Raw genomic sequence first — 126,365 nt, 5'->3', positions numbered from 1 at the left:
AAAAAAACAAAAAAAAAAAAACCAAACAAAAAACCCCCACCAAGATTCAGTATTAGTATGCAGGCTCCTTTTTCCCCTTGCTTGAAAATCTGCATTTTGGTACAATTTTTATTTACAAAAGAACTGCTCTGTGGTTTTATATTTTCTCCCTTTTTTTTTTTTTTTTTTTTTTAAATAAGAGTCCTGCCTCCTTCTGTGGAATAAACAGATTCACTCTTCACTGATTATGCAGTGAAGGGAAAAGTACTGTGTGTGTTGAATGAATATTTTCCCAGTTTGCATGTTTTGAAATGAAATATATCTGCTGCTGCTCCAAACCAGCAGAGGGAGTTTGCTCATCCATGTAATTTTTAAACTTCCCAACACAATCCTATTTTTCAGTATTGTTGTTACCTGGCAGCAACTGCTGCTGAAAAGGTGAAATTTTACCATCCAGACTGTTTAACTCCTTAGTGCTAGAAGCTGCTTGCTTCCGGTCAATTTTTACAGATACCATTGTGCAAGAAGTTGCTGCAATTAAAAATGCAGTAGAGAATTAAAAGTGTGAAGAATCGATGTAGCTGGAATGTTTGGGAGCAAACTATTAAAGGTTAAAGGGGAATGTACAATTATTGCAGTGCATGTGCCACACAAATGTGCATGAAACCACTGTGTGGTAACAGCTGACGCACCTTTTTTTTTTTTTTTTTTTTTTTTTAAAGTCAGTTCCTTTATTTTTTGCATTTTGGAGAGAAACTTTGAAAGTTCCTGGTTTAGGTTTCTTTATTTGGAAATACTGGAGTAATTTTAAGATGACCACAGTGGCAAAAAAGGTCAAGTGAAATGCTCACTGTCGCAGTACTAGGGAAAGAGTTTCATTACTACTAGTTTTTTTGTGAGAGAAAAGAAATCAGCTCCAGTGGTGACGAATTGTATCATTCTTATTGTGTGTTATAAACCTGCACAGCAGGAACTAAACAACGATCTCTCTTGTAAAATAAAATCATAGCAGTTACTGATGTTGACAGCGGATACTATCTTGATCTGCAAGTATGTCACAACTCTTCCTCTTTCAAAAGGAAGGTAGAAGTTCAGATATTCCATTAAGCTCAATCATAAAACATTTAAAATGCCAATCTTTCATTTTAAAAGGTTTTGTTGAACAAATTAGTGAGACAATTGTGTTATTTTTGGGAACCTAATTGGATTTAAAAGTGCTCTGAAACAAACACGCACTTTTATAATTCCACAGAGTCAGACTATCAATTCTCTATACCTTGAACTGAAAGAAAGGTGTGAATAAAAAGTAAGAGCCAGTTCTCCCTGTATATCTGTCCGAATATGAGCAAAACTGTTTTCAAAGGACTACATAAATACCAATTATTGACTAATATCCAAGGGAAAATGATTCATTAAATTTTTCAGCTCTTACTGAAGTGGAAAATGAGGAAGGAACTCATTGTAGGTAATTTAGAAGGCAATTTTTGGTGAATAAGCATTTAGCACATGCCACCAGACACAGAGCATAGAGAAAAGAAATGAAGTAGTCCCGTGATTTAACAGTTGAGTGAAAATAGTCAATAGCCTGGCACAGATGTATTTTCTTTACATGTATTACAATTGCCAGCTTATAATATGTGAATGCTAAATATGGGTCTCCACGCTGCTGTGAGTCACACATGAGCAGACTCGCACTTTTGAAAACCTCAGTGCCATGAAGTCTTGTCAAATGCAACAAAGCGTGGGGCAGACACAACTGCCAGTGACACACACCTCCCGGCCACAGCCCAGCTTTAGACAGAAAACTGCTCAGGCTGCAGGGGATGGATTCAGCACCATCGCAGGCAGTCACTCACAGAGAAAGACCTGGGCTCAGCAGACACAAGGGCTCCCTCAGGAGCCATCCCATTTCTGCCTCACTGGTACTGCAAAGAGGATGGACGCTGAGGCACGGGACCAGCAGATGCTGGTGCATTATCATCAGAGCAGATGGGCTTGGAATAAAACTCAGGTTTTGTACTCAGGCTGCAAAGAAACTTTGAGCCAGCCCTGGCCAGAGTTATCAAGGCATGTAATAAAACAGCGTTTCACAAAGCCAGCATCTTACCTGTCCACAGCGTATGAACCAAGAACCAGGACTTTGCTCTTCAGCCTGCTCTAGGCTGAAGGGAGGGGCAAAGGCAGCTTTTTGTCAGGATGACATACAGTGAATGAACTGCATGAATATGACAAGAATGAATATGAATTGGAATGAGATCTGGCCAGCTTCCAGAAAGAAGCTTCGAGAAATAAGGTGACATGAAGCTCCTTCAATGCTCTGAAAACAAGTACACTGTGGACATTTTATTTCTCACCTCTTGTTCATGCACGTTTAGCTTTGTGGCAGAGTTTAAAAAAGTAAAAACTGCTACATCAGATAAAATTTATAATTCCTCTTATCCTTTATTGTTCTTTTTTTTAGCATGTAGCTCTACAAAGGAAGTGGAAGAAAGCAATACATTAGACAGATGAGGATAATTCATTTTCATGGAAGTTGTTTTCTGAATTTTTATTGGGAGTGAGTTCAAACTTTAAGGCTGATGTTTCCTTTCTGTCCCGAACCTCCTCTTCTTGTTAAATACTTTAAACCTGGGGGTGCAGAAGAGTTGTAGTTTTATAAAAAAAAAATTCACTTTTTAAGGGTAGCATCATGGGGCCATTTATCAGCAAAACACTGCACCTGCTTCAAGGAAATTCTGACTATGACTTGTACATTCCCAGTTCTGCAGCTGAAAAAAATGGAAACACCTGCCTCAAAGTATGGTGAAGCTGACAAAATAATAAAATGTGATGCATACTTGTTTATACACTTAGACTTCGTGTTTTGTCTTTAGTGCTCATGATCTGACTCATTTTCCTTTTCTGTGCCATGAGAAAGATGCTAAGCAAAAGCTGACTCCTGGAAATACTTGACATTCTTTTCAGGCTAATTTTGTCCTGAGCTTGGCTGAAACAGCTCATTTGGAACCACTCATAAAAGGATGTCTGCAACAAGGAAGAGGGAATATTTTCATTTCAGAGAGCCCTGCTGTGTTATATTCCCTGATTTTCATCAAAACCAGACCATGTTTACTTGTCCTTTTGGCCTCAGGGTCAGAGTTTTTCTTTAAATTGCTTCAATTCTAAGTAGCTGTTTCACTCATTCCTGAGTTTCCCACAAAAACCTAAACAGTGGCAGCCTGATATAGCTTGGAGCACTTTCCTAGATGCATCTGAAGTGAAAAAAGACCTCACCCAACAAAAAAGACCCCTACCCTATTAACTCTTCAAAAGCAGTGCACGAGCCCACAAACATGTGTATGATGTTATTGACATTGGCCAAGGGGATGGTTAGGTTGGAAAAGACCTCTCAGTCATCCAGTCCAACCTGTGACCAGACAGCACCATGTCAGCTGGACCCTGGCACTAAGTGCCATGTCCAGTCTTTGTGGAACATTCCTCCAGGGATGGTGACTCCACTCCCTCTGAGCTACCCATTCCAGTGTGTAATCACGCTTTTTGTGAAAGGCTCCAACCTGAGCCCCCTCAGCTCCCTCAGCCTTTCCTCATAAGATTTGTGCTCCAGACCCAGAGGAAGAAGAGGATTTTGTGCCTTGAAGCAGGGCAGGGATGTGGGGTGGCCCCAGCAGTGAAGGGAGTGGTGTGGGGGATGGTGCTGTTTAGGAGTCCTTGAGGCCAAAAAAGGCAAAAGAAATCCTGTGTGCATTAGGAAGAGCATTGCCAGCACATCAAAGAGGTGATCCTGCACCTCTGCTCAGCCTGCTGAGGCATATCTGGAGTGCTGTGTCCTGTTCTGGCTCTGTGAGAGACATAGAGCTCCTGAAGTGAGTCCAGTGGAGACTATGGAGATGGAACATCTTTCTTACAAGGAAAGGCTGAGGGGGCTGGGGCTATTCATCGTCGAGAAGAGAAAAATGAGAGGGGTCCTCATCCCAGTCTGTCCCTGTGTGCAGAGAGGGCTCAGAGCAGGGCCCAGGCTCTGCTCCATGGAGCTCAGCAATGGCACCAGAGGAACAGGCAGGAACTGATGCCCAGCAAGTTCCACCAGAACATGAGGAAGAACTTCTTTACTGTTCAGTGACCAAGCACTGAACAGAATGCCCAGAGAGAGTGTGGAGTCTCCCTCAGTGGAGATACTCCAGAACTGTCTGGACACAATCCCATGCCATGTGCTCTGGGTAATTCTGCTTGAGCAGGGAGGTGGAACCACTGTGGTCCGTCTTAACCTGACCTATGCTGTGATTGCGTGAAGGGGGCTGTGAAGGATGTGAAGGGGGCTGTGAGGAGGCTGATGAAGGCGCTGTGCGTGGGTTATGAGAGGGCTGTGAGGAGGTTATGAGAGAGCTGTGAGGAGGCTGATTGGGGAGTGATGAGGGACCTGTAAGGAGGTTATGGGGAGGGGGTTTGATGAGGACGGTGATGACAGGAGTGCTGAAGGGCTGAAGAACCGCCTAACGCGGGGTCTAACGAGGGGCACGATGAGGGTGTGACGAGAAGGGCGGTGCCGGGGGTGGGTCCCAGCGCGGAGGGGCGGTCCCGGGGGCGGGGCGAATTTCCCTCGCGGGGCGGGGCCGAAGCGGTGACGTCACCCCCGCCTGGCAACGGCGTGGGGGCGGTGGCGGCGCGCGGCTCTCGCGGGACTTGGCGCCCCCCGCCGTGGGCGGGGCGGAGCCGCCGGTGCCCGAGCTCGGCTGGGGCGGCAGCGGGAGCGGTGGGACGGGACGGGCGAGCGGTCCCTGTGCCCCGGGCCGCCTGCGGCTCGGAGCCGCCCCTTCCACGCCCGTAGCGCCACGGATGGAGCCGCAGTGCCCGGCTTGAGCGCGTCGGCGGGACCCGGAGCCGCTCCGCCGAGCCTGGGCGGGCGGACGCAGCATGGGTGAGCTCGGCGGGGAGGGCGGCGGGACCGGCCCCTTTTCCCGCTTCTTCGGCGACGCCTTCGCCGCTCTTTGTTCGAGGAGAGGGCGCGGACCCGCGGGGCCCGGGGCAGCCCCCGAGGTGCCCGGGGCGGGAGCGGTGCCGGTCCCCGGGGGCCGGTGTAGGAGCTGCCGGGCCGGCGAGTGCGGCAGGTGCTCGGTGAGCGCTCCCTCCCGGGAGAGGCCGGGGCCGCTCCGTCCCGCCCGGCCGGTCCCAGGGGCTGCGGAGGGGCCCCGGCTGGAAAGAGGCGCGGGAGGTTCCGTGGGTTTCTGTGGGGAGAGCGAGGTGTACAGCAATGCCTGGTGCTGCTTGGAGGGAGTGGCTTGGTGAAGCATAAAAGTTTTTATGCTTAAATCAAGCCCTTTCGCCTTTTTTTTTTTTTTTTTTTTCCACTCAGCGTCAATTTGCGCTGCGCCTTCGCCCATTTCCCCACCAAGCACTCACTTTATTTTTAAAGAGAGAAGCGCTCACTGTATTTTTAAAGAGAGCGAATGTAGAACCACTGGGAGTGTTCCTGTGTCCAGGATGTGCCAGTTCAGGTTCACACTGGAAACAGTCTGTTGTGATGGGTCTGGTTTTTATTGTAAGCGTCGGCATAGGGAAGTATGAACGAGCGACTTAGACACCACTCTTGAGAGCCCTCTTTGCATATAGCAGCTTCCCCTTTATAGAGACTTTGGACTACCCTGGAGTCCGAAGCGGGTCGTTTTGTCTGTCTCTGATACCTCCGCCCTGCTCTGCTGTGCTGTGTGACACCGCTGTGCTCGGGGGGGGGTGTGTGTGCAGTGGCTCCAGTGCCCTGTGTGCTTATGCTGCTGTGTGCAAACATGCTCCGCCAGAACGGGACTAAAGCTTTTGAAGTGAAGGGATACCTGGCTTTTGGATCGCTTTTCTGCCTCCCCGTTGTGCATAAAAAATGAAGGAATGCACGGTGTGCGGATCAAACGTTCAGTCAGTGAGGCGAGCCGTGCTCCTCCTGGCTGGTGTTCTGCTGATTATCAAGATCTGCTTTCGGTGTGTTCGTCTCAGTGAAAGTTGTCTTTTTGGGGTCAAAGCACAGTCAAAATGAAATCTGAAAATGTAAAATGAAATTAGTGTTTTAACTTCCGTTAGAAACCAAACATCTTGCTTTTCGATGATTTTTGTGATTATTCAGAATAGGCGAGACTTGCTCTTCATTTCTTTCCGGGCTGCATTGTTTTATTTGCAAGTGAGAAATGTCTGCCCAGATGATTGTAGGGGCCTGTGGTGGTGGTTCCTGAAGTATAAAGGCTTAGTGTGCTAATTAAACATATTGAACTCAGGCTGTAATGCTGAAATGGGAAATACCTCAGGACTGACATATGGTAGGTTTGGGTTACTGAAATCCTTAGTATACTCAATGAGTATAGCTAGGAATACTGTATAAGGGCTGAGTACAGTTCATTACTGTGTATGATTATTCTGTGACATGGTTTTATGTATTTTTGTCCTTAAGTTTCCTTTCCTAAGGGAAATCCTCTTCCAATGACCATAATGAGCGTGTTATTACTGTTCTAGATGGGACTGAGCTGAGTAGGTGCACACACTGTGTTGACTCTTGCTGTTGTGTGGATTATTTATTACCATAACAATTGGTGTGTATGTGCAGTTACAGAGCAGCTCCTGCCAGGCTGGTGGCCAAGCTCTAGAAAGGATTGTATAATAATCTCAGAGCCTTTTAAACAGATTTTCTTTGAAGGTGTTGTCCTTCATTCAGATTTCCAGGGATTTCTTTCTTGTGGTCAAAAGGGGTGAGGAATGTACAACAAAGCATCACTAAAACTAAAGGTGGAAAAAGGAGTAGCTGTAGCTTACTCTGCACTCACTGTAATTAGTAGTTGCCTCACAGTTTACCTTGAGAAATCATTAGTTGATTATTTTATTTCTGGTATCATGGTAGAGCTGGCTCTTGATAAGAGATTATCTTTTATGTCAACTTGTGGTAGGGATTTTACATGGAAGAAGTGGCTTACAGGGGAGTGTTGAGGTATCTCTGACAAACTCAAGGATTTTTGAGATTTATGGAGAAGTAAGAACAGCCAGTATGACTCTGGAGGAACCAAAAGGAGAAGGGCAGAAGTACAGAATGCCTTGGAAACAAGTTCTCTCGTGTTCTTCTGGTAGCTGGAAATTCATGTTTTAGGAGCACATGTCATTCAGGGGTCTGAAGGATGGGGAGGGGAATTGATCACAGATGACACAATTCCATCTAAAGTCATTGGCAGTGTCCAGTGACACCCTGGAGTCCTGTCATTGTCATTCTCTGCCTTCTGCACTACATTAATCCTGCGTGTATGACTTTAGAAACAGCTTGATAAGCAGATTAAAGCAAAAAAATATATTCAGGTGTTCTAGGTGGAAAAGATTTTGTTTGATTGAATTGTCTTCTGCTGTCTTGGGTTGATTAGCTCCCAGCTAATTGTTATATGGCTTTATAACTAAGAAGGAAATATATCAGCAGCAGCTGATAAATTGCCTCAGTGGAATCCTGAAATCTAATGAAGGTCTGTCAGTATCTTAGCTACATGCACTTTCCCCATCTTTTTTATTTCCAAAAATTTGTGCAAAAATTTTGATCTGTGGTTTCCATGGTTAGTATGTTTGAATTTGCTACATGTGATCTTCAGAAAAATTTGTAATTTTGGAATACTTTGGGAAGCCAGATCCGCTTCTTTATTGCCGGCAGAATAAGTATAAATATATTTGGTCTACAGAGTAAGTTCATTGAACTTTAAACTTGCGGGAAGCCTTTAGCTAACTTCATGTTGGCAACAAAAAACAATCTGGAAGGTTTTTGTAAGCAGACTGTGGAGACTGGTAGGGAGGAAAAGGATATGGAAAGCAGATTTGTAGTGGAAAGTTTTTTTCCTTTTTTTTTTTTTTAATAATAAAAACCCCTAGTCTGGCAGTTAGTGATTTATGAACTTTCTCAGAGGTGTTTGTGGTTTCACCAGATAATTTTTTAGAGATAGTTCAAGTCTGTGGTTGTCCATCCCTAAGGGGCTCTAAAACACCCTGTGGTTTTTGCCAACCACTACTGGCTGTGACAGTGGGAGTCCCTGTTTAACTTCTATGGGAATGCCTGGGGGAAATACATCCTTTCAGTGGGAGGTTTTTTGCCCTAAAACTTCTCCTTGTTCTGCCAGACTCCTTTTGGATTTTTGAGAAATGGTGGGTGATTGGTTGGTGGCTTCATCCTAAGAAGTCTCTCTACATCTACTTTTGTTGTGTGCCAGTCATTCCACGTGCTGGTCACCTTTACTGGAGAGTTACTTTAGTATCTTGTTGAAAAGAGTTTTTCATGTTATTTAAGAGTTAACTTCGTGTAGGGGTACAGTTATATTTGTTGTCTTGATTTCTTTTTGAAGTTTCTTTTTTTCTAACAGTTCTGAAGAGCTTTAGTTTCAGCTAGGTAGGACCTTGCCCTTGAATTATCCTCACCTTCACTGGCTTTCTCCATTGTCTGCCTGTGCTTGTTTGTGTTTGTTTTTTTTTTTTTTTTTTCCCCTCAGTGGGCTTTTGTTGCATAAACACAGGAAATGTGTGGTTGGGCACGCTGGGCTGTGTGGGTGAGGTGGCTGCCTGCTCTGTCACAGCTCCGCTCTTCCCATTCATTGCACTTCCCTGGAGATGCTGTCACATATGACTGCTGGCCTGGTGGCTCCTTAACCTGGCTTGAGAAAAATGATTTGTCAGGAAAGAGCAGCAATGAAAATGCTTAAAGTGACTGAAAAAACCTTGACACAAGTGGTGAGTCAGTCAGGTGAGATTTGTTGCTAGTGGGTCTGGGGTTTCTATATGCTCTGATTTCTCCCTGGGCACTTAAAATGTGTCTCTGCTCCTTGGCAGGGGTTTAACCTTTTTCTTCTGCTCCTTTTAAAGTGTTTTTTTTAAAGTGGCATCCTGTATCTTGTAAGGTAGCTCAATTGCATTCAGCTTTTTCTTTCCTGATGCTTTTCCATAATGTTGCTTTTGGTGTCTGCTCTGAATTGTGAGTGCGCGAATGATCTACAATGTGCCCAGTGTTCAGTGGAGGTGATGCCTGAGCCTTTGCTGTCCCTTGCTTTGGGTATGGGGTGGTGACAAACAGATTTCCCAGTGCTGTGGTGGTGGGAGCATCACCTATGGCTGTCCTGGTGCACTGGTGACAGCAGGACTGAAGTACTAAAACTGCCTTTCCAGTTGCCTCTTTCCTGGTGTGAACTCCTGCTATATAATATTAATAAGTGTTCTTTTACAATAAATTATTCCGTTTCCCAGCATAAACTCCATGTCACCAGCACTGCTATTTACTTTCTCTGACCAATGCCAACGAGAGTTTTTGGGTGGGATTGTGTTTTACTTCACTACTTCTATGCAGAATTGACTTTCTTCATATACAATCTGTATGAAATACCTTTTCAGAAATCTTGAACAAAGAAAACGATGCATTGTAGATATTTTTGAAGAAAAAAAAATTATATCTTGCCACTGCTGGATATAAATCAGATTGAAGGAAAAATCACTCTGTGTCTGTCAGCCAAATGAGTTGAAGCTTTCCACTTTCAGGGTGATATACACTGTAGAGAGTATAATATGAGGTAATTTAGAATATTAAGTTCACTTTTCTTTAAGGAATGTTTATTGCCTGTAATATGCTCGTGACCCTGAGATTGGCTCAGCTCATCAGAGCCTGGTGCTGAAAACACCAAGGGTGTGAGTTTGGTCCCTGTATGGGCCATTTATTTAAGAGTTGGACTCCGTGATCCTTGTGGGTCCCTTCCAACTCAGAACATTCTGTGAAATCTGTTTTAGGCCGGGATTGCTTTCAGCAGAATAAATTAGAATATTAAATTTTGAATAATTTAAAAAATGAAGCATTTTCCTTTAATTTCAGCAGCTTATGCAGTGCTGACCTGTGATGTTACAGGTGAGGGCTGCAGTTGCTCTCCACTTAGTGCTGAAGAGCTTTGTGATTGCAAATTGAGTTGAAATTGACATTGTTGTTATAGAAACTTTAGTTATTGTGTTCATTGTTTTAACTAGATAAAGTGTTGCTTTAAATTATTTAAATGGCTTAAGTTGACACTGTTTCTTAACAGTAAGTAAATCACTGTAAACATACTTTTTGTCCTTAGAGGCAAATAGTTTTGGAATTAAGCAGTGCTAGGCAATCTCATTATTTTTGCCTCTGCAGCAGCTGTGAATAGATATTTGTGGATGGGAGCTATTAATGTTTTTACTTTAATTTTAAATAAGGCAGTTTTGCTAGAGTTTCTGGAAACTTGCCTGACTTTCTATTTGAAGAAGATTTGAGTCATCAGTTTCTGCCTCTTTGATAAAATTACTAAGTGGTCATCCTTTGTCAAATGTTTCTGACTGTGGATATAGTTTGACTGAAGTTAAGCCTGAGCCTTTGCTTACCTCTGGCTAATAAGCCTTGTCCTCTTGCCTTGCTTGTATGAACCAATCAATCTGAAATTTCCCTGTCTTCCTGAGCCAGCTTTGAGCCAGGCTGGCTGCTCAAAGCCTGAGACTGAGCTCATGGCTGCAGGAGGAGGAGGAGGATGCTTCTGACACTGACATCAGCTGCAGAACACTTTCACCAGTTGTCAACTTGGCCCTGATAGAAATTTTTTGTCTTCCAGTTTTCAGTTCAATTGTTGCTTTGTTGGTAACATACCAGTTATACCTTCATTCCTCTTAGTGTGTTTTTATTTCCCCAAGTTGCACTGTTTCTTCATTTTTCAGGAAAAATACAAAAGCGAACTTGTCAGAATGTTTCGAGTTGTTTCTTTTCAGCGCATCTTCGGCACTCAGGGAGAAGAAGAATCGTCTCCATCTTTGCTGCTTGAGTAGATAATACCACTTGTTTCATGGAGTGCAGGAGAATCTCATCACTTAACTCTGAACTTGAGCTCTGAAGAGATTTGTTTTAAGGCTGCTTTGCATGTAATCTCCCTTGTCCCGAAGTCAGGCTGTGGGTGCAGCTCCAGGCTGTGCCTCCCAGATAACTGCTGGAGGGACCTGGGCTGTGCTGTGCCCTGGCTCCAGTGCCTGTGGGCCCTGCTGGGAGCTGACCAGCTGCCTGTGCCAGCTTTGCCATCCCATCAACAGCTGGATGGCCTCACTGTGGCTGCAGTCCTTACCTCCTGGGCAACAGAGTGGATGGGACTGAATTTTAGGAGTCAGGGAATGTAGAGTGTTTCTCCTTTTCCATTTTAACCTGCAGTTACTTTGCACTAGGTCCACGCTAAAATTTCATAAATTTCTTCTGAGTGTCTATATTAATTGCTCTCCCTGAGTGTTCACTGTCCACCAAACTGGTTGTTTCACAGCGTTCTTATTCTGTATCTTTAAAGGGGTTTTTTAATCCCTCCCAATCCATTTTAAGCCAGCCAAATGTTCCTTTTAAACTGTACCTCTAATTTGTATTTTTTATTGGTTTAATAATACCTTTAAAGAGAAAATAATTTCTAAATAGCCAGAACCTGTTACTGAGATGCCTTTTGTGTTTCTGTAGGTGTTGGTTTTGGTTGTTCTCAATAATGTGTATGTCTTGTGAAGAGGACTGAGCACAATATGTAAAAATATGCATCTGTTCTTCTGTATCCTGATTTTCTGCAGTTGGGCTGGACTTTCAGTGTTCCCATCACTTAAATGCTTTTATGGAGTTTGGCTTATTTAGCATTATCATAAACCAGTAAATACAAGATTTAATAGAAAAAGTCTGCCTAAAACTTGAGGTAAATCACATTGCTGTTTGCACTTATTTTAACATCTAAATGTTTCTGTCAGGGAAGTTATTAATTGTTAGAACAAACTGCCAGGAGAATGCTAGATCCATCATTTCTTGGTATGGTCAATCTCTGGATAATGCAGATATCAGTGTGTTCTTTAATGTCTCCTTTTGGCAGCTTTAGTGATCATGTGTCCACACAATGATCTAGTTAAAGACACTGGCCAGGGCTGAATCCAGCTGGAAGAGAACCAGCTGGCTGATTTGGCAGCACACTGGACAGACACACCCTGGAGCAGCACAACTGTGAGACCAGCACAGGGGAAGAGGTGGTGGAATGAGAATGAGTAGGGAGAGACCATGCAGGGTCACTCCTTCAGCCTCAGGTTGTTGGAGTCTCTGTAAAACTCTGCTCTCTGTAAGTGACTAAAGCAGTTGTTCCTGAAAAGCGGAGCCCATGATCTGTTTCCCTTTCCAAAGAGGTTAAGTGAAGAATATTCTTTTGTTAAGAGATTTTGGTACAAGGCTTGACAAAACGAGCAGGATTTACAAGCTGCTGTTACAAGAGTGTCTGCAGGGTGGGCCGAGGGATGTTTGTGTGAAACCTCAGGGTCCCAAACAACACTTCTTGGTGTTCAGCTGAGCTGGTGCTGTTCTGAAGCCAGGTGGGATGAGATGCTGTGCTGCAAGTGAGGCAGAGGAAGTGCTGAGGTGAGCAAGGCTTTTGAAGCTATGAGGATGAAAGCAAATGTGTTAATCCCATGCTCTTGTGGGTATGGTAGATAAGGAGGCAGCAGATTTTCTTGAAAAGTGCAAACAGCAGAATGTAGCCTTTAAATGAAGGATAAATTAATATGAACCGTGCTGTTTTGCTCTTGAAAACCAAATACAGGGCTTCCTTTGCCTGACCCACAGGTCACTGAAAATACATCTCATCCTTCAGCACAGGGAAGGAGAGTGTCTGTGAAGTGGAAGATTATACTAAAAACCATTACAGTGTCACATTATAGGAAGCCTATGTATAGCAGGGTTTGCTTTTACAGCCTAGCAGTATGTGAATAAGGATGTGGTGCAGGGAAGTTGGGGAATTGGAAACCATCTCAGTTGACACCTTTTGCAGCTTGAGGAGAGCTTGAAGGCATTTCTTAAATCGTTGTGTGCTATAGGGCTGGATATGTAAATTAACAGTGTGGGGTTGTCAAGTAAAAGAACAATTGAGAGTGTATAAAATTGCTTCCTCATGTGCTCATCTCCTTACTAGATGCTTATTTTGTGGGAGGAGTTTGCTCTTTCAGTCTTAGTGCTTCATCCTTACTGAGAGAACTGTAAGGCACATGTATGTATGGATTGTAATGTAAATAGCTTCTAATGTGTAAGTTGTAGGAGAAAACCTGCCCTGGTAGATAACCAGTAACAGAAAGCCTCAGGCTGCATGAACAACAGATGAAATAAAGCTGTTTATGAAATCAGAGGTGTACTGTCAGTAGAATGAGACACAGCCTGCCATCTCCATGCAGCAGGAGACTGTTCTGATTTTCCATCAACAGAGAGTTGCTGGATCCTGCTCTTCACTGCTGTATCCTGGTTTTTCAGTTCTGAGCAGTGACTGAAGTGGTAAATCCTAACCTTGGTGTGTGAAAAAGCCAAGGTTGTATTGCTGACTCTCCTCTCTTCGTTTCACTTTGTTAATGTGTACGCAGTTGAGTCCCCAGGGTTATGCTTGTAGTTGTGAATATATGTGAACCATCGAGAATATTTCCTTTGTTTTTCTGAAATCCAAACTACTCCTTCAAGTGGCTGTTGAGAGCAGCAGAGGTGAGGGTTGGCTTTCTATGAACTCGCCTCGGGTGCTTTGTCTCCTGGTGGCAGCAACTGCTGTCCCTTGCCCCAGACTGCTTTTCATAAACTCCTGTAAGGCCTCTGATCCCTTCTCAAATTCTTCAAATACCAATGGTGTTACCAATGGTGTTACTATCAATTAGCGCTGCAAGACACCGCACATGCTGTAGCTGCTTCCAGGCTGCATATTTGGTGATCAGGCAATCATCAGGTTAGAAGGGCAAGTGTTGGGGCAGTCCTGAAGTCTTTTCCTCGGGAAGGACTGAGATTTGAGTGCTTCAGTGCTGACTCAGAAAAAAAAAAAAAAACAAACCTAAAAATAAAAAATGTACAGTTCTTATATTAGAGATGCTGCTCTTCTGGCATGTTCAGCCAAATGGGTGTACAGGGGAAGAATTATTGGGAGTGAAGCAGGAGGAAGGCAGGTAGGGATGCTCACATAATGCTGATTTCTTCAAATGCTGAAGATTATGACCAGATACCTAAAAAAACTCCCCAGTGAATGGTGTGGGGGGTGTTTGATGTGTTGCAGTAGTAATGAATTACCTCGCTGTCCGCCGGGGGCAGGAGCAGGACAGCAGCCAGCAGGTCATGGGAGGTGGTTGTTCCCCACTCCCTGGCACTCACAGGATTGGCTCCAAAATCCTGTGCCCAGTTTTGCTCCTCCCTCCCCTCAAATGCAGTGGGAATGGCACTGACCTGGAGAGCTGAGGGTGGCTGGGAGGCTGCTGGATGTGGTGTGCAAGAAGTAGGTGTAGCCTGGAGAAGAGAACAACCTGCTGTCCTTGGGGGCACAGTGAAAAATTGTGATTCATTGCCTGCCAGTTAGAAAAGTGGTAATTCCTACTGAATAGCATGTGGGAAAATTATGATGAGATTTCAATATCAGCAAAGATGCTTGGAGTGGCTGTTTTATCTCCATCCTTTCAAGACTTGTGAGACAAAGCCTTGAGCAACCTCATTTGACTCTGAGATTAACCTTGCTCTGACCAGTTTGGAATAAGTGACTTCCAGAGGTTCTTTCAAACCGTTTTCCTATGATGGGAAGGTTGCAAACCATGCAGGTTGAAATCGTGATCTTAATAAGAATTACTTTAATCCTTCTAAATACATGTGGAAATAGATATTTGAAGGACTTAGTCTCTGAACTTTTGGAACATAATTGACCTGATGAAACAATTCTACCTCCTTTAAAACTGTCTGATTGAGATTGTAGGGTGCCCTTGAGCATTTGCTGTTTTGACTGGCTTTTAGAAAAATCCATTTCATAAGGATTTTTTCCTGTGCCATTCCACCAGAAATTTAGTTTATTGTCTAAAATGCCTACACTAAAAAGTAAATGAACTTTGTCACAATTAGTATGCCCTGACAGCATGGAGTCAGATTCAAACACTTGTTCCTGTTGTAATGCTAAGCAAATTTTGTGGTTTTTGCAAGATTCCAATCTGGGACCATTCAGACTCTTGCATCATGTCTGTTTTTACAGATGAAGGGAACACTTTGTGCAGGCTCTGAATAATGCTTTTAAGTTCCTGTAAATTTATTTCAAAGGCAGATTCTTGCCATGTTTGCTCAAGTACTAATTGTCATTCAGAATTAGAGATGTGCCAAATTGTAGGCTGCCTATCAAAGCATTTCTGCGTTTCTTTGGAGCGTAAAAGGAGTTTTCATTTAAACCCAAAAGGCTTTCAGAGATTTTCTTGTTTTCATAACTCTTGAATTCGTAACCTGGGGCTATGATCATGATGTCTTTTTTGGCTGGGAGAATCCTGGAAAAAAATCTGCAGGAGGAGCTGAAGTTTTTGTAGTAGTTTGGAGTCCTGATAGAGGAAAGGAAACTTGAAATAGAATTTTTTTATTTTTCAGGGGAATGAATTTGTAAAAAGTTCTCAGATAAGCAACAGAGTCTTCAGCTTCAAACTTATTTTTGTGAGCTAATTATCTGGTGATGGCTTTAAGGGAGCACCTATAAATGCAGTGTTGACCTCAAGGTACTTTCACTGCTTATTTGGTTCTTTGGATCTGAACAAAATATACCTGAGGCATGATTCTTTTGTTCTTCAGTGCTTTTTGGCATGCCTTTGTTGTAGCAGAATTTGTAATTCAGTGTTTTGTGACTCACCTTGAATGTTTTGCCAAATAGATGTTATAAAATTAACTGAAGGGAAGGAACAGAGGAAGAGGCATAAATCTATATATGGCACAATGACTGAGTCATGGCTCCAGAAAATGTGGTGTGTGTGGTTTTTTTAAATACGTTCCCCTGTGCCCTCAAAGATCCCTGGTTTTCTCTGCAGTGTGGATTAGTGACCTTTTTTCATTCTGTTCCTGGACATATTTGCTGCCTTTCCTGCGGGTGTCACCTCTCATTTCCAGGCTGGTTTCTTGCTCTGAGCTCTGCTCAGACTGAGGGAAATAGCAAGTAGCACAAACCATCACTTTCTGCTCCATGTCACTTCCCAGGTGAAACATTTTGTCCTCTATCCTTATAAGGTATTTAATACCTGGAGGTGGTTGTGGTTTTATTCTGATACTTCCATTTCCTGTCTTGTGCTCTAAATGGAAGAGCCCAACAATTCCACTCTTAGAAGTGAGGGTGTAAATTAAATCCACAATTGTAATGTTTATTAAATTGATGACTGAGTTTAAGACAAGCATTTCTGATAATGTTGTAGGAAACATGACAGGGTACTTCTAGAGTTAATAAATCTGCAGTGAGGTATCCCTGAAACATTTTTCTTCCCATCTGGTTGGCCATGGTGACTTGTCATCTGCAGCATACAGTTGTAAAATTACAAGAGTGTGTGTGAAGACAATTTGCTTTAGGTAAGTGAGAATTGACAAACATTCCATTTTCAGTTGTGTTTTATCTCATACAGTGTTAAGAACTATAATGCACCCCAGAAAATTATAGGAGCCTGGAGCAGGGAAATGAGGCATATGTGGTTTGTGTCTTTCGGGGCAGGGTTTCTTCTATACTGTTTATTTCCTTCTCAAAGTCTTGCTAATTGCACCTCAACCATCATAAGAAACTGATGTTTGAGGTGGTTGCTGTTAGAATGCAACGAGTTTCTCATTAGTTGAAATAATTTGGGAGGAGAAGCCTACATTTTAAACTGTTTTCAACTGTTCATTTTCCTAATTATTTCAGGCATTCTTCCTGGGCTGTGAAATTCAACACAAACTTTTTATTAAAAATGCTTGGTGAGTCATGTCTTGGAGAATGCACCATTGCTTTACCCAATCTAAAAATGCCAGGCAGATCCAGGGCAGCTTCCAGATGGACGAGTTCTGTGCTGACAGAACCAAGTCTCCTGGCTTTAGACTGTCTCAAGCCTGCTATTTTTGTTTCTATTTTCCTTTTTTTTTTAGGCAAGCTATGGATGTAGAGGAATTGTTGCTTTAAGCAGAAAATATTTGTGCTAGAACTGGGTGATGTAGCACAAAGCAAGTTACAAAAGAAGTAAGGAAAAACAGCAGATACTGCAGGGTGGACGGAAAAAAAAGGAAAAAGAAACTTTGTTCAAGTTGCCTTGAGACACTGGCACAGGCTGCTCAGAAAGGCTGCAGATGTTTCATCCCTGGAAGTGCCCAAGGCCAGGCTGGATGGGGCTTGGAGGAACCAGGTCTGCTGGAAGGTGTCCCTGTCCATGGATGGTCTTTACAGACCCTTCCAACCCAAGCTGTCCTATGCTTCAGGCACAGATATCTGTTATGGTATTTTTGATTATAGACCATACAAATAAATGAACAAATCCCTGTCATCAGCATGTTCTTTTTCAGAAACATCCTGTAACTTTCACAGATTTCTTATAATCTGCCAGATCTCTCATATCCCTCACCGAAGTTTCCTACTTACACTTTTGATTTTACCTTTACAGCTGACAGGAAATTCTGCAGAAGTTGGCCAAACCTGAAATTAGCTTTAGCCACTAAACACTTCTCCTGAAAATACCTTCTCACTGCCGTGCCACTGACTCAGACTGTACAGTCCCCAGCCAGCTCCTGGTGCTGTCTAACCACTCCCAGCAGCAGGAATTCATTCCTTCCTGAGGTCTAATCTGAATTTCCCCTCTGTCAGTTTAAAACCAGTGCCCTATGTCCTGTCACTACAGACCTTGGGAAAAAGTATTTACTGAAAGAATGCAAGGAGGTACCTGTTAGCATTAGAAAGTAGAAAATGTGGGGAGACCCCATAGTTGAGGAAAATACCAGAACTGCCTTTGTGCTAGCTTGTTCCTTCCTCTCCTGCCATGGTAGTGTTTTTCCCTTTAAGTTCACGGTACTTAATCAGCCTGGGAAGGTGGAGTAGCTGGGCTGGTGGTGCTCAGGTGTGGGGAAGCAAAGGCTTACATGAGATACTGGATACTCTGAGAGTTTCAGAGTTCCTTTGTTGCCATTTTTTTATTTGCTTGGTGTTGCGGGTTTTCTCCGTGGTGTGTGTTTATTCTGACTTCATTCTTTTTTTCCTGAAAGCTGTCTTTATTGCAATTTAAAGTACCCCCAGTGTAAGCACTGGGGAGTACTTACTGAGGTTTTAACAGATCTTCTAAGCCATCACATATCCAGCAGCTTTTTGGATAGTTAAGAGAAATTATTTCAGAAGAATGATATATTTTCTTGGTAACAGTGCAATGATTTTTGATTGAGAAGACTCTGGTGTGTAAATTCCTGAGTTTTTAAAACATTTGATAGAGGAGTGGGAGCTGCAGCTGAAAGACTGAGTTGCCTGGGCACAGCACTCTGTCCTGGGCTGCATCAGGCACAGCATCACCAGCCAGACAAGGGAGGGGATTGTCCTGCTCTGCTCTGTGCAGGGGTGGCCTCACCTTGAATATTGTGCAGTTGTGGACACCAGAGTGTAAAAAACATCCTAAACTATTGGAGACTGTCCAAAGAAGGGCAACCAAGGTGGTGAAGGCTCTGGAGAGGAAATCCATATGAGGTCATCTGGCCTGTTCAGCCTGGAGAAAGAGGAGGGGAGACCTCATTGTGGTCTGCAGCTTCCTCATGAGGTGAAGAGGGAGGGCAGACATGGGTCTCTGCTCTGTGGTGACCAGGATGGCCTGAAGTAGTGTCAGAGGAGGTTAAGGTTGCATATTAGAACAAGTTTCTTCACCCAGAGGGTGGCTGGGCACTGAACAGGCTCCCTAGGGCAGTGCTCACAGCACCAGCCTGACAGAGCTCAAGAAGGGTTTGGACATGGCTCTGGGGCACAGGGTAGGACTCTGGGGGCTGGTCCTGTGCAGGGCCAGGAGTTGGACTCAATGATCCTTGTGGGTCCCTTCCAACTCAGCATCTTCTGTGGTTAATTTGATTCTGGCTCAGATGGCAGATGGTGCTGTGGCTGGTCAGCCCCTGTGCTGAGAAAGTGGGAAGGGGCTTGTTGGGAATTTAGCCTGACTGCAGCGGTGTCTGATTGCCCTTACTCATCTAATGCTGCTTTTAACCCGCTGAGCCTTCTGAGATGGGGTGTGTTGGAGAGACAGTGAAGGCTCATACTCACTTCAACATGAAATTGCTTTAAACAGAGCAAATCCTGTTGGCATTCAAACTGAGTCCCCACTGGGTGACAGCGGGGTGTTTGTGGTGCTTCCTGGGACTGGGTGGACAGAGCTGAGCTGGCTTTATGTAGAATCAACACTGTGTTTGTATGTATTGGAGGCATGTTTAGTGCTTGAAAGGATTGTTTGTTTGCCCAGCAACCTGAACTAATAAATTGTATGATTTAGGTTCTCTGTCTTTGAAATAATCCATGACTGGAAAAAATCAGCTTACAGTAAATTTGAAATTAATTGTGTATGCTTAAAAGAAAACATACATAGAATGGCATGAAAATCTTTGTATTTCATTGGCATGATCTTGTATTGTTATAAACTAATGAAAGAATTCCCATGACTCTGGGCATTTTGCTTAAAATAAGACCATTATTCAATATTTGGATAAATGAGGTCGGCATTAAACTGCAGAGAACCTCCTCTGCCACATCCCTTCCTTGTGGGCAGCAGAGTTTGCTTGGCTGGCACATGGGATCAAAGCTTCAGGAGCAGGAGTAGGTGTGACTGCTTTGGTGCAGAGCTGTTGGGCTGGACTGGAGCTGGCACAACTGGTATGGCTCCCTTGGGAGGAGGCACAGGTAGAAATGGCTCTGCCATGTGTCACAGGGGCTGGCCAGGAGGCACCCGACCTCCTTCTGAGCTGCTGTGGAGGTCAGACATCTCATTGGTGATGTTTAATTGTAGCCCTTGTGATGCAACTGTTTGCAAGTCCTCCACGTGGAACCTGAATGGGATGGCTCTGATGGCTCAGCTCAGTGAAATGTCTGCTCTTCTGTGTGGTGTGGCTCAAAACTAGTGACTCCACTGTTAAACATGTGTGGACTGCATGGTCTCCATTAGCTAATGACACTTGTTCAGTTTCTTAATAGCATGGAACTGCATCCTTACCATCAGAGTTGACGGGAATCCAGTGGCCTTGTATCAGTAATGTGTTGTATTGGGATGTGGTTTTGTGGCACATGTTGGCTTTGAGCAAAGCAGCAAGTGGTGAGGGGCAAGATGGGTGGATCTGTAGGGGGAAATTGCTCATGTGAAGGGACCATATTCAGGTTTCAAGTTTTGGACGTTTTTATATTATTGTAGTTTGAATCTTGTCCCATGGACATAATGCCTGTTAAAGATTAATGTGCATTAAGTGCATTCCTGGGTTTAGTTTCAGTGAAAATTCCAGATTACTCTGTGAGACTGTTCCACACTGAACTGAACCACCACAAATGAGGGTGATTTGGAGCTTCATTGGGCAGTGTGTTCCTGAGCTGGGCTGTAACAGGGATGTAGAGGCTGATCCAAAGTAGGTTTGAAGCAGTCCTGTGTCTGACCCTGCAGTGACATCTCAAGGAGATAAACTTACAGAAAGTTGTCACTATCAGCTTCCTCTTCGGCTGTTTTCTTTATCTGATTCACCAGTATGATAAATAACTGCTAATTTAAGCAGAGAGCAGGGGGAAGGGAATGGTGAATGCATACAGAAGAAAGCATGGGACCACAACATCCCTGGGTTAAGATGTCTTGGAAATACAGCTTCTTGGCTTTCTCACTCTCTGGTGATACAGATTTGTGGGCACCATGAGAAGGAAGTAGGAAATACTGAATATTTCCATCTTTTCAGGGTTCAATCCCTCAGCTGCTTCTCAGCTGAATGGTTATTGGGGTGTGAAAGGAGGGGAAGGACTTTGGCACAAGACCGGTGCTCAGAGTGGTTTCCCTGATAGTGGGAAATTCCTCCCCTACTCAGATTGAGGAAGAGCAAACCTAAATCTGTACCCCAAAGGAGTACTTGGATCTTTGGGGAACTGGTTATTCTGATCATTTGTAAACAGGAGATTCAGAGCCTGGAAGAAGCCTCGCTGCAGAGCAGTGGGAGCTCTTGGCCAGGAGGGATTTTTGGTTCCCAAATCCTGGTGCTCACCTTGTGCATGTGTCTTTTTACAGGAGAGCTTTGTAGACAAAACTCATAGCTTTGGGAGCAGGAACTAGAATTTTAAGGGCAACTGGAAGTCTGTCAGGCCTTTCTGTTTAAGCATCTGGGTTGTCATCAGTGACTCAGGTCAGGGTGACAGGAAATTATATGGTATTGAAGTGGAAAGAAAACATTCTTATAACCACTACTTACGTTTAACACTTACAGAGGTGTTTTCATTGTTCAGCATTTAAACACCTGAGCTACTTTTTCAGTGTTAAAGTCTGTCTAAGTGGCTGTACATACACTATATATGTACTATCAGTATTAACCAGGTGGAATTCCTATAGGTGGTGAATGGTAGAAACATTTTTGTAGGAAAACAGTTGGAAGGATCAATCTCCTTCAGTTCAGCATCTGAGTTTGAAATAGTTGTGAAGAAAACTATGGTAGTTAAAAGGGTAAGATTGTGTCCTCTGTGGTCTTTTGTCTCTAGTGTAAACTTGGTCTGTTATAAAATGAAATACCTTTGTAACTATTCATACATAATAACAAAGTTGTTAGGCTTTGGTTTATCGGAGACTAAACTTTGGAGGTTTTATGTGATAAATGTACAAGTGGAAATAACAGAACTAATGAAGTTTGTTTCAGGCATCTAGCAACTGTCTGTTGTGATCAATTGGAAAAGCAAAACCTCAGTTTCTAATGTAACTGCAGTTCTACTGGCAAGGTACTTCTGGAGGTCACAGGACTTCCCAGTGTTGTTGTTCCAATAAATGACTTTAAACTGGCCTGAAGCCTGCCTGAAGAGACTTTTCTGGGGCCTGCAGTAATTCTTGCTGCTTCATGTTGGACTCTGTCCCTCCAGGCCTGCAGCAAGTTTCAGCAAGGCTTCCCAGTATGTGCAAGGATTTCAGTTATCTAATGAATCCCTCTCCCCTCTTTTAAAAACAAAAAGTAGAAGCTATTAAAGTGTGTTTTTCATGGGATTTATTTTAAATCTGGTATGTGTCTTTTTTTGGCTGCTGCAGAAAGGTCACTGGGTTCTGACAGTATTGTAATACCCTAAACAAAGCACCAAGAATGTGAAATTGTGCTCTTTGCTGGATGAGTGTCTGTTTCTACTGAAGACACAGGCATCCTAAATTTTGATATATTTTCTTCTCTTCCTTGATTTACGTTTTGATTTCTGTTTTAGGGCTACCAGAGGGCCTTAGTTACCTCTAATAGGCAACTTTGGGAAGAGTCTGAGTAGCTGATGGGAAGAGTCTGAGTAGCTGAAGGCATCCTTTTTTTACAGTCATAGAAGATGGGTGTAATGTGGCCATGCTTGTTGGGAGACTTGGCCTCTGCCTTGGCCCTGGGATGTGGTTGGCAGAAGAGCTGGTTGTGTGAAGTTTGGAGAAGTGGGGAGTCCAGCTGTCCCAGCAGTGGCTGAATGCCTGGTGGAAGCTGTTTTGTCAGAGGTATTGGGTAGGGCACTTTGTGCTTTGGGGAATAATGTAGTCTGTAGCTGCTGACTGGCTTTGAGTGCTTGGTCTGTTTTATCACAGAATCAGTCAGACTGGAAAAGACTTCTGAGGTCATCAAATCCAGCCTATGACCAAACATCATCATGTCAACCAGACTAAGTGCCACATCCAGTCTTCCCTTTAGCACGTTCCTGGCCTGTCCATTCCAATATCTGATCTCCCTTTTGTGAAGGGTTTCTTCCTAATGTCCAACCTAATTGTGTCATTCTTGTTTTTTTGGTGAAGTTGTCATCTCACTAAAAAGCAAGAGCTGAGCAGACCCCTCCCACAGAGCCAAAGATGTCCAGTCAATAGTGGTTTTTGTAGCTCTGTTGATTTTAATCAGTTAGAAGGTTACAAACTTTCAGAAAACACCATCTGGAAGGTTCCCTACGTGTGTTGGAAAGCTGTCATGGCTGTATGACAGTGTGTGTTTATATATGTTTAAGTGGCATTTGTTTGGTTTCCTTTTGTCCCGCTGCCTCTTGTGTTTTCACTGGGCACTGCTTGGTCATTTCCACACCCTGATTGATGAGATATCCCTGACCTTTCCCCAGCTCCTTCAGCCTTTCCTTGTGTGCAGATCTGTGAAAACTCAGGAGAAAGTTTTCTTCCCCTCTCAGGTGAACTTTGGTGTTTCTGTGCTAGAAAAGCTCAGTAAACCTCACAGTGTTCTGTTTAAGCCTAAGACTGTTTTTCATTTGAGACTTGATCGTGATGAACTTTAAGCTACAGAGAATTGATTTCAGTGGGGTTTGAAATGGAGAAAGCAGTGTAAAAAACAGAGGGGACATAAGATAGCTTGTGTGTGATAGCTTGTATTGCTGGAGAGTTCTGCTGTACCTTCTACCAGTTGAGAACTTTTTAAAAAAGTTTTGACCAGCTGTTATATTATTGGAGTCCACCTTACTGCTGGCTGATTGCAGTGTGTCTATTCTTTAAGTGAGAACCTGAAGCATTCAGAACTAGTCCAAGCATTAAGAAGTACAATCAGTAAACTAATGTAATTTCTAGTTAGTGTTATTATAAGGAGTTGTGATTCCTTAAAAACATTTTCTGTCATTGCTGGACTCTCTTTTTACTTGGGTAAATATACTTCAGGGTGTTTCAGAGATTTATTTCATCTGGACTGTTTTGGCAGTACAGAGGTTTCTTGCCTATCACCTGGATGATTCAACTGATGCTACTTGCTAATGTTGAAAAGCAAAACTTCTAAGTGTTCTTCTTGAGGACCGTGTAGTAGCAAGACATGGGATATGTAGCTCCTTGCTGTTCCTCTGCCATCATAGGAAAAAAATCTGTGGGATGAAACTCAACATTCCCCATGGTCCCTTCCACTTCACAGCCAAGGCAACAGAATTCACATCTGGTTTGTCTGTGTATCCATGAAAATGAGGATGGCTTTGGGTATCACTGACAAATATAAGAGGAAATTCAGCACTTAGATTTCAAGTGTAAGAAGCTGATGTCTGTTTACTGCCATTTGTTTTTAGAACATAAAGACGTGTGGATGATGACTGGGAAGTTCTTCAGGTTCTGTATTTGTTGTTGGCATGACAAAGTGGATGTTTTATAGTCTGGGAAGGTGAGCAGATGAATGTGCTGTGTATTTCAATCACAAATGCAGAAACGTTCTCCCAAGGGAATAAATAAGCTTTCACTAGAATTGGTTCATGTTGACACAGTGTGGGTGTGATTATCTGCTGCTGCTGTGGAAAAAGGACCAGGTGTTTGGCAGTTCAGGTCACTGCTGGGAGCCTTTGCCACAACTGACACTGTTGTGATCCATTTGCCATGTTTAGCTTTGTAAAGCTGTCCTATAGTGTGTATATTGAAATATGCTGCCTGCTGATGTGCTTCCAAGCAGTGTATCATGAGAGAAATATGGGACGTGGATATTTCTTACATTTTTGTACGTTTAGAGGTTTCCAGAATGGCTGGGTTGAGTTGGTTGGAAGGTGATGTTTTCATTTCCAGACTCTCAGGTGATGAATGGCTGTTGTCTTTATGATTTGTGCCTACCAGAATTTCCTATATGTTTGGCAATGTTTAATGTCAGCCTCTCTCAAGAGACAACTCTGTGCAGTAGCAAGACAGAACTACTCTGCTTGCTGCAGGCAGTATTGGGGGAATGTGATGCTTTGAAACAAGCTTAGAGAATACATGTGGCAAAAATAAATGTCTGCAGTACAAAAAGTGTGTGCTAGAAGTTTCAGTTGTGTATCATAGGCAGGTAACTCTGGTGATGACTTCTGTTTATAAGGAAGAAAATGATTTTTGTGTTAGAAGAAGAAAGCAAAATGAAGTCTTCACATTTATGTCTACTGGTCCCTTTGTTAGTGGGTGCATTCAGAAAATAGTTTGCCAGACATATCATTCCAGCATCTCTTGCATTCATGGCACCTTCATGTAGTTCTGTTTTTTTACTAAGGGTTTTCTAACTTCATCCATGGGCAGCAGAGGGATAAAAGCTTAATTGCAATCACTGCAGCTGCACTTGTCATTAAAACTGCCCACAGATCAGAATTACACATTGGTTTAATGCAGCTGTAAGTTCAATAAATAGGAAATAATGCTTCTTCCCATTTGAGTCCTTCACTTTTTTATTAATTATTGGTTATTATTGTTCACTGATAAAATAGATTAACCTGGGAAAAAATCTACAACCATTCAGGATTTCTGTCTTTTAACCTTGTTGTGCTCTTGTGCATTTGATCTTCAGAGGAGAGGGAGGTTTTAGTGAGAACAATGTTTTAACATTTGGCAGTGCCTGGATATTTGACTGAATTTGAGTGAGAGGGAAGATTATTTGATTGCTGCAGGTTTGTGGAAATTTCAGGCATGAATAGAATTTCTTGATGAACAAATGGGTCTTTATTGCCAAACAAATCTTAAGCTGTCAGTGAGTGACTCTCATGGATCTTTGTGCAACAGATGGACAAGTGTGTGAATGCACTGCTGTGCTCCTCTGAGTAAACTCAGTTGTATCAGAAGTAAAGCTCACTTGCTTATTCTACTTCATACAATTCAAATGACTCTGGAGGAAAGGTACATTTTACATATTTGCAATTTAAGTTGTATGTTACTGTCAATCACACTCCTTCTGGTTGTATTGCATTTCTTGGATCAAACCAGCAGAAATTCTGTGTTATGCAGCAGTTAGTTTTTTTGCTAACACAGTAGCAGGCTCAAGTATGAGAACCAGCAAAGCATTCCAAGTATGTGCCATACACAGTGTCTGATCCTTGGCCCCAAATGGGCACTGAGTAAGAAGCACTTGCCCTGTGGGCAGTGATTCATAATTGGTAAATCTTCAGCTGGAACCTGGTGGGGGAAAAAAAACATTGCCAGCAATTCCTTCCACCAGACATGAAAAAAACCTCCCCACCACCACCAAAACACGACCTGGTGTCATATTCCTAAATTTACTTTATTCTAATTGGTGACTATCCGATTGTTTTTCCCTCTCAAAAATGCATGGGAATGTCACAGTTCACAGGTGAGCATTGCTGTGAGGGATATGCCTGTTGTTATTCATTGTTGGGTTTGCGTTTTGAACATATATGGCTTTCAAGTTGCATTTCCCAGTCTGCTTTGTACTCACTGTGCATTTTTTTTTTCTTTGTAGTGGACTATATTGTGGAGTATGACTATGATGCAGTGCATGATGATGAGTTAACAATCCGAGTTGGGGAAATCATCAGGAATGTGAAAAAACTGGAAGAAGAAGGATGGTTGGAAGGGGAGTTAAATGGCAGAAGGGGCATGTTCCCTGACAATTTTGTGAAGGTGAGTTTTCTGCATTGGCTTGATTGTACTGTGATTTTACTATGGGTCATTGTTACTGAAATACTTGCAATACACAACAGTTCTATTTGTAACAGGATGATATTTATTTTAATGGGAACACATTCAAGGTGCTGACATTTTTTCATATGTTTTTGAAGATTTTTTAAATTTAAGTTCTGCTGTCTGTTCTTACATTAGCATTTCTTTTGGTCTGTACCCTTGCATTATGTGTTCTGTGCCACTCTGACTTCTGCAGTGCTTCAAGTTGTCTGTGGCCACAGTTACCTGCTTTGGTGGGATTAACTGATTAAAAAAACAAGAATATTAAAAAACCCCTAAACCTAACCCTACAGAAGACATCCAGTCATGAGAGAGTTGGGAAAGGGGGAGTCACAGCTCAGTCAGCTCATCTGTAATGAAAACCTGCATCCTCAGGTTGTGCTGCTGTGGCTTCTTCAGCCTGGATCAAGCTGCTTGATTTGAAGGGGCAATTCTGCTTTACCCTGGACTCTGCTCCTGGCATTGCCTTTTTTGTGACACTGCAAACTCCTTGGTGTAGCACTTCGATGTAGTCCAAATGAATGTAGGTATTCCTGCCCCTTTTGAAGTGAAATTAATTCTTTGCAAACCAGAACTATCCAGTGTACCTTACTGTGATACTTTCATGTTGTAAAACCTATGGGGTTATTGGTCCAGTGCTATAAACACTTCTTTACACTTGCTTATTTAAAATTTGACAATTCTTCTGAAAAATTGAAAATTATTCTTTTCTGATTCGCTGTGAGGGGTTTTGGGATTTTCCTTTTAAAACTGATAGGAACAATCCTGTTGTTCTCAGAGAGGGTCTCCTACCAAGTGAATGCTTTTAACTTGTCTAACATTTTCAAGTTGTTGGTAGTTTAGTTTGAAGTTTGGGTTTTGAGTCCTGTATAAATAGCAATTTGACCCCAAGTGGTGTTTTGCTGATTATTGTGCTGATGTTGTTAAGTAGCTCTCAGGTGCTGTGTAGGAAGGAAGCATCAGACTGGGCTCTTTGCTGGTTTGTGTGTCATCAGTTTGTCCTGCTGAAGAGCAAAGATGGGTTGGATGTGACAAGTTTCTGTATTAGTTACCATACCTGTTGGGTGGTTTCTTGCCCTTCTGCAGCTGTGACTTTTATAAACTTTGTTTAAAGTGTTTTCCATCCTGAGGCATTTCAGCTGCAGGTATTTTTAACTGTCCAGCTGTTCATATGTGCGTGGCATGGAGGAATGTCCTGAATTATGGGGGACAGTCAGTTTTCTAGAAAGCTTGGGGGTTTGGAGAAGTAGAAGGGAAGTTGTGTAGAAGAAAATGATCACTTTTGTTTCATGACAACAGGGTTAACTTGCCTTCTTGGTGCTGGAGCTGGGTGCAGTTACAAGGCTGCTCTTGGGAACTGTTCTTCAAGATGGTGTGTTTGGACTGGAAGGCTGCTGTGCAGTGGTGAGGTCATGGGAAAGCATTAATTGTTAGGGAGGTGAAAGCTGTGTGTTTTCTTCTTGGTCAGTTTGATTATAGTTTCTTTGTAAAAGTTAATTTATAGGTAGTGATAGTTTGAGAGACTATTTCTGGGAAAGCTGTTGCAGAAAAGTGGATTTTTTTTTTTTTTGTGCCTCCTCCCAAATTATTCTCATTTGCTGCTGTAGAAGGTTGTTGGATCATGCTGCAGGATCTATGGGATGCTGCTGTGACCAGACTGCTGCAAGTACCAAGCCTCAGCACCTAAACTGAAATTCCCTTCTTGGCCTGGTGTGCTGTTAACACCTGCAAGGTGTGGGTGACCTGCTGGAGGGAGGTGGAAATGAGCTCAAGCAGGGCTGGACTTTGGCCCTGTGAATGAGGAAAGTCCCTGGAGAAATGGATTTATTTGTTTGCCAAGAGCAGCCACCACCATTGGGAGTGGTAAGAGCAGTGAGGATGCTGACAAGAGATGAATATTGCTGGCTTTTCATGACCCACATGAAAAGGAAGGAGCACAAAAGTCTGCAAGAGGACAGAAATGTGACCGGAGAGCACAAATTGCTGTGTACAGTGCTAAGGGTTACATCAAGTTTCACATGTTTGATTGCAAACTTCTGGGGCTCTACTTAAATATTTATTACTTCCTGAAAGGATCATCTTACTGCCCTGAGTATAATTTCATGCATTAAATGAGCATCTGGCCTGAATGCATTATGTGGTTAAATTTGTGGTGGCTTTTTGGTGACACGTGTATACAGAGTAGTTTGTTAAGAATTGAGCTGAGGATGGGATAGAGCCTCTCCATGCAGACTGTGGATGGTAAATTATAATTTATGCTGATTGGAAAAGATTAAAATTTGCAGCTGAAAGTGCATGTGTTATCCACTAGATTTGCCTTCAAGTGTAAAATTTAAAAACATAATAAATGACAGATTAAACTGTGTGAAGATAAACATGTTTTCTTTTTCAAATGTTAGATGTTATTAGAGAAGACAAATTATTTTTAAAAAAAGAAATAAAAGGCTTTGATTTTCATCAACTGAAAGAGAATTAGGACGAAGGTTCTAATTCCAGCTAGTTTGTTTTTGCTAATTTTGTTAGTTTGTCTCTTCCTCATCCTATGTGAGGGCAGGAAAAGAGCTTTGTTGCCTTGGTGCCAGCTGCAAACTGTCCTTGGCTGTGGGGCAGCACAAGGCTACTTCTTGACTATTTGAAGGACAGGCAGAATTTGGACAGGAGGATTATTGCTGCTGGCTGCCTGAATATGTTGGATGCCCCAGATTCAAACTGCTCAAGCAGATCTGTCCCCTTCTGTTCCCTCCTTCTGGGCTCTGCCCATACATTGGATTTACTGACATTTTATGCCACTTCTCGTGCTTTGACGAATGCATCTTTTCTGTTTGAAGTATGACTAAGTGCTGTCAGCTTCATTTTGGGTTGTTAAAGCAGGAAAATGCTTTTTGATTATGTTTTCCTTTTATTTCTCAAATCTTCTAAACATGGTAAAATAATTTTAAATTGTGCTAGTAGGTTTGTTTCATGTAGTGGTAGCAGTTGGGTATTTGCTGTCTGAAGTGCAGCAGAGGAAGCTGAGACTTTGCTTTTAATTGGGTTAATTTGTTGTACGATGTGGGTGAGCTAGGCACTGTGATTTTGGAACACTCCTGTGGAGAAGGGAATTTATGGAAGCTTCCTGTGGATACTGATGTAATGCTGATGCTTGGTATGTTATCATCTGGTAATTTTTTGGTTGGGTTTTCTTGGCTTCTACCCAAGCCTTTTGCATATTAATGGGGAGATTCTGGAGAATGATCAGAGCTTGGTGATGTCTGGTTCCTGCTGCCAGCTGGGTCCGGGTTGTTTTCTGTGAGCCCATCACTGGATGGGTTAATGAGCCCTCTGAGGTGGTCTGTCCCAAAAGGTGCAGTTCTTGGTGCTGACTTCTACTTGCATCATTTTGCTTTAAAAGAAAGAGAATGGGGAGACTTAGCTGAGGGGAACCCCATAAAGCCACTGGAACATCCTCAGATAGTGCTGTGCAGTACCATTGCATGGGCTGGGGGGCGGGATGTCCAAAGCGGTCCTAAAACCAGAACACAGTGGTAAATGTACAGTTTTTTACAAGTAGGTTTAAAAAAAAAGTGCAGGCAATTACATTGCCTGCTTGTGAAGCTCATTTCCTTGAATTCACTTTTCAGTGCTGCAGCTTCTTAAAGATGTTCTGCCTGTATTGCAGAGCTGGATTTTGGAGTGCACACGTTTCCAGTGTTATTAACAAAACCTGGTGTGAAATTCCTGTTTGAACTGCATGCATATCCTCTTTGAGTGGGGGTGAATTAGAGTTCTTGTTTCTGACATTGTTACTGCCATTTTTCTGCTTCTTCCTGTATGGACAATTTAAAATAAACAACTTCATAAATTCCTGAAAGGAATTAGCAATGGAACCTAGCAGACTTCTATTGTTTTCTTTGAGAGCAGCTTTTCCTTTCTAAAAGTCCATCAGAGTGAAAAATGTGCAGACATTGGTTTATTTCCAGTGTGATTTAGAGAAGTGTAGTAATGCTGTTAGATGGAATGTGTGAGGTTTTTGGAGATATTAAGGTGTGTGGAATGTGGAAGACTTTTTGGTTTTGGACTGGGTTTTATTTCTGTTTGCTTTTAGACTTCACTTTCAGAGAACTGTTCCTGTATATTATATAAAGATTAGGAGTCCAGGCCTTCCCTCCTTCAGGAAATCCCCCAGACCTCCTTCTTCCTCTGGCCCAATGAATTTTAACTCCTTTTTTTGCATTTACTTTGACAAGATGGACTAAGATTCATTTTTGTGGATTTATTTGTTTTGAGTAATTCTATTCACTCTCCAGACACCTGTTGTGTTGATAACTGAAAGTGATGATTTGGTGTTCATCCTTTTGCTTATTTTCTTAAGGTCTTTGTCCCTACATAGCTGAGCAGTTTTTTTTAAGAACTGAAGTTCCTTGTTTTATTTCATTTATCGCTATCTTAGTTCTGTAAATAGCTGCATTGTGAGTAATAGGCTTTACATGGTAGTAAAACCAGTTTGATCATAAGCTCAAGGCAGTAACTCGGATGAGGGAGGAGCAGTGGATAGATTAATCAGTAGCTTTCATCAGTGAAGGCAGAGAAGTTTGCCAGCAGGCTCTGGGGACATTGTGGTGAGCGAGCTGGACACTTCTCCGGGCGAATTTGGGACATGCAGCCCCTCAGCCCCGGGGCTGGAGCGGGGGCAGCTCCTGCCTGCACAGGTGTGAGCAGCTGCTGTTGCTCTAGAGCCCAGCCTGGATCCTCTCCAGCTTAACACGTGAACTTTGCTCACTGGGACATTTTTCTTCCTCCCCCTAAATTAAAAAAAAAACCCCTGCAACACTGGGTGTGTTCGAGCAAATATGTCCTTGGAAGTGGTAAGCTTGTTTTATTTTCTGTATGTTCTTAACATCAAACGTTCTTAACAGAGTTTGTGTTTCGAGGTGGTGAATGGAAACAGCAGGAATTTAAAAGTTATGCTTGCAATATGATTTTGAGAATTTATTTAGTATATGGTGTAAAGTCTTGGTCCTAGAATTGTTTGTGTAATAACATTACTCTGGGTTGGTTTAGCTCATGTCCTCTTTACTATAGGGAGATGCTTAGAGATTGCAGACAACTACTGTGCTTGCAGAAAGAGTTCCTTTTTAAAAAGATGATTTATTTTTAGTTGATTCTTTCTGTTCAGACTTTTCCTGGTCTGTGTGTTTATGGAAACAAAACACAGCCCAAACCTCTTTTCTTCCCTTTTCATCACCCCTGGACGAACAGTTTAGATTATTAGCACAGCTGACCTACCTTCTTAAGCCTGTCTTTGCTGCCTCTGTCCTGTGTTCTCACTGGAGGGATGCTGTTAAACACAAGTGTGCTGTGAGCCAGTGAGGGAAGTTTTGGCTGCAAGTTCCTTCAAGCGTAGCATCTTCCTTTATTCCTTTTCAAAAACAGTAAATTGACCTCACCCAAAACTTTAAACAGGAATCTTGGAGTTGGGAGTGATCACAGACAAGACACACTCTTCTAGGTTAGTTCTAATCTGGACATGATTAAAAAGTCTAGTAACATTAGTTTAAAAAGCGGATTAATAAATAAACATTTTAGCCATGTGTATAGGTTAAGCCATATGCATTTAGTTTGAAATAAGTAGGATGTATTTAAGGAATAGATTAAAATGCCTATTTCCAAAATGTTGGCGTCCGCTTCTTAAAATGTTCTGTCCAAAATCTTTGCATCCAGTTAAGGCTTGGAGAAAACAAGATTACAGCAATTTATCAGTCCTGTTGGTCAAATTACATTTCAGTTTGTTCAGCCTTTTCCTTTGCTTTATTATTGTTTTGAAGGAGCCATCACCACTAGCAGTGGGTTGTGCAGGGAGGTGGCACTGAGTGCACAGGGCAGCACTGCTCCCCAGGCAGAGTAGGCAGCCCTGCTGGTAAGGAGGTGATGTTTGCTTCGAAGCTGGCAGTTCTTGTTTCTCAGAAACAAAGATTACATGCAAGATTGAAAGCCATATGAAGTAATTTCGGTTTCAGTGCTGAGTATATGAGAGAAGCTCTGGGCTCTTTATCTTCAGGCGAGGAGTGAAGCCAAGCGTTCAGGCTGGTGCTTTTAAGACCTGTTGCCAGTGCTGTGGTGCAACAGCATTGTTCCTGCCGATTTTAATTCATGCTTTTGGGGGAAACAGGGCCACTGGAGGCGAGTGTTGTATCGGGGGTACCTTGTGCAGCCTGAGCTGCACCTGCTAATCCCATCCATTGGCATATGTCTGGGATTTGTGAGAATGGTAATAATGATTTCTGTGCTTGTGGGTGAGTAACAAATCTCTGCTATCCAGCTGTTTTGGCTTGAATAAACAAGGAAACAGTTTTCTTCCAACTGGAATATTGGTAATTGGCTTGGGTGAGCCTTGCTTATGGTGTGGAAACTATTGCTTCTAAAAACAATAGTAAAGAAAATTAAATCAACTGTAAACATTGCCAGATATAACCAATGGCACTGATATGTAAGCATCTTCACTGTCTTTCAGTTCTCACTGTGATTTAATCTTATTCCTGTGACTTTTCCAGTTGAGTCCTGACCCTGTGAAGTCCTTCTGTGAGGTGACTGTATCTGTATCCCCATGAATAGGGGAACTCTGGAGGTGTATTTGCTTCAGCAGTGTAAAGCTGCAGTTGCTGACCCTGCTGTGCCCACACTGCCATTTGTGGGCACCTGTGTGTCAGGTTGTCTTTTCAGCTGTCACTGTGTCCACATGGGAATCTCCTTTGTCGGTGTTGGTTGGGGATGTGTGAATTATTTCATATTCTGAGGCAGTATAAGTGTCTTGTTTGGAAAGAAAGAGCTTGCAAGTGAAATACTTAAAATATTTATCTTGATGGACTGTTAGATTTGAAATGTCACAGATGCTTTCCTCAAAAGTGAACTATTTAATTGCTGGAAATTTGTTGAAATGATGTGGCCCTTTGCCTGTTCAAGGTGAGCACCTGTGGTTTAAGATGTTGAAAAAAATCACCTGAGAAGAATATTTCACTTTGCATTTGCACACTCTTGTTTCACTGTAAGAGTAAAAATCTGAGGCACTGTGAAATCTTCAGTGTCTGAGTGTGAACACAGAATGGGGAAAACGCTGGTAGTTCTTGTAATATTTAGTATCTTTTCAAAGATGGACTATATATATGTTGATTCTGTGTTGTCAGGTGCATGAGAGAAATGGAAAGAGCTTCTGCATTTTGACTCAGTGGCAGCACTGGTATGGAACTTCAGGGAACTTTTGATGCTGTACTGAAGGACAGCAGGATAAAGCATGATTGATGACCAGTGTGAATGCTGCTTAATATGCAAATTATTCCCTCTGATTTGAGTTATCCAAGTTTGTTGATCATACCTGTGCCTCTTGCTTTTCTAAATGCCATATCAGCTTGTGATGTTGCTCTGTGGTAACTGCACACTCCTGGATACTCCCAGAGCTGCTCTGATTGAGTGTAATGGTTTGTGTGGAAGAAGCAGCAGGTTTATACATGTCCTTATTCCTGTAATCACATGAAGCAGTCTGCTCCTTTGTCCATCCTTATTTAGTTGTTACACTTGATTCATGTGTAATTTTATAGCTTCCTCTCCAAGCACAGGAGCAAGGCAACCATTCCCTGCCTGGAGGCTTCAAACAGGGTGTGCTCCATCAGAAGGTGTTTGCAGCCATCACTGAGTAAATTGCACAAAGCATTGCTGGCATCTCAGGGAGCAGCAGGGACTGAGTGGGCTTGTGCAGGATAATGACTTTTAAGTTTAGACTTTCCCTGTGTACAGAAGTCTAAAATGCAGCTATAAATACGCGCTCTGGAATTAGCATATGTAATAAGACCAAAGAGGTCAGTTATCCAGGTGCTGTTTGCTGTGATGTTTGTTACATCCCAGGAGGCTCTGGCTGCACATTCCAGCCATGAAATTGTAGTCCTTTGCCATGTCTCCTAAATCAACGTTTGTGTACACTCAGCACAGTTAATGTTAAATCTGTTCTTTTGCTTTTCAGTGAGGTGGAATGAAGTAATCTAAACGTGAACTTGATGCTTAAATCTGCACAAGGGTAGCTCATCTCTGTCCTGTTGTCTCTTAACATTTGCACCAATTGTGAATTTTTTATTTGATGGCTCATCATTTTGGAGGGGGAAGTTAGCTCTTCTCTACTATAGTACTTTCAGCATTGAGTTTCAAATATATGTGTTCCTTGAACACGGCCTTTATTCAATATTATGAGCTGATCTGAAAGTTTACTGTGGTAAATATTTTCTTGGTTTAACAAGCTTTTTTGATGCTCTTCACTTTGTAAAAATGTATTTTGGTCTATGTATATGAATTCATTAGCTTTGGACTTGGTGTAATAAGCTTTTCAATTCTTAGAAACTGATGGTGATGTTACATAGATGCTTTCAAAACAGGCGCAGAAAACAAGACGCATTTTCAGTTAAAAATGTTAGTTAATATATGAATCTCTGGTAATGCTTAATCTTTAAACCTTTTCTAATCTCCACTGAGACTCCAGATTCGTATTTTTAGCCCTTACTTGACAATCTCTTAAGCATCTAATTTTGTGTCCTAGGCAAGACTTGTGAAGGGGTGTGGATGTGTCAGTGTTTTAACTTGTGGCCACCAGTGAAATGCTGGAGATTTTACAGGGAGTGCAATGAGATGGTGCCTTGGAAAAAAGATACAGGGATGAAGAAAGCTGAGTATGACAGAATGGATGCAGAAAGACAGGATGATGGTAAGAAGGAGCAAGGGAGTTAAACATCAAAGTGCACCTGTAGTGGTTACTGTATCCCACATTTCTCTGGACCAGCAGTCGAGGCAATTAACTGGGAGAAGGGAGAGAAATGTCTTCCTGCCTTCCCGTGTGGGGGAAGCTGATAAAACACACGTGCTGTGGGAGCTGGAGCTCTGTCTTGCCCTCTGCCACGTGTGGTTCTTGCTTTCATTGATCTGCAGCATTATTTTGTGGCTGGTGGTTGACAGGACATTAACTGTTATTCTATAAAACAATTACAAGAAATACAATTAAATTTTCATATATATGTATTAGCAAATACAATAGAGAAGAAATGCAATCAGCATTTTAGAATGGTTTTATCTGGCTATGAACATGGCAGCACCATAAAATATTCTTAGGGTATTATTTTCAGAAGTATTTTAAAATGAACTTTTTTCTTAATTAAATGGTTGGGAAACATTGATGTAAAGACCTGTGCTTCCTCTAGTTACTGCTGTTAATTTAGGATTCCTTGCTGCGCTGTTGGTAGACCTGGTGAGCTGACTGCTGAGCTTTCCTGCATCTGGGCTTTCATGTTTTGTTTGCGGTGTCTTGTATTTTGCCAGTATTAACAAGACTTCAGGTTCTGTTTTGACACTTGCTTGGTGCAAAGTTTATACATATCTAATTCTCCATGACAAAATTGAATTACTTGTATATATAAAAACTATATGCATGTATTTTTATAATCTATATCAAAATCTGAAACTAAAGCCTGCTTCTACATTACCTCTGTGGAGTGTTCCTTATGCAGGAAAGTTCTGCTCTTTGTTCTTGACCTTCAAGTATCACAATTATCCAGTGACTCAGGTTTCAGTCTGTAAATCTGCAGCAATTCAGTAATTTTTTATGCTTCTGGGAGATCCCACTTACTTCACAGATTGCATATTGTGAGAAAGAAGTGCTACCTTGCCTGATTGGTGATTGTTTTCCTCCCACATAAGGAGACAGTGTAATTAAAAGATCTCTATTTAGCACAGATTATAACACATGTAAAAATGTTGGTAACTTGTTAAACTGTGTTTTGTGATGTTGGTGTGATTTAATAGAAAACAACAAGTCAGACTCTGAAGAGGCAAAGGCAGGGAGTGATGCTGCCTGATCGTGGGCCAGCACTTAAACCCAGTGATTCACTGTTAAACATTCCCTACTTCAACTGTAAATCAAGCCCCCAAAAATCAACCCATGACACGTGTTACACTCTCCAGGAGGTAAGTTGTCTTGCAAAACAAAGGTTATCCATCTTGTCTGTTCTTCAGATGGTAGCTGATTTCATCTTTAAGTGATTTGTTTCTATTTTCAAGAATAATGTTTAATCCTCTGGAGAGTTAGGGGCGGCCTCTGACCTCTCCCAGCCAAGCTTTTCTCTTGGGAAGTGGAACCTGCTCTGATCTCCTGAATGTTCCAGGGAAGGAGCTCAGCAACTTCTCAGCCATTTTGGTCCATGGATTTTCTTGATGTTTCCCTTTAGTTCATGTAAAGTAATGAGACAGATAGGAACAGCTGCACATTACTTATCTTTCTTTCATTTCCTTTATTAAATATTTTGTCTTTGGGCACCTACATCAAGGATGCAAAATGAAAGGTTGTGAGATACCTAAGCTTTAAGTGACTGGATCTGTTAAGGCTGCCATGTGCCTGCCTGTGTTGCTGTTACTAAAACTGGAAATGTGGTTCCTAAATAATCAGTTATGTGAAGATTTTTGTGCTCCAGGAACTGAGGTTTCGTTGCTCTTGGAACAGGTTATGGATGACAATGTCTCCTCTGTAGGCAACTGTACAGATTGCTGTATGTATTTATATACAGTCACATTTTTATGTGTTTTTTTTTCAGGAATGGGATTTTGCAGGCTGTGAACTTGTATAAACAGAACTATTGCCTGCTTCCAGTTCCTCTCCCTCCCCTAAAATGACAGGTCGAATTCTGAGTTACTTATTTTCTACTCTGTAAAATATGAGTCATGGACTTCATTTGCCAGTCCATGGGTTCTTTACTGCTGTTCTGATGGGGAAGAAAAGAGACAAGGTAATTGTATGTGTAGGCTCAGACATTAATCTTTGTGTATTCTTTATCTCAGCCTCTTTAGAGATTGAGACCATTATCTGCTGCTTGAGATCTTGCTTTAAAATGTACTCAGCCACCAAGAGTAATGCACATCACTTTTGCACAAACTGATGTTACAGTGGAATTAATATAAGGAGTCTAAAGATGATTGTTCTTTGTATAATGGCATATATAGGAGGAGATGGCAGCTGAAGCTTTAATATTTATGCTTGAAGAATCTAGCTAAGGATTTAGATTTGCTGCATAATGAACTTCTCTGTGCCCTGTAATTCAGGAATAGACTCTGTATTTTTAACTGCTGGCCTTTCAGACTCTCTGACCTGCTTTCTGCATCTCCACTGCCTGGCTGATTGGAGTGCTCTTGGCTTGTGGGGAGGATCCAGCTGTCCCTGCTGGAGCCATTGGGAGGGTGATGGAGGGAGGGGAGGCTGCTCCTGCTCGCCTCAGAAGTAGGTCAGGAGCACCCGCTCACTTTACCAGCATCATGAGGCTCTGCATCATTTACATGTGTTGCATTTTTGTCTGCATATATGGAATAGGTCCTGCATCACACATTGCTGCACTTAAAAGATTTTGAGATTTTTATTTGTTAAGATACACGTTTCCTTGAGGGATTATTAAACTGTGACAGACGCAATTAAAGCAAAAAACAGCTTTTTTTTTTTTATTTTTGGCTAGTTAAATTTATATACCTGTTTTTTGCCTATCAGGCTGCAGTGAGTTTGTAAGTGTTGCAAAATACGCATTTAGTGGAGATTATGAAAACTTCAACCTTTATGACTGCTGCTGTAGTTCCCAACAGAACAAGTGGGTGCTTGCTTCCCAGTGGAGTGTGTTTTATGCCAAGAGACAGTCTGTATTGACCTTGTACTGCCAAGTCATAAATTCATAAAATCTGTGCTGCTCGTGGAAACACTGACAAGCCTTGAACTGCAGTGGACTGGCAGAATAAAAATATTAAAATTTCCAGCTGCAGTTAATGTTGGATTTTCATTTTGATTTTACTGTCTGACTGCTGGCAGTGGCCTCACCTCAGAACAAGATGAAGTGTCCTGGAGCTTTGTGTTGGTATTGTCACAACACCGATTCTCTCTGATCATTTGGGTAGACGAGGCTGACTTAAAACCCACCAAAAACAAAGAAAGAAAACTGCTAGTGAAACCCATGGACAGAATTCTTGGCCATGTTCAGGTTGGATAGGGTGGTACCTCAGAGGTGAGACCTGTGGGCAGTGTCGTTTTCCAGCCATTGAAGTGCAAGAGAGCTGTTTGGAAGAGATGTAAGAATTACAAACTCTTATTAATGTTATTAATGGGGCATGAAGTACTGTTTGAATCAATAACTGTCAGTTTTGAGATACCCAATCTGTCTGCATAGAAATCACTTCCTTTGTGAAAGGAGTCATAAGGATCATGCCCAAGATGAAGGTTCTGGCAGGGGTGATGGGTGTGTATGTCAGAGGATCCTGATGTGTGCTTTTCAAAATGAATCTTGGAACACTTCCCTGCTGTTAGAAGACTGATGTGAACTACAGGGTTGTGGTGTAGTGGGCCACATGCAGGTGTGGAGACCAGGGAATTCCTGAAACTGTTTCAGTTTGTTTTAATTTTATTATGGTTTATAATGTCCCAAGGAAGGATAATTAGTGTTGCAGTTCTTTAACAACGAGAACAAAAAAACAGTTCTTGCTTTACATGAATGTTTCAAAGGGTAGAGGGTTAAATATGAAAAAAGCAGTTGCAGGTCCATTTAGACACTGCTTACTGATGCCTTCTGTAGTTCTTTGTCAAAACCAGATTTATGCCTGGCTGCTGTGGCAGAACTCTCTCGTGTGGTTGTTTTTTCTGTCCTTGTTGCAAGGCAGCTCCATGTGATGCTCCAGTGCTGCTTTCTCTCACACCAAGTAAAACGTCACTGTCAGCTCTGATTCAGACCTGGCTGGTACCAGTCCCGTGCCCACGTCTGCTCGTTGTAAATCTGATGGATTTGCAGTCTCTCTGCTCCTGTTTTTATCACAGTCACCCTGAAGTTCTCCTTGCATCCTCTTTGCTTTTGTGTGTCTTGGATTAGGACGATTTCTCTTAACTGTGTATTGGAATGTTCACAGCCTTTCTATGCTGGCTGTGGTAGGAAAGTACAGGGAAAACCTTCCTGGTGCCACTGATCTCTGCCACTGTCTGATCTTTTTGATGTCTGCTGAGGAAATTCTTCATCAGTAAATCTTCAGCCTTGGAATCGGGCAGCAAAATTCCCTGCATGTAATGACTATACACAGAATTATTTTAGAGCCAGTTTTTTTTTTGCGATTCCACTGTACTTCCTGGTAAAATTTGCCATTGTCTTGTGTTAGACACACAGTATTTTCTCCCTGTCACTACTTCAAGCCTGGCAAGAAAGTCATTTAAACATTCCTCTTTTTGGTTTTGGCTCTTTGGTCTTTTGTAGTGGGCATTGCTTTTGTCTGAAGTAGTTTCCTATTATTTATAACCTATCCATTATTTTGCTGGATGCTGGACTTAAAAGCATATTAAATGCTGTTAAATTCAAGTTACTCATTAAGGCTGTGCTTATCTCACACCATTTTCTAGCATTTGGCAGTGGTGTCTGTGTTGGTTTTTGTTCTTTTTTCTTCCAATAAATATATAAAAAAAAAAAGTCATGTTTTTGACCAAACTGCTGTGTGGGGCTTCCCCACTTCCGTTTTGCATCTCTGTGCTTTTTACAAAGCAATTGAAGCAAGTGCTTCTGAAGTCTTGTGCAAAGTGCAGACCTCAGGAAGGAGCCTGGAACTGACTCCTCACTGGAAAGTGTTACAGTTGACAAACCTGGGGGAGTACTGGTTCCTGGAGCAGCTTGAAGATTTTAGGGCCTGTATAAATTGCATAGAAAAAAAAAAAATTAGAATTTTAAAAATCCAGGGGCAGGCAGAAGCACTCTAGGCAGATTTTCAAGTACCAGTATGTTTTTAAGAAGAGCAGAATGGCCTTGTTAGCAAGGCAGCTAGAAAGGTGTTTTGAAGGTGACAAACTTTTCAGCTGTAGCCAAATTTAATTGCTTAAGGTTTTATCAGACTTGTAAGTAACAGGCCAAAAAACAGCTGTAGGGCGGAGAATGACAAAACCTTGGAAATGTAAAATGTCTACTCAAATGGGGGGTAGATGCTGTGCTATTCGGGGGGGTTAGGTTTTTTGTTTATTTTGGGGTTTTTTGAACTTGTAAGATGGGATGGATCTCAGCAGAGCTAAGAAATCCAGGGCAGAAGTCACTCTGGAGGAAGGAGAATAACAGCAGGAACTAGTCCACTGTTTTCTAAAAATCCCTTTTATGTAATGTAGATGAGTGGGAGGAAAAATCTGTCTGTAGTCTGCTCTGTTTCTTTTGAGAAATAGGAAGATGCTTTGGTCTGTTTAACTTGGGGTTCATAGTACATTGGAAAGCATCAGTGGGTGTTCAGACCTGAGTTTTCCAGCTGAACAGCTGCAAGTAAGAAAGCTGGGCTTTAATGGTCCAAAAAGCACCAGACAGACAGGTCCTGGGGAATATGTTTCTCATATTTTTGGCATTTTATCAATGTATGGTCTTTGTTGTCTTGAAGCTGTTGTTCAAGAGTTCACATGACATGAGTAAGTGTCTATGTATGCCTTGCCAATTCTGTTTTCAAGTATTAAATATTTTATTGCAGCTACAGCTGCAGTAACTCATGGAGTTGTTAAACAGTGGCTACTGATGGTGGATACAAGAATTGTTATGAAGTGGATCACAAAAAGCTGCAACTACTTTTGGGTGTGTGCATCCCCAAGGATGCTGTGGAGGCAGACAGGACTGTGGGTGCAGAAGGGGGTTAGACAGCTCCAGCTGCAGGCACAGGAGGGAGAGGAGGTGATCCATCTCCCTGATGGAACCCCTATGGGAGTTATGGGAATGTGGGAGGATCTGAGCTGCAGGAGCTCTAAAGAGCATCTGGGATTTTGGCTTCTGGAAGCTGAGTTCTGCAGTAGATGGGCCATTGATCCGACTTAATGGGTTTGTTCTTGTGCAAAGTGATGATTTCCTTCTTTCAGAATATCTGTTCTCCAGTGGAATCCCATTTAATGAGCTGATACAGTTAGTGACTGTTACTGCTTGGCCTTTTTGTCAAGAATTGGTGATTTCTTGTTTATTAGATTCTCAGTCTTGTTTGGCACAATCAATTTCAATGCTAACATTCTAATTTTGAAAGATTAAGAGAGTGGGAGACATTAACCAGAAAAATGCTATCTCTGTTATTTTCCTCTTAGATCTTTTCCCTCACTTGCTCCCACCCTGTTTCTTGGAGCTCACTTTCTTTTCTACTCACATCTTTCAGCAGTGCAATTGCATCTCTTGTCTGTAAACACTTTAGAGCTTTATAGGGCAGAGATGATCACCTAGTACAGTTTTATATATGAAAATATTTTAGTACCCTACCCTATTGTCTGTCATTGAAGTAGTATTTATATTTTTAAAAATGTTTTCAAGTACGAGCTGTTACATGAAAGTTCTAATATGAGACTTCTGGGCTCAAAGCTCCTTTTCTGAGATTTAGAGTAGATGGTTAAAATGCTGCCCCCGTTTCTGATTTTTCTCAGCACATTGCCTGTTTACTAACACAATTGTATGGAAAGGTAAAGTTTATTACAACCTCGGGTATGTTTAGTTATAGAATGAAGGGAATGGTTTTTGAGTATAATATGTCATTGTACCCCAGATGGTAAGTACCTGAAATGTGTTAGTCTGTGCAGCACTTGTTTAAAAGCACTGACCTCTTGGGTGATTTAAATGGCCTCTGAGTCTCTTAAATCTCTCGTTTCAGGAAGTTAAGAAGGATGTAGAGCCCAAGTATGATGCTGTGCCACTCAGGAGGGAGAAATCTGGCAATGTAGCCAGCCTTGTGCAGCGCATGAGCAGCTATGGGCTTCCAGCAGGAGGATTTCAGCCTCATCCCCCATCCAAAGGCTTCAAGAAGAGTATGTGGTCTTTCCAATTCCTTCAATTACTCCTGCTGATGATGTGCAATTTTTTAAAATAAACACGAATTATTTAATGCGTGACTTTGTTTTAAGGTTGTGTGGAAAACCAGAAACATAGGAGGAAGAACTGTTTCAAAGACAAATTTTGCTCCTGTATGTATAGGTAGAAAGCTTAAATGTAGCTTTTAACACCAGTAATAGGGATGAATTTTCCTGTGAACAGGATTTAGACTCCTTCCAGATGTCAGAGAGCTCTGCAACTTCATGTGAACTCGGTTTATATTATCAGGTACCTGAATGGAGAGCTGCAGGCCTGTTCATTATAATGAAAAATTTTCCTGTGGTCATTTTAATAGGAAAGTTGAACCATGAAGGCCTCAAGTTTTGCTACAAATTGAAGGCTTTGACAAAGAAACATTGTGTAGTTCAGATTCCTTCTGATAAACTTGTTTCTGGTGTGAAGTAAGGGGCAGTTGGTGGTTAACAAAGAGTAGCAGTTTTCCTCTTGTAGTAACAGTAACCCTCAGGGTGGCCAGGAGTGTAGCACTGGTGCTGCTGTATCTGTGGTTTCTATGTTATAATGCCAGATTTTATATCAAGGTGACTAAAGCCTAGAGCAGAAAACTTGCCTTTCCCTGATCCAACAAATGGGCTTGTGATTTGTATTTGGACATACCAATTTCTTAAAAGATACTGCTTTAAATTACTGTGGCTTCTTCTGTCATACAAGGTTTTGAAAGCATTTATAATTTAAGCTGCTTTTTAAAAAAGAGTTCAGGACTTACTGGTTCTGACATGTTTATGCTTCGAGAAAAGCCTTTTGTCTTTTAAAACCCTGAAATGGGACCACCACCTTTGCAAATTTGTTGAGACTTTGTTCCAGGAAACTAAGGATTCAAAATCACTTTTTAGTGACTCTGATGTGTGTGTGCACGTTGAGAACAGCATGTGGGTGCCTGTCAGATGTTTACACAGCAGGCTTTGGAAAAATTCAACCTGAAAGACTAATGCTGTTCCTAAGTAAATACAGCCAGACTCTAAAAGGGAATCAGTGTGATCCTTATGGGTCTTCCCAGCTGGAGATACTGTAGGATTCTGTGAACATGATCTGATATCAGTTCAGCTGTTACCTGTGGCTCTGGTCACCCTAACCCTGGAATGTTCCCATATTTTCCGTTTCACGTTCTCATGCTGGTGGCTGTGGCCACAGCTTGGTCTCAAACTCTGCAGGGCTCTGGCTACTCTCATCCTTCTGGAGAAGTTCTCCTTCAAGCAGTTCCCTTTAGACACACAGCTGTTTACCTGCTGCAGTGACAGTCTGCATTTCCATTTCACTTGCTGTTCCCTTTTTCCTGGAAGACTGTTCAAACAGTTCCTGCAGATCCTGTTTGCTCTGTGCCTGGGCAGTCACTTGCTTTCCAGAGCTTAGTTGTCTTTGTGTTTCTGGTTTTTCACTTGCTGAAATGAGGTTTACAATGTCAAAAACAGAGTTAAGTTTCTTTCATGCAGCTCTCCCCAAATTCAGGTGTTTCTATGTCAGGTGGGTGGTAAGCCGCAGGCAGAACTGCTATCAGTTAAGATGTCTGCCTTTGTTCAGCAGAAGGAAAATACAGAAGGTGTGCTAAGCGACTGGCAACAAAGAGCTAAATTTGGTCTACCCTATACAAAACAAACAAAACCTGAAGCCAGACGAGTTGTTTTGGAAAGGGACAGAATTGCCTGCAGGCTGCCAGCCCAGCACATGAAGCTGGAGTGCTGTTCTCTGAGAGAATCAGTTCACTTCCTAGGTTATTCTAGGGATTTTCAAAAGTGGGAGGCAGTACTTCCTAAACTGTGTCACTGGAAACAGACCTCAGAGGAGAGGGAGGTTTCTGGATGTGAAATATATCCATGGATTTCACCCCCACTCCCATTTAGATATAATTACACTATGAAAAGGAACATTGAGATCAGATTTATACCAAACGGCAGTGAATTTTTAGTTTGCCTTTTTTTGGTATCAGTTAATCTCCTACAAAGCAGAAGCCTTGAAAGCACTGCAGGAGGCAGTAAAGGTCATTGAACCATTTATTACAATTACTCTTAACTGAACAATCCCTCTGGGCTCATGCATGAGTTCCAGTGGATGTAAAAGCAGGGTGTATTATATGGACAATTATGTGTTATTAGAAATAACCCATAAAGCTTCATATTTCTGGTTTGTTTGTTTCTTGTATAGATCATACACCAGCATGTAGAAAATTCTTGATTTGGTGAGCCCTCTCTCCAAAATTTTAGATGCTGGATATTACTCTGATGCCTGGCCTGTTTCATACTGAGGATGCTGGGCGTGGTTTTCTAATGGCCTTGCTTTGGACTTTGAACAATGCTATGAAAAGACAAGGATCAAACTTGGAGGCAGTATCTGTGTTTTGAAATGTTTTTACACAGCTAATCTTAATTGCTGAAGCTTGAGTGTGGAAGGAGTACAAAGTATAAGAGACCGCATGGAAATCACACAGCTTCTGTAAGCTTAGACTTTACCACTTCAAGCTTTTGATTTATATTTTCATTTAAACTGTGGCAGATTGTTTTTGAGGAGGATAGGGAGCACGCATGGGTCATAGCTCAAGATAATTGTCTTCAGAAGCATGCTGACTGCTCTGTTGTGGAAAAGGTCTGAAGGCATGCCCTTGTGTCTGAAGGAGAGGTGCATAAACTGTCTGGGTTGAGCAGCAGCACTCCAGGATATGTGCAGAGTAATTAGGCAGTGTGGGTTCACACCACTGTGGCTGCAGGGCTTGGGTTGTTAGAAGCCACTTCAATGCTCTCTCCTCCAAGGATGTCATTTTTGATGCCTGCAGAGCTTTAGTGATATGTGGCAAACAGCTAAAGACTGCACTTGATTTTAATCTTGCCTTTGTCAAAGGCTACTCATTGACAGTTTGAATTACTAGATGCCATACTGGCACTGAGAAAAGGGAGGGATTTTTTTTTTAATTCACAGAAAAAAAATAGTTCAGGTTTTGAAACATGAGCCCAGCAAATGTTGGCATTACCTCAGAGCTGTGGTTTGCAAGGTTCTTGTTAGAGGCCAGAAGGTCTGTGAGCTCTCTCATGTGGTGCATAAAAAAAGGTGTTCCTGCTTTCAGGATTACTTAAGGACTGGAGGGTCAAACTTGCACATTTTCTCCCAAGTAGGTGCTAACTGGCAGTGGTTGCCCTTCCAGCAGACTTTGGTTGGGAAATATCTTGAGATATCACTGCAGTGGGAATTTACCTGATTTGCTTGTGTCAACATGTTTTTTATGGCAGGTTGGTAATTAGTATAGTGTTCCTTTGTCAAAACTATGACTCCCTAGCCTAAGGTGACCCAAGCAAACCACAACATCAGGATCAAAAGCTACATAGCTTTTTGGGATGGTTTCTGGGTCTTCAGGAGCAGAGTGTAATAGGAAAGGTGAGTTCCCCTTTATGAGTGTCTCACTTTTGGTGTTTCCCTTGAATCAGGGTCCAAGAAGCGGCAGTGCAAGGTGCTCTTCGAGTACATCCCGCAGAACGAGGATGAGCTGGAGCTCAAGGTGGGGGATGTGATTGACATCATTGACGAGGTAAGCTGTTCTGCAGAGCTGGCCATTCATGTGCTGACAGTCAAACCACTTCTTTGGCTGATTACTTGTGTTACAAGCATGAGAGGAAAATAGCAGGGGAAGCAGTGTTCTTGCTGCTGAAGTTAATAGTTCAGGAGTTTTTTTCTCTCAGGATCTATTACTGAAACAATGAATGCTAGATCTTTAGAAGAAATATTTGATCATCACAGTAATAAATTGTGACCTGTTGCACAGACTCATTTTCTAAAAGGATTTTGCAGTTTTTGGCCATTTCTGTATGATCCTTAGCTTTAGGATGTGGCAAACCTGTTGGACCACTTTAGGCTGCTATACTCCAAACTGGTGTAGGTGAGAAACATTATTTGGCTTGATTTGCCAGTTTCAAGCTCTCTTGTAAACTCTTGGAGTTGGAGTGGTGGTTTCTTATCTTTTCTTTACCCAAGTGTTTCCTTGGTATCTGTTCCATTCAGTAGCAGTGGTGGGAAGCTTCTTTGTGTTGGAGGAGTGTCTCTTCCGAATGTGAAATCTGTCAGGGAAGCTGTGGGAAAGATCAGAGTGATTGTGTAAGGAAACTTTATAGAACTGGATGGAAAACTTCTGCACAGCAGCCTCTGACCTTCAGTGGTGCCTTCTCTTCCTCCCTGAGGCTATGAGGAAGGAGAGTGAAGCTTTCTTTCTAGCCATGTGTTATTGGTGGTGCTTTTTAAGTAGCTTTATGAGACTGTGTTTTTCATGTGCATGACCCTCTTTGGAAGAGAGTGCTAACCTGACAGTTACCAGGAGGGACTCTTCCGTTTTCCTGGCAAGGAAAAAACTATAAAACTATACCCTTAGATGCATTTGTACTAATACTTCCAAAATTTTATATCTGGGAGTATACAGAGCAAGTGACTTGCAAAACCTACTCACTATACTCAGTTTCATAAATACCTTTGTGTGTGGGTGCTTTTAGGGGAGTGTTCCTGGGTAACCTCAGCAGTTTAATTTGTGGATGGTGCCTGCACTGGCAGTTGTGACTGGATGGTCCAGTGTGAGCCTTCATGAGAGAGTACATGCAGTGAACTGTTGTGGAAACTGCTGTTTTGATTGCAAGTGTCAGCATCTGGAATTATTTTCAGAGGGGTGTGAGGTGTCATGTACCAGAGATGGCCAAGTAGCCAAAAAGAATAAAAAAATCAGAGCATTTCCTCATCTGGTTTCTTAAGGAAGTGTGGATTGTATTTTATTATTTAGATATTTTTTGTTAGCTGCCATGCTTATTCCTTTTTTAATGATTTGAAAATACGTTATTGTAGTACCCAGTCTTTGCTACTTCTTTGAAAAACTGTTAACAAATTTTTAGGGAAATGCTACCTGGTAGAAAGATATTGCAGCTTAGTATGATCAGAGAGCTGTTTGCACACCGTTTTCATGGTGATGTAGAAAAGACCTGACAGGTGTAGACTATGTCTGTCTGCTTCATGAAACTGTACTGATGGGGCCAGAAATGTAAAGAATGGCAGAAAATACTGTCCATTGCTTGTGCATTATGCTGGGATAACTTCTCTTAGGTAACTTATCCTTGGGTAACTATGAGATGGTTTGCTTCTGTTTATATATAAAAGATGCTGTTTCTGTACATGAAGATGACTTGTAAGTGTTACTTCAAGGAAAGATCATTTGATCACCTCTTTCTGTGGGGAAAATGAGGTAAAATCAGCTCTGTGAAGGGATCAGATCTATCAGTTGCTTGAGAATAATTCAGTATTTAGCCCCTGAGTGGTTTTTGTAAATGGATTATAAATGACACCACTGATCATGAAATTAAAGGTGGAGACAAATGGGTTCAGAAATTAAATGGTTGATATTGAAGAGAGCAGAAATAACTTTTTGGGAAGAAAATTGTGCTATGTGTTGGCTGAATCCACAGGGCTTTTTGTTTACGGAACATCACGTGGGTTTTGCACATGAAGAACATGCACAGAGTACACGTGATGACTGTGCACTGATGAAAACCTCTGTTTCTCCTTTTTATCCTCCCCTCTCTCCTGTCAGGAGGAGCACTAAATAGCAGATTTATTTTTTTGTGGTATTATATTTTTAATATTTGCATACTGTTCTTTCAAGCGAAATAAAATTTCATATAACATCATTAGGGAAGTTTTTAGTAAAAAACAAACAAACCAGACTGGTAAAGCTGCAAATTTCAGCCTTCTTCTCCATTTTTTCTTTAGAAGTCTGAGTTTTTCATAGAAATAAGTCAATGGGATTCACATTGAAAAAAAAGCTCTGATGCATGTACCAGAGCTGTACCTCCCTCTTGTGGAAATTGGACCATATGATAATATTTTGGCATGGAGGAGAAGGGTTATGAAATTGTTATCTGTGTTGCTGCTGCTAACAGATGTGCAGGCGTTCTCCACCAATGCATGGAGAACTTCTTTAACCTATGTCTTAATGTTGATGAAAGAAACCTTTTTTGGCAATGCAGTTTGTGTATAGTCAGGGGTTTATATAAAGGCAGGATGGTGAGGAGGCTGAAGTGAGTGTGCCCAGGACATTCTGGGTTTGTTCCTGAGCACCTCTGAGTTGGCATCACTTCGCTGCGAAGTGCTTTGCTGTCCACATCTCTTGTCAGCAGAACAAATGGATGCTCAAGTTGTTCTCTGTATCATAACCATTAAAAGTGCCTTTCTCGTGGCTCCTGAGTGAGTGCTGTGGGTGAGTCAAGGCATTTGTATTTTACTTTTCTGTGATGTGTTCCATAAAGCCTGAGGTGCCAGAGCCTGGGCAGCACTTGCCAGTGATCTGTGCTTAAAATTTGTTTCAGAGGGGCAGTCTCTGAGTTTGAACCATCCTCAACAAAGCAGTATTTTTGCACCAGGATGCCTTTAAAAACAGCAGTGCTCTTTTCATTGCCTGTGTCTGCAGCTGCCAGGTTCTGCTTGGGCTCTGCTTGCCTGGAGGTGGGCTGGCATTTAAAAACTGTGCCTGTGTGTCAGGCGTAGTGACCTACAAAGCCAGGCTAAAAAAAGATAATGCAAACAGCTGCTGCTTGGTTTGCTTCTGTCTTTTCCTCTTGCTTATTTTTCTTTAAAACAGCTTTCCATCCTCAAAACAGGGCAACCTAAATAAAAGATTCTGAAATTTTATCTTAATTGTAGTTTTTAACTAGTACTCATTAGTTAAATAGACTGAATTTATTTAAGACATTTTGAAAACTGTTCATAAATTCAAAGAGCACAGTTCTTAGTCCTTTGGCACCATTTTACCCCATCACCTCTTCCTGCCCAGCTTTTGCTTGTTCTGCTTTAGACCATACATGTGGGATATTCCTGATAAACTTTCCAGTATATTTCTTGCCTTTGGTCTTCTGTGTGCCACTACAAAATCCTTGTGGACTTGGCAATGTTGGTCAGCTCTGATGGGCAGGTCCCTGCCGCTGTGGCACACATAGGGCCAGGCTGTGCTGTTCAGCCTCTTGCTAGAAGGAGTGGACAGCTTGATTTTCCATTGCTCTGATGTCATTAAGGACTTTTCTCTGTTCTACCCAACATTATCTGTAGAAATTTTCTCTTGGAAGCTTGTCTTTTGGTCGAAATTGTGTGTAGCTGCCCTGTGGATATGAGGCCAGTGGGAGCAGGACTGATGGAAGCTGGACAAGATAGAGGAAAAGAGGGATTACGGCAAGAACACATAAAAATTTCCATGGACACACAGACTCAAAGTTTCATCTGTATTTCATGAACAGTTTAATACTTGTTGAGTTAAATGTTCAATGCCTCTTATTCTGTCTTAAAAAAGTTGATGAACATTTTGCTGCTTTTCAGGATTAACTGGTGTGAGGCTAATCTGTTCTAGGATCATTGCTGTAGTGATACAAGTAACATTAAATTGTTTTCTTGCTCTTTTTGGCTAATGCTTCTACATCTTTTATAGGTTTCTTTGTAAAGAAATCATGATAAGAACTTTCCCCAAAGTTGGTTGTAGAGTTTGTATGGAATTGATAGGACTTTCCTTTTACTCCATTGGTAATATGCAAAATATTTCTGTACAGGTAGAAGAAGGATGGTGGAGTGGAATACTGAATGGCAAGGCAGGGATGTTTCCTTCAAACTTTGTGAAAGAGTTGGAATCAACGGATGATGGAGAAGCACAGGATGCTCTGGATGACGCAGGTAATGTTCTGTTTGTTGCAAACTCTTAGCAAAATGATTTTTTATTTCTGGTATAATTTGGAGTATTATAGTTAAAGTACAACAAAGTTGTAAAGAATTCAATCTTCCTAATATGGTGTTTCAATTTCTTTCTAGAAAGTGTTGATGCTGAGTATGAAGATACCTGTCTGCTCCCACTTCACTCATAATAAAATTGCAGTCAAGGTCTTAATCTTGCAAATATGTGTTCTACACTTTATCACTAGAAATTTTATCATATTCAAAGTTGATATTTTTTAGAATTGGATATAAAATTGTTCTTTCATTTTGTAACTTTTTACGCCTTATTCTCACAGACATAAGCTCTCTGAACACTTAAATTTTCTGTTTTAACCTAGTCATTTGAGAATCAAAACAGTGTGGAGAGTCTCAACTTAAAATGAGTCCAGGGAAGGAGACCCTTGGTTCTTAGACCTTAGATAATGTTTTAATCTAACATTAGGATGTTTTTAAGGCAGAATTTACATTTAGCTGTCCTTTTCTGGTCATGACTGTATCGCTAGGGCAGAAGCTGATGCTCTGTGACTGAACAGTAGCTGAGGGGTGCCAGGCAGGTCTGTGCTCTACAGGCAATACTCTGTTCTGTCAAAAATGCACTTTAGAAGCATTTCAGTCTATGAAGATCAGTTTGAAGGGGACTTGTGGTATGGTATTGCTGGAACAGGAATGTTTTTTTGGAACATCATAGCGGGAGTTAATTGATTTTTAAAAGACAGTGGTGTGAAGTTCAAGGAAAACTTTTTTTTTTTTTTTTTTTTAACCTTGTGGTAATGTGCATCCTCATTTACATGATGTCCAGTACTGATTGCTTCAAACAAAGGCTTGCTCAGACATAGGGAAAAGCTTGACTTGGAATATTTTTTGGAAATCATGTAAATCGCAGTAGCATAAAACGAGAGTTTGACTTAGGCAGTCTCAAATAGCTCAGTGGCTTTTCCTTGGAGGTCAAGTTCCCTGACTTTAGTGGGGTCTGATGCAGTGAATTTACAAATGGGTATGTGTGGGTCTTAAATCCTGAATACTGAGATCAGTGACACTCCATAGTAATTTGAAGTAATTGTATTTTCTGCCAGTACCTAACAAGCTGGCGTGTTCAGCCCCCCATCCCCCAGGGGTTGTATTTAACGCTCAGTATTTTCACAGGCAGGGTCTGAAGTAACTTTTGGTTCCCTCCTGGCTCTTGGGAAACAGTAACTTCCTCTTTCACTACCTGTGGTCATTCAAAGGACTTTGCCCACCAGTGGGATGTTTATCTGTCCTATGAGATATCTGAGGGGGATATAACTAAATTAAGAGCATCTGGGTAGACAAAAGGTGAGCAGCTGAAGTCAAGAGCAACTTAGCTTCACTGTACCATCAAAATATCTTAAATTTATGATAGAGGGAAGATGCTTTAATCCTTATTGCAGTTCACAGGCCTACATGGGCCAAAAAGAACTTGACCCAAAGGCTAAAAGATATGGAGACCATTTTGACTTTGGTTTATAAAAGCTGTCTGTTTTCACATGACTGTTTCTTGGAATTCTGTGTGCAAAAATTACTTGCCTATGTGTACTAATTCGTGGGCTTTAACAGATCTGACCATAATTTAAAAACTTAAAAAAAAAAAAGGTTGCAAAGCTGTTAGCAATAAAATTAAGTTATTCTCTGAAACACATTTCTGGGGGGGTAGATAAATGCTGTCCCTTAAAGCTGAAAGATTACAAGAATTGTAAATAGTTGAACTATCCAGCAGTGATTAATTTCCAGCAACTATATCTGGTTTGAATGCTTGGAGCATTTTGAGCAATAGGAAAATGTCACTTTGGTTCCTTGAGAGGCATCACTCTGCCACTGAAACACACTGTGTTTTCCTGTGGCAGTTGAAACATGTTTGCATTCATTATAGACCTTTATTGATTATCACTTTCTGTGGCTGTAGCTGGTCTAATGAGAAGCTTTTAAATGTTGGACTAAAATGCCATTTTCAGTGTGTGTAAGCAGCATTCCATAAAACTAATGGAAAACACTGACATTAACAGGCTGCGGAGCCTGAGTACTAATTGAAATAGCAAGAATATTAGTGAGCTATTGACTGTTGCCAGAGTAATCAGGTCAAAACTGGTTTGATTTAAGTTGGTCTTATATTAAATATAAAATGAGAACAAATGTGAGCTGTTATAGCTACAGTGGTGTTCCTAGAAGAGCTCTTTATCAGGAGCAGTGCACGAAGCTGTGGCGATTCCAGTTTTTTCCCAGAAGAGCAAATAAGTAATTTCAGCTTTTAAAATAGTTTTTCCTTTTTTATTTTATCTTCAGAGCCTGTTTTCAATAGTCCTACCTCACCTGTGACCTCTCCAGGAAATGGGGGTGAACCTGCATTGGGACCAGCACAGCCAAAGAAAATCCGAGGTGTTGGATTTGGAGATATCTTTAAGGAAGGCTCAGTGAAACTTAAAACAAGATTATCCAGTAATGAATCAGAAGATAAAAAACAAGATAAGGTTTGTAGTGGTACATATTGTTCTTTTGGGATTTCCTTTAAAAATAATTTAGGAGATGTGGAGTCTGACCATTATCCTCTTGTAGATCTCTTGCCTGTAAAACAAAACAAATCCCCTCAAATTTGTTTCATAGTAAGTTGTATTTAACATTGATTCCAAACGGTCTATTCAAATTAGAGACTGAGAACCAAGCTGATAGATAAATTTTCATTTCAGAGCCATGTGGTGAAAGACACAATGACATCTCAAATACCTCTGCAGTATGAGGTCTCTCATAATTCACCTTGTAACAGACTTTATATATAGTCTGGGAGAAAATTAGGTCTTCCTGTGCAAGTTAAACTTGTGTTTTAAAGCAGGGAATATTTTGGTATTCCTTTGTGTTTTGGGTTATTTGGGTTTTTTTCCTTAAGTTTTGGCAGATGTTGAGATTGCTATTCTAAATGTCAACTGCCATTACCTTCAGTGAGTGCTGCCAAGCTTCTGGCTTCATAAATTACTGGCTGTGTAAGACTGAAAAATGCAGCTCTAGGATTTGGCATTTTCTTTCCCCCATTTTTTATGAGTGAGTGGGAGAAGGAGCACTTTCATTCTTTGTTGTCTGAATTTTATTTTGATCTAAACTCCAGATTGCTACCCCTTGGAAGCAACAATGCTCAGTCCTTCAACTTGAACTTATTATTTCAAGAACTTATATATGGATTTTCAGTTTTTGATAAATTAAAGGCAGCTGAGATAGTCCAGAGTTTCAGTTTTGACTCAGGTGATCAAGAAAGCTTTCAAAGCCTTGGTCCATTTTGATTTTTGTTTGGGAGTTATGGTTATTAATGTTGTTTTGGTGAGTGATTTGTTTTCCTCTGCCATGGTAATAATTGTAATGGTGTAGGGCAAAAAGCGAGGTGAGTCCCTGGTAGGAGGGAGGGTCAGAGGCTTCCTTGAATGTGTTTTCCCTCAATAGCAATGCTCAGAGCAATGGATGATGTGCCTAGTGCTTGTTTCTGGTCTGGTCTGAGCATCAGATGATTTGGAAAAGTTGCAAGTATGTTGCCTTCTGTTTAAAGCTCAGGGAATGTTGCCTTCTATTAAAGGTGTTGTTTAGGAAAGAAGGTCCTTGCAGACTCTACTGCAACCTTTCAGTATGTAGACAGATATATAGATGGAGAGAGACTTTTTACTGAAGTCTGTAATGACAGGACCAGGGTCAATGGCTTAAACTGAAGGAGGGGAGACTTAGGAAGAAAAGGGGAGATGAGGAAGATGTTCTTCATGGTGGGGGAAGTGGGTGCTGGAACAGGTTGCCCGCACAAGTTATGGTTACAGCATCTTTGGAATTGTTCAAGGCCAAACTGGGTGGGGCTTTGAGCAGCCTGGTTTTGTGGGAGGTGTCCTTGGTCATGGCAGAGAGCTGGGCTTGGATGGTCATTGAAGGTCCCTTCCAACTCAAACCTTTCTATGATTCTGTGAAGTCACATGGATTCTCCTCATTCCTCTCCTTTGTCCCTTGATGTGGCAGTCTGTGATCACTGTATCTTCATGTGAATGCTGGTAGAGTAAGTTTTCAGGACCTAGCTTGCAGTTTCCTTTCTTATCATGAGATTGTTCATTCAAAAGGGTGCTTTCCTCCTGTCTACCTTGTCACTTGGGAATATCAAGAGCCTATCCAAACTTGTGCAATTAGTATGAAGAGTCTGCTCAGACCTTTTGAATTTTTCTATTTCACGGTGTATAAGCAATAAAATATGCAGGTGCTGTGCAGTTTTGGTTGGTCTGTCTGGGAAGGTCTTATAGGGCATTTCTCATCAAGGGAGGAAATGAAATGAGAAAACAATTTTGTATGACTTAATGTCAGAGAAATAAACATTTTAGTTTAGCACTTGAATATTCCACTTACATTTGTTGCCAAAGTCATCCCAAAGGTGGACAGACCTACAGAACAGCATGGAGAGCCCAAGGCAGATAATTCTCATGAAGCCCTTGTGAAAATAGATGGCTTCCTTGGATTTGTGCTAAACTAGCTTTGGGGTTAGCTGATGAAATGCTGGGAGAGCACTGTCAGTCTTGTAAGACAGTAAGAAAAAAAAAAAAAGGCTGTGTAGAGGAGTGAGGGCTCTTTTCCCTTGGAAAATTCAGATTGTTCATCAGAGGAAGGCTGAGCACTGATGGATCCAAAGTGCCCAAGAGTGTGTATGCTGCTGCAGGAGATTGTTCCAGCATTCCGCCTGGGCTCAGGCTATTTATACCCTGTCTGCCTAAACTTCCTCTCTTACTCCTAATTGCATCTTATTTTGGAAGGGGGAAATGCAGAGAACTATTTCCATGCTGGAGGTGTTTAATCTCAGAGGAGGGTTATTTTAGTGTTTCCTTCATATACCATTCTGGAGAGAGTTAAATTGCATAGGTACCGCAGGAACATCCCAAGTGACCTCGGCTTCCTCTATGGCATGTCAGAGGCACCAAGCACCAGCCTACAGGCATTGTCTGGCTCTAAGGAGAGTAAATCCAGTTTCTCTAAGAGTAGAAGATCTGCAAAGTTGAACTGTAGATGAAAATGAGCAGAGTGACTAAACATGGTGGGATTTCTCACTTCCGTAATGCTGTTAGGGCTGCTCAGGTAATGTGACTGTAAGATCATATGCTGTGCTTGTAGCTCTTTGGGTGTGAAGAAGTGGATGCAGCTGAAGCTGTCAATCTGCCTGGCAGCTCAGTAAGTTTCTGAGGGGAAAAATGAAATATTTGGTTAGATGTTAACTCTGAAACTTGTGGCAATGCCTCTTTGTTTTTTCATTTAGAGACACTTAACCTGTTCTGTACAAATTGCTGAGAGTGAAGGGAAGCTGGGATGGGTTTTCATGTTCTTTCATTTGGCTGAGTAGTTAAAAACTGCTTGTCTGAGGTGGTGTATGGCTGCTGAATATCCCTGCCTTATTCCAGTGCAAAGTAAGCATGGCCAGCGAGTTACTCAGGGCAGGGCTGTTAAATAACTGCTTCTATTATGTGCTGGAGGAGGCAATATTCAGGCTAATGGGAGAGTAACACCTGGAACAGCTGAAATACAACTGCTAAAGTGTATTTAGCCATATCCTGAGATCAACTTCCAGTTTGAAAGCTGTGCTCTGTCTTCAGTCAGTAGACAAACTAATTGCAGTGTCTGTAATGAAGTAAATACCGTAAGCTAAGTGCTTAGTGGAAAAGCTCATTAAATCTCTCGAAGATGGTAATTTTCATCATCTCAGCTAATGAAAAATTCAGTGTGTTCTGTAGCCTAATCAAAAACAAAACTCTAAAGAATTTCTGTTCACAAAGTTCTTTTCCCTTCATACAGCCATTACCTAACCATCCCTCTGGAACAAAGTTAATTCATTTTCCCAGTATAACAAAAACTGAGAACACACCTGAAGTAATAAAACCAGAAGCTGAAAGTAAACCAAAAGGTAAGGCTGATGGCTATTTACATCTGTTGCATGGTAGTCCTTTCTCATGAGCTGTTTAGTTATCAATTTTTTTTGTGTGTTAAAATCTAAAACATCTGCATGTACTGGAATTTTGTGTAGTGTTCTGTACCTTTGAGGATTTATGCAAGTGCAAAAAATCTAAAGGAATTTTTGTTTACATTTCTGTAGAAAAAGAATCAAAAACATTTGTAGGGTTGTCTCTGAGAACAAAATAAGGCTGGAGTAGGAACTTTTATTGCAACAGTTCTTTTGCATTAATTTTCTGTTGACATGTTGAAAGGGATTTGCTTTCTGCCTCGTTTTATTCTGATGGGTTGGTGGACACCAGTTTCCATGGAACAGTCTCCCGGCACAATTTCTGTTCCCAAATTACACAAGTTCCTTTTTAGGCTCAGGATTTTCTGTGGAGGTGGCAGTGTGCATCAGAAAGTTGGTGTTCATGTTGTGTTGAGGTCTGTTCCCTTGATAATCTAGTTCCATTGTTGTTCTGTTTATACTGGTTTTCTCTTTTTCTTTTTCTTATTATCTCTTAAGAATTTTTGACTTCATTTAGCTGCCAAATTGCACAGTTTTTTCAAGAGGGATTTTTTTTATCCAACCCAAAACATCTTGTGGGAGTGCCAACCGTGTATGAAAAACTAACTTGGATTATGTGATGTGTAGACTGCTCATTTCCCCAGTTCCAGAGCAGAAAGTTTTGTCAACTTCTGTATTGTAATTTTAAGTATATTTTTGTTTTATGTGGAAATACCTTATTTTGGTGTGCTATTTTCTATGGAATGCATAATTCACAGAAATAAGAAAACTGTGACCTCTTGCTTTTAAACCATTCTAATGCAATTGCTCTAAGAACCAGCAAGGCAATGTGCAACCCTGAGCATTTTGAAATCTGACTTGTCTAAAACTTTGCATAAAAATTAACTTAACTCTGCCTTGAAAAAATCCCAACATTCAATGCTGGACACCCAAAACATTTAGTATTTAGCTCCTTTCATAGTTTCAGGTGCATCTCATGCTAAAAGCCTGGAAATTGAATTCATCCTGTAGCCAGGCTGAGTCTCTTTCCCAGAGAAACAAATATATCAGAGAAGAACTTAAATATGACAGTAATAGAAGCTGTAGGAGAACATCAGTAGGTAACACCTATAGACACCAGATAAGAACATCTTAAACCTTAGGAGGAAAGCTTGTTTTTTCTTCCTTGGTGTTTTATTTAAAAATAGACCCTAGTGTAGTTTGTGTCTCATCCTCAGTTTTGAGGATGTCATCCTCAGGTTTTCAAATAATCTGTGTTCCTCTATTAGCAGATAAACACAGATCTCTGAAATGTTTAGGCTAGGGTGGCTTATTCTTCAGTGAGGCTTTCCTGGTTTTAAAAGTTTCTTTTGGCCTCTGGTGCAAGTACATAAAAAGATTTTCTTTAAAAAGTAAAATAATCACAATTCGACCCCTCTTTCCCCCAGTCATGTTAGGATACAATATCAATGATTGCTGCTACTCTATTGCTAGTCTTGAGACTTTGGAAAAGACTTATTTTAAGTTCTTTTAAAAATATTTACTGAAACTTAAATGCTGTAAAGTTAAACTGGAGTCTTCCTTAAACTTAACTGCTGGCAGAATACCAGGCTCACAAAATAAGATGCTAAGGGGGAGTTGTACAAACTCATGTCTGGGTTACCTGGTGGTGCTGTTGCTGGGGCTCACCGCCTGGCACATGGAGACCTGGGCAGGGTGCACGGCTCCCTGTCTCCAGCCTTCCTGACAGCTGGCACAGAGTGAAGCATCCCCTTTCTGGCACTGCTTTTTGTCTGCTCTGGGACTTGGTCTGTGTGGAGAGGGGAGAATTGCTTGGAGGAGGAGAGGAGGTAAAGGGTTATACTGGCCAGCTCCCAAGGCAGTAAGGAAATGCATGTATTTTCACCAAATCAGGATGTAGTGGAATGTTTTACAGTTACTCACGACTGCTGATAAAATCCTCTTATTTGACAGGTATTTGTAGCATACCTGTGGAATTTTTTTTTAGAGCCAATATGAATTTTGGGCTTTGGACCTCAATTTAAACATTCATCTCTTTGATGTGGTTCTTAGTTTTCTGTAATTCTTCATGAACCACAATGTGTCAGGCTATGGCTGAACATTTTTGATTACTAGATAAGACATCAAAATAATACAAGTACCTAAGATTGCTCTTGTGGTTACATATCTATGTACATATATATCTGTGTATTATCTCTTTAAGCTTGGCATACTTTGGCATTTTAGCATAGTGGTTATCACTGGTTTTTATTTGTGAATATAATTGGAGCATTTTTAAACTAAAGATGTGTATCTTGGTTAAACAAAATACAACAGCAGCAAAAAGGTTTGACTGCAACTGATTTATTTTCTCACCACCCAGCAAAAGCTGTCATTAAAAATTGCAGATGATTCTGTGTCTTGAAGGTGTGCTGCTCTAACTGGAGGGTGAAGCAGCTGCTCATTGTGGTGTCAGTGCCAAACACCTGATAGGTTATGGCAGCGCCTAAAGAGTCCTTTTTGTTTGCTTCCTCTTTCTTCGTGTGTCAGACACAGAAATCCAACCTTTTTATCAGCTAAGTTATTTTAAATATCCTGGGGTTAAAAAGTCTATGTTTATGTATCTTGGCCTTTCTCATGGTTGTTTTTGTGCCAGTGTGGGAAAGGAAAACAAATCCTCTTGCTTTTTCAGTTGTTACTACAATTTTAAATGGATTAGTTTTGAACTCTACCAAATGGAAAGAAAAGAGTTATTCTTTCTGCTTTTGCAGAAGGGGCTGTGGCTGAGTTGATGGCTCAGATGAGCTCTGGTTTCAGGTGCTTAGCCAAGGAATGCCTTTGCTAAGGTTACTTGGTTTCACTGCACAATTACTGAAGTCTGCTGCTTGAAATTTCTGTAGTTGTACATGTTAATAAAGGATGTCACTTGAAAACAACTGCCTGTTTTTAATTAGGATTGCAAATTTGAAATTTAGATCAAAATTACATATGAACTCCAATAAGCTTGAAACCATTTTTATGTGAAGTAGCTCAAAATTGAATATATTAATGCTATGGGGAGGGTTAGGTGGGCTGTTACAATTTTAACTGTTACACTTTTAATGCCTCTTTTCTCCCTTTGAAATGAGAGGGCGTGAATTAAGTTGCTATTGTGAAAAAAAATGTTTTGGGGCTTATACTTCTCAAAGATTTATTTCCTTTGCTCAGTAAATATATAATCTTATTTTTCCTGTGATTTGCACATTCAGAAAGCAGTCTCAGGTGGTTGGTCAAGAAGGAAAGTGTGACTATAATGTGAATTTCTCAGCTCTCAGCATAAGTTAGCTGTTACAATGAATGTTACTACCCATGGTATCCAGATTAATTGTGCTCCTCTGTTCCAGCCAAGGAATATTGCAGGACAATATTTTCCTATGATGGCTCAAATGATGAACTCAGCTTTAAAGAAGGCGAGATCATTCAAATAATCAGTAAGGTAAGAAAGTTTGGTCTGCTCTGATCATGTGTATGGCTTTGGTGAATTTTATGCAGGGAAGTTGTGTATGAATTGAGAGCAAGGAGAGTGTGTTGGAGTGGATATTCCTGTTGACTGATTTCTCTCATGTGAGAGTCAACTCTTTGCTTCTGCACTTGATGGAGATACAGATGACTTCAAAGATGGTTCCAGTGCAGGAGGTTATCTTGAAGTCCTCAAAGGCCAGTGGAATCAGTGGACATTCAGCACCAAATGCCTTTTCAGTGAGGAAATGGGAAAAGCTTTGAAAACAGCCCCTTTTTCAGAAACCGTTCTTTTTCCCTGGTGATTCAGAATAACCAGACAAATTAGTGATGCTTTCTATCTGTAAGAGAAACATAATTTTTTAGTTGAATGTTCTCATTTGTGTTGAATTCTGAAAGCACCTTTTTGATAGATCATTTTGTTGCAGAAGGGGTTCTAAACAGGAAATAAACCTACCCATACCTAATTTCCCTGCACTGTTCTGCAGTCTTTTGTTAGTTTGTATGCTTGCTGTATGAAGGAATAATGACTTTCCTAAAAAGTGGAAAGTTTCGTCTTCAACTTCCACTCAGTTGCAGAAGAAAACACATTTTCCTTTATTAAAATTTTAATTTTATGGAATCAAATAATTTATATGATGAGCATCCTTGATCATAAGTACAGTGGAAAAGAGTAGTTATGGAAGGCCCTTTTGTAAACACAGCAACCCTTGCCCTCATCTCCTTCAGTCTCTTGCCTCTTTGTCTTTTTAAACCAATTTACCTCAAGCACACACTGGTCCAAAGTGGAGCTGAGAAGTTGTCCAGACTGAGTGGCATCCCTGCCCATGGCTGGAATTTTGAACTGGATGATCTTTCAGGTCTCTTCCAACCCAAATCATTGTGGGTTTCTGTGATTTTTTTTTTGGATCTGAGGCACAGAGGAAAGCTGTTATTTATGCTGGTAAAGTATAACATCATACTATCTGTTATGGACAAAGGCCTTGATCCACGAACATCACGTAATGTATTTCTCTGCCACTGAATTCATTATCCAATATTTTTTCTTTTGTCGTAGTGTGATTATTTTTTCTCTCAGTGGGGTATATTCTTTCCGTCTTCACCCTTTTCAGACCAGTGGAGCTGATCCATCACATCAGAATCACTTTTATTTAGTAGAATTGTGCGTCATGCCAATAACATTTGAAGTATTTACTGAATAACTTGCTTGTCAAGGAAGCTGAGAAGCTCAAATGTCGTGTGTTAGGTCTTAACTGGGTTTATGTACTTCCCTTCCCTTTGCAGATCTTATCCTTATACCCTTATCTTATATGATGTAATATAATTTAATCCTGCATTTTAGAAAACAAATAAAAACTGACCAAACCTGTTCTGATCTGTAGCTGTTTCCCCTTGTTAAGTTGGCCAGTTTCAGGCAAGCAATTACTTTATGTTGTGTGTGAAAGGGAAGAAGTTGTTGTGTAACTGTATCTGTTCTGGGGAAGAAGTAAATATTGGTTGAAGTGACCTGTTGTTTATTTTAGGACACTGGAGAGCCAGGCTGGTGGAGAGGAGAGCTCAACGGTAAAGAAGGAGTCTTCCCAGATAACTTTGCTGTTCAAATACAAGAGTCTGATAAAGACTTCCCTGTAAGTTCTTCCACCTGTTGTTTAGTATCACAAGAAGCTATTGATGAAAATGCAGAGAATACAAGAGGTCACAGCACATTATGCTGCTTAAAATATTACAATTGTGGCAGTTCTAACTTTATCTTGACATAGTTTTATGGAAGAAGAAAGATGAAAAGGTTAATCTTTTATAGATACTAATATGAGGCGTGTTTTTTGAGTCGAACTCTAATTAATGAGGATGATCAGGTCATTTAGAAAAGGGTATAGTTCTGATAGCATGGTGTTACATGTTACTGATTACTGAATTAAACCCTTACTATTTAGAAAGGAGATAAGCTGTTGGCTTTTTCCATCTCAAGTCCTTAAGTAACTGTAATTACAAAATGCTGAGTGACCCCTCCGGGTCTGACTGGGATTTTTCCGTGTCAGAACTTGCAGTAGGCTGCAGGATAAGGAGAATATTTTTGGGGTGGGAGTTAGAAATACTTTTTCACTTTCTTGTGTACTAACCTGTAGAAATTCATGTTTTCACGTGGTACTCAATGGTCTTAAAATTTTGGTTCCTGTTTTGCAGTTTTTTAAAATTGACATTAGTATGATGTTTTGGTTCTGTCACATTTGTGTAGCAAAGATGTTTGTGTTAATTCCCAAATTTATCAATGCATTGTAAGTAACAAGTACAAGTAACACAGTACATTGTTTTAATATCCCAAATGTAAATCAACACCAGGTGGAATGGATTCAGCTCTAGATCAGGAGTTACTGATTTATCATTTATCCTGAGTTGCCTCTCATACACAGAAACCTACCTACCCCCAATCAGAGTTTTCTTTTCATATGGATTCTCAGCTGTGCAAGGGCTGCATAAATGCCATAAAATACAAGAAGGGAGGGTAGGTAGGGTTGCTGTTTCACAATACAGAGTTGATTCCTACAGAGACAGGGGGAAAACCCATTCTTTTACCCTAAGCAGCATTTCCCTGCTTTGATCCTTTATTCTGCTTTGTGTGCAGTGTCTCAGCACAGGGATTCACCTTGCACTGTGCAGCTTTGAGGTTCAGGGCATTGGATGGCTGGTGATCATAATCAGCTATTTGATACTGACTTCATAAAAACACAGAGCAGAACTGTATAATGGCAAGTTGATGCTGAACTCTGTTTAATTGCTCTTGGTATAGGCAGCAATGCTGCTCAGCTGGATAATGTAATTACTTTTTTGGGGAAGAAAGAAAAAAAAATGGAATCTTGTTACTTAGATTCACTTGCTTTTGTGTCCTCTGAAACCAGAGAAAGAAATTGAATATGGGTTCTCCTGCTTGCTTAATTACATTTCACATGTTAGAATAAAATCTTGCTGCATTAAAAAGAGCTTATTCAATAGCTGTAGGGGCACAGAAGTGAAATCCATGCATGGCAACTGTTTTAAAAATACCCACTGCAAGGCGTTTTTGGAGGGGTTGTGTTAGACTGAGCCTGTATGGTTTCAGCAGTACTTGTGTGAAGAACAAGTGGTTTTGTAGGCTTTTGTATCATTTTATCGGGGAATCTTGTCCTTGGTACAACCAGAAAGGCGCTCTTCTAAAGCAATTTAGTGAATCACATTCTGAGGATGAGTGGTTGAGATCTCTCCTGAGAGGTGCCGCTCTCCTTTCAGGAGGAGAGAGATTCCACTTCAAGAGTATCAGAAAGTGATGAATGACTATTTCAATATACAGACTGTTGCATAGTGGTACGTTGTACGTTTTTAATGGCTGGTATAGTTTGTCCATCTTTCCCACTTAAATATAATGATAAGGGAGTTCAAATCAATGTTTTTCTTGTTACTGCAGTCTTTGAAACAAATGCTGCCAGCTTCTATTTGTTTATTCTTACACTTGTAATTTAAAAATCAATTAATTGAAGCCATTCCTCTGATGCTTAATTTAGAAATCTGTTTTTTGTGAAAGTGAGCATTTTTGGTTCAAAAAGTTACCTGTTTTACTCGTTTAAACCAGCATTGTACTGGCTGAGATTGAGGTTTACATATTGAAATTAAAATGAGTGTGATCAGAACAATTCTTTGGACTAAAAAAGATGAAATTATTGGGTTGTAGGTTTGGTGGGCTTTTTTTCCCCTCTGTTTATGCACATTGCTGAAGCACTGGTTTCATTTGAACAGACCTGAGTTGTTGTAACTGGTTGTCTGGGAGATATCAGAGGAATTGTTCCAGGTCTTTGTGTTTCCTGTCTGAATTGATTGCCTCCTTTGTGAAATACTTTGAAATCAGCTAGTAAACAAGCTCCACATTACAGTATGCAAAACAAAACACAAATGAGGCTGTCTTGGATACAGAGAATATCTGTTTGCTAGCTTGACTTTTGTTTTTTCTGCCTTCATTTGCAGAAGCCAAAGAAACCTCCACCTCCAGTTAAAAGTCCAGGTATGTAGTACATGTATCATGGTCTGAGAAAATATTAAATTTCAGAAGCAGTGCATAACATCAACAGAAAATTTAGAAGTTGCTTTTTATTTCCTAGTAATGCAGCCATAGTTACACTTTGAGGTTACTTTTTATACTTTATATATTTTGCTGCTGCTGTATATTTTTAAAATTATGATGGAGCCTCCTTTGGAAACATTTTCACAATGGCTCACCATTTTCTGGGCTCCAGTGTTTATAAATGGTATTACATTCCTTGCAAAAGGGAAGACACAACTTGGCATGAGTCTTATATTTAGTTAGTGACCAAGATAATTCAAGCTCTTTGAGAAATGTCTGTGGTTTCCTTTTGCATTCAGCTGCAAGACCTGAATTGCCAACTGGAGAGAAGAAATTCCTTTCTTTGAGGCCTGAAGAAAAAGGTAAGGACAGTTTTTTCTTCACGATGACTTGACTGCTCTGGCCATAGGCTCTCTGTTCAGGAGCCATCATACAGACACCCTTGATACCATCTACTGAGGTTGTCATGTCTGTGATGTTACAGAAGCATCTTTGGAGTGGTTAGAAGAACTGCTAAGCTCTATTTTAAGTTTATTTCTTGTTACTGCATTACATTCTGAAGATTGGTTATTGCACTGCACAGTAACATAGTTACTATTAAATTCCTGAAGGGGTAGTTCCATGACAGTGGCTGCAGTTTTGAGCGTCAGTAGTCAGTTATTGGAAAGGGAAAGGTTAACTGCTGCAGAAATCAGTCAGATCAAAAGTATCTTGAAAGCTACACAGAACAGGTTCGAGACTCCTTAGGTGGATGTTACAGTCACAATACTCAGAGATTTCTTGTCCTGGTAATTCTTGCTATATTCCATATTTTCAAGTTCCACTGAATTTGGAGATATTTACTGCTTTATTCTTAAAATTTAAAGGACACTTTTTTTTAGAGTCAAAGCTACTATTGTCACCCAAACAGATTCTAAAAGGCTTCTTTCCATGTTTGAAAAACTTGCCAAGTGAAAATGTTTGATTGTGTTTAAAAATGAGAAGCCTAAACAAGTGTGTTGGTTGGGGCTTGCGAAGGAATCCTTGTGTTCCTGCAGCTTAACCAGATTACAAAACCACTCCGTCCTGTGAGTGGTGAACTGTGGCTGACCAGCATTTCTACCAGTGAGGCTGCTGATGGGTTTCTTGGCTACCTTGGGCAGTTTTTATTACCCCCATTTTAACAAGGCACCTTCTCAGGTATTGAATATGAAAAACACTTGTTCAAGTCAGTTCTGTTTCTTCTGTATGTGAGCAGACAAGTAATTTTTTTCTGTTGGAGCAGTGTCTTCAGGTGTGAATTGAGATCAACTGTATGATTCCAGAAATGTTGATCACCTGTCTCCTTTTAAACTCTTCTAAACTGAAGCAAGTTTAATTTTAAACTGATTCTGTTTGGACTAAAGTGTTAATCCTTGCATAGTTGAACTCAACTGTTCATGGAGGAATAAAGGAAAAAGTGACACCATCCAAAAAACAGGAATGTGGAATCTTCTGCAAAATTGCATAAAGTAGAGAACTCTTCTTTACTGAGCTACAGAAAACGAAGGGGGAAAAATTTGTTATGTATTCAGTTGCAGATCAGGTAATAAAAATTACTTTTTAGATAGCACTAGTGTTTTACTGGAAGATATGCCCATTTATCAATGTACTTGTGGAAAAATAGCCTTGTTAATTCTAGTAATTAAACCCATTAAGTATGAAGTTGTTCTGTAACTAGTTCTCAGAAAAAATATTAATTGAGCAGCTCTAATCAGAAGCTATCAAACCATGTCATTTTTTTTGCCTACTGGGAGACTAATAAATCTGCCTTTAATTGCAATCAAAAATTAATCAAAAATTAAAAGCAGAGTTTCTGTGAGTGTTTCTGTATTTATAGTGAAAGACACTTAGTGGTGTCATGTAGGAATTTTTTTCCTGTGTAAATGTCTTCAGATCTGTATCTTTTATTTCCATTACTAAACTGTTCATTTTTAGCCAACACTCTTTTTCGTTGAGGAGCAAAATCCAAAAAAGACATGTCATTTTGTCCAGCAGAAATGCCCAGTTTCTGTGCTCATGGTGAACCTTGGCCTTTGGTATTAACTTACTCCACTTAGCTATAGACGTTTTTTATATTCAGATTTTGAGTGGGAGTATTAGAAGGGAGAACTGACAGATGAGGGTTCAGGAATAGGGTTTGATGAGAGCATTTTTTTTCTGCCCTGTTTATGAACTGACTTATTTTTAAAAGCATAAGGGGTAATTCTCAGCTTGTGCTCAGCATAGCTTCAATAAAGCCAATTGTTCTGCAGTTAGTCTTGGCTGGTTTAAAACTGGAAATGTTGGGTGCTGGGTGGGGGGGCAGGAGTGGCTGGGGCTGCTGAAGTGTTGCTTTACTCTGGGCAGGCAGCCCCACCGTGTGGCCAATCCTTCCACTGCTTCAGATCCTGCCTTTTCAGCTCCGTGCTGAGTGACACTGCAAGGAGATGCCAGCCAGTTTTTGTGCTCATAGCCCCTCCTGATGTTCAAGTGCCCCAGAGCTGGAAGACAATTCTGCCCCTGAGTAATGCTTTTGACAGAAGTGTCTCTAGGATCTGTTTGCTTCCCAGTATTCCTGTGAAAGAACATTGGCTTCTTCCCATGTTAGGGTTGGAGGGATGCTCAGTGACCACAGGACTTGTCCAAAGGAAATCAGTCCTGGCAGTTCAGGCACTTTGCTTACATGGAGCTGAAGCAAATACCCAGCCCTGCTCCCAGATCCATAGCATATGTAAACATTTTACACCACATCAATACTTGCTTAAAAGCAAATTGCAGGAAGGGAGCATGGGGAGAATCAAAGCTGAAGGTCACTCTCTCCATCCCAGTTTACTGATTTACTTCCCTAAGAGGGCAGTGACTGTAAAGAACTGTAAGCCCTTGCTGTAACCTAGCAATTATTTTTTAAATACTCAATAATTTGTGTATACTGGATTGTGGCATGGTTTTACAGGAAAAAATAGAAGGTTTGCTCTGGCTATCCAGCAGGGTAGAGTTGGGACACATGGGTTGAAACCTATTCAACTATTGCTTGTAAAGGCCTTTAATTTTTCAGTGTTCCATGTGTTGTATGTCAGCTCCTCTGGACAGGATTCAGTTAGGTTATGCAGTCATTGAACAAATAAATGCAACTTTTTATTATTATTATTATCGATACTTAATGTCTGTCTTTTTGTAGAAAGGTAGACTTTAGATAAAATAGCTTCAGCCATTCAGATAAAAAAATCATTTCTCTCCCCCCTTCTTCCATAGATAAATTATGCTGCTTGTGTGTAAGAAGTCTAGTTACAACAAAATAAAACCCCCAACTCTTTAAAAGGAAATCAAATGAAATTGTAGAAAAGACAAAGCAGTACAAAGATTTTTTGTTTCTTAGCTGTCATTTGGAGTGCCATAATGTGAATCCATAATTTATTCCTACTGTTTCATGCCAGTAGGAAGATTTATCTTACTCTGAGATAAATCTCTGAGCTCAGGTAAGTGTGTTTTGTTAAGGTGTCATTTAAAACACTTGCTTTTCTATTTTTCATTCTGATCTTCAAAGAAGGCATTTCTGACAGCAGGTGCTTTCTAATTCATTAGCAGTGTAAGAATTCTAGACAATGTGGGGTTTTTAAAATGTGACTTCCTTTTTCAGATGAAAAAGGAGCTTTGGATCAGAAGCCTTTGAAGCCCCAAGCTCCTCAGGTACCACCCAAGAAGCCAATTCCTCCAAGCAAGACCAACAGCTTACTGAGGGCAGGGCTCCTGCACCCAAAACGTCCAGAGAAACCTGGTTTGCCATCATCTGCATCCAAGTCAGTATGACTGAAACTGCAGTCACCAAGAATATTCAGTTTGATTTGTTGTTTCATCTTCCTCCATGGATGAGTTGGGAAGAAATCTGTGCTTTAAGGGTGAAAAGGATGCAAGGATAAGTTTTGCCTTCTGCCTACCATTGTCTTAGTTCTGGAAGTCTTGATCAATGTGAACTTCGGCTTTTCAAATCCTCTGAGACATTGAATCCATCTCAGAGTCAGTATTAGAGCACAACTGACTATGGGCAGATGAAATTGCTCATCTGGGGGCTGCTGTAGCTACAGTAACAGGGTGGAGTAAAAGAGTGTGGGCCTTGAGAATTATTGTGTAGAAGAAAACCCTGAAAATTTGAGCTGCCTCGGTGTTCAAGGCTTGAGCTCTTAGTATAGGTTAAGATAGATGGAGAGGGAGAACTGAGCACCTGTGCTAAAGTTACTTCACTGTGGCTCATGTCTGCTTCTGGGGAGGGACGCACTTACTACAGAACCAGATTCTCTACTTTTGAGCCTTCTCAATTGAGTTAATGGATAAATAGGAACAAATACTTCTAGATCCACTTCATTTTTTTTTCCTCGTGAGTTTGAAACTTTCACTAAAACTAATTTTGCATCCATGCAATCTCCTTCACATAGAATTTTCCTTTGTCTCCATCAAAGTAGTTTCTAGGCCCTTACCCAGAAGTGTAAACCAACAGCTGACTGGTAACTCCCTTTGGGATGTTCAGTTGGCTTGAAAAAACTGTGAGAAAGTGAAATTGTGATGCACTTGGCCTGGTGCAAATAAAGCAACAAGCTTGCACCTTAAATAACTTTTCAGTATAGAATTGTGTTATTCACTTGGTATTTTGGAGACTTTACCAAGTGACAATTATTTTTTAAAAACCACAAGTCATGTTCTTCTTCAGCTTAGAAAATAATTACTGCTCTAAAGGGTCACACATGTGTAGTTAAATAGAAGTCTGTAGTAAGCTGTGGGCCTTTAATAATTGAAACCTTTAAATGCTAGAGATAGTTAAATACCTGAAAGTTTTTAACATTGTTTTAGGAAGATCAGGCTACAGTCTCTTTTTCTACTGCAATAAAACCTAGAGGCTTTGGGATGTGGTTAAATGAAAGGGGCACAGTTTATATATAGCATGTACAGGCCAACCAGGTAATCAGGCCTGGTCAGCATGGGTTTGTGATGGCAAGAATTGTAAAGGAAAATGTTACCTATTCTTTTTTATTTATTTTGGTGGGGGTTTTACTACTTTGGATTTTTTCTTTGTTGTTATTCGGCTTTTTTTGTCTGTGAATGATGTGAGCAGATATGGTAGGAATGCATGGTAGGACAAAAGCTACAAGGTAGCTTTTTCCATTCCCAGCAAGAAATAACTTGTTCTTGTCAGCCTTTTTTCCTGTACTAGATGATTTCTTTAATGTCCAGGAGTCCGTTTCTGAATTATTTCAAGAGGTATTAGTGAAAATGTTATTCAGCTCACCTGTCATTTGAAGTGTAATATTTTGGACTGAAATGCCAAAGTGTGTCTTGTACTAAAAGTTCTGGGTTATTTTCACATGTATTTTGTGCACATCTGACAACACTGCAAGAGCTAGAACAAAAGAATTGTTTTTCATTGGAGTAGAATTGATGTCCAGAAGCCTTGATTTTAAAAATAAGGCTTTAGAAAGTGATGAAATCTACCATAATTTGTTCAGTTTGCTTCTAATTCTTGGTATGTTTCTCTGTTAAACTATTTCATCTCTTCACTAGGTATGGTTTTTTCTTTTTTTTTTCTTACCATAGAACTAATGGAGAAGTTGTTACTCTTCGACCTAAATCTGAAGTTGAGCCAGTAGCAAAACCAAAGTTAGACTCTGAACCATTGCCGCTCAGACCAAAATCCGTAGAGGTAGATTCACTTGTGGTAAAGAGCTCTAAAGAATCAGGTAAGAAAAAGAATGTTCTTTTGGTCCTTTCTGTTCGGATTGCTGTGTTTTACAGGGTTGGAATAAGCTTTTAGAGTGATTTACTCAAAATGCCACTGAGTGCATTTATGCCTGGGAATTCTTTTAGAAGTGTTGTAGGCAGCTGAAGGTAAGAGTCAGGAGGGGATGAGCAGATGTCAGCAGGATATTTGCAGGTAGCTGCTGAGCTCTGGGTTGTGACAGTGGGCAGGAATGGAGACAGAGATAATGGTTTTTTCTTCTAATTTGAAAGCTTATTTGTTGTTTTTTGTTTTGCTGCCACTTTCATCTTGAGTTTTTATGTAGTTGTTTTCTTAATGGTTGGTTTAGTTTGTTCTGCTCTTGCAGTTCAGATAACTTTGCTTTTCTAGCTAGCTTCAGAATTCTTAGCAATGCCATTATCTTTGGCCTCCTGTGATTTAGTTCAGAGCTGTTGTAGATTTTGAATTTATCATACTTTAAATTGAGGCCTTAAAAAAGCATGGAGCATTGTACGTTTGAATAGCATGCTTATGGCTTTGCTTAAAGCACTTTGAGCCAAACCTGGCATCTCCTGAATTCTAAATATATCCAGTAAAACCCTTGCTAGTGATTAAAGCACCCACATCTAATGATCAGAATCTCTGAACTACTGTATTGATACCATAAGCCCTTGGCTGACCTCATGTGTCACTTAGGCAGGGATCAACTGCTGTGGGCATTTTTTTTCTAAACTCTAAATTATTTATATTTTGTGATTAACCACTTCAGGAGAAGCTGTAGTGAATTATACTTGCAGTGCTCATCTTGCAAATATCAAATGCAACTTTTTGTCTTAGAAAAGATTTTAGTAATAATCAATTTAAAAAGACCATAAATATATTTATTTGTTAAGGCAAATTATGATATTCTAGTTGTAGAGTAGTTGGTCCAAAGTATAGTAAATTCATCTAGAAGATAAAAATAAAGCAGTAAAAGAACTGAAGCAGTTTAGGAATGGAGAAAAATACTCCAGACTTTTTTTTTCATCGAGCATGTTAAGATATGCTTTTTAAGTGTAAATGCTTTGTATGAGGAAAGATTAATTCATGTATGTCTTTAATACAGAAGTTATACTACTCAGATTAAATAGTAGAAAAAAATTCTTTAATATGAGGATGGTGAGGCCCTGGCACAGGTTACCCAGAGAAGCTGTGGCTGCCCCATCCCTGAAGTGTCCAAGGCCAGGTTGGACAGGGCTTGGAGCAACCTGGGATAGTGGAAGGTGAAGATCCCAAAGCTCCTGTCCACAACCCAAGCCATTCTATGATTGTCAGCTTTCTAGATAGTATAACAAATTCTATGATTATCTCTAGGGTTGTGCTAGATGTGTTACTTTATAAGCACAGTATCATTTAACCTTAGGAAAAACTCCCTATGAAAACAGCTGGAATATATATATATTTTTTTTTTCTTTACATTCAGTTACCTTGACATCTTTAATAACCAGGGTGGCAACACAGTACCTGTGCTGTAAGGTGTTCATGTTCATAGTACAACTCAGAATATTCTGTGATAGAAACAGAATAATTTTACACAGATTGAGGAAAAACAAATCTATGATTTTTTTTTGCTAACATAAGTTTTTACAGGCTGATGGAGAAATTAAAGATTTTAATACGTAGATGAGGCAGACCACAGGGATCACAGTGGGCTCATGGGTGATGTCTGTTCAGTTCTGTTTGGTGCACAGCAAACAAAGGGGGTTCAGGCAGTCCATATGGGGCTGCAGCACTGAGAAGGGTCAAGGAGCTGCAGTTGGAGGAAAGTTTCAGAAATCCTCTGTTTTTGTCAAACTGACATTCCCTAAAACAATCTGCAGAAGTCACTCCTACTGCTTTTGTGAAAAGGGACTGATCCAAACTCCTGCCAGTAGATGTAATTAATCTCATGTTCTAATTCTCTACATACTGTGCTGCTAAAGAAATAATACCCTGTGCAGCAAAGGCTATGCAAAACTAGAAAAATAAGATGTTGGGTCCTTATATAACATTTAAGGCTGTTTAACCTTACAATAACTAGAATGGGTATTAATAAAAGATGAGGAGAAACAGATGGCTGGGGCTGGCAACTGCTTTACCAGAGTCTTTATTTTTTATTTCTTCCTCCCTCTTCAGATTACGATCCTCAGGTACATTAATTTTTAGGATTTTTTTTTTTTTTTTAAATATAGGTCCTGGTTTTTTGCAACCTAGTTTGACCATGAAGTGAGGTTTAGATTGAGGCTCTTTCAGTTTAGCATAAGAAGCTGTAAATATCCTGTAATAAAAAAACCAAACCACCCATGCCAAAATTATGTCACCAGCCATCAGATAAGGACAAATAATCAGAACCATTTAGAAACATTGATCACATTGAAATAACTACTCTTGAAGTATTATTTGAAAAATTGCATAAATGTTTCTCTGTTTGATTAGGATCAAGTGCTGTAAAAGACTAAAGCTGTAATAGTGGCATGCTGAACATGTAAAGCAATTCTGTTTCTTCTACAAATGTTTCTTTTTCCTGCTTTGTAAAATAATTTTTTTGTTCAGAATCTTTTTCTAGACATTCCTCTCCTTGACTTTTCTTTCCAGATTTTGTTTCCTATCCTGTTTGCCATGTTTCCCTTCTTACGTGTCAGGAAATTACCCTACCCTTCTCCATTTTGGTAAGATAACAATCTCTAAGGAAATCCAAATGCTTTATTCCATACACATATCCTCTTCTTAACATCGTGAGCGTGGTTTTCAGTTGCAATTATTGGTACTAAAATTTTGGGGTTTCTATAAAAAATGCACTTTTTTTTTTGTTTGTTTGAATGCCTGTTTTCCTTAGCTGTTAAAGGAGTTACTTTAAGTAGGCTTTTCCATTAGGAGCTGGTGGGGACTAAAAGTAAGAGCAAATTTATAGTTGAGCTATTGATAAACCTAACTTAGTGTTTGTTTGTAGTGAAATGTGTTCAGTACCTTTAGCACTTCTGGTGTATGTAGGTTGAATGGCTTTATCATTCTGTACACACAAAGAACATAATCAAGAAGCTTTTGGACACTTAAATATTTTACAGCTTGCAGCTGTCCCCTGAATTTTTGGGGGAAAATCTCAGCAAGATGAGTAGTAGAAGAAAAGGTGCCATCTTTTTACTCCACAGATTATTGTGAGTTCTTATTCTAAAATACTGGATAAATTTCACTTGTATCATGGGTATTTAAACCCCAGCCAGATGAGATGGTGGAACCATAATTTCTTCAGCCACCCTTCAGCTTTGCTTCTTTTTGTGAAAGCTTTTAAAGACAAGCTACTATGAATACACTTCAAGCATTCACAAATCTTAACAAAGCCTCTCATTAATTGTACCTGTCAAAGCTCCTAACAGCTCTCTGGTGGATCCATGGTAAGCTTATAGAAGAGACATTTCTAATAGTCCATCATATGTAACTTTAGGCTTAGCTCATCTTCTTAGAAAGGTGCTCTTGCTCAGTCATAAAGTCCTTTTTTTGGCCCAGATTATCTCCAGATGTGTGGTATTGCTCTTTTGGCACTATGAAGGGATTTCCTTTAACAATTGCTCACAGGCTGTCTATAAGAATTGTATTTGATAAATCATTTTATTGATTGAAATGGGTGTAGACTGTGAACTTTCAATGGATTTCATCAATATCTCTATTAGTTTAATGGTTTATTGGTTAAATTTTCTCTAAAATAACTAAAAATGCTGTTTAAAAAGAACAGCAATCAAATAAACCCCCGAAGCCTGCAGTAAAACCAATCAACTTACCACCACCACCAAAAAACCCAACCCCCAATCTCCACCAACTTGTGTTTTAATTTCTTCCCTATATCAAAGCAATAAATTGGAAAAGTAAAAACAAAAATGCAAGTACAGTCAGAATTCCCTCTGACTGGAATCTGCTGGCAAAATCTTAATGTTGAGCAATTCTCTCATGTGTAACAAATCCCTTTAGAAAAAATCCTTGGCTTTTGTATCATCCCACCATCTATATTTAAATAGTACACAGTTCAGGGCTGTAGCAGTCTTCATATATTGCCAAATATTGTGATTTTTTTTTCAAACTTTACATTTTTCTCAATATTCTTAATATGCCTGATGTTTACTGTTCATGAAGAAAAGACTGGCATTACAGTCATAATAGCAACTAAATTTATAATTCTTACTTAAATTTCTTGCGAAATGGTTTGTCATTTCTGTGGAATGACAAAAGAAGGATCATTTAAAGTCAGAAATTAGTGAGATGAGGGAAAAAGGCACAAAAGTTTTTCTTGTTACTTTTTTAGTGATACCTAACTAACATAAATCCTAATTTGCCTTTTGGCAACATGGTCCCTAGAAGGTGTCCCTGCTCATGGCAGGGGCTTGAACAGGATAATCTTTAAAGTCCCTTCCAACCTGAACCACTCTGTGACTCTGACAGCTTCATACTCCAGGATTACTGATTATTGAGTGAAGACCATGAATATGCCCCTGTGGTCACTGCTGCTTGCAGTGTACTAAATGAAATATTTTATTGGCACAGACTAGAACAGAAATCCCTTCTCATTTAATTCTCCCTCATCCTCTTTTCCGTCAGCTGCTTGCCATTCATCACTCTTCTGTTTCTTCCTTCTTTTTTTTTTTCTCTCCCCCGCTTGTTTAATTGCAGGTGTGATTGCATGTTTGCAAAAGACTGTCTTGACATTCTCTTGAAAAGAAGTAAAAAGCAGCAAAACTGATTGGTGACAGTGCTATAAAGGAATGGGTGATGAAGTAGGTTTGTTCAGGGCTGTCCAAAGGAGCTGAATGTTCTAAGGCCTTCAAGGATATTAATGCAGAGGGCACATTAAAGTCAATTAAAACATTCAGTGGAAAACTTAGTACCTACAGGAATAAATTTGCTTTGACAAAGTGTGAGTTAAACTTGCATTAATCAGATATTTTAAGACATCCAGACAGTGGTGGGGTATGAATGGTCTGGCTCAGTGTACCCAAGGCTTTTTTTTTTTTAATCTGACCCTTAATGGGAACATAGGAAAAGAGATATTGTAGGTTCTATTTGCTGAATCTAGTGTGAAGTAAGAATCAGAGGCCATGAAAAAAAAAAATCAAAGAATCTTGAATGTTTTTTATGATGCCTGTAGTAAATACTTGTGTGGCATTTTAGTTACAGTCTATAGAATAAGTGATGAATTTGGGTTGTAATTTATATATAATAACTGTAATCTTATGTCAGTGCTTAAATAAAAAACACCACTCAGTCCCACTAAACATCTGTTGCCAGGTAAGTTTATTTATTTTTGTGGAGAAAAGGCTAAGTCCTGTTGTTACTTAGATGAAATACTTACGTTACTAAGATGAGTTGTGGTCAGTTCTTCCTATTATCAACTTCTTTCCTGAAGTTGCCTGTTCCCAGAGGTTGTAAAGCATTTCTGCTGGTCTGAGACAGTTTACCTAGCGGTGTGAGCATAAAGAGACTAATGAGCAAACAGATTTGCGTGATTGAGTAAAGTACGAGAGTGGAATTTTGAAGTGTTTTATTGGAGAATTTATGAAGTTGTGTATTATCTTTAGATACTGAACATGAAAAAACTACCCTTCACAGCCATAGGTGTAGTTAATGTCTTGTTAGCTTTCACCAACGTGTGGAGTACACCAATATGTACTTTACCATTTTGCTTTTATTTTTGCCTTGGTCACTAAATTTGCATTTTCATGCAAGTTTGATGACAAGAAAATACACTTTCAGGTAGTTGAATATGGCAGAAAAAAGTACTCTTAGAAAAAGTAATGAATGAATTTTCTGCAGATGTTGCCATGTTGCTAGAGCATTTCTTCTGTTCACACAGATTAACTTAAATTCAAGTCCTAGTTGAATTAACTTTTTTTTTTTTTCAAGGGGGAAAATACAGTTTCCCAGATATGTCAAAGTCATGCAGTTGTTTCAGATACCTCATGTGTTGTATATGCTGAAAATCCTCAAAACAATAAGAATTCCGATTTTTTTTTTTTTTTTTTTTTTTTTTTTTTTTTTTTTTTTTGTGTCTCAAGTTAAAAAAAAGTGATAAAAAGAACACAGCAAAACCTTCTGGTCTTGATGGTGGTCTCTGTTTTCATCTTTTTGTAGATCTGTTAAGCTTTGATGATGTAATATCTACCTCAGATAATCTGTCACACCCGACTGCGAACCGGCCCAAGATGCCTGGTAGGAGGCTGCCTTCCCGTTTCAATAGCAGTAGTCCTGTGAGTATTTTGGGGATGTTCTCCTAGTAGGGAACTAAAAACTGGCTTCACAGGACTGGACTGGGGAACAGTCCTGTGAGCCATTTATCTGAGAGAAAAATGCTGCAGGGGTTCAGTTCCTGTAGGTTTGGTGTGCAGGGAGATCCATTCCCAGCAGGGAAGTGAATGTAGGAGAAATAACTGGACCTGTATTGCAGCTGAAGGACTGTTTCTGTTCCATGGGGTATTGCTGCAAGAGATGCTCAGTCTTCCTGGCCTCACTGATGATGAAATAGGTGTTGTACACACACACAGATCTGAAAGTGACTTTGACAATTAGCCACTATAAATTCGTAATGTAATGCTGCTGTAACGTGGGGATTGTGATCTTAGTGCTGATGTGAAATTGGCAGACAATGAGAAACAGGTGGTGCAGAGTCCTTGAAATCAGTTTTTGTCACTGGATGTTGCATAGTTAGTCATGCCAGTTACCATCTGCAGTTTCTGCCCATTTGTGTTTTATGGAAGCACCTACAGGCTCCCAAAAGGGTCACAGACTTAAGTATTGCAAATATGCCTGAAAATGCTGCCCAAGATTCCCGTGTTTAAGTTCAGCTGAATGTGGGGAAGGAAAGTTCCAACTGTCAGAGACAGAAAAGTGTGCTAGTGTAGCAGTTTAAGTTTAGTTACTTGGTTTTCCCCTTTACTATTGCATTTTTAGAAACATGTGAAAGTTTTTTTAAATTTACTTTTAAGTTTTGTTGGGCTTTTTTTTTTGTTTGTTTGATTGTTTGTTTGTTTTTAATTCTGAAAACCCCTTCATTCCTTATGAATGGTTTACCAGGCAAGTCAAAATGTGGGTCCAGAAAAAATTTTGAAGGTGCAGAAAGAAGAAGAAAGTGCCAAACCAAAGCCAGTTGAAACAAAGAAGGTATGGTGTTACCAAGGAGCCAGAAGAGTACCAGGCAGCTTGGTGTTCTGGTCATCCTCTTTGCATTTCCAGTACAGGTTCATGCAACCATCTGAATGCTAGTGCTTGTATTTAACTACAAGTGAGCTGAGTCATTTAATATAAAGTTCATAGTAAGAAATTTAGTATTGAAGTTCATTTATACTTAAAAAGTGCTGAGTTCCAATGAGAACTGCTTTATCAGGTGGGATTTCCCAAGTAAATTCTATATCTGCTCAGCCTTCAGTCTCCTGACAGACAACTGTGCAGATCAACAAAGTGTTCAAAAGTTTGTTTATAATGATCCAGTGGGATCCATTAAATCACATATTTTTTTTAAGTGTAGAGGACTGCAGTGTAAGTACTTTTTTTAATGACTACAGGAACCTCAGGTAAATTCTTAATTAAGAGCTGTATGAAGTAACCATCTCATATACTCCAGTAATCTATTCAAACTGGACATTGATTTTTACCTTTAGGTAGAAAATTAAGGACACTTATGCATGTTTAGGTCCCATCCTGGTACAACCTGTTTGCTGTGAGCATTCAGTTCATAAAGATTTCACTTCTTACCTTTCTACTGATTTATGTTTTTAGCCATCTGCATTCAGCCCAGTAATTCCACCTTCATCTCAGAGACCAAGTTCTGTCATACTCGACTTTTTACCTGGAGATCTCCAACTTAAAGGAGAAACAGAGGATGAAAAACATTCCGTGGAAGAGCTCAGGACTCAGATTAATGATTTAATGGGTTTAGTAGATGCACTGAAGAAAGAGCATGGGTAAATATTTCCTTTGTCAATCCACAAAGAGTTATGTAGACATATTATAAATGTCTTCAATGCCAGACTTCAAAATAAGAAAGCTATTCTATACTAATAACACATTAGTACATAAATAGATGTATTCAGCTATTTTCTGTTGAAATTGATCCTAATAAATGTCCTAAATACATACAAATTTGATGTCAGAAAATTTTTGGAATTTGTACACATTTTTTCCTTCCTACTTTGCACTCCTGCATCCATTACATCATCTTTTTGAAAGTATTTCTTTAAAAGTTTGTGCTTTCATTGTAAGGAAAAGTAGTTACTTTTTGTGGTAAAGTACATGTGCAGGCCTTGTGTAACAGTGTGCACAAGTATTTGCAGTATTGACATGGGTGGTAGGAACCTTAAATTCTAAGTAATTTATTCTCTGTGTAGAAGTAGCCAAGTTATTTTAAGTTATTTTAGCTTGAATTCAACTTTAAATTTTAAATAACAGCACAGACTTTTAAATGGCCTCCTTAAAACTGGGACTAAAAATTAGGGATAGGTGAATAGCAGTAGGTAAGAAGTGTTGAGTGATGGTGGAAACTTTTGGTCCAACAGATGTGAGTAACAATTCACTGGTGGGGTATATGCCTTGTTTTGTGAATCCCACTTGTAAAATTTAAACAAGGCCTGTGCATCCTGTCCTCAGTAATGTGAAGTTTCCTTTTCCCCCTTCTAACTTCTACTTCTATCTTAAATACCATTAGGAGAGAACTGGAAAAACTAAAGAAGGATTTGGAAGAAGAGAAGCAGTTGCGAAGCAATCTCGAGGTAATGTTACCACTTTGGGAGGGCATGTGGAGCTTAGGGGTGTGTAGGCTTTGTTCTGGGATTTGATGTCACAGGAAAGTCTTAACAAACCTGTTCAGTCTCTTTTTGTGTTGCTGTTTTATTTTGTGATTGAACGAATGCCTTATGAGGCATTTGGATGTATAAAGAAGATCCAAGTTCAGCTTTCTTCTGGAATATTATTTGTAATAATCAGTGTGGGTGTTGGGATGGGAGTTCAGTTTAGTGTTGCTGGATTCTCTTGTCTAGAAATATGTCCAACTGGACAAGTTCCAAGAGAGACAGTTAATACTTTGCATTTTTAAGATTGAAAGACTTATTTAATTTAGGTAATCAAAAGAAAAACAGGGCAAAAGTAAACTTCTCTAAATTTTTGATGAAATGTTTAAATATTAAGTGTGGATGATTTGCCAAAAGAACAGAATGCATCTGAAAAATTTCCTTATGAATGAACACCTCTCCTCAATTTACTGATTAAGAACACTACCTGCAGTGCAATATGGTGCCATGAAGTAGTTAATAGGATGAGCTCATTGTAGGAAATTATTTCAGTCTGGTACAAAAGGGCATTTTATTTGTGCCCTAGTACATCTTGCTGGCTACAAAGCTACTTGAGACACATGAGAGGAACTTCTGGTGAATCTCTCTTTAACATGACTAAAGCAATCAATGAAGAAGCCTTCAAATATGCAGAGGAGATGAAGAGGATGTAACTCCAGGTGTCCTCCAAATCCATTTCAAGAAATACAGATTAATCCAGGCAGTGTTTTGCATGAAAGGCTGTTTTAGGAAGTTACTCTCAGGTGATGGTGCAGCATTACATGTCAGGTGATTCCATAACCCAGCTTTGACATCTTTTTTCAGAGAGAGTTTATCCAGATAAACTGATTTATAAAACAGATTTTTTTATTATTAAAAAAAACCAAACCAGAACTGTAGTCAAATTTTTAACTATTTTAAATTCCTGTTTATTTAGCAATATAGTGGTGCAAAATCAACTGTAAATACTGAGCTATCAAATGCTTCTATGGTGCAATACTTAAGTGCCTTTGAAATGTAATGGTTGTAACTTTGGTGAAAGCTCTGAAGACTTTATAGCAACTTTAATACTGACTTTCTTTTCAAAATGTCCGTCTTTTCAGCTTGAAATAGAAAAATTGAAGAAAGCAGTGATGTCTACATGAGACAGCTATGGACTCAATGTTTTTAACTCACCAGGAATTCAAAGCTGAACACAAGGAGAACTGACTCTTATTTCATTATAATGGTTGCTGGTGTTCTACAGTCTTAAAGAAAAAATATAGTTAAAAAAAAGGAATATAGTCTTATATTCAGAGAGATAAGAAAACAAAAAAGAATAATGGTGTAATTTTTTTGCCAATATAAAAGAGGCCTTATTTCTTACTGTGCTGGAATTGCAGACCTTATTTTTTTTTGGTTTGCTTGAAAATACTACTGAATCTGTATAGAAAGGAGAGGGAATTCTTAATAGATTTTTATTGAATACCTGTAGCTTAATTTTTAAAGAGATCTATACTATAAATAGGGTGATCTGTCTTTGCAACTAATCTGTAAAATAGTCTGTTGGAAGGGATGGAATAACTGTATTGTAATTGTAGTCACTACTTTTCCCCTACATGCAAAAGGGAATTTATGATATTTGTATAATTTTGGCAGTCTTACCAGGGTTATGCTGTTTTGCCTGTCTGCAGTGAGAATATTGATACTATGCTGTCCATAAGTTGAGTAATGAGATAGGATTTTGTTAGTGCAATGAAGCAGGTGAGACTCCTATGCATTGTAGAAAGATTGAATGATCTAATCTGAGTAGTTCAGCAGAATGGCTTGTCACTTGCACTATTGGATTAAAAAGGGATTTAAGACTGAATCGTGAAATCATGACAAAATTAACTGTTAAACCACAAAATGCAAGGAATACAGAAACAAAGCGAGAGTCCAGTCTTGTCTTAACCTGTTGTGCCTAAAATATTACAGTATGCAGCATGAAAGAGTAAACCTTAAGTCACAACATCTGTACTTCTGTGTCTCTGAAGTCATCAGTCTCTCTAGTGGTTCAATTATGCATCCTGATCTGTTTTTACAATAGTCAGGTTTTGTTTATAAATATCTCCAAATAAATCCCTTTGGAACTTTGATACTCTCAAAAGCTCTCAATATTTATATATTTATGCCATAAACTTTCTCAGTATATTGCATACCTCTAAACTTAGTAACATCTTTGTATTTTAGTGAGTGATTGGAGCTATTGTTTTGACATCATTGTGCAGGTGTCCAAGATGGTGTCTTTACTTTATGGAAAAGAAATTGAGATCTTGTGGATTACCATTATCTTTAACCCCTGGGCTCAAAACTTGCACCAGAATAATACACAAATAATATGCAAAGTGATGGGAGACAATGGTATTTATTGCTATCTTTGTCTGATTAAAGAATTAAAAAACATACAGCTTTAGAAATACAGTCAAATTCATTAGTTCTGTTAATCAGCTCATCTCCTTTATGTCTGCTATGATTTAAAAGAAAAAGACATGCCACGTAGTTTGGCAACTTCACCAATGAAATAAAGTAACTAAGCTTTTTTCATGGGAATAGTCATAAATATAGTAATTTTTCAGTATGTCACTTGTTCAAGTGACATGGAAGTGTCAAATGAAGAGTAATACTACACTGTGGGATTCTTCCACAGCTGATGTGTCATAAAGTACCAACGTCAAAAAGTCAGTTGGGGAATGTTTGTCCATTACTGATTCAAATAGTTCATGAAATCTCATTGAAATCTGATCAATATACTATGCAGGTATTGAGCAATATTTGCTAGTCAAATTGCTAGTAAGCTGATTCACTCTTAATGCTTTTAACCTTGAATTGCCCAAGTGCATCACAAATGAATTGAGGATTCATATGCTTCTCGTCAGACACTAAACTCTTGCCTGGAATTCGTACCTGTAAAGCAGGTGATGAAAAACAAGAATTGAGCCTAATGGAGGATCCAGTTTTGTTATACAAGCTCTTCACTGTGATCGGAGCATGAAACAAATCTTTGAAGGGGTTGCCCTGCAGAAATTGTGCCTGTGTGTGAGCTTGCAGAGGATGAACAGAACAAGACAATCAGTTAAAGCCACAAATGAAAGGTGTTTGTTATTTAATGGCCTTTGTTCGCTATAGCAATAAATGACCCAAGTGCAATGACTTGATTTAATAAACCCTCCTTTAAAAGTCGCTGCTATGAGTATTTGTAGCCATAAGGAAGTTGCCCTGTTGTGTGTCTGTCTTGTCTTCAGCTAGTGTTGTGTACTGGAGTGGAAGGGGAGAGGGTAATGGTTCTGGAGACATTCCACAATACAAGTTCCTAAGAACAGTGTGCTTCACTGACTTGTCTACCGGTGCTGTAAAATGATGCATGCTATCCAAACTCAGCAAATAAAATGAGTATAAAAACCTCTTCAGGTGTCTGCTCAGTTCTGTTCAGGAGTGTTTTGTATGCCATTAAGTTCTTTGCAAGGAGGGGTATGGGGGGGTGGAAGCAAAGTATTTATAATAGTCTCCTTTTAAAGTTTTCAGATTTCCATTTACTCACTGGGATGCTCTGGCTCCTGACTAATCAGGGTGGCTTAGGATCCAAACAGTTGGAAAACTCAGTTTTCCTTTGCAAACATAACTGGGAATTTTTAACTTCTCAGTATCTATTCCTAACCCCTCTTTTTCCTCTTGGCCTGTATTGAACTGACCTTGCTGTGCATCTTCAGAGGCTTTATTTAAGATCCCTATTACCACTCAGCAACATGGATAAATGCATGTTTGAATCTCTTCTTAAGTATATAGTGAAGAACTGAAGACTGGGGGTATGACATTTAATAGGGATATGGAAGAGGGAAAAGGCACATAAAGAACAGAACAGCAGAAGGGCATTTTAAAACTGCCTGGTTTTCATTCAGTCTTATGATTCTCCAAGAATCTTTAGGTAGCACACAAGGTATAGTTAAAAAAAGGCAAAATTACAGGTCTACTTACTTTAATTTTTTCCACAGAGATGAATTTTTTCAATAATATTCATAGAAGTGAATTTCTGATGGAAACCTGTGATTATTGCAAGGTTTGAATTGTATAGCAAAGTATCTGTTGAACTTCTAAATAAATACCTTGTATTCATTAAGTTAGCACAAGTTTGTTGTTAACACTTTCCAAAGGAAATGGTAAACCCAGGTTTACACAGCTGCCTTCTGGCTTCTGTAAAAGTTACCTGAGATGTTTCTGATCTCTGAGAAAGCAGGTGGTGAGCACAACATTGAAGCAGCTGGTTGCAGATCTTGGGTAATTGGATTTTGCAAGGGCTGAGAAGACAAACCCCTCCCTGTATGTGCCTGAGGAATGCAAACAACCCCAACCAGCTTGTAAAGCATGAGACTGATGCTGCTGGGGTCAGGGTTTGGAGTGCCGTCTTTGTTGGGAGTCGTCAATCTCTTTGTTGGGGGTTTCAATCTCTTTCCAAGCCCCCTGGGAGCCCAGTTTCACAGCTTCCTTCTGGGAGAAGCATGTAGGTGTCTGAAGGCTGCAGGGTGCTGGACTTTGTGTCCTTCAGAGAACTCTTGATGTTGAGGAGATGCTGAGAATCAGGGGCCATTCAGTTTTGCCATCACAGTAAAAGTTCAGGGAGTGTGTAGAAGCACAGCTCCAGGTGACATGGACAAGAAGCCTTTTGAAAAATGTCCATACCTTGACATGATACAGTTTTTAGCCTTTCTTGCTTTAAAGTATTTTTTTAAATTAACCTCTGTCTCTGTAGAGTGTCAAGTACCAGTAATTTAAGCTTATCAGGTGAGTTGTATTGGCTGTGCCTGTTTGTGCCTGGCTAAATTCCTACTTGATGCTGATGTGAGGCTGGCTGTATCAAAGCTGAACAGTAAATAATACCTATCTTTAGGTTAAAACTGGAGACATGCCTGTGACTGAGGACTGGCTGGAGTTGTGACAGCAGACAAAATGACAGGAAACCCTATAAGCTCCTGACTAACACACTGCAGGAATGTAGAAAAAAAAAGTTAGTGACCTGAGCTCTTCCAAGTCGGTCCTGTGTGAAGGAGTGGTAGGAATTGTTCTTCTGTAGTGATAAACTACCTGCTATAAATTTCTGGCTATTGGAAATCTGGCTCTTGGAGGTGAGGTGATATTTAGACAGCCAACAGTGACCATGGCACAAGGTTCAGCAGATAACTCTCACCCTTAATGATGGGGGTAGCCCTGAAGAAAATGTTATTATTTGCCCATTGAGCTTTTTAGCTGCACAAGATGCTGCCAGTAGTGTGGTTTTGCATTTATGAAGGATAATGCATTAACTTGACCAGATTTTGATCATTAATGTTTTGATGTCTTTAAGAGATTGTTCAGAGAAGTTGAGGATGCCCCATCCCTGGAAGTGTTCAAGAACAGGTTGGACGAGGCTTAAAGAAACCTGGGACAGTGGAAGGTGTCCGTTGCCCATGGCAGGGGTTTGGAACGGATGGTGTTTAAGATCTCTTCCAACCCAAACCATTCCATAATTCTATGAAATACAGGAGAGCAGAACCTGCTGCCTGCACCCTGAGGAAGAGCACCAACCCCACCGGTGACTCATCCCTGTGGACTCCTGGCAGAGGTGGCAGTCTGGCAGATTTGTGGGCGTGTTTGTAATGTGTTTTGTCATTTTGCAGTAATACCTTCATCTGCTGGTTCCTCAGCCTTAATCCAGTCAGGCAAGGAAAGAAGCAGCTGCTGCCCAACATTATTTCTTCATGGGAAAACTCCAAATGAATCGGAGCACTCAGGCAGGGCTGGGTAAGACTGAGAGTGAGCCTGGGATAGGATGGCAGCAGATGAGTGGTTAGACTGTCACATCTGAAACCTTGGGAACCCTGGCTGGGTTAACTTTGCTCACAGTATTCCCCAGACTTCTGAAAACGGTAAGTACTTCCATGGAACATCATTATTCCAGAGCTGCTGGAGAATTATCAGTGGTCTGTGAAATTGGTTCATTCATAATCTAAAATGCGTTTAATTGCTAAGGCTGTCTTTACTTGGCGCTTCTTTCCTTAGTTTTATATTTTCTTTACATCTGTGAAAATAATTAGATACTTTAATTAACCTCTGGGTGTTTTTTTTTTTTTTCTTGGAGTTTTGTAATTGGTCTCTAATCAGTGTTGTAAATTTTGAGAAAATTTGGGATTTTCTTGTGGCCATATATAAAGATTACTCTCCTCTTAGAACTTGCTTAAAGCTACACTGTCCAGCTATGATCCTTTAAAAGTACAAGTAACACCATTCTGAAGCATTGAGAGCTTTACTTTTTATCCTTGGATGACCATGTGAACATTAGAGCCTCCTGCTGCAGCCTTAACTTGCTTGGTAGCAATTGCAAGTTATCAAATTATGGTGGTTGAGTTTTAAGCAAGCCATGTGGCTGTTCAAGCCCTAAAACCAATAGATTAGGTTCTATAATAATGGGTTTAATACATCTAATAAATGTTAAAGATGCGTGTTTGTAGCGTTTGGGAAAATATATTTCTCTAGCAAAGTATTGCAAGGTCGGTATAAACTTTAATTTGGTAAAAAGTGTGCTGGTAATTTCTTTGTGCAAGACACCTTTCCCTGCAAACTTAACTGTAGTTTGTTTTCTGGAGTAGTGGAGAGGGGAGAGAGGTGACTCCAGGTGGTGAAGGGCCCTTTGGCCAGAGACTTTGGATCTTGCACTGGGGGAGTGTAACTCCCATACTTGTCATTTTTTGCACAGATCCCTCTGTTTGCTATGCCCACGTGGGGCCAGACTGCTGGGCAGTGCATCCTGCCAGTAGTTAAAATCAAGAATATGCTCAGGGTAGAGGAAAGGAGGATATTTCTATAGAGTTTTACAAAATACTTGAATTCTACACAAACAGGGAAGACAGAGTAAGGGATTTGAACCTAAAGCGGTTTTTTGGTTTGGTTTGGTTTGGTTTGTTATTTTTGTTTGTTTTTTTTTTTTTCCTGCTTTAAGGGTCTCTGCTCTCTAACCACTGCCCATCCACTCTCTCCTTGCTCTTTCCCTTCTGCTGAGGGCTTTGAAAAGAACTGGAGAAGGAGGATCATCATCTTGTGACAATCTCCTGAGCTGGGTGTGAATGTGTCCCCTTACTAAAGAGTCCTTTTCACATGAGAGGGTATTGACACCTCAGCTGCTCATGTACCTATGTCTTGATGGAGCAGAAACCTCTGGAATAGAGGAGTATCATGCTTACAGCTTCTTACAAAGACAGGGGTTATTGGCAGTAGATAGTTTATGATAAGAGATAAATCATCCTCTCTCTGTTTGTGCTTTCATGTGGCCCAGTGTCACTACACCCATGTTTTTTCCTAAAGTAACAGTGACTTGCTGCTGTTTTACTTGTTTTTCCCCAAGTTTCTCCAGCTGCACAGTGGTTGCCTTGGCAGGTTGTTGCAGTGCTGGGACTGGGTGGTTTCCAAGATGAGTCAAACAATGCAGCCGAGCAAGCTCAGTGTTTCATTGCTGGCAGGGGCCAATGTCTAGGTGAGCCCAAGATACTTGGAGATGTCCCAGATTTCTGCCTCACTCAGAGGTAACAGCCCTAGGTGGAGTTGCACCAGTGATTAAATACAAAATGAATGTGAATTAATTAATGGTGAGACACGATGAGCTCAAGGATTCCGAGCTGTGAAATGGAATTAGGGCTATGAGCTCACAATAAACATTTAATGACTGCGGAAATCAGAAAAGAATTCAGTGCAGCCTTTCACCCCAAACCTGCAGGTGTCTCCCAGCCACCTCCCGTTCTTTGGAAAAATTAATCTGAATATTCTGCTTTAATTCTCCTGATCCATTTTATTTCCTTAGAAGAGCTAGTGGCTGCTAGCTTTTGACCCAGAAAATGCTTTTCATATTAACAGCTGAATTCAGAGGCTGGCTTGAGGTTCTCCCTAAGAACTACCTTAGAAATTCAGTGCATTAGTTGAACTCTTACTTTTATGGTAATTTCATGATTAAGTAATAAACTTACAGATCTAAAAACATAGCACAGTGGACAGACATCACAGATGAAGGGGGCAGCCAGCTGTGTGCCTAGGCCTTTGATGCTGTCAGATGGGAGAGCCTGGAGCCTCTGGATGGGAAAACACATCTCTGCTCTCCCAGTGCAGGACCCCTTCTGCTTCTGATTAGCATCATCTGTGCTGATCAGTACATGTCAGGGGGAAAATTGAGGGGCTTCTCTCAAGGCATGGTAATTTGAAGAGGGTTTTCATGTTGCCTTCTCTTGAGATCCAGCTGTCATCCTGTTTTGCCACTGTGTATTTGCTTCTTGCTTTAGTGGTTTAGCTTATTGACTTTCATGCATTTTATTTTTGATTTTTTTAAAATTAAATTAATCTATTTATACTTGTGGTGATAGAAGATCTCAGTGGTGATAGTGTCTCAATTCTTCTGAACCTACAGCAGCTGTTGTTTTTGCCTTGGACATGTCTAGCATCTAATAATCTGATTTGATGTATCACGTTGTTTTTCCTTCATTCCCTTTGCTGGATTATTTTTCTCCAACAAATATGCCTGTAACAAGTTGCATCCCAGGATGTTTAGCTTTTATTAAGGACTGTGGGAAATTTCATGGAGGGAATAGAGGTCGAATTCCTCTGCAAAGGAAATAACTCTTTCCTCTGGCTCTTGTTTATCGTATTTTGATTCCTGGGCCCTGAGTGCCCACGTTTCCTACTCACATGGCAGGAACCGCCTAGGGAGAGCAGAGTGTTGAACCTAGTGGAGATGAGACTGTCTTAAATCACTTCAAAAGGGACCCACAGAGTGAACTGCTTTAATAAGCTCTCCAGCTTGCAGTTTACAGTAAATTATTAATGCAGTGACTTTCAGTGTTGGACCATTCATTTTTTTCATGATTTTTTTTCTTTTAAGAAAAGGTTCACAAGTCATCCTCAGTAAAGGTAATGAATGATGAATGCCTGAAAATCACCTTGCAAGCCCAGTAAGGACACTCACTGGCATAGGTTTAGCTACCTTTTTACTAGTAAGTAATCAGACAGTGTTCAAAAAGTGGAAACAGAGACGTCTAAACTTCTTTAACTTCTTTCTTCCAGGAGGAAATCATCAAATGAATGGTGATGGATGTGAGGGTGATCCACTGCCTGGTCCTTTGGGCTGCACACTTCTTCCTGGCTATGCCACTTACCACTCCCAGGGTAAGTTTCACTAGACCAGCGTGCTCAAATCCCCATCAAATGACCACTTCCAGGGATGGGGCAGCCACAGCCTCTCTGGACAGCCTGTGCCAGTGTCTCACCACCCTCATCATAAACAGCTTCCTCATCTGAGACATCCTGTGCACGAGCTCCGAGTGTCACTTCAGTAGCAAGGTCCAACTGAAGGCTTCATATATAGAGGCAGACTTTAAGTAGAGAGTTCTCAGTTGGTCTGTATGAGCAAAGGGCCACGCGGTCTGCATTCTGGACCTCAAAAGGACTGTTTTCCTCTTGAAACCCTTTCTGGTTTGTACCAAGGAGTCATCTTTTACTTATATACGTAAACATTCACTCAGTGTTCCACTTCTTATTTTTCAGGTTCTCAGTAATGAATCAAAGATTGGTGATGAGCAAGGTACAGTGCCTTGGTTAATGCTTTGTGAGATGTTACCAGTTATCAATACTTTATACCCCTGTTGCTCAATCATGGACCATGGTATGCTGTCTTCCCCCTTGTAAGAGTGTCTGCTTGGTTTATTTTCCAGATACTTGTATAAATCTCGTTCCCTGCCAAGACAACGGAGCAATTTGTATTCAGCCTTGCTCTCCCTCCTTCCATGGGGAGACAAGTTTTGTCTGTGAAGACAGAAAGTGGCACATGTTGTCAGATGCTTGTGCAAGCCTGGATGTTCAGTCCCTTTTTCAGGTGAGGATGCTGTTGTGCACCTACTTTGACATGTGCTTGTAACTTCCTGCAAAGACAGACCCTCCTTCCATGTGCTCTCAGTCTTGAGCAAAGGGGGATGGGACCCTAAAAAACAGAATACTTTGATAACAGGCTCTGACTTCATGGAATCAAAGTATTGTTTAGGTGTGGAGAAGCTTCTAAAATCATTGAGTGAAACCATTAGCCCAGCCACCACCATTTCACTGCTGAACCACATCCTCAAGTGCCACCTCCACACCTGTTTTGAGCATGTCCAGGGATTGTGATTCCATTACTTTTCTGGGCATCCTGTTCCAATGCCTGACCACTCTTTCAGAAATTTTTCCTAATATCCAGTCTAAATCTCCCTTGATGTGTCTTGGGGCCATGTCCTCTTGTCCTGTCACTTGTTACCTGTGAGAAGAACCTGACCCCCACCTCACTATTACCTCGTCTCAGGTAGTTGTAAAGTGATAAGGCCTCCCTTGAGCCTCCTTTTTTTCCAGGCTGAACATTCCCAGATCCCTCAGCCACTCCTCCTCAGCCTTTTCTCTAGTTCTTTCGCAATCTTAAATCAGGTGATAGGAAATAAATTTGGGAGATTTGTGTGTGAAAACATAATTCAGAAATGAAGTTGCCTTGTTCACTTGGCTGGTGTTCCTCACATGGATCTAAACTAAGATAAGAACACAGCAGAATGAAATTGAGGAAAGAACAATACCAATGTGTGTCATAATCAGATGATTTATGACAAGTTCTCCTCTGCTGCAAGATCCTTAATCAAATCACTTCAAGAACAAGACACTGCATTTAGTTCTTGCTCCTTCCTTCATGTCTGTAGTATAACCATGATATTCTTCTCAGGTGAGCTTTGGTCTCGGGTTTCAGTCCATCTGACACCTTCTCTGCACTCCCAGCTCTGCATGTCTTGCCTAGTTGTAGCTGTGACTTCATTTTCATTCTTTTCATTGATTGTCTCAAATCTATTTCCTCCGTCCAGAGGATATCCCAAAGTGAACTCCTCCCATGCTCTGGAGAACCTCTTCCTTTTGGGGGAGGAGGAAAACTAGGCCATGGGAAGCCTGGAGATGGAGCAAAACATTTTGGTGCTGGGAATCAGAGCTGCCAAGCTGATTTTTCATGCATCATACCAGATATCCTGTCTTCACCAGCCATCCCAGGAAACATTGCTGATATAGTGGAATTGCTAAAGAAGATTTCCATGCTGCTATCAGCAAATGTCACTAGAGGAAAAATGCAGGTATTTACTTTTACTGGGTTTGGGAGGTGCTTCTGAGCTTTATGGAGCATCCACAAGTATTTTGTCTTTACGGCCACTGACCAATGAAGTTGTGGCTGCAAGTCACATGGAGATCACTTGGAAGGAGTTTCCAGACTGGGATATTTTGTTGTCAGAGAAACTTTTTGACTTATTTATGTGTGATGAAAGTATACTGTGGAATTAAAATTCTTTAAAAACAAAGGTTTTCAGGAGCTATTGTTATAGGCATGGGATAACAGTACAAGGAAGAATTAATTTCTAAAGTATGACACTGTAGGGAAGGCAGCCCTGGGGGTGCTGACCTGCAGCTGTGTTGTCATGTGTTGTACAACAGCAGCTGAGATCTTTCCCTGATGAACTCAAAAAATCAGAGAGAGGGGGAAGAAATACAGAGCGGGTGGTAAGAATCTGCACTGTGTAAAAAGACCTGCACTGTGGGTCAGCATCTGGAATAAAACGAGGGTGTCCTTTTTCCTTTATATTGACTTCTCCAATCACCTTTTGATGTAGGATATGAAGAGGATAGGACAATTCTAGTAATGAGATGTTTGAGTTTGACTGGGATGGATCATGGCAACATATTCATTGTCAAAAGGATTATTTCTTTTATAGAAATCACTCTTGAATTAAATGAGCCTTTTTGGAGGCACTGCCAGGAGAATTATATTTAGTTTCTTCTAACATAAAACAAATAAATTCTATTTTGCCTGTTTGTTTCAGAGCTACAGCAGGATAGCAAACCATATTCTGAACAGCTCCATAATTTCCAACTGGGCTTTTGTAAAGGACAGAAACGCTGGTTCAATATTACTGGACTCAGTGAATTCATTTGCTGGGAATCTTCTTCTAAGAAATGGGTCAGAAAGTATTCAGGAGCCCTTCATTGCTACCAAAGGCTACAGCATACACAGAAACACTTCAGGAAAGAGCTTTGACTTCTCCATGGAGTTCAGTAGCACAGGCAATATCACTGGGCACGTGGTGATTCCAGAAGAAGAGCTGCTGAGGTTACCCAGGGCTTCCAAAGCCATCAGTGTTGCTTTTCCAACGCTTGGAGCTATCCTAGAGACCAACCAGCTGGACCCTGCTTTTGTTAATGGGATGGTGCTGTCGGTGCTGCTGCCAGAGGAGCTCCAGAGCATTTTGCTCACCTTTGAGAAGCTGAACAAGCTAGAGCAGGCGGGGGCTCAGTGCGTGGGGTGGCACTGGGCCGAGCGGCGCTGGGATCCTGGGGCGTGCGAGGTGCGCGCCCACAACGTCAGCGCCGTGGTTTGCGCCTGCACCCACCGACGCCGCACCTACAGATCCTTCTCCATCCTGATGTCCCCAGCTGCCCCACGGAGCTTGGTGCTGGATTACATCACACGGGTGGGCCTGGGGCTGTCCATTCTCAGCCTGGTCCTCTGCCTGGTCATCGAGGCTGTGGTGTGGCACCATGTCACCAAAACTGAAATAACCTACATGCGCCACTTCTGCTTGGTGAACATCGCTGCCTCACTTCTCGTGGCTGATTTTCTGTTCATCCTGGCAGCCATTGTGCACAATGCAGCCCTAAACCACCAGCTGTGCGTGGCAGCCACTTTTTTCCTTCACTTTTTCTATCTTGCCCTGTTTTTTTGGATGTTTACCCTGGGCCTCTTGATTCTCTATGGATTATTATTTATTTTTTTTAAGATAACAAGATCTATTTTCCTAGCTGCAGCATTCTCTATTGGATATGGATGTCCCTTGGTCATATCTATCCTCACTGTTGCTATTACTGAACCAAAAAATGGATATTTAAGGAGTGGAGCCTGCTGGCTCAATTGGTATGAGACAAAAGCCCTTTTGGCCTTTGTTGTACCTGCCCTGAGCATCATTGTTATGAATCTCATTGTGGTGCTCGTGGTTGTGGTGAAGACTGGGAGATCCTCTGTTGGAGAAGGCTGCAAGTCCCAAGATTTGAGCAGCATGATCCGGGTCAGCAAAAACGTTGCCCTTCTGACACCTCTACTGGGCCTCACGTGGGGGTTTGGATTAGCCACAATCATCGACAGCCGCTCTCTGGCCTTCCACATCGTGTTTGCGCTGCTGAATGCCTTCCAGGTAAACTCTGGGACACTGGGAGTGGTGTGCGTGCTCAGACCTTGAGCCTGGCATAAAGGTACCAGCTCAAAGAGGGGCTGGCAGCAGGTGGTGTGTGTGAAAAGCAGGATCTCAGCTTTCGCTTCCACTTGGTGCTTTCCCATGGTACGCGCACTAGGCATTCCGGGTTGGTGTTTTAGGTGCAGATGGGAAATGGGACAAGCTGGTCTGGTTTGAAGTGGGATGAACAATCAACCCCATGGTTAATTTCTGATTAACACCAGTTAATGTCCATAACTGCAAAGATGTCTGATCCTTATCAATAAATAATTATGCAGAAAATTCTCCCTTCCATTGAAGATGACACTGGCACAGGTGGATGCCCCATCCTTGGGAATGTTCAAGACCAGGCTGGATGGGGCTCTGAGCAACCTGGTGTGGTGGAAGGTGTCCCTGCCCATGGCGGGGGGTTAGAACTGGATGTCCTTTAAGGTTAATTCCCACCCAAACCATTCCATAACTGATTCCATGTTTTTGATTAACTCATCAGGCTAAACATTCAGTGTTACCTGATGCACTGCTGCACACCCAGTCTGCCTTAGCTCTTCTAGGCTCAGGCTGCACTGAGTGGGCTGAGAAAGTCCTGGTTTGTTACCCATCAGTCCAGTTCATAGTCAGGATTAACACAGGTTATATCCGTGCCTGATGTTCCCAGAGAGCCCACATGACCTGGGTGGATAAACCCATTTTGTGCATTGCTGTCACCTGAATCACAGGTGATTAGATCTCTCCTTAATGAAAAGACATCTAGAAACACTTAAGAAATATCATGTGGTTATGCTGGTTTTGTTAACTGGTTTTTCAATTTCTTAGGGATTCTTCATCCTGTTGTTTGGGACACTTCTGGACAGAAAGGTACTTGTTCTGGACTATATGGACATTTTCTACACCTTGAGAAACTGGGGTAGAAAATACTTATATTCTAATATTTTTAAATATTTACATTTTAATATTTTTTATTTAAATCTGCAGACAAGAGAAGCCTTAAGGATGAACTGCCTTTCATCAAGGCGGAAGTGGGGTCTAGAAAAGGTAAAGTTTATTTTCCCATTAATGGCTGACTTACCAATTTGCAAATTTATTTGTATATTGGAAGAACAGAACCATCCACTACATCTTACACCATGTAACATTTTCAAATGTAAATTCTTGCTGAAGGACATACAGGTATCTCAAAGGTCTGCTCAGGATATTAAGCTTCTAAATATCAGAAGTGGCAATCAATAGACTTTTGTGACTCCTACATAACCTACTGCTGTGGTTACAAAGTTAAAAGTGCTATTTTAATCTAATCTCTTCACCTGCAGATGTCAAAGCCCTTTAGGTAGACAGTGCCAGTAATTCTTTTCCCCCCATATGTGAATTAGATTTACTTTAAGGTCACTGAATAAGGAAGGAACAGAATTAGGAATCAGAATTCCCAGTATAATGACCTGTTTGCTGCCTTCACAAAAATATGGATCTGTATGGCAGCAGGGCTGCTTTAGGATGTCAGAGGATTGTTCTGTTTTCATCTGAGGGATAGAAACCACTCAGAACCCAGTCAGTGTGTTTGGTGCTAATTGATGTGCACTCATGAGAGCTTGAGGTTCTCTTAAATATCAGAACAATTTATTAAAAGCAATGTTTTAACCTTAAGGAAACAAACTGTGTTTTAGCAGTTTCATTCAAAAACTTTGGCAGAATTGTTGACATCCCTGAGTTGGTGTTTCCTATCTCTGCTGGAAAACTTTTGTCTGTTGTCCTTAAATCTCTTTTTGGTACCAAGGCTTTAGTGGTTTAACACAATAGTTATAAAAGGGAGTGCCCTTTAGGTGTCTCAAGAATTACCTGCAGTGTTTTTGCTGTCAGCCAAAAGAAACTGTCAGCCCAGTTGGGACATGGGAAAAAACAATTTCTTTGCTTTTTTTCCAGTCTATTACTCAGTCATGATTCTTGTATTGAAAGCTATAGAGGGATTTCCAGTGATGTGTGTTCAAATGTACGTGCTTTATGCACAAAAATAGAGGGAAAATAGAGGGGTTAAGACAACTATTTCTCCTCTCTGAAATCAGCATTTGTGTCATTTGAGGCAGGAGAGACAGTGCAACTTTGAGATTACAATTCTTGAGATTACAGTATATTCAGGAAGATCCAATAAAGATGTTTCACATCTTGTCAGGCGTTAGGTCAGGATTGAAAGTTTGAAAGTTAAAATTCTCTCAAGACACCATCAGTATAATAGTCTGGAAACAACAGATTTGGAAGTATCACTAATCCCATGACTCAGCAACATTTGATAAAAATATTGAGTGATCTCACTGGGCAAAACTTGATGTGGAAACCATGGCTGTGTGTGCCTAGGAATTTGGGTCGATGTTGTCACTCACCTGGGTGGAAGAAACCACGTGTAGGTGTTTACTGTGGCATAACAGAGGGGAAAGATGTGAGTCATCCACTTTTGTAAACTTGGGTGTAAACATAGAGTTTGACTCATTAGAGCTGGAGAAGTTTGTCACACCTGAGATGATTGTTTAAAAGAAAAAAATAAGTTCATTTCAGAGAGCTTCAGAATCATAGGATTGTTTAGGCTGGAAAAGACCTCTAAGGTCAAGTCCAACCATGAACCCAGCACTGCCCACGACTAAACCATGTCCCCAAGGGTCACCATCTATGTGACTTTTAAGTACCTCCAGGGATGATGACTCCACCACTGCCCTGGGCAACCTGTTCCAATGGTTGACAACTCTTTTGGTGAAGGAATTGTTCCTAATTTCCAACCTAAATCCCCCGGTGCAAGTTGAGACCATTTCCTTTTGTTCTTGTTGCTTGTTACATGAGAAAAGAGCCCAACCCCACCTGGCTCTCCCCTCCTGTCAGGGAGTTGTGCAGAGCCAGAAGGTTCCCCCTGAGCCTCCTTTCCTCCAGGCTGAGCCCCCCCAGCTCCCTCAGCTGCTCCTCCTCAGACTTGTGCTCCAGACCCTTCCCCAGCTCCGTTCCCTTCTCTGGACACACTCCAGCTCCTCAATGTCTCTCTTGAAGTTGGGGGGCCCAACATGGGACTGTGGATCCAGGGGTTTAATCTGGTCAATGTCAAACACTTGGAAGGGTGATGCAGACTCTTGCTTCAGGTCTCTGAGTTTCCCCAGACCTACAGGAGCCTTTCCTGTGGGTCACATTTCAAGGTGACCATCTTGTGGTGTTTCTCACAGGATGCTGAGGCACCTCCTGTTTGAAATGGACCCTCCACCTCCACTGATGATTCTTGTAATCTGACCTGATTGTTTTCCCTCCTAGGCCTAGCAGTGGATTGTTGTCTTCAGTGGATCTGACCAGCGAGAAGAAAAGGAGCACTTCTTGCAGAGAGTTGCTGGTTTGAGGGGAGCTGAAGAGCCTGACCAGCTCAGAGCATGGACAGCACTGTCTGGGAGCACAGCCATGGGAAGCATCATGAAAACCAGAAGAGAAAAGGCCCTGAACCTGCTGTCAGGAGCAGGAAACCATCAGTGTTGCTGAAGCCCTTGGAGGAAACATGCTGAAACATAAAGCTTGTTTCTCACCTTTGTGAAAACTTCTGTGAGGAGAGTTTGTCCTCATTTGGCATTTCAGCGCTTCAATTTCTTTCTTCTTTTTTTTTTTTTCTCATTTTTTTTCTGGCAGTGCAATAAGGAGCTGTACAGTATGTGGAGGTGTTCTAAAATTATTTTTCATGTGATGCACAAATGCTGAACTTTATATAGCTGATTTTGGCTGTCTTTTGAGCAAAACTGATTCTATTTGTTGTTGGTGTATTCATCCTTTCCATTTGTCCTCCCAGACTGATGGACAACTCTGTTTCTGCATTGCAGCTGTTCTCTCCCTCCCAATATTTGTTGTCTCCATCTCAGAATTTGTGTGTCACAAGAATTGTACAAAACCCTTTTCTGATCTGTCAGGACAGAATTTTCATTCTTTTCCCTCTCCTGCAAGACAATGACAGAGATTAGCAAGAAAGAGGATGCTGCAAATAATCAGTTTCCCCCTTTAGATGTGGGAAAGCAAGCAGAGCTGAACCAAATGGATGAATATAGTGTCCTAACAAAGGAAATTATTTCTCCACGTGAGGTGGGGTATCTGGTTTAATTAGAAAATCTGTCCTTGTTTTGAGAAACCCTTTCTAGTGAAGGCTTTGATAGAAGCATTGTTGACTCTTGTCAGGATAAACTGATGGTTTCAAATGAAAATAAAGTTGAAATTTTGTCATTGTTTCTAGCAAGTGGTGTTTATCCTTCTCTACCAATAATGTAGATAAATGACCTGTAGTATTTCCTCAAGTCAGAAATCACTTAAACCCTTGTGGCTTCACATACATTTGAAATATAGAAGATTTAAGCAAAATAACACAGTTTAATGTCATCAAGAAGCCTTTACTGAAGAGGGAGAAAAATGCCCTGGCATGGCAAACCCCACAGCCAGATGTTCTGGTGGGAGAAGCTGAGGAGAGTCTGGAGGGCAGAGATGTGCCTGGGCCATGGGGCATTTCCTGTCTTCGTGACTCTGTTGCTTCCTCTCCTCTCTTCTTTCCTCATAGACTCTGATCTTGTTGCAGGAGTCCATCCCTGCTCCTTTCACACAGCCCATCTGCATGTTGGAGAGCTTTATTCAAATAGAGGTAAAATTGGGTCTGTGTGCTGCTGTAACAAATTTTAAAAGACATTACCTCACGGTCTGCTTCTTGGTGTCATTTAATTAATGAAATGATTGGATTATTTTATAGCACCTGAGAATTTAAGAAAACTTGCCACAACCCAGCACCTGCCCTTCTCTCATGTGTGTATGTTAAACCAGTCTGTTAAACAGTGAAATTTATAGATGGTCTCAGGTGAGGTTTCCTTTATTATACAGACCCCTTCCAGAATCCCAGGAAATTCAGCAGTCTTGCCCTAGCAAAAGCACCATGAAAGGAATCTCTTTCATCTGCTTTTTATCAAAGGGTGCCTGAAGCATGGTGCTTATTTTCAGCCCCTGGCACAAATCAGTGTTTTCCCCTGTGTTTTATGGTCATTTACGTATTTAAAAATAACAGGGGTGGGGGAGCTTTACAGAGAACCAGTTCATGGTCCAGGATGAGGAAGAGCACTGAACTTCTATTTTTAATACCCCAAATTTAAACTCTGCAGGAGCATTTCATGAATGAATGTATTTGAGGGGTGAAAGCTGTAGCTGTCTTCGTGGAGTGTAAACTGGTATTTCTCTGAATGCCATGGGCTGGCAGCCCAGCTTTAGTTGCAGCTGAGGAGAGGGAATCACCAGAGCTGGAATTCTGCCAGTTTCACAAATTATCTGTGTAGCAACAGTAGCTTAATAATGTCAGTGTTGTGTGGGACAGTTGGAGTCCATGACGTGCAGGAGCTGGATTGGAGCTGTTCCACGCTGGCTGCCAAAGTGGTGAGACCTGAAAACCCCCAGTGCCCTCCTTGCCAAGGTGTCACAATTCCTTGCACATCCCACTCCTTTCCATAGGCTTACAGCAGTGGCTGTGTGGCCAACCATGCAGCTACACAAACAGGGTCTGAGGGCCATGTCCTTCCACACTGAAGTCTCATTTCAGGGGGAAAGCACAGTTTGGGACATGCAGCACTATTTCACCTCCTGCCCCACAGTGAGGATGCTTCTAAAACCCCTGGTGGATGTGCTCCCAGGGCCCCTTGGGAGCACTGCCTCCTTCTCTGGCTCATTTCAGTCATTTTGTTTAGGCCCAACAGCATGGTGGGAATATATTTTTAGCACAGAAATCCGTGAATACCATCAGGTCAAAATTCTAAACTCACCAGTATTCCCCTTCCCTGCACCCTCCCAGGTCAGATGTGTCTGTATCCTACAGGGAGGACAATGCTGATTACGTAGTTTACAGTTTCTAACATATTCTGTATTAGAAAGCAGATTACTTTTGTTTTCATTCTCTCAAGAGGGGCCCAATCAAATATCAATATCAATATCAAATTGATACTGGTGCATGGGACATTCCAGCTGAACTTGTGGAAGAACTTTGCCGTGCAGTGAGTGAGCAATGAGGACTTAGTGTTCAGAGAGCATGTGGAGTCTCCCTCACTGGAGATACTCCAGAACCATCTGGACACAATCCTGTGCAATGTCTTCTTGGATGATGCTTGAGCAGGAATGTTAGACCAGATGACCCCACTGTGGTCCAATCCAGCCTCACCCATTCTGTGATTCTGTAGAATGCCATTGGAGTTGTTTGGAGTTTTAACTTCCCTGTTAAATTTTAATATAATGAAATCTTTCCACGCCTTTTCTCTGTACACTGTGGTTGGTGGTGTTTTTCTTCAGTAACTTCCATCTGGACACAACAGAAAACCCTTTCTAATGGTTTAAAGCTTGTGAACATGTTTACATGCCATCTGTGTTTTGGATCAGGTGTGGCTGGACACTCTGTGTTCCTTCAGGCCCCTCACTTTCCCATTGTGTCTGAAACCCAGCCTGGCTCCAGTGACACCCTGGGGCTGCTTCAGGCTTTGGGAAAAGGTTCATGTCCCTTCTGATCTGACAAAAATAGTTCATCTGTCACTAATTGCTGCAGCCATGTGCTAAGGCTGTTCTTTTTCACAACTGGAAAACATAATCTGAGGTCTATTTATTTACTTAACTGCAGCCAGTCATTGGAATGACACTTTTATTTGCTCAGCAGTGCTAAACTTGAAAAGCCCTGTGCTCTCTTGCTTACTTAAGCATCAATCTTTAATTATAGCTGTTCAACCCACATCTAAGACGTATGTGTACCCTTTGGGTACTTTTGTTTCGGGTTGAGACCAGTAATAAATCATCTCTTTGGGCTATTTGAGGATTAAATGTTGAACAATGGATTGATTAGCAAGATCATTCCAACCCTTGGGCAGTGCAAGTTTGAGTTTGATAATGTAATTCCTATTCATGCTGCAGCTTCTCTGGGCAGGGAACAGGCAGGCTGTTGGAAGATGGAGCTGTATTTAGCTTGAGTTTGGCTTTAAATACCCTTGTTTAAGAAGGATAAGTTAATAGAGGAGTGAGTGTTTTGAGAAGCAGTGAGTTTTCCTTACCCTGGTGTTGCTAAACAGGTTCTCAGTAAACACCAATTACTGGGCTCTGTGCAGTGGTGTGAGGGCAGATCCCCAGCCTGTAAAATGGTCTCTGGTGGCCTCAACACTTGATCCCTGTCCCAGGCTGTCCTTCCCACTGCAGTATTGATAGAAATGGGAATTTCTGGGGTTAGAGGTGGCCCTCTCCTGGCAGAGCTCTCTGGAAAAGGAAGCTGGGCACTCTCAGTATACCTGCATTGATGCCAACCTTTTTAATACACCCTGCTGCTCTTCAGTAGTATCTGTGACCCACGTCCTTGCTCTTAGAGTGTTTGTCTTCCCCCAGAAATGCCCCACTGATGTCAATATTTCATCCTGACTTTTTGTGTTTACAAAGGATCAGAACTGGGCTTGGGGTACCCCTGGCCTGTTTAAATCCCATCAAATCTCTCACCCTGCTCTGTGCCTTTCTGCTGTTTCCACAGTAAATGATCCATTTTCTCCTGGGTAATGACAATTACTCATGCAATCCTTGTTTCTGTCGTGCTGCAGCTGAAAATCTCCCACATTGCTGAGATGGCTGGGTTGGGAGCCCTGGGACAGCCTGGATTTCTCCTGCATTATTACAAAACATTATCTTAATCCCTGCTGGCTGCAGAGAGCCCAGGGGAATCATCTGCGCAGCTGGAGAGGTGCAGCAGAAATCCCCTGGTTATCTGCTGTGCCTCAAGCACAGGCACTGCAGGGCTGAGCAGGGATGGGGCCCTGGAACAGGGGATTTTGTCTTCTTTATCAATAAGCTGTAAAGCTCCTGGGGTATAATGTGTGTCAGGCTCTGTCAAAAGATCTGTTGAAGACAAGACTTGAAGGCTGACTTTGAAGTGTGCTGAGTAGCACTAAAATTCCCTTTAAAACCGACTGCCAAGCCCTAAGTGTCTTGAAAATGTCTGCTTTGGGGAAAAGGCTCACTAATACTTTTTAAAATCTTTTATATTCTAAGCCAGAAGTAACTGCTGAGATTAACCAGAGACTTCTCTTCTCTTATGTGATCAAACCACCTTTCAAGCTTCTTTTGATAGATTGACCTGTCTTTTCCCTTTCAGAAGAGGAGTTGTTGTATTGAATTTGTATTGATTTCCATTTTTGGTAGCAGACAGAACAATTAATTTAGTGCACAAATGCACCCATCAGCTTACAAGCTGTGTTAAAGTAATAGGAATTTGGGTCTTCTTCTTATAATGGATGTGTGTGAAAACCTGTAAGGAAAAAGGAGCTCTCCCAGGTGATCTGGAGTGCTGCAGCTGTTTGGCAGCAGCAGAGGGCAGCCCTTATGGAGGATGCTTCACTGTGGGGTGTTTATGAGGAATAAACATACAAAATGTGATGCTTCTAATGAATGTATGTTTCCTTTTTTCTAAAGGAATGCTTCCTGTATTGCTGGTTAAAATCTTAAATTAGAACCATGGAATAGTTTGGATTGGAAGGGACTTTAAAGATCATTTAATTGCATCCCCCTGCCATGGGCAGGGACACCTTCCACTATCCCAGGTTGCTCCAAGCCCCATCCAACCTGGCCTGGAACACTTCCAGGGATGGGTCAACCACAGCTTCTCTGGGCAACCTCTTCCTGTGTCTCAGTACCCTCACAATAAATAGTTTCTTCCCAATATCCTATCTAAATTTTCCCTCTTTCAGTTTGTACCCGTCACTCCTTGTCCTACCACTGCAATTTCTGAAAAAGAGGTCTCCACACAAGCTTCTCTTCTTGCAGAATAATTATTAGTTAATAATTTTATGTCATTCTGGTTGGTTGCCTCTGGTGAAAGGTGACTAAAAGACACCAATTCGATGAGTTTTGAGGAAGCTTTTGCCTCTGAAATATCCTGGGGGGGGGTCAGTCTTTCTCAGGTTACACATCTCTGTAGCAGCCTTTGGAGGAAGTTTATGATTTTGTTTTCTCTAACAACATGTTTCTCAGTGTATTATTTTTTTTTTTTTTAGTAAGGAGTTGTAAAGGTAGAAAGTGGTAGATTTATTCTTTGGCTTTATCATCAGACTTAAAGGTGTGTATAGGTATGCACGTGTATCAAAATACACTGCACAGCCTTTGTGCAGTAAAAACTACATCTCTTCATGCAGTATCAATGGAGGCTGTGCCTGGAATAATTTATTTTTGTTAATGTCTTTATACAGCCTTGCATATGTAGAGCCATTTAAAATAGATCCCTGAACCATTTAAGCAAAATGCCTTTGATAGGATTAAAATTTCCCAATTTGTGGCCAGCAGCAAAGATGTGGTGTCTGTAAGAGCTTGTATGGCTGGGGCCCCAGAGCAATGCAATTGTTTGCTGCCTGCACTCATCTAAGGAAGAGGAGGAAAAACAAATTAATTTCTTTTTTTTTTTTTTTAATTCAAGGGCACAGGCAGTAGCTTCTCAGAGAGGCTGAGGTAAAGGCAAAAAGTTTTTCCCTAAAGCAGACTGAAGGATTTTAAAGATGGAAATTATGTGGAAAATATAGAAATATGAAAGCAATATGGAATAGAATAAAATAAAGTCTTTTTGCTTGCAAAGAAGTCACCACTTTTGGTTAAAAAAACTAAACACTTTAGAGATGTGCTCTTTTATTATCAGCAAAAAAGGAATTTTCTGGGAGGAGCAGAAGGATCCTTTGCCCCCTTCAAAATGGTCCACCAAAAGAACTGGAAGCAATCACACGATGAGGAATCAGTGAAAACAATTTATTTTTCTCTTTTGACAGTGTTGAATTTGAGATGAAAATCTGGTTTTGAGTCCTTGTTCAGTATTTCCTGGCTGTAGTGTGGACCCAACACTGCTTGTTCCTCCCCATTTGTTTGCTGCTTTCTATCAGGAACTTTGTGTTAGATTTTCAGATGGGCTGTGGTTTTAGGTTCTTCTCAGTTCTCAGCTTGTTTACTCAATGTACTCAGTGCCGAGCTGAAAACCATCTCTGAAATGCATTTTGGTTTGCTCAGTGTGAGCTGAACACCTTTGGAAGTAGGTGGCCTGACTTTCTATCACACAGAAAACATTGTGTGTTCTCTAACCTTGTGTACTTCCATGTGAAGCCAAGAAGGAGCCTGGGACAGGCTGAGCATCCCCGTGCTCAGGGAGCAGCTCCCAGGTAAAACTTCAGGCTCCTTGCGTGACCTGGATAAAAGCATTTTATATAAAAGTCAAAGTCATCTTGCTCAGCACATTCACACTTTCTTTCTCCTGACAAGGCAGAGTCTGAAGGTGCAAATCTAATGGAGTCTGTCGTTTTAATGTCATAGATTTTCACCCTCTCATCAGTGTGAGCACAGGCCCGTGGGGAGTTTGCAGTGTGAGCTCTGAGCTCTCCATCCTGTGAAGAACCTCATTTGTTAACCAGAGCCAGCTGCAGAAAGCAAATCCAAAAGGCAGTGGTTTTTTTGAACCACAAAATTTCATATTCAAAGGAATAATACCCACAAACACACAGGTAGGAGCATCCGTGGATGGCAGGGAGAAGGAACTCTGAGATATTCTAGAATACGTGGTTTTATTGCAAGGGTTGTGGGTAAAGACGGCCTTGCCTTCAGCCACCAGCCTCGGCTGAAGGGAAGTCCCAAAGAGAGAGGGAGAAAGAGCAAGAGGGTAAGAGTTAAGAGAGAAGGGAGCAAGGGAGCAAGGTGGCAGGGGTCAGAGAGCAGGGGGAAGAGGTAAGAGTGAGAGTAGAGGGCAGCAAGGTGAAGAGAAGAGCGAGGTCCTTATTACGATACATTAAATCTTTTTTTGTGATGAATATTCTAATTTACAGTGACCAACCAATACAAGACACAAAATCCTATAGATTCTACATATAGCCGATAAGAACTACTACATTACCATACTATGTTATATTTTAAACTCTAAAAACTACTCTTTAGACTTTTCTGTTTTGCTGCATTGACCTTTGGATCCCTTAGCAGCAGAAAGGTATTTAATCAACAGGGATTCTCCTTCAGCTGGCTAGGCTATTGTTTTCAGGTTATATAGTAACTAAGACTCGGTATCCTACAACTCAAAGTAAACTTCCATTTCTGTTTTGATTATAGGTTTCAAATTTTCAGAATCTTTTGCTAAGCAATCATATTTATAAGGTCTCCCTGATTCATCTTCCCCAACATGCACAAACTTGTTCTCTTTATTGACCAAAATCCTAAACCAAAAAACAGGTTTTTCACCCCGAGACTGTGGCATAATCTTGAATAATTTTTCAGATATTAACAGTTTTGAAGATGAATTAGAGATCTACATAGTCTCCAATCCCATGGAGGTTCTTACAGAAGTCTGTAAGAAGAATACAGAGAGTGTGTAAAACAATTCTCCATCTCACTGAGCCCAGCTCCTCACAGGGGTAGTGTAGCAGAAAGCATGCATGAGATTATTAAATACAGCCCATTCCCACTAATTTATAATCACCTCCTGTCTCTCTGTGTGCAGAAAAATAATCCATGCTCACTGCTAAGCACCTCCTACAGTACCCAAATATACCATGAGTAATGTAAGCCAGCACCAGCCCTTTCTATGATTCCTTTCTATGATGCTGTTGGTAGGAAAAATGTTGTAAATTCAGCCATGCTTTACTGGGAACTTTCAGAAATTTCGGATATCTGCATTTAGATTTTTATTTTCTGTAAATATTGACCTAACTATTTGAAGCAAAGATAATGAGGTGATTACCCGTAGTCACTCAGACAAAAAATTCCCCCAGCCTTCAACCTGCACCTTGCCATCCACTCCCTGGGACTCTCAAACAGGTTATTGTCTTTTCCCACAGGGAAATTTCAAGGAAATGGAGTAATTTGCAACTGGAGGCATTTGCAGCTGAATACTTTCCTCAGCTTCTGTCCCTCCCTCAGCTCTGAGACAGACTGTACAGCATTCCATGAGCAAAATGTAACTGCCCTGGAAAAAAACCCATGTCTGTCTTTTCCTCCCGGAGCAGTGAGCCAGGAGATGCTTCAGAGCATGACTACATGATTCCCACGGGCAGGCCGGGCACTGTCAGTACCTGCTGGGACCATGGGTAGGGTCAGAGATGGGCTGGGGGAAGGAAGAGAAAGGAAGTCCTGGGTCATCTGCACAAGAAACTACTTGGCCAGTATGTGTGGATTTGTTACTTTTTGGTGTGGATGCTGTCCAGGGCGAGACATGAGTCTTCTTTCTCTATCTATCTGCACCTTTCTGTATACTGATTAAAATTTCTAGAAATGACAGAACAACAAGTGGATAAAAGTGGAATTCTATTTTCAATTTCATTGCACCCATATTTTATGGAAGAAGCTGAGGTTCTTTCAAATTTGGTTAAGCACTTTATGGAAACAGTAAGTCAGCATTCTCCCTATGAAATCTTTCATTTCCAGATTTACCTGCTACCAGAACTTGGCTCATGCACAGTTGTACCACAGACTGTAAATACAACGCAAATACCAGATATCATCTCCAGTTCTGCTTCCTGTGTTATGGGCAAGCATGAGCAGATGTTTTAGAAGGCCAGTCCATCTTCACTCCATTTTCTTCTCTGTTCCCTCTATTTGTTCTAGGCTCTTTCTACATGGAGTAACTGATACCAGTTTGGTACCTGTATGACTGGAGCTTTAACTGAAATTTAGCCAAAGTGTGTCTAATCTAAAAAAATGCCCAAGACACACATTAGAATTAATTAACAACTTTCCCCATTCCTCCATGCTTGACAGATTTGTCCCTTTTTCTTAGTATTAAAATACAGTTCTGCTGATTTGCCTCTGGAACTAAATGTACTCTCAGAAAACCCGTTTTCCTTAATCAGTTTTCTAGATTTTTCTGTGCTATTTGTGATTTTTTTAAGTACTCTGTCATTGGAGCTGCCTGTTGCATTCTAAGATGCGATCACATCTTAGCTAGAAAAAGGTTGAAAGAATTCTTTAGGCAGAATAATGGAAACCTATTTTGTCTTGGCAAGTGAATGCACAATTTCACCTTTGCGCATGTACAATGGCTACATCAGCTGAACGTTTTATGCTGTTGGTATTTGTTTTCATTAGAAATGTGAGGTGATGTGACTTTTCCTATTATTATCTGATTTCTCTTTAGGCAAAAATGTCAGTGTGACTTGATTAAATTAACATTCTTGAGGCAATTTCTGGCTGTGAACTTTTCTCAGAAAAAAATCACCCTTATGTGCTGATCATCTTGAACTTTAGCATGAATTAGGCATGCAGTAATTTTGCTGGCAAATTGTTAATTAAGAAAAATCCTAAATTATGCCTTGCAAAGCTGTTAAAAGCCAATCACAAAGGTATAAACAAGTATCTCTTTCTTCTAGGGTTCTCTATGATGACTTGTGAACAGTAATCTTAGAAATTTTTTAGTTATATTTCAGGATTCCAAAAACCTCAAGAGGATTGAATAGATAGTATAATAGATACAGAAAATCACTAGTTATATAATTCTAAAATTGATTTGGGATGTAAGGAGAAAACATTGCTCAGAAATACTTGGGACCCTTTCATCAAATTCTGTGGGAGAAAGAAAGAAAATCTTACCTGTATATCTCTGCTTAACAGTAGTCATTACAAGTTTACAATCTGAATAAACTAGGATTGGAATGTCATAAAGTGTTCAGAAGAAAATAATAGTGCACAATCTCAACCTCGTGTAGCTGTCAGACTGTAGATTTCAGCCAGAAAACCTTTCCAAGCTTGAACAGACCCAGATTTTACTGGGAGTTTAGAGAACCATAATTCAGTAATTAATCAAAATGAAATTATAAGACATCTCCCAGCTGTGCACATGAAGGCAGGTGTGTGTGTTTCCAGGGATGTACTGGAGGCTGCAGCTCTCAGGGCTGGTGTGGAGTTGCCAGGTAGAGAGTCAAACACATTATCCTGGTAGAAATGGTTTAATGGCTGAACTGTGTTTGCTTGTGGCAGAGCAAAAGTAAATCTGTTTTCTTTTCATGGCATAGAAGGACCAAGGACCTCATCAAAGCAAAGGTCAGAATAGTTTAGCAAAGTACCTGTGAATACTCATTGTTGTATGAATGCCTGTCTCCTATATAGTGGTTTGAATTCCCTAAAGTTCTTGGGAGTGAAGGAAAAGCACTGAATGCTTCACTCACACCTGCATTTTTCCCTAGAGTTAGTTTCCAAAGTAGCTCTGTACTTCACTTTTATTACAATTACTCAGAAAAAGAATTACTGGATAGAATTAGAAAACTTTTCTGCTGTTATTCCTAAAAGAAATTGCTAGTGTGCTGTTTCAGTTTGATCTGTGCTTCCTGGTTTTGGTCAGGTTGAAATAATGAATTTAATAATGGCTTCTTTCTTTTTCTCTGCAGAAATTAATGACAAAACACTTTTTCCTAGAGAAAAGCTCAGGGACCTTGGAAATATGCACTGCACCAGCTCCTACCAGCACATTCATGTGCAATTGTGTAGTTTATATGTAATTTACGTGGATACCCTTGAATAACCTAAGCATGTTCAGCAGTGGTGGTTAGTGTGTGATTCCCTGTCACGATATGCCTGAGTCTTTTTGTGAACATCTTTCCTTCAGTAGGAAGGTGTTAATAATTTACCAGTCCTCAAGGGATCGCTCTCCAAGTTTTAAAAATTCCAGCTATCATCCTAGTAATTATCTTTTATCCTTCTGTACCTTCTAGGGGACATTATTTTCAAATACTGTGTTTTGACTTCTAATGAAGTTCTTTATTAAATAATTTTCTGCTTCTTGGATAGACTTTTTTTCAAGTTCCAGTTTGTGTTATAAGGTCCAGCCTCTGGCTGGGAGCTCCCAGTATCCCAGCAGAGATCCTAACACTGGTGTGTTGTCTTTTAGAGGGAGAGACTGCAAACAGCAGGGGATTTCAAAGAAACAAATAGATCCTTTCTAAACATTTGGAATGGCTGAGGTGAAGGCTTATCCACCATCGTGGGTTTGCATGTTTTCCAGTCTTTTATTCCTTTAGGAAGAAAATGTTTTTAGAGGATAACACTTCATGTTGCACATTTTTCATTGCAACTTTACTCAGCTGCCATGTGGGACTTTAGGCTCTTGTAATGTGCAGGCTCTAAAATTAATCCTCTGGGTGTAGAGGGCTCTTACACAGCATTTTCTCCTTTCCACTGATGGTATGATTTGTACTGCAACAAGAAACATCATGGAAGAGGGGTTTAGAAAAAAAGTTGGGTCTGTTCTCATTGACCTGTCCAAGACTGAGCCAGGCTTATCTGCTTATATGGCCATGAGTTCCACCCTCACCTCCCTGTGCTGTGGTCACTCAGTGCTCCAACCTTCTTCTGGGCTCTGTCTCTCTGTGAATATAACCTGTTGAGAATATTTAAAGTATTTTCATTTCCTCATTTGGTTTTACTCACCTTCTAATTCTTACTCTGCTCATTATATCATCTTCCAATTAATCTACTTTGGTCTCAGAGTATCAACCATCTGGTAAAAATAAACTATCATAGTAAATGATTTAAACACATGTTTAGGTTACCTACGTTAAACATATACTTAATATCTTAGATATATAATCAGAAAATAGATTCTCTTCTTCTTTGCATGTTGAAATAATGAAATCCCCACCTTGAGCCATAGTTTGATTTATGTAAAATCTTTTTAAATTTAATGATAGCTCACAATCTGAGGACAATAGCAGCATTAGCTTTGCAACACTTGGTATAGTGTGGACAAGAATTAGTCATTAAGAGGTGATTCTTTTGCTTGTGGAGGAAAAGTCCAAAAAATACAATGCTTGTTTCAAGAATTAGACAACTTTTTTTCTGTTGTTATCAGGACATATTATGTATAGAAACAGAGGTACTTTTGTTTCCTCTGTATTAATGATCAAAAAGCCCTTAAAGCCCAATTTGTCCTTATTCAGAATATATATATATATATATATATATATTTTTTTTTTTTAATACTGCAAAGATTCTTGGTTCTACTTCCTTTTCTATGAAGTGAGGAAGTAGCTCTTTTATTAGAAATGCATTGAGAGAATCGTTCAAATTAGAAAAGACCTTTAAGATTATCAAGGCCAACCATCAAACCAGGGCAATGACCAGTCAAAAAAAGAGATTTTATTTGCAGGAATTTCCTTTACTACCTTTAACACCCTGTGTAATATTGCTGTGGAATGACACAAAAATGCCACTCAGGATTATTGGAGGACATTATTTTATTGGTTTCTTAAAAAAGAGCTTAAAAAAAGAGTCAAATCTCTTATTGACTTTAATACTTAAAAAGACAACGTGCTCATAAACCTCATAGACTGGGAAATTAAAATAACAGTGTTTTCTCAGAAACTGGGGTGCTTCTGCATTTGTAGTTCCATATATTCACATCTAACTCTCACAGAGACAAAAACCATCCTTAGTCCAGTGGCAAATTTTGCTTTTGACTGATTTAAGCCTCCAGGAATGCACCAGGTCTGTATCTGTCCCTGATGCCCATCAGGTGCAGATTAAACCAGCACACGCAGGGTGAGGTCGCAGTAGGAGAATTATCAGGGTCACAGCAGCCCTTTGGCCCTGGTGCCAGCCAGGATTTCCATTGCATTAAGAAACTCTGGTCTCCAAAATAATGCAGCTACATCCAAGCCCCCTTTCGGGAACAGTTCCTGGCCCACAGTTGGGATTTCTTGGTTGGGTGCTGGCTTGTCTTGACTGAAAGTGTGGCCAAACATTCAGCTTCAGTGCGGGTGGCAGATTCAGTGCCAGGGAAGGATTTCCCAGCAGTGATGTGGTCAGTGAAATCTGAGTCACCCTGAAGTCTGAAATAAGTGGAAATGGGGTGAGGTTGATAATGACCAAGGACAAGGGAAGTACTTAGGAAATAGTGTGAGGAACTGCTCTTATGTTTTTTCCTGGGCTCAGCTTATCTTGACATGAAAGACGCTTCCTATCATGGTCTCAACACAACCCTCGTTCCATTGATGTCAGAATGCTGGTCTCCTAAGTTTTATCACCAAAATCTTTCAAAAACACAGAGAAAATTAATCCCTCAGGTATGGGATATATATATATACAATATATAAAATATAAACCCTGGGTGTAGTGTCTCACGCCTATTAGAAACATATTCAAGTGGAGAAAGAGGAACATTTCCTTTGTACTGTTTTACAGAAAAAAATTATATATTTTTTAAGCAATAATATTCTGCTGTGCTTATATATATATATATATATATATATATATATATATATATATATATATATATATATATATATATATAATTACACTTTTAGTTTTTAATTAATCCACTCAAAATGGATCAGTGGTGAAAGCTCCGCAGGCTGATATTTCACATCTCCAAGCACATCTCCAATGCCTTCTCGGTGACTTGATAAACTAAGTTTTCTTTGTGGCATTGAAGGTAATTCTATTCGGGACTGGGGTTTTTTGGTGGTAAAATTGTTGATTTGATGGTAGAGCTCTCTTACCACTGTACTGCCTGCCCCCACACCTGCTCTTACCCAGCTGGGACAATCCATGTTGGACTGTGGGCATGACAAAGAACAGGCACAAAAGTCTGCAAAACACCTCACGGCTCCTTGATTTTCCTTCCAAGTAAATAGAGCACAGTCAATAAACTCCAGCCTCACACTTGTGGGACTGGGAAGGTGAGGAGACTGGTCCAAGGACTAAAATGTGTAACATGCACAGGGAAGCAACAGTGCCTGGGAAGGGAGTGAGGAGAGAGGGAAAAAGGCAAGTGATAAACAAGGCTGAAGTGTGGAATTGCACAGGGAGATGAAAAGAGGAGAAGTCTCTACCCTGAAACTCTAAAGTGGATTTTGGGAATCATTGCACTATAGAAGATGCAGTTTAAATGAACGAGGATGTATTTTCAGAAACTCTCTCTCTTTCTTTTATCCCTTTGAGCCTCTTTCATCTTCTGATCCATTTTACTTCAAGAATTTTCTCTCACTTTTACCAGTTTGAAAATATTTGTTTTTTCCCCTACTTTCTACTGCTGTTGCTGCATATTCTTAATTTATTCTCCTCTCCTCTCCTCTCCTCTCCTCTCCTCTCCTCTCCTCTCCTCTCCTCTCCTCTCCTCTCCTCTCCTCTCCTCTCCTCTCCTCTCCTCTCCTCTCCTCTCCTCTCCTCTCCTCTCCTCTCCTCTCCTCTCCTCTCCTCTCCTCTCCTCTCCTCTCCTCTCCTCTCCTCTCCTCTCCTCTCCTCTCCTCTCCTCTCCTCTCCTCTCCTCTCCTCTCCTCTCCTCTCCTCTCCTCTCCTCTCCTCTCCTCTCCTCTCCTCTCCTCTCCTCTCCTCTCCTCTTTTGTTTTATAGAATAGAGTTTGTGTTTTCTCCCGCTTGCTGTGCCCAAAGTGTATCCAGAGTGAAGAAAGACTTGAAAATACAATTTACACATGTAGTTGACATTGGACATCTCAGCTGGTGGCCTCAGCTGAGTCATCCTTGTGTTAAACTGCCTGCTGTGACTGCTGCAGTTCCTTGATCACTGCTCCTTGTTGGAGGTCATGGAGGCAACAATCAAACCTTCTCATCGTGGTGAATAAACCAGTGACTGCAGGAGAGACTTATGTGATGTCCTGGGAATCAGGTAGCACCAAATTTTGCTTTTAAATGAACATGTATAATAGGCCGTGAGTCAACAGAGGTGGATAAGAAATATTCCCTCTGTTTCTTTACTCTTTCCCCAGGAGAATGGAGCTGAAAAAAGCCTGCAGCAGTAAGAAAAGATACAATATTGCTTCAAGGATATGGAGTCCATCAAAAAATTCAACTTTTCATGGAATCACAGAATCATTCAGGTTGGAAAAGACCGTGAATGTCATCAGGTCCAACCATTAACCCAGAACTGCAACCTACCACTAAGCCAGGTCCCTCAGTGCCACACCTACTCGTTTCTTAAATACCTCCAGGGATGGTGATTCCATCACTGCCCAGGGAAACCTGTTCTGGTGTTTGACAACCCTTTTGGTGAAGAGATTTTTCAGATCACATTCATTAAAAAAAATAAACAAAACAAAAAAAGCCACCCCAAAAACCAAACCAAAACCTGATTAATTTCACACCTTCTGCCAGATTCTGCAAACAGTTTATTTTTATTTTTTTTTTTAGGATGTGATACCAAGACAGTCTCAATTCTCTCTGCTGTTGACTCAAAGGGTGTAGTCAGACCAGGCTGCCAGTGTGTCCAGAAACTGAATAAACAGGAGCTGAAATAAGAACCAAAAAATTAAAATCATTATTATCTCTAAAGGATTGTGTTTGAGCAGTGGTGACTGCACAAGCAGTCTTATTTCTCCCAGTTACGAGAAATGGTTTGGATGAAATCTTTTCACAACCACTTGCTAAACCAACTGGCATAAAATGAATTAAGCTAACAAAACTCACACAAATAGCAGGGAAGTTTGCAGCTGAAGAATGACAGGTACAAACCCAAGCACATCTCTTCAGGTAATGATGGACAGGGAAGGGATTTGCTATCAAAGAAGGGATTTGCTGCTCTTTTGAATGATTCCATGATAAAAGCGGTTTCTGTTTTTTCGTTTTTTTTTTTGGTTTTTTTTTTTTTTTTTTTTTTCTTTTTCCTCAAGTTGAAAGATAAAAAGCTGACAGATATTTAAATTTTGATGTTTCACATTTCACCAACTCTCATTAGGTGGGATAGATTTTAGCCTGCACATAAATTATCTTCATATGGCATAAGATGAACTCTGGAATTCTGCTCACCTGCACTTTATTGGCTGTTTCTTTGCTCTGTGCCATCCCTGTCCCTCCTCTCAGGAGGCTGGGGACCACTGCCTGAAAGCAGAGCATCCCAAGGTGTCCTCACTGCTGGAGAGAGGCCTCTTTTAAAGTGAGATGTACCCAGATGGCCTGAGAGAACTGTCAGCAGGTGGCCTAGTTTGAAGTTGTCTTTGGCAAATTCTGCACACCCAGAGGACAGAATTAGTGGCTTGATTGATCACACAGATTTTATATGCCTTAGTAAGAGAAATACATTTCTCCATGCAGGCATGCTAGAAGAGGAATTGCCTGCGTTTGCAGTGGAGGTTTGTACAAGGTGTTTTGGAGGGATGTATGAGGAAAAGTTAGAGTTAGGACTAATTTTAGACCTGGTTCTCCAGTTCTAGAAAACTTGGCATTTTTAGAGGGCAATTCACTTGACTACTCTCAGTTCTTCATTCTTAGTGGATGAAATGGCCTCTGTGATTACACATTTAAGGAAGGAAAAAAGCCTCCCTGCTGGAGTGAGAATGTGTGAGAGGAGCAGCTCTGCAGACACCAAGGGCAGTTCAGAAGGAGAGGCAGGAGCTGTTCAGGTGCTGAGATTCCCCTGCAGCCCATGGTGAGGACCACGGAGAGGCAGCTGTGCCCCTGCAGCCCGTGGGGGTCCATGGGGAGCAGAGATCCACCTACAGCAGGGGGGAGCCCACAACAGAGTAGGGGATGCCCAAAGGAGGTTGTGACCCTGCAGGAAGCCTGTGCTGGAGCAGGGTCCTGGCAGGACATGTAGCCCCATGGAGAGAGGAGCCCATGCTGGAGCAGGATTTTTTGGCAGGATTTGTGATCCTGCAGTGGACCCCACTGGAGCAGCCCATTCCTAAGGGACTGCAGCCCATGGAGGGGATCCACACTGGAGCAGTTCATGCAGAACTCCAGCTTGTGGGAAGAACTCACACAGAAACAATTTATCCTGAGATCTGGATCTGTCTCCTGGGAGAGGAAGCCCACACTGGAGCAGGGGAAGTGTGTGAGGAGTCCTGCCTCTGAGGAGGAAGGAGCAATAGAAACACCATGTGATGAACTGGCCACAGCCCCCTTCCCTGTCCCCCTGCTCAGGGAAGGAGGGACAGAAAATCCAGGGTGAAGCTGAGCCCTGGAAAAAGGGAGGGAGGGAGGAAGGGAGGGAGGGAGGAAGGGAGGGAGGGAGGGAGGAACAGTGTTTTGAGATTTTGTTTTCATTCTTATTACTCTACGTATTTGCTTAGCAGGGTATCTCCCTTCCAGAGGGTGGAGCACTGTGGAGATGGTTTATGGGGTGAGGGCAGTAGAGCTCTTCCAGTGTCATTCCAACAAGGAGGACCTGGGCATGAGCGCAGTTGCTCCATTTGGAAAATCCCATCACAGCAGGGATATTTAAAACGTCCTTCACAATGGCATGAGTTGATCTGGCAGAGTCCATGGCTCAGTTAACACGTTCTGGCAGACAGAAGATGAGCCCCCGGAGGAGAGGATGGCACCCACCTCAACGAGCTCTTCTGTGCCTCAAGCTTTGCACTGGCATGGTGTTAACTGATTGTGTCACATGCTGCAGTGCATGACTGGGAGATTTGCACAGCCTGGCCCTCTAATGAGTCCTGGCATCTATTTCTCAGACAATAATAGGAATAGGAACAGTTTTGTTGGACACATCCCGACGGATGAAGCCCTTTCACTCAAATCCCTTTCTTTCATTCCATTTCTTGTAGTCAAGGATGAAAGGAGTTAATTTTTATCTCAGTTGATCAGTGTGACATTAAGCATCAAGCCACAATTATTATTTTTTTAATAACCATCTGAGGAAATGCACTGAACACTTCAGACACCCTACCCTTGGCACATGATCACATTTGCTGTGCCCTGGTGCTCTTTGTGCTGCACCAGGATTACCCCACAGTGCTGTGCAGTGAGCATGGAGCTTTGCTGTGCTTCATGGTGGGTGTTGAAAAGACACCCTGCAGTGCTGTAGTGTATCAGTAATGGAAATGCTGCCATTCTGATTTATTCTTTATTTGCTGTTGCATTAAATCAATAATTTTTTAAAAAGCTGCTTTAAAAATAGAAAGAAAAATTGAATGAATGAATTGGCAGGCTGAAGGATATTTTTCTCCTGGACCTTTCTTTTTTCCTGTACACTTTTTATTTTTTCTAAAAAATCGATAAAATACTCAGTTTTCTGTCCTTGCAAGCATGCTCAATATTGGTTTTTACTTCTCTGTTTCTCATGGTACATGCCACTTATGTTCAATCAAGCTTGGGGAGACCAGCAGTTTCCTAGTTTTCTTCAGTCAGTGGAACATTTTCCAGACTGTGGGGTTTTTTTTCCAGTGAGATTCTTGAAAAAATTGTTCAACAACTCGAATCCTTGAGTCTCATCACTTCACAAAACCTGAATTGGTTCATGAGACAGTTTACAGCATTCAACTACATTCATCCTCAGCCTGGCCTGGCACAACCAAAATCTTCTAAAATTCCTCGGTTTTGTAGTTTGCCTGGGGCTATTTTTATACTATTTTTGTTAGTGAGCTTCTTTCCCAGCCATCTATGAACTCTTACTGTGCCAGGATTTTCACTGACATGTGTTTTTTTATTGCTGGGATTTTGACATATTTAGTAAAACTGAATCTTACCAAATATGAGCAAGTCCAAGATTTAAAGCTACTGGACAAGGACTGTGATTAGAAAATAACCCTCTCACCTCTTTTCTTATTTTGCTGTTGAGATTTTAGTACCCTGTCTACTTTGCTGCTTGAGCAAGGGAAGCAAGCCAAGACCGGTCAGTAAGACCAGTTAAATGGGAGCTAGATGAGGATAACATCAGTGATCAGTTACTAACAATGACAATGTCACCACCTGCAATAAATGGGAATAAACTCAATTTCCTCCCATTGCCAGCTTTCATGAGTTGTTAGCCATGATTTCTGCAACCTCTTTCCTGGACATAAGTGACATGGCCAAAAAAGGACTTTGATTTGTATTTCACATCTACTGGTTTTGAGTCTGTAGCAACTATCAAAGTCCTTTCCAAAGAAGCTAATGTTTTGAGAAAAACCATGTTCCTTCTATCTCCTAGTGCCAAGGCCTCTGGATGATGCTTTAAATTACATCCATCTTTTCTTTCTTTTCCACCTTTCTTTGCCCTTTCCAAGCCCTGGCCATCCTGAGTTATGCTGCTCTCTCTAACCCTCACAAAATGCTGATGTTTGTTGCTCTGCTCCATGTCGGTGTGAAGAACTGGAGGTGAGAAAGACGCCAGGTGTCACCTGTCCTCAGCACTTACACATCAAAGCAGGTAGTTGCCTTGGTCTCTTCCGAAGGCTTGTGGGGCAGCAGCACAGGAATGGTTTTGGAGGGCTCAGAACTCCACATCCCAAGAGCTGTCCTGGTGTCTGCAGCTGTTATGGCACACATTATCAGTCTGGAAGACTGAAGTTCTTACCTAGAGTGAATTTCCTCTTTGGAAAATCATGTACTTTTCACCTTTCTCTGCCGGGGTTGTTCACCCCCTAAATAAAACATGGGATTAACGATGAGCATGTTCTGCAGAGCAGCCTCAAACCAGCTGAGCATAAAGCTCCGTGTTCCTGTTAATCCTGCAGTGAACTGGCCTCGAGTCACTTGCCACACAGGGTCTTTGGTCGTGCAGCCTGGATTTTGGGTCAGTTAGAAAGTCCTTTTCTGCAGCTTCACACTTCCTCCCTTTGCATGCAGTGCTTTTGGGCTGAAAGACCTGAGTGTGCCAAGGATGGATGAGCTGACTGGAGCCAGTCTGTACCCAAAAACTGGGCTACTCCCAGTTCTTTCATAAGGAAATGAGAAAACAAGTTGCTTTTCTTTTTTATGTAACCATCAGAGAGTAGTATCCAGCCTTACTGTGAGACTCTGCCCTGGCTCAGAGGAATTTCAGTATTTCTGGAAATCATTTGCTGCCTCTTATCTTCTTTTACCATTTTAGGAGAGAATCCATTTTTTGTCTTTTACTGCTAGAACAAAATCCTTCCACCTTTGGCAAGCACAGAAAGACACCCATGAAATCATGACAATATTTTTTTAATTGTAACCAAGAGAGTGTCATAATTTCTATTTATCTTTAATCGAAAATGTCAAGTGTAGTAATTTATTAAAATCCTCCAGTGACTTCTGCAACCTCTTAATTCCTAGCCCTTGCCGGAAAGGTGATAGGGTAAGTGTTGAGTTACAAAGCACCTAAAAGTGTTTGCTGCAATATTATTTTTGTATCCAGGATTGGATTCAGTCTGCTGTGTTACCTAGGAAAATCATTCTTGACCAGAGCTGATGAAAGCGAACTGACTCTGAGATTCAGCTGTACAGACTCAGAAATCTGCCTCAGCAAAGAAAATCAAGGATCAATCCCTGTATTTCCTATTTGCAAATTTCTTTTGCTGGCTTCAGATTTTATTTTGCTGCAGTGGGGATTGAAAGGACTACAGTTAATGTAAATCTTTTCTGCATTTGGGGTAGTGATGATAATTTGCACACACATCTTTTTACCATCCAGCCCAGTCTTAAAAGTGCCTGGTGGTGCTGGTGAAGAAAAGTGAAATACAACACTGAAAGAAGCTTTTATTACCCTGTGAAAGCAACTTTCAGTATTGCACATCTCTCTCCTCTCTTACCAGAAAAATAAGAGTAACTTGATGAGGAAAACCACCTTAAGTTTAAAAGCATCCTCCGTTCTGTGGTGGGGGGATGCTTAGGATTCCAGATGTGCTGGCAGGAGGGACCCAGCAGCGTGTGACATGTGGTGTGACAGACTTTGCCTTGGTCTGGCTTAGCCCCTTCCTCTGCCTGGTGCACCCCCGGGGCTCCCTGCACTTTGGGAAGCTGCCTGACACAGGCAGAGGGGCAGGATGCTGCAGAGAGGGAATTTCATGGGGTGAGATGGATGATCGACAGCAGCACCACTGGGGAGAGTGACGGAGGGAGGGACAGCGCAGAATCCCGAGTCTGGGAGCCCGGGATGGGAAGTGGCAGAAGGAGGGGGGTTGGCTCGTACTGAAGAACAGAATGATCTTTCCCTCTCCCTCTTGAACTCTAAAACGTGAAACATCAAGAGAGAGCACTGTGGATTTATGCTTTTACAGATCACTGTGGTCCAGACTTTGAAATAAAAGCAGCTGTGGAGCTCTAGGGGGGATGCTCTATACAGAGTTCACTAATAAGGTAAGTCCTTTTTCTCCTCCTTTTCTGGTAAGGTGCTGAAAGTGTGGGTATTTGCATGCACAAGAATATGCAGGTGCGAAATGGCAAACACAGATAAACACCAGGGTGCTTATTTTACCTATTTGCACTGTATTCTTAATTTAGGTCCGTTTTCATATTATCTTTGCGCATACTTAGTTTCTCAGAGAATCCTTTTGATTGCTATCCTATTTTTCTTCTCCTTCCCATCACAGGAATGAAGATGTCAGGGTGCAGCCTTCTGAAATGTACCTAAGAAATTCAGAAAAAAAAATCCTGAAAGTTTTGATATTGCACGGTGTCATTTATTCTTTTCTCTCCTCCATCCCTTCTGAATGCATTGGAGTCTCCAGGCATGTGTGATATAACCAGGGATGATTTAATGATGTAACACGACTGGCCAGTCTAATGCAGTTTTGATAAATACTGTCTTTTTTGGACTGGTGTTTCCATTAGTCTTTCTGAAATTTTGTCCAAATCTGGAATTGTCTTTATTACAGAATGAATTTGGAAGAGAACCGATAATTTGTGTCTTTAGGCAATACCAGGAGCCTAAAACATCGATTGATTTGATACTGATTATCTGATTGGTATTGATTTTACGCTGGTCATTGGTTAATTTCAAAATAAGAAATTAAAATTAGCACCCCAAAACATTCCCTTACAACAAGAGAGAAAGTGTTTTCAGAAACTTGACTCACAGACAGAAGGGAACTTCTTGGAGTTGTGCAACTGTAGGTCAGCATAGAGTTGTGACTTTGCACCAAAGAAAATGGAGTTCTTTGTATTTAGCAGAACCCTAAGCCTCATTTAATAATAAAATAACATTGAAGTACTCATCGGGGAATAAGGCATCAGCAAATCCTTGTATTTTCATGCATTTGGAGGATGTTCCTTTTCTGAGCTGGATGCAGACACCTGCTCTGTGTGCCTGCCTGCACCCCAGTGTGCAGTGTTGAACTTCCTCAACAGTAAACAGGCAGCAAAAGGACAATTTTAATACCAGGGTCAGCCTGTAACAAGAGGAGAGAGCTCCAGCAGAGAGAGAAAGTTGCATTCCCAGCCCCTGACTCGTTGCACGACTGCACATAGATGACTAAGCTGCTCTAATTAAGTTTATGAGCTGGAAAATAGTTGTGCATTTAGTTACTCGAGATATTATGTTTTAGATGAGGAAGGAAAAGATGAGATTTCATGTACTGGTCTGCCAGAAAACCACTTGTTTGTCCCTGGGACAGAGTCTGGTGTTTGAGTGCCTGCAGGAGGTTTGTTTAGTGGACAAACGGGCAGTGATATCGATGCAGAGTGACAGGGTTTCCTCTGCAACAGAAAAATTCTGTGGAAAAGTGCCCCAGGAGCCAACCCCCAAATTTCAGGTGCTGCATCTTGCAATCTGGCACTGCCTTTCTGTTCTTCATCTGGTCTTCTTTTAATGGCTTTTCCTTGTTTCTTGCTCTCCAGCGGTGCTACAATTGTGGTACAGATTTCTTGGTTAAGATGCCACTTGCTGGGTTATTGAGACCATTTTTTGTTTCTCTCTAATTGATTCCTGTCTGTGACTGCTTTCCATTTTCTTCTAGACAGCCTCTGCTGATTATGTAGCTCCCACATTTGAGTAGCACATGCTTTTTTCACAAGTCAGCCTAAGGGAAGCAGGAGTGTGAAATGCTCTGCTGGTGCTACCACAGAAAGATTCAATAAAACCTTTACAGGCTCTCCAGATCCTGTGAAATGCCAGCCTCTGTTTTCTTAAGCTTTGTTTTGGCTCAGGTCTACAAAGACAGCCAGGTTCCCTCTGCAAGATTAGGAGAGGGATTGAGCTAGATACTTGTCAGGTTTCTTTGCTGTAGCAAGTTCACAGCATTGATCTGGTCACTCCCAGGACTCCCAGGAAAAATATTGCAAGAAAATATGTCCCTTTCTGCCCCAGGCAAGAGCAGAGGTGGGCACCACGAAATTCATGATCAAGGTGAGCTTAAACATAGATGTAAGGAAATTCTGATGTGTCAGAGGGATCCCTGGGAATACAGTGGGAACACAGATCCCTTCCTCCTAATAGGCTGGCTATCATCAGTGAGGAACTTTGCAAAGAGTGATCAGATCTTGTTGTGGGGTTGCTGCCTACGATGCTTTGCAGTTAGTTTGAGTTCATGGCCTAAAGCCCAAGCAGCAGGGAGTCTCTATTTTTGTTTATCAAACATTTACTTTTTCATGGTTCTTAATTTTAATATCCCAAGTTGAATTGTTTTCAGTGCTTGTTAAATGCCTTCTATTCACCAGAAAAAATATTGTTCGGTTTTGAATTCAGGTTCCTGTGAATTTATCTGATTGCTTTCCTCTCACCTTCCTGTATTTAGACCTCTTGCAATTCATGCATATTTTGTGGTATATTATCATAGTGAATTTAAAATTTTTTGGAGTCATTAAAAGCACTTTTGATGTCCCATTCTTGCCAAGTCAGTATTCTCCTACCCTTTTCCATATGTGTTAGCTGTTCAAGGCACTTGAATTTCCCTTCATTGCACAAAACCCTGTTCATAATCCATTTTGCCTTAACAAAGTTTTTATCAAGGCTGAATTCAGCAGATTATTGGATCTGCACTAATTAAACTCCTAAAATACTGAAATGAATCCCCAATGTTGTTCTTCCCCAAAAGGATTTACCTATATCAGATATTAAGGATTTGGGGAGAAAATGAGTCTCTCTCACCTAATGATGTGAATTGTTTAAGAAATGTGTGATCTCAAATTTCTTTCTTTGAAAATTTTGATTAACCTCAGGAAAAATTTACCTCAGGGGGCTGTGCAATTTCCATTATTAGGAACAGTCTGGACACTCATCTGTAACAACAAAACCAGGATTTAACCTGCTGTGAAATCACATAAAGGCTGAAGGAAGTATTCCATGATTTGCATACCCCTGCACCTTTACATTCTGCTCCTGGACATATACATATATATGGCCATTTTCAGGGATATCGTCAGGCAAGAGAGCATTTTTTGTTGTTTTATTGAGCTGTGGGAAAACAAACCCACAAATAAATTGGATAATTTGGATGATTTCAGGCTTGTGGATGTTTTTAGGTGTCCTCTAGATATTGAGAATGAACTGTATAAATTTTGAAAAAATAATGCCTGTGGTTTTTCACATCAAACACTGAAAACATATCAGGCTGCTGAGACTAATCTGAAATTTCGATTTTGATTTCTTTATTGCAAATAAATCAGTTTTGCTTCTGAAGATGCTGTTATGGGGAAAAAAACCCCACAACTTCAGATCTCAGAGTGTATCTGCAAAATCTTAGTCTGTTAGAGCTAAGAACTTCATTCGTACTTCATTGTACCTCCCCATCCCTTAGGACACCTTGTGGTTTATAATAATTTTCCAAACCAGCAGAACACATTATTCCAGCTCGGATCACTGTCTTGGGAGCCAGTGCACCAGAACACATCAGTCCATTGCCCCACCTTCCCCTGTAGATGCAAATTCCCTCTGTTCTTTGTGGGGGAAAAAGAGTGTAGCAATTTGCTGCAAATTCCACATCAAGTAGAAGAAGGGATGAGACTTGGCAGGACCCAGGGAGTTGCTCTGTGCTTGGTCCTCCAGACTTTTCTGCTCCCTCAGAAGTTTAGGGAACTGCAAGAATTTCTTTCAGAAGATGGGAAAACAGGTACACCAGGATGGAAATGTGGGCAGTGGCAAAGCCTTGGTGGCTGATGAAATATAAATGGACAAAACCCCAGCCAGGACAGGTTGTGTCAGTGGTTTAGAGCTGCCGAGGCAGCAGTTACCCTGGAGTTCCCACCTTCTCCAGGTGATGTTCTAGAGGGATATAGGACCTAAAGGCCTCACAGGCTGGAATTTTTGGGTACTTTGAAAATCTTGTGCTGTGCCTGCTGTGATCCAGCCACTGAGGGGTCTACAAAACCCTGAAACCAAATCTCAGTGCCAGATAAATAATGGAAATAAACCAACTGGGGCAGGGTTAGATTTGATATCAGGAAGGAATTCTTCCCTGTGAGGATGATGAGGCCCTGGCACAGGATACCCAGAGAAGCTGTGGATGCCTCATCCCTGGAAGAGTTCCAGTCCGAGTTGGATGAATCTCTGAAGCAACCTGGGCTAGTAGAAGGTGTCCCTGCCCCACGGCAGGGGTTGAAATGAGATGGTCTCTAAGGTCCCTTCCAACCCAAACCACTCTCTTCTGTGATTCTGTAATAAATTTAACAGTCAGGTTCTGTTGGTTGCTGTCACTCATCGCCTGCAAAACATCATGCTTTTGGCAACTCTGTGTGAAATTCCCTGTATTTGCCTAAACCTTAGGAAAAACATCAGGTGCTTTGTTGCAACAACCAAGATTTTCTCCCTCCTCTTTCTGTGCCCTTCCTACAGGAGGAAAAAGTCAGGAAGGTAACCATTGTTATGTGGTTGAGTTATATCCTGAAAGAGGTGGGGATGGTGTGTAGGTAAGATGGTAAGAGCAGCCTGGCCAAGCCATGAAGGACATGTTGAAACACCCCCAGTGAGAGATGAGAAGAACAAAACAGATGTAGGGCTGGCAAAGCTGCATTGATTAGGCCAAACAAGAAACCTCAAATAACTTTTTTTTCTTTAATCTCAGAAATTTTGAGGCTTGATATTGAAATTTTATAGCTTCTGAATCAGGAGTTTGTATCTCTTGAGGCTGGCTATAGTAGAACTGTTCCATTTTAGGGAATATATTATTTAAAAGTGGGATTGTGTATTAATTAAAGATGAGTGTCTGCAGCACTGATATAAGCATGAACCCATTTCTAGTAATCAGAGTGAGTTGTTTTTTTTTGTTGTGGTTTTAAATCTGTTTTCACAGGCGCTGGGGGCCTTCCAGCACAGAATGTGCTTCAAAGAGGGTCAGTAGATGGGCTGGATGGCAGCCTGTGGTGCAGTGCTCTCTGTCCCCAGCTTTTGACACTGGAGACAGAACAATGTGGAACCGTTTGGTCTTCTAAGCCAGCAAAACCGAAACCAAACCAGTCCCTAATAACTGGATTGTTTTCCAGTGCTTGTTCAAGTGTGCCTACCACACTGCATGAGGCATTTATGTCACAAAATATCTTTTGGGAGCCTGGGTTTAAATCTATGGTTATTAACCAGAATCAAGGAATCAATTATAAACAGGCTTATAATTTACTTTTTTTTTTCCTGTTTTGTTTTTAGTACTTGAAAAATGTACAGCCTTGGCAAAATGAAGGTCCTCAACAACAGCTGTTTTGCTCTGCAGATCCACTGCTGTGGGTCTGCACTGCCTAGGAAAGTGAAAGTAGCTGCACACACTAAATTATTATTTTTAAAAATTATTTCATGTTTTTCAAATCCCGCTAATAAGTCTTACTGCATAGTTTTGAAACTGAAAGGAAATAGAAGCACCTAACCAGAGCTTTATTTAAAATACCTGAGTGGTGTTTTGCCTGAGATGGGAACCACATACGCAGAGGGAAGTTGTTGCCAGAGAAGCTGTTGCTGCCTCATCCTTGGAAGTGTTCAAGGCCGGGTTGGATGGGGCTTGGAGCAACCTGAGATAGTGGAAGGTGTCCCTGCCCATGGCAGGGGGCTTGGAGTGGAATAACCTTTGAAGGTCCCTTCCACCCCAAACCATTCTATGATTCTGTGATCTGAGTGCAGCTTTTCTCTCACCCCTGCCCTTCCAGTGCTCCTGTGGGAGGTTGCATTAGGTTGTTTGGGCAGTGATAGGCAATCAAAAAGCGTTTTCCTGGTATCAACAGAACAAAAGTTGTTTCTAAAGCTTTCTTTATCTCTCTTGTGTTAGAAGCATGAGACATATCCAATTTACTGTTTTATATAATTATTAACACAAATGCAGCAGTGGGATGTGATGGAGCACAGTGCATGCCTGAAATGTAGAAAATGTTAATCTTTTAATTTAGTACATTCAAAGTGATGATTCCTCTTCAACAGGTGGGAGTGAATCCACTGTAAAATAACCAGCAGCCTGGTGGCTGAACAAGCCTGCTGAGGACAAAAGACAGATTTCCAGACCATAGTTTGGATCTTCAGGATTTAGTCCTAAAGTGAGATGAAACAAGGCCCTTTTTTAAAAAAATAATATCTTTTACTACACTAGGAGATTTAAAAAAAAAATAAAAAGAAAAAGGATGGTGCCCTGTAGGTGTTTTGAGACAAGTTTTCTGATCCTTGTTATTTTTGTTCCTAAAGGGAGTGACTGGTTGGACTATTGGGAAGTACTTGGCTAGGGGGTGTGTGTCACAGATGTGAGTTTTGACAGTCACTAGGCTCTGTGTCAGCAGCGCAGCAGCCAGGATGGTGTGACAGGACAAGGCTATGCCCACAGGGACCTTTGTCTGTGCTTCCACAGCCCTAGTCTATGAAAGGAGCTCCTCAAAATACCCAGGGGAAGTTTAAGATAAACATGACACTTGACAGTGTGAGTTGGGATCCAGCAGAGACTGAGAGCAGACTAACTTTGCTGTGGAGATACTGAGAAATGGATATCACTGGACAAATTAGGAGATAATTACTTTTATTCCTCTTGAAAAGGTATTTGCTGGCACTAATTTATCCTTTTAGCTTTTGTCTTTTACTGATTCAGATAAAATTATTCGTAGTTTTATTGTTTTTAACATATCATGAGAGAGGAGAAAATTATTTTCTTAATTAGTACAATTGATAGTGTTATCACTTTAGCTGCATTAATCTTTCAAGCGAGCCCTACTGACTCTTTCTATGAGGTGACTCTGGGTCCATGGACATCTTTTGTTTCACTTTGCCATTTTTCCCCTGCCATTAATCTGCTCTTACAAATACTTGCTGAACTTGTCTGTGGGCCATGACTTTGGAAATAATGTTTGACTTCTTTTGCTCTCTTGTCAAGTACATTAAAGCATTCCTGCCACAGTAACTTCCACAGAGGATTTTGACAGCCTCTGAGAATAGCTCAGTTTCTGGGATTCCTATGGCACTCACTGCACACTGCTTTTTCCCATACTAAATAACTTTTGTCATCGAGCTACAACATGCTTTTAGTTTTCTTAGATCTTTTTTTTAATGGTTGGCATCAATATCTCCTTCATTTGCTTGCAAATTTACAAAAATGCATTCCCCACTTCATGCCAGTTTGGCTGTCATACATAAATTGGGTACATCCACTTTTGGTTGGTTTTGATTAAGATTAAGATTAGATTTAGATTGAGGACCTCAGATTTTGCCGTTATGTACCCATTTTTGTCTAAGCCCCACGTAAGAGGACACAGTAATTTGAAACCTGGGTTGCTACACCTCCCATTTGTAGCTTCCCAAACTGTTTTAGGAGTTCCCAGGAACTTGCAAGCAGTGAGGACTGGTACAAGCATGGATCACTTGTGTTTCTATTAAAATAATATTTTATAGCCCCCGTTGCTTACTCATTAACTTTTAGGAGCTGTGTATCAGAAGATTAATGACCTCTATCAGGCATTTAATACTGTGAAACCTTATAAAACACGTATATAAATAAAACCAACAGAGTTGGCAGTTCAGCTCTTGGTTCCTGAAATAATGCATCCATGAACCTCTACATTTGCTAGGCTTTGCCTACTAGTATGAAAGTTATCCTTCTCCACATTTTTTACCCAATATTTAGACACTAGGTACTGATCAGGATAATGGCTTTTTCTTGACTTGGAATTATGAGAGGACAAATTATTCTGCCCTGTTAATGACAGGGTTTTCTGTCTCATGCACTCTAAAAGCGAGATTGATTCTGGAATAAAAATTCATTTTGGGGGGCACAGTTAATTCCTGTCTAATCAGGATGATGAACATCTTTTAAAGCCGTGATTGAATATTAATCCCCAGCATTATATGTCACTAACCATTTTTGTGTAAATCAAGTAGCGTTCTTTTTCATCTTCTTATATCTGAAACTTAGTTCACCAGACATGATTTAAAACAATAAGGAAAGTGTGCATATCTACTTGGAAGTTAGACATTAATTTTCTTCTATTTTTATTGAAAAATTTCTAGACATACTGTGCTCTCTCTGTTTGAAGCTGAGATAAAGTGTTTCCTTTTCAGCAGCCAGAGAGGGTAGTCTGTCACAACATTAACATTTGCAAGCAGGTAAACAACTGATATTAAACGAAGCAGCAAAATTTCCTGTGTCTAGGTGGGCCAGAGAGGGCTCTCTCCTGTCCCAAGGCTATGATTTGTCTGGCAAACCTGCACCTTCGCTTTAAGGCAGATTAAAAATCCCAGTGTCTGCACTTCTGTCTGGGTTTAACATACAGAAAAGTTGAAATTACCTATTCAAAGCTACTTTGTTTGTATGCTTGGACATAGCAAAATACTGTCCTTGTGAGCCACCTGATACTGACTTGAGTGGGAAATTCTGCTGTGGCTCAAAAGAGGAACATGCCCTTAAACTCTCTGATATCTGTATCAAACCCAAATTGTGCTGACAGGTCCCAGATGTGCGTTTCCATTTGCATCACTTCAGCCACCCACATGGCTCAAATGCTGCAGCCATAGCAGAGCTGTGGGACTGTGCAAGCTGGGGGACAGAAAAGCATCAGGATCCTTTTAAAGTCCAGATGGAACCTGGGTCAAGACCTGTGGCTATGATAGGATGGACAGAATGATCCTGATTACTTCCCAGATTCATGCTTTAGTCCATCCTTTTGTACAAGATGGTCTTTTCAGTCTGTCCAGGCTGTCGTACCAGAGTACCTGATCCAAACCTACATGGTTGCTCTGCTCTCAGGAACACAGTTTTTTTAAAATAATAGTTAATTATTTTTAAAATTAACGAGTTTTTTTATTAAAAAAAAAAAAAGATAATGGGGCTGCTGAACTTTAAATAGTTAATGCTGCTTGGAGCCATATGCCTGGATGCCTTTTTGTTCTCTCCCATGTCTACGGCAGAAGTGTGCCTTCATGGTTCAATCCCCTTCAGTATAATCTTTCTTTTTTCTTTTTTCCAAAGCTAGAAGGACAGTAGGGAGAGGGTTGTGAGTGCATCAGGTGTACATGGGTGTATCTGGCCACACAGGTCTGTTATTGACAAGACTCCCTCTCTTCAAGATGCACAAGAGAGAGAAAATGGGTAAAATAAAGAAATAATTTTTGTTCCTCATTTAGTTTCCCTCCAAGCTGCACATTTGAGGGAAAAAATTTAGAGCTTCACAGGTTGACCCAGGTCCCACAGCAAAAGTTATGGAAGCCCTGAGTCAAGTGCTAAGGTCATGAGTGCCTCCCGCCCCAGCAAGCACCAGCAAGAGGAATTGGGGGGTCTGAATGCTCGAAACAGCTGCTGGCTGGGTGGTTTCAAATATGGCAGAAATGTTTTTGTCTTATGCAGGAGTTCCTCATTTTACTTCTTCAGTTGTCCTGGAGGGATGATTTTCATGGGAGTTTGGCAGGTTCTCATTTTCCCTGCCAGGGTTCCCTTTATTTATATGAACATGTTTGACCTCAATAACCCATTTCCACACAAAAGAAAATGGAAAGAAAACCCAACAAGCCTTCCTAGATGACTCTACTATTTAATACTCCTGCTGTTTCACAATTCCAATGGCCAACTGTAGTTTATAACCATGGCCATGACAAGTTATTTGCATTGGAACACAACTAAGGAACTCCAAGGAGAATTTATGCATGTAATTTTTCACTTACCTGTAAAATTTGCAGGGCTGCCATCTGCAGGCATAGTGCACCTCAGGATACAAAGAAATTGCTGGGACTGTCTTGCAGATAATTCCCAGTTCCTTGGCATTGTGAGAACCATGTGTATAGACACAGACAAGTAGCACAGACTCAGCTCCAGCTCTCCTCCAGTCCTGTCACCGGTCATGAGAATGAACAGATCAGCCCTTGCCCCTCTTCCCTTCATAAGAATGTTAAAGTGAGGTCTCCCCTCAGTCTCCTCCTCTCCAGGCTGAACAGACCATGTCACCTCACCAGCCCCTCAAAGGCTTCCCCTCCCTTCAGAATCCTTGTGGCCTTCCTCTGGACACTCTCCAATAGCAATAGCTTGGTGCCTTTTTCCTGCTGTGGTCTCGTGTAA

General features: G+C 40.9%; 2 protein-coding genes across 2 annotated transcripts; both read left to right on the top strand.

Moving 5' to 3' along the window:
* Window positions 1-4,690: 4,690 nt before the first annotated feature.
* CD2AP (CD2 associated protein) lies at window positions 4,691-81,440 on the top strand. The gene is made up of 18 exons (XM_066180024.1): window positions 4,691-4,894; window positions 26,108-26,268; window positions 41,989-42,142; window positions 45,635-45,735; window positions 49,772-49,892; window positions 52,230-52,414; window positions 55,737-55,845; window positions 59,265-59,356; window positions 60,903-61,007; window positions 63,373-63,409; window positions 63,769-63,831; window positions 67,107-67,266; window positions 69,053-69,195; window positions 75,330-75,445; window positions 76,269-76,355; window positions 76,971-77,155; window positions 77,896-77,959; window positions 79,120-81,440. The coding sequence occupies exons 1-18, from the start codon at window positions 4,891-4,893 to the stop codon at window positions 79,159-79,161; spliced, it is 1,929 nt and encodes a 642-aa protein (XP_066036121.1). The 5' UTR covers window positions 4,691-4,890; the 3' UTR covers window positions 79,162-81,440.
* Window positions 81,441-87,133: 5,693 nt separating this feature from the next.
* On the top strand, window positions 87,134-95,511 carry ADGRF4 (adhesion G protein-coupled receptor F4). The gene is made up of 8 exons (XM_066180573.1): window positions 87,134-87,211; window positions 87,590-87,626; window positions 87,757-87,917; window positions 88,918-89,178; window positions 89,920-91,284; window positions 92,137-92,178; window positions 92,296-92,355; window positions 94,600-95,511. The coding sequence occupies exons 1-8, from the start codon at window positions 87,134-87,136 to the stop codon at window positions 94,603-94,605; spliced, it is 2,010 nt and encodes a 669-aa protein (XP_066036670.1). The 3' UTR covers window positions 94,606-95,511.
* The last annotated feature ends 30,854 nt before the right edge of the window (window positions 95,512-126,365 follow it).

This window comes from Chamaea fasciata, unplaced genomic scaffold, assembly GCF_029207755.1.
Source record: "Chamaea fasciata isolate MVZ Bird 193981 ecotype frontalis unplaced genomic scaffold, bChaFas1.0.hap1 SCAF_3, whole genome shotgun sequence".
NCBI lineage: Eukaryota > Metazoa > Chordata > Aves > Passeriformes > Sylviidae > Chamaea > Chamaea fasciata.
Note: the sequence above shows the minus strand (reverse complement) of the source record. Positions and strands in the feature narration are given on the sequence as shown.

Coding starts and splice junctions, on each gene's coding strand:
- CD2AP (XM_066180024.1), top strand. Junction 67,267..69,052: donor TTGCCATCATCTGCATCCAA/GTCAGTATGACT, acceptor TTCTTACCATAG/AACTAATGGAGAAGTTGTTA. Junction 75,446..76,268: donor GTTTCAATAGCAGTAGTCCT/GTGAGTATTTTG, acceptor ATGGTTTACCAG/GCAAGTCAAAATGTGGGTCC.
- ADGRF4 (XM_066180573.1), top strand. CDS start 87,134: ATGGATGTGAGGGTGATCCACTGCCTGGTCCTTTGGGCTGCACACTTC. Junction 87,212..87,589: donor TGCCACTTACCACTCCCAGG/GTAAGTTTCACT, acceptor CTTATTTTTCAG/GTTCTCAGTAATGAATCAAA. Junction 92,179..92,295: donor GGACACTTCTGGACAGAAAG/GTACTTGTTCTG, acceptor TTAAATCTGCAG/ACAAGAGAAGCCTTAAGGAT.